Here is a 121,465-nt window from a genome sequence, read left to right as displayed (position 1 = left end):
AACACAAATAAATTGTGGCCACTAAAATAATATTTGATTTGGCCAGATGGCCAGCGTGTGAAGGACTGTGTATCCTACACATCTGTTCCTGATGATTGCCAACAGGCCCTGGTTTTCCCACTGGGCGTTTCTTGTGGAAAGAACCCATCCTTTTTATCCCCTTATTTCTGGTAGGTCACTGGTGAACTTCCAGTGAGTGAAACAGCCCGACTCCAGTGAGCAGCATGTGGAGCAACACTGGATCAGATAAGCAGGACTAAAACCCACCTCTACAATAAGCCTCCCTTGTCCTTATGGTCGTTATCAACGCTCCTAAAACAGAGAAACTTTTTTTTCTGCTTCCGTTGTTTCAGAAGATCCGTGGGGTTTCAGAAAACTCAATTCCACCTCTTTTTGGCCAGATCTCTCCTTCAAGACAGAGGGAATGGTGGCACAAATTTCTGTGGACCCGTGGCTCATCTAAAACACATGTAATCTATGAGAAAATTTTGAAATGCATGGCTATTTACAGATGTTGAGGTAGAAGGTGTTGCAGACATAGATTTAGTAGAAGTGAAAAAGGCGTTTTTAGACGCCTTCCTTTATTTAGATCATCAGTACATCACCTTTCAACCTTTGGCCAAGTACTAATGGATGTTTAGGTGCAGCAGGAGTCTGAGTTTCCACTGTGATTGACAGGCCTCTGTCCTGAGGGGGCAGAGAGCGCTGGCCGACACCGTTGCTCCAGAGTGAGAGCCCCTGCTGACCACTGTGGCCAGTGCGTCTCCCCTCATCACGTTTGTTTTCAAGCAGGTTTTTTTTTTCTGCTACAGAAACCGAAACATTCTCGTGGTGTGGTCTGGTTGCATCACCAATAACCCCCGCCACATTCAGAAGCTTGCTTTTGCAGCTGTTTAATATAAATTCTCTGTGTACATCTTTGTCCAGATGGTTTATTTTTATAAACAATACATAGGCCCACATTCCTGTGGTGTTTTTTCCTTCGTCTGTCTGCCTCACTGACACTTGCCAGGGAGGCTCAGTGGAGAAAGCAGAGAGAGAGAGAAAGAGGAGAGCTGGGGTTTGCACAGATGGCCCACCGACAACACAGACCTTTCACAAATAGCATTCTCTTTCCCCTAGAAAAAAAAAAAATATAAAAAAAAACCCGTGCTCATTCACTATAGATCATCGGGGCCAACAAATGACTTCCAGATGACACAGGGTTGTTTTGATAATGTCATTGATATTGACCGGAGTGGTATTTTCCCTCAATACAGTGGGATGCTCACACACGCCGCACCCGAGACCTCGCCGCAGAGCTGGAGAGAAATGGCAACCCCTCGTTTAATTGCGGAGCTGTCCTGCCTGCAGCTGTCCCCTGGCCACGGCGCTCACACATCCGTTTCTCCTCCTGACTGGAGCGCACAAAAGTAGGAACACAGAAAGGAGAATAAAGGGGGCGAAAAAAGAGCCCGTGCCAGTACTTCCTGGTAATATTCCTCAACCCCCCCACCTCCTTCTTTCATTGTGACAACTGCACAAGAGGGAAAAAAATCCTGAGTTAAAAAAGGGAGAAAGGGAGAAGCATTTCATGATGGGAACAAGAGCCCAGCCAAGGCGGTGTGATGTCTGGCCTTGCAGAGCACAGGAATCAAAACACAGAAGGAACATGCAGGCTAGATGCCACACTATCAGATCTCCCCTGCTGTTACCTTCTTTTATTTCTATTTGCGGCTTTTGAGCTTTAATTTATACCAAATCCCTTATACCATATTTACTGACCAGGTGCAACAGGAGTGTGGAAGGGACAGGCACTCTGGGAGATTTTCCACGCTGGCCCACTTACCATGAAGGATTAACCTCTTACCTGGCTGTTACCGGGGAGCCCGTGAGCGTCTCTCTCCGAAGCAGCCCGGAGTGTTGCCGCCTGTGCTGTCCTGTGGGGACCCACTGTACGACCCAGTCGAGCTCAACACTCTGCCAGCCAGTCAGGGGATGAACTTCAGCCGCCTGACGGTCAGTAAAGGCCGCCCGTTATCAGAGTTTACAGTAGCAGGGGCGTTCATGACAGGGTCAGTTCCTTGTCTTTTAACTTTGTTGGGAGGAAGGGTCTCTTCAAACCCAAAGAAAACAAAAAAAAATGTTTTGCATTGCTGTATACTACTATGTGCTTTTCTGATCCCAATTTCAGAAACAAATTCCTGGACAACTGCTTTATTTCCTTCATCTGTCTCCTCCTTTCCGTGTTCCTGGTTCATCAGGTGACTCTTAAAACACCCCCTGGAATGTCCAGTGCAAAGCTGTGTGATTGACAGCCATGTCTTTTTTACAGTTTTTGTTTTTGCCTTTTTATCATGTTCGTCCTCTGCTCGCTGAGACAGAAGTGGTCAGGTGACATCTGGACAAAGAAATGTTCCTTCAGAGTAAATGATGCGTGGGAACTCTTTTAAAATTCCCCAAAATAAGAAGCTTGGAGCTATTAAGTTAGGGATTCCCACATTGTTCTCATTCCTGAGCACCCAGTCACCTGAGAGAGTGAAGTTGAACAGGCTTGAAGCACTAAATTGTGATACAGGCACAGGAAGAAGAAGAGAAAGTCTATAATGCATTAGAAAAAGTTCTCCGAAAGGTCAGTTTTCAGCATTAGCCTTTCCAGCCTCTGCTCTTCATTTTTTCTCACTTCTCACCGTCAACAGCTACTTATGCACTGCCTAGGAAATATTATAACTAATTAAGAGGAGTACTAAAGCAAAAACATGTGGAGTTTTTAGAAAAATATCAGTATAAGCGACAGTATTATTATCATCATTGTCATAACAAGGAGACCTTTGAAGTTAGGAGGGTGATATTGTACTCTGCTTAACGATGGCCTCAGCAGAATACAAAGTTACTCAGCTAATGAAATGGTTGTTGGGCTCTGTGAGGTGCAAGACCCCAGAACACACCCCATTGGGGGGAGGACAGCAGTGCTGGGGAATTTTCAGCCCTGTTTTTCTGTTGCCTCCCTCCTCTGATGGGAAACGATTGATGTCTTGCACAAGGTTTAATCACCATAACCAGGAGTGGTAGGAATACAAGACTGTGTGAAGGCAGAATGAGGCCTTCTGTACTACACTGCTTGGAGAGAGGCAGATCACACTTGGACACTGAGCGTCAACCTTCTTCCTCCTTCAGGGTACCTGCTTCCATCCCAGTTTCATCTCCAGCCTCCTCTTCCAATCGGGCCCGAGATTGCACTACAACAGCTTTAAACAGCAGCGTTTTAGGGGCTGTAATTATTTTTCCTCTCAGATGTGGTTTGTTGAGAGAGGCAGTAAATCGGTGGAAGTCGGAGCTCGCGGCCCGGAGCTGTGAGAAACCTGGAAACAAATGATCCTCTCCTCCCCCCACACCCCCCCCCGACAGAGGAGTGGAGCCTCAGAGGGGGAGCAGGGATGGAGGAGTTGGGGGAGGGCTGCCGAGATTCTCCCTGCGCTTCTGAAGAGGGGCTGCCAGCCCAGCACTCCAGGTGAGAGCCTCCATGCTCCACGATGACCGCCTCTCCCCCGTTCACTGTTGCTGTTCTGACACCCCAGAACACTTTTCCCTGCTATGCTCATGTGGGGGCAGCGCGGTGGCTCTGTGGCTCAGGATCTGCGCCTGTGGCTGGAAGGTTGCCGGTTCGTATCCTGCAGCTGGCAGAGGAATCCTACTCTGTTGGGCCCCTGAGCAAGGCCCTTAACCCCAACTGCTCCAGGGGTGCCGTATAAATGGCTGACCCTGCACTCTGACCCCAAGCTCCTCTCCCTGTCTGTGTCTCTCATGGAGAGCGAGTTGGGGTATGTAAAAAAAGACAAATTCCTAATGCAAGAAATTATATGTGGCCAATAAAGTGATCTTATGGGTAGCTGTATGCAGCAGGCTGCTTACAGCCATTGAAATTGCTAACGTCGTGCAATATGATCCACTCTACATAGTAGAGAGGTGTGTTTTGTACATTCTGCACAGACCTTACAGGATCCACAGCAGAAGTTGCTATAGGAGTAAGTTAAACTGGCTGTGTTATTCCCAGAACCCCATCCCAGTGTTGCACACAGGGATGTGTTAAAATACAGTAGGTGCTTCAGACGTGTGCTGGAGTGGAGAAGGATCAGGGCTTTGCAGAGCTGGCTTTCAGGTGTTGGCACCATTTGCCTCTTCCCAAGCAATTGGCGTGGGAAGCTGATATGAGTTTGATGAGTTGTATTATGCCAAACTTTTTCGAGCTGTGCGAGATCAGTTTTTCTGAGTGCTGGAGGAATAGAATGTATACTGTGTTTGGGGTCAGATTTGGTCTTTAGACCTTGGTGTTTCAGCTTGAGACCAATGCCATGATATGTATAGGCAGCGCTTGTAGCTCACATGAGCCAGGCTGGGTACAATGCCATCCGGACAAGCCTGAAGGAGCTGGGAGAGTTAGTCTGCATCTGTCTGCTCCAGAAAGTCTCGCATGTGTATAATCATCTTCTTTAATGTTTCAGACCAGTAATTGCCCTGTATAGCCCCAAGATAGCAATCAAAGGGCTCAGAAAATGTGAAATTCCAAGCTTTACAAGTACTTTGTTTTCAGGGCACCATAACAAAGGCTTTTGGCATCTGTTATGAGAAAAGGAAAATCTTTAAATGGAACTAATAGCAAAATTAATATCTCTTCTTTGATGCCTGACCTTGGCTTCTCTCTCTGTCTCTCTCTCCCTCTTCTCAAATACTCTCTCTACTGTACATTTTCCTTTTGCTCCTCATTAATTGCTAATCAACAGCAACCACAAAGTTTTCAGACCGTTTGCAAAAGCTTTTCTGATTAAAACTGTAGGTGTGTTTGATGCCAAGGTGATTTTTTTCAGGCGATAGCGATTTGCGAAACATCTGGCCAAATTTAATCTCCCACATATTTTTTTTTTTTTTTGGTGGGCAAGCTGGGTACACTTGTCAAAAGAGAGCAACCAGCAAAACAAGGGCCCCCTCACCACAGCCCATCTATCAAATCAAATTCAGCCCCTCAGTGACTTGTACAGCGCAGCCTTGTGGGTGGTGCACCTATGGGCGAAGAGTGAGGTTATTTACCCCTTTCATAGCCTACCGGTTAGCGTTGATGAAAACTTAAAACCTGGGTTGGCTGTTTCATCAGGGGTTACTTCCAGTCCCTTCTAGAGTAGAGTAATAATTGACATGGATACAGGCAGCAGCCAGCTGGTTAACTACCAGAGCTGTACACCACGTACAAAGTGCATGGTGATGTGAAATGTTTTCACCACTCCAGCGGGTCCCACTGCCTCAAAAGGTGAGATGTTCTTTCCAGCGGTCTTGTTGCACAGTGGAATCACACCAGAAGAGCGTCCTGAGACTCCGGATGGTTGAATGAGTCTGCCCACCCAAGCGCCTGACTGTCTAGGGCGCCTCATTGTGAAAACTGGGGTTCACCGTGCTGCTGAAATTCAGTAGTCATGTGATTCTGTGCGACCGAGCCCTTCAAGGGACAATGTGCTGCTGAAGCCTGCAGTGATGTTCATTAGCGTAATGCATTACGGCCCATACTCGTTTGCACCCACAGGTGATTGGCTTTAATGCAACTTTTAGAAAACTTCTAATTAATCACAAAAGCTGGTATGCAGTACACTGACGTCTCAAAGACAAGTATATTTTTTTATAGCTGACATATACCGGCGCTCTGTCTTTGTCACATTTTTTAGCTTTCAACAATGCAGCAAAGAGGATGAGCTCATCTGTTAGTGCGGGTGCAGGGAGACGGGGGGGGAAGACACCTGCAGGTTAGCAGATGTTCCATCAATTACACTGCCTCCTGTGCAGAGTCCTCTGCTTTACCTTGTGAGCGGGATGAGGGAGTTGGCAGCCTGCTCAGCCAAAGTCCACCACCTCTGTCATGATCACTCATGTCAAACTGTATTAAAGGAATATTACTTCTACAGCCATTAACACCACCCACAGCACCACTTCCAATCATAATACTGGTGATAATAGTCACTATGACAGTCAATTAGAATACAGCAAGACCGATTCATCTTATTGCCACTTGTGCCAGTGTGCTAGAAGGGACAGCCCAGCCCTCAGCTCCCTGCTCAGGGCACAGGACCAGGGCTGGGTGTTCGGTGCCCCCTGGGCAGCATTGCAGATGTTGGAGGAAGAGCCGGAGGAGTCAAGGCGAGAGTGTTTCAAAGCCACGACACTGGAGCCGATCTGAGCTAGGGAGGGGAGAGCATGCTGTGCAGCCCAGGCCAACTGTTTGAAGTGCATCACTGTAAGCCAAACAGCTGAAGAGGACAAGATTGCTAACATGTCGCAGAATTGTCTGTATGTACTTAATAGCAGATGTTTGGTCTCTCTGGGCAGATAATGGCTCTGAAGGAAGGTTGGGCTGACCTGATGTATGAATAATGCTGTGTACAAAAGCTGGAACTGTAACAAATGATCACAAATCCTTCTTGTCTTTTTCCTTTTTTTTTTCACTTGCAGAATGCCTAGCCACGCTTCCTTTTAAGCACATAATTACTCCGAAGCAACTGGAGCCCATACATTCTCCTGGCGTAATGGCACTGAAGCCATTTGCTCATAATTTATGAGGACAGGGTTCAAAGTTTTAATAATATTTGGATAATATCATTGCGGGGTTGTCTCTGCAGTGTGATGGATAGAAGGAGAGTGGACCCATTGTGATTCCAAGCATGACAGAGATTCACGTTAACAACTTAATACTTTACTCAACCTTTATGGGATGCTCACCACTAAGAAAAACAGGTCCTGCTCATGAATTATAGATATGAGCATAAGGCATTATAAACCGCAGGGTGAAGACACAGGGGCAGCGTGCTCGCATGAAACTGTCCTGTTAGCAACTTGTCCTCATGCAGATAAATGAATTGCAGGGAGGCCAAGCAATGGTATAAATAAAGCCTTTCAAAGGTAATGTATTCAAACATTGACAGAAAAGACGTATACACCAAGGAATCCTTTCGGATACTAACGTTTACTGTCGGGACTCAAGTGGCTGAGGGATTTTTGTTTGGAGCGTTCACCTGCCCCAGCGACACTGAGCAGCGCAGGGTGTTAATCAGCGTTTAAACGCAGGCAGTTGTGTTTTATAACACCACTCCTGATAGAGTTGGCCTCTTCCTTACAGCAGACTGGAGAGCTCACAGGGGGTGCTTATAAGTGTAATCCCTAGCTACACTCAGAGTCCAATTTAATTACATATTTATTAGCATTTTATGGCATTTAAATTCCAAGTGCTCACTCAGTACACATTCTGTACGATGTTTGAAGGATCTGAAACAAATCGAACACTGCAGGGAAAAGGTCTGCGACATCTTAGACAGAATCAGGGGTTACTGCAAACTTTTAGCTTTGTGAGCATCTCCACAAAGTTACCACCAGCATTTTACAACTGTTACAACAACTTTGCTTTAGTAAAGCTTAGTTTGAGGGAGAATAAATCCAGCTTGTTATTTAGAAATCTTTCATTTCCATTAATCAGAACCTTCGGAGCCTGGATCATAACAACTCGTAAACTATACATGAGCAGCCAATATGAAGTGCTGTAGCAGCCAATCCATCACCTTCACCAATCAAATCTAATTGACTCATCGTCAGGTGCTTCCGGCCATCAGCATCATCTGTTCATCTCTACACATCGGTAAAACATTTTGTATCACAAAATACACGGGATTAATTTAAAGCAAAGTAATTTAGTAGATGATCATCAAACAATTGTTTGTGCAAGAAAAGGAACAACACCGAGAGAAAAGAGCAGAATAATGCAAAATGTATTATGCAAAACAATGCACAGCCGTGTAAAGCTTATATTAAATGTATCTGTCAACTGAAATCCATCAAGTATCGCCATTCATGGTTATGCTAATCTTTGGGAGCAAGCCACTTAAAGCACCATGAATTGTGGGGTTGTGAAAATTCAAACGGCTCATTTTTAGTGTGACCTTTTAATGCTATGCCATTTACACAGACTTCCAATTCCATCTTGCATCCATAAAGTTGAAGTTAGAAGACATGGACATTCTAAAGTTTAACTTAAAAGCAGATGGTTTATTCTAATTTGAGCTCATTGGCGTGGTATAGCCAAATTGGACCAGTGTCACAGGTTCTGCTTTCTAGCATTACGAATCAGCCAGAGGCAATTGATCTTCACATTCTATTGATTTGCAGTGATTGATTGCTCTCTTAGAAACATCAGAAACAAAAAAAGTTTCTCTCTCTAACCCTTAAACTAATCTCCGCTGAGTTCTGTGTGATTTCAGATGTGAAATTAAAAGCCTGCAGTGGAGATGTCGGCCTGCAGATGATTTCTGAGAGGTGCCGATGAATGAATTTGTACCCCAATAAGTTCGTTTTACTTTGGTTCTCTTTAAATTGGTTTATCAATATGCCTAATGCAATAATTATGGAATAGCTGCCCCATGTACCTAATGAATGGGCAAAAATTAATTACATCTTTGCCAATGGCTGAATCCCCATTGACAGAAATGATTGAATCAATCAGCCCATTTGCTTCCCTTCTGCATCAATAATCAATATTATGACAAAAAAAATATTTAAAGGCCCACATATGTTCCACTCATTTAGACCTACTCGTGAATTACACACCAAAATTTAAAAAAGGCATTGTTTTAATAAAGACACGATCGTACCTTTTTGGTAAACATGCAAAGTTTCTCAACTTTTTGTTGGACATTTTTATAATTCACAGAACAAAAGAAGTGCAACATTTTGCAAAATTTTCAACTCCATTGTTTCAGTTTAGTTTCTCTAACAGGAAAAGCAGAATGCAAAAATCGTTTTATGTTTTTTATCTTGAGCATTTATAAAATTGGGCAACGGCCAAGATGGGATTGAAGTGTTGCTCATCTCTTCTTAAAATTTACATCCAAATCTTAAAAAATAACTGAACTGAAAAGGCTTAATTGAGCTGTTTTTAGAAAGTCTCCTGATGCTAGCATTAGTGACTTTCCTCCAGTGATATGGGTTTATTATATTAACACCTTAGTTAAAAGGCACACCTTTCTGTACACCAGACACCAGACTTCTGGCACTGACACCACTGTGCACTCCCAAGAGGCTCTGAAGTGATCTGGGTTGATCTTGACAGTCACTCCTAGAAAGGTAAGTTCTACTGGTTATGGCCCATAATCATTTTTTAAAATCTTTAAGGAATAATCAATCATTTTTCCCTTGTTCTCGTCTTTCATTATGAAAGTTTGTCGGCCTCTTTCCCACCACAGCAAAACGTCACAACTCTCTGTTTCTACTTGTTAGATTCAAGCAAGCCTTTGTGTTTTAATGAACACCTTGCTGATGTGGCATCGATTCTCTCGACATTAAGCTTTTGCACAGATAAGATATCCCAGAACATAGCCTAATCCGGCTGTGTCCCAAATCACACTGAGCCAGATGGGGATGTTCGGTTTTCTCTTTTTCACTTTTGTTTATGTCCCCACAAGTAATGATTTCCGCCATTACTGATGCCATCACGTTGCATGAATTCAGCTGAAATATTAATGCTACAGCTCGCTTTAAGACAATTACCCAGAAACTTTCATCACAGTCAGGGGACTTTCAAGCTTCTAGAATACCTTCGCATTTTTTGTGTGGCATTTTTAGAAAGAGAGCCTTGAAATAAATGACAACATGGTGGACTGGTAGTTTCAGACAGCAGGCCCTTGGCTTATTTGATAACATCTCTGCAAAGAGACATTCCTGTTCCCATCCCCTGGGGGGTGGGGGGGGTATTTCTTAAGTGTGACCAGAGGTAAAGAGGGACTGTTTTTATTGTCAATATCTGGAAGATAGCATCACGAAGGGAAGGCATTGTTTAAGTAGGTTACTGTTTTACATATATCTTAAAAAGTCCTGGCTGAAGAGCATTAAGGGATTACTACCTGAGATTTATGAAAATGTGAAGTGATAAAAGAACAATGCTGTGGACAGGGCGGTGTAAATGGCTTTGATTCATGAAGGAAAGGGGCTGTTAACTGCTTGGAACAGACAAATAAATGGAACAGGAGCTGAATGCTTTTACCACTTTGCCATCAATTAGCAAAAGAGCACAATTGTTTAATTGTCTTTGGGCAAGATTGAATTTTTTATAGGACAATAACAAGCCAAGTAACAAGGGAGATACGTTTTCCTGGCATTGCTTTAAAAGAGCCTTTGAGGGAATTTAATGAAATGATGTCATTTAAAATTATGTCATTTGTATTGTAATGTAATTATGTTTGCTACTGTATTTGAGAGATGGTTCACAGAAAGCTGTGACTGCCTGATCTGGCCCATCATGACTTTTAACTAGACCTGGTTGAGTAAGTTGATTTAAACTCCGATACCTCATAGATGTTTTCTTCCTTAGCAGAGGCTGTGCAGATATATCTACATGCATTTACTTGTACCAAGTTTTATTTTATATGTACTTTCAATTGCACCTAGGTGCGTCACTAAAGAGATCATGGACATCAGTACAATACAATACAATACAACATGCCCCACGCTGATATGTCAGATCCAGCATTACTAAACTTTTACATGTGGCTTCACTGTAGTGTTTTCACCTTTTATCTTATTGATGTTTGATTTTTTGGTATTTGTAAATTTCCAAAATATGTATTTTTTTAATTTGTTCATGAAGTTTCTGCTATAATCAGGATGAGGTGTTTTGTTAGGAGGTCCACAGTGAGCTTTCGGTTATGTGTGCAGTATGATTGTATATCTCTTACAGGTGTTTTGTGGAAGTCAAAAGGTCTGAGTTCCACATATTTGGGAATGTATTTGAAATATATATTTATATAACATATAAAAATTAGAATTCCAGATGTGAATGTATCCAATATTGGAAAACTGTCTTGTATTGAATGGAAAGGAAAGAATGAAGAAAATTACTAGGATTCATTCCAGTCCATGCATCAAGATAGCACTGGGACAGATTGACCTAATACCCCCATCTAAAAAGAAGAGAGTTGGACTTTAATCCATCCCCATATTACACAAGACACATTATCTGGGCTTTTTCACCCTCTTACAGTATTGCAGAAAACATTTTAACAGGAGAGCCATAGAGGTGAAAATACAAAGCAGAAGTTCAGAAGTGGATTGAAACAGTCCATGGTGTGTATAAAGCAATAGCAATTGTTCTCAAAGTTGTGTACTTGCCCTCCAGTTCCAAAGACTCCTCTTTATTTGCTAACAAAAACGTACTGGTGAGTTAACAGCAGTATGCAAAACTACAGATAGGAGTTGGGTTGTGTTTTAATTTAGTGTATTGATCAAATAGGTGATAAAAGAATGACATCATTGAAAAAGTCTTAATTCACCTCCAGTTGTGCATCTGATTAGAGCTTCCTTTTACAAGAGGTAGTCTTGGATGGCCTTGTGCCCCTATTGTCCTTGGAGCTGTCTTGGCATCGCTCTGCTCTGACTGACCACTTCGAGAGGACGCTGAGCAGCAATACATACTCAGCAACACAGTGCCCTTGGGTCCCATTGAGTACCCAGAAAATGTATTTTGGCTCTAAGAAATTGGTGCTCTTCCTTAGTGAGGTAGAGATCAGTGCAGGAGCTGTTGGCCCCTGTGGTTGTGTTACTAGTCCCTGTCAGGCTGCACTGAAACTCTTCAGTGACTGTACAACATCCTAGCATTTAGTTTCCACTGTACTTACTGTTTTCTGCGGTACTGTTGTGGTTTCATGCCACTGTCGTATGCACTCTGCGTCTTGACCAGATGCGATGCTTTGGGTGAAAGTGTCTGTCAGATGAATGAATGAATAAATGTAAAGGCGTTAACAGGGAGCAGTGAGGAATGGGGATGCTATTTTGTAAGCATGGCTGAGAGCCCACATCTCTCACATCATCTGTTACTTCCTAATGGTCTTCCCCCAGAAACATCAGTGCCCTCATCATGAAAGCTTTCAGAACGACAAGAGTGGCATTCCACCTTTACCTCCTTCCCCTCTCCTCTCTCCTTCCTTATTATCCACTATTTAACATTTGAGGAGAATGCTGAGGTTACCACACGACATACAGTGTGCATTTACTTTGCTTTCGGCAAGTTCTGGGAGTCTTTGCTTAAAGCTCTTTTTGTTCAGTGCATTGTCATTGTACATACCAGCAGTGGCAATGTCTGACCTCATCACTCTATACAACACGTGGCCCCATTAGATCACAGGCAATGATAAAGCAGATGGCAGTGTTATGGCACATAATGTTCTTATACCAAGTGGCTGCATGACAACATTTTCTGTTACAACACAGTGCACTGTATTGCACTGTAATGGCATTGCACTGCACTTAGCTGTGAAAAACAATGGAGGTTTTTTTACAAAGCACTTCAACACCCCCTCTGCCTGCCTGTGGACTTCCTCCTTTATGCGCTGATGAAAGACAAGGCTTCCAATATCTAATATGAAATAAGCCTATCCAGCAACCTCTTCTTTACCTGCTGAGCTTTCCCAGTCACCCATCTGGCCCCTGAAACGATGGAAGCATATTCTCTCATCATACACAGAGCTTTAATTATATCGTTACACATGTTCAGCAATGGCCAGTGAAAGACGTAGGGGCTGCTTGCAGTGAGATCAGATGCTGTTTCTTGTTTTTTATTCAGTTCTGAATCTCTGGTTCTGATTATTTTTTGTTTACTGTGTCACACCAGTTGATTCTCTATACCCCACCCCATCAAGACCTTTCCATCTCATTGCTTTTAGAGCATTATTTGTTAAGTCTACTGCTTGGAAGTGCATTTAACACTGAGAGCAGGAGGAACTTCTTTACCCAGAGGGATTTGGAAACAAGCTGCCCGGCCATTTTGTTGAAGCTGATACCCTAGTTTCTTTTAAAATACAGCTGGGTGAGATCCTTCAAGCAATTAATTACTAAATACCGAGTGGGCTAAAAAGGAGATTTAGGCAAAATGGATGTGTGCAGTGGCTGAGCTCCTCAGCACAGCACTACAGCATTGTGTTGCACAAGAACTTTAAGACCCCTGATCTTCATGTTTGGAATGCCTTAACTTTTGCTGCTCTTATTTTATTAAGTCATCTCCCTTAGCACGGTGCCACTGTGGTAAAGTGGTCAGCATTTCTGTCTTAAAGTGCTGGAGCCCTGGGTTCAGTTCATTCAATAATAATAATTCCTTATACTTCTATAGCCCTTTTCTGGCCACTCCACTCAAAGCGCTTTACAGGTAATGGGGATCCCCTCCACCACCACCAGTGTGCAGCCCCACCTGGATGATGCAACAGCAGCCATAGTGCGTCAGTACGCTCCCCACACACCAGCTCTCAGTGGGGAGGAGAGCAGAGTGATGAAGCCAGTTCATAGATGGGGATTATTAGGAGGCCGTGATTGGTAAGGGACAATGGGAAATTTGGCCAGGTCACTGGGGTAACCCCTACTCTTTTTGAAAAATGCCCTGGGATTTTTAATGACCACAGAGAGTCAGGACCTCGGTTTTCTACCTCATCCAAAAAACGGCACCTTTTTACAATATAGTGTCCCCCAGTTACTAGGCTTTTGGACCCTAACGGACCACAAAATTAGTGCCCCCTACTGTTCACACTAACACCTCTTCCAGCAGCAGCCCCCAGAAGGTCTCCCATCCAGTTACTGGCCAGGCTCACACCTGCTGAGCTTCCAGGGGGTTGCCAGCTGTGATGTTCAGGATAAAATACCTGCTGGCTTGGTTAGTTGGCTGTTGTAAAATTGGTCCTGGTGTGAGTATGCGTGTGTGTGCGTTTTTGTGTATCCTACCTTGCACCCAAAGTGATAGGATAGGCCTCAGCCACTGAGACTCAGAACTGGATAAAAGCAGTTGGAAACTGGATAACTGAGTAGCAATAACAGCAGTTATTGAAAGTGATGTGATGATGAAATGAAATTCTTAACCTTTCTGAAAGTATAGGCACTGCTTATAAACTGTAAGGCTGGATATACTGTATATAAAATAGTATTCATTATAGTAGATCTTACAAAGAACACTGTAGGGTTTGTGATGTGTTTTAAGAGCATGTATTCATTATGAGATGATTTACAGCATGTGCTAATCAATATTCATTCCCACACAGGCCCATATCCAGTATATTAATATAACAAGTAATAGGTTTATTCCATGCAGAAAAGAAAAGAAAGAAAACACAACGTTTCGGCCATGGAGCCTTCTTCAGGTGTTATTTATATTATATATTGATATAACGGTGTTTATTCCCAAGTTAAACTCCCACTTGTTCAACTTTAAGAACTAAATTTTGCACAACCTATGAATTCCAAAGAGCTCTTGCAGACCTGAACTCCCACATATATTCTTGTGCGCTTTTCTAAGCGAGACGTTTATTCTGTCACAAAAAAACAAGCACGGTAGTTGTGCTAAAAGGTGAATAACAGCTTTTCTGCAACAGCGAGATCCGATAAATAAGGAAGTGTGTTGCTCTTCAGCTCTGACTCTCATTACATCATATTTTGGCGTTATTACATGTGCTGTAACATTTCGCTTCTACAAAAATTACAGGAAGCCCAAGAAAACTGTAAAACATTTTGTGAAAATATTTTACAATATTTTAACTGTTAAACTTCCCTAAATTAGTCCCAGCAGGTTATGCGAATTGCATTTCGAAATAATAAGGTTTGGCTCATGTCAAAATGTTCTACTTAGCATTTCCTTGCGAAATGTCTCTAAGAGCACACATGATTTTTGGAATACAACATTTATCGTGCTCTAATTTAGCAGTAAAAAAATACATGTGTAAATATTTTCAAATTCATTTTGTGTTAAAAAATTTGAGTTTTATTAATAACATAAGGCCATTTTGCCTCTGATTTCATGTGATAGTCTGCTGTATTGCCTGTTGCCATGTGTCTGCAATTGAAGCAGTGTGTTGGCTGATCTGTAGCCCACGGGCTGGGGTAACACCCTAAGCACACATGGCTCACTTTCACCCCAGGACTCGGAACATTAGCGTCAATGTTGCACCAATTTCCACAGCACCCTTGGATAATTGGTCCTGAAATACAAGGACCCAGTGGCATTCCTTTGTTTCGAATAGGTAACAGATGAGCAGATAAATCGCAGGCACACACTCTTGGAAATACACAACTTTTAAAGCTCTGTCATAAGGAAAACACCCCTGCCTTCTCATACAGTCAGCTCTCCCTCTTCATTGTGATGCTACTGGTTAGACCCTCTGCAACACTGACAGGGCCTATGTCGAATACTGGATGTCGTGTTAATGTGAGTTGAAAGCCAGGGAACACACTAGCGGTTTCACTATATGATGTGATAAAGAATAAAACTTGAATATAATGAATTATAATGACATTTTCACTTACTCATTCAGGAGATGCATCTAATCTTCTTTCCGTTTTAAAGATAGACTCTTGTAGATAGTAATTCCTTATTACTTTTGTGTTGGTTTGATTTGATTGCACTCTACTTTAGTTATTTCAAAACCTTCATCTGGAATCAATGCAGTAAAATATCACACGGGGCTCCTAGGTCTTTATGGCCCAATTATCTGCACAGGAACCTCTGTCAGGTATGGCGGCACCCAGTATCGCTTTGTTAATTTGCCATTGTTTCACTTTAAAAGAGTAGAAATTAGTACATCTGGGATGGACCAGTTGTTTTGCAGTACATATCAGTATTGCCTGTCTGCTATCAGGCAGAGGCCCATGTTCCTTGTGTGTTGGGCCTTGCGATGATGAGCTTGCTGAGTTGCCAGACACTAGTGTAATGAAATCTGTGACTGCGGGTCACGAGTTTAATTTTTAAATAGGTAAGTTTATGATCAACCAAATGCAAGAGTTCTGAACTTAATTTGCTTATTTTTACAAGCAGTTTCCCAAGTTAGCAATTAAAGGCAAAATCGGCAACACAGTATCTCTTAGAGCTACATTTCCATGGTGGCCCTGAGGCCATGAGATAAATTAAAAAGCAAGGCAGACTGCGAGCAGAGAATAAGCATCTCGAAAGTTTTCTATTGGATGTATTGGTCTTTGCTCGTGTCAGGCCAGTCTATGGAGATTCTCTCTCAGGGGCTTACTGTGGAGAAGATACCAGCACAAAGCCCAGGGAACTGCTGTTGTTTTATAATGATCTATGGAGCACAATGAAACAATGATCCAAAGTGGGTGTTTCGAGGACCTGGGATTATCATTGGTGTTGTGAAAACACAGGTAATCATTCTTTAAATAAAGCAAGAAAAATGGAAAGAGACAACTAATTCCACATGGTACTATATAGAAATAAAGATTGCAGGCTTGTACTTTTGTGTTTGGAATCTGTTAATCAGTCATAATTGCTTTTGATTCCTGATTGGAGGAAGACCTTCTGAGAAGGGGCAGGAGGGCACCGCTACTAGATTGATCTGAAACACCTGTTTATCTGAGCTCAGGGTACGTGTGTGGATTAAGACACTCTTACCTTTCAAAGGGGTCTCTGCTACAAATTGCACACTTCAGTCTCCAGCCTTATCTGACTTGTAATTCTGTTGTCCTCGACTATATTTTCAGTAGAAGGTAATCCTACTAATCGCATTTGGATTCCAAACTCCAGTTGTTGGGGTTTTTTTTAAATAAATAAAGGTCTTGAGAATCGACCAATGGGACATGATTCAAAGTGTTCCCGGAGAGAGAGCAATTGGTCCTTGTTTGATATAAAAGGCATTTTATACCAAATCACTTTTTTTTTTGTCACTGAAAGAATGCTTCCTGCTTCTGGATTAATTAAAGTCTAAACATTAAATATTGATTGATGCATTATCAGTGCGGAGCAGTTGGCTCTGTTCAGATTGATTTCCGCCATGATTTATTGTCATATTTGCGGAGTCATTTCACTTGATAACAAAGAGAAATTGCTCGCTACCTCAGTAACCCCCCCCCACACACACACTTCTCTACCTCCCTCACTCTCTGTCATTTTCTCACTTTCAGCCTCTTTTCCTTCTCTTCCTGTGCTCCACATTAGCCTAGAACAGGCCTAGAGCCTGCAGAACAACTCCTTCAATATACATGCTCACTACTTCTACACAAATAATATTAGCGCAGTGAGTCTAGTGATGTAGATATTTCAATATGTGAAGTTTGATGTGCACTAAAAGATAAAAAAGGCAAGGCAAAAAAAATACATCTTTACTATGTGACATCAATGCAATTTATATTTGCTGTGTGCCAATTATAGTTAGCCTCTGCAATGGCCACCGTTAAGGTATATTGCGAAGTTTGATATATGTGATTTATGAGTTCAGATATCTTACATTTCTATTTTTGTACAGATCTAAATTGATTAGAATAATCCAAGATGTAGGATTCACCACACTGGAATGGCCTGCGTATTCTATCTAAATTAGAGAAAATTAGCTGTTTGTTTTATTGTATATGTTTGTTTGTACTGCACATTTATGGGCCTAACTACATTTTGTTCAAAATGTATCACTGATTCATTTTCCTTTAATATTTCATTTGACTGGAGATATACCTGTTGTGTCTGGGAATGCCAGTTATGTTATGATGTAATCCTGAGGACAATTCCAATAATCACCACTTGCAATGAAGATTATGGGTCAATATATATATTTTAAATGTGAATTGTCATAATATGAGAAAAGAACTCTTCCATCTTTATCTTAAGGTCTTTCGGTAGGACATTTGCCTTTTGGGTTTGTAATAAAAGTAATGTGGTAGATGCCCCAAATTTTCCACTGTCTGTGAAGCCATTTTTATAGATTGTCATTGGAGGTTTAGGTTCCCATTCACCTCTTTACCCTTTTCTTCATTTGCATTTTTAATTAGCTGCCACCGTTATCGATCCGCCAATTTATTGCGCCGCACGAGGAACGCAGCCCTAGCTGAGATTGTGATCTTCTTCGAAGGAGGATGATTACATTTAATAACAGGTTTCCTTTCCAAGAAACAGCCAAGCTGCTTCTGCGGCTCAGAAACCTTCTCTGTGTAATCACAGTTCCGGGACCCTTGTTCTGAACAATCCTTTTCCCTTTCGCGTTTTGCCTGCTCCCTAGATTTCTTTTTTGTAGTTGTTGTAGTCCGTTACTTTTCACAACTGTTGCAGCTCCACTGATTTAAAGCTTGGGTAGAATGTACATCTAGTTTGCACCGGCATGCAATTTTTATTTTTAGAAGGTCCCCTGATTGTGCTATTAATTCGGCCTTGCAAATTTAATGTTCCTGATGCCGATTTAATTTAGTGGCATTCAATTCTAAGTCGTTTGGAGTGTCTGATTACTTGTCCTGTGATTGCCGTTAGTGCCTATGCCTGTTATGATTGTGCCACGCAGGGCGTGGAACCCGATATTACCGGCCCTGAAAAGTATTGTGTTCCCATGCAAGTTCATGAAACACAGAGGGTTTTCTGAGGAAATGCTGCCACAGTGGTTTCGGTATGTTGGGTTGTGGCCTCGAGGAGTACCTCACTGTACCTCACTGTGCAATCACTGTACCTCATTCCACTGATAGGATCTCAGGTGGTTTTAATTGATGGGTCCGTGCTTGGAAAACAGCAGAATGGATGTGGAAAATAATTCAAATCTTCAAGTATCTCTGTAAAAGCAGCTTCAACTCACTCGGAAGATGTTCGTTTACCTTAATGTAGATATCTCAGATGACCCTCATTCATTTGTTCCTATTTATATACCCCTTATGTGTGTGTTTGTTTTTTGCTTTTCCACTCACACATTAAATGTAGTCTTTTATGTGGATTGAAAGCACTTAGTTATGTGTGTTTTTGGGGTAGTAAACTGTCAGACTTTTCAGGACAGTGTTTTGAGATGATAAAATATCTACACTTCAAGCCCTTTCTGGTAGGCACAAGGTTTTTGACCCTGCAATCAAGGCAAATCAAATTCTATTTACTTTACCTTTTGACCTGTGAATTTAATTCATGGCTGTGTTTTACGACCTCTAATGCTAGCCTGAACCCCCTGAAAGTACACAATTATGGTTGGGTTTTATGTTCTGGGCACGGAAAGATTATTGTACAGCGCTCCTCAAGAAACTAAATCCCTCATCTGCCGCACCGTGAATTGAAGAGGCATGCATCAGAGACATGTATGAACAGAGAATAAAACAAAAAGTGCCTAAGAGGGAGCTCCTCCCATTGGAGTAAAAATAGCCATTAGATTTTGTGAGAAAAGGGTCTGTAATAACTCACGGATACAAACCACTTTCGAAGGGACACATACTGTATGCTAATTGAGCTTCCAGACATAAATGTCATGGCTACTGCAGGCTGAAGCCTGGACCTCAAGGAATCCACAGGGAAGAGACAGAATATTCTGGGGGGTTTTCAATTTCTTATATCTTTCAAACGAATGTTTCAGAAGATCTGTTGTGCAGTGGCATAGGGTTCAAACATCAATTTTGAAAATATTTAATCAGATTACATTATAGGAACAGTATAGAGCAGAATCAACTACTTGTCTAAGCAGATATTTGCTCCCACAATAATGTACCATAACAAATAGACATATATCGCACATTATCCTATGTAGTCAAAATGTTGGCATATACTATATTTTTATCCTTTTCTAATTTTACGACAACGTTATTTGAAGAATAATACGTGATGTGTTTTTTATAATAGGTTGTTACAGCGAGGGCTCATGGATTATAATTGAAAAGTAGAATTAAACCATAGCTGATGCATTCCTGCAGCAGCACCTTGAAGCTTCCCTGCAAAGCTCTGGGAGAAGCTAAAGCCCCCCACTTCAGAGTGGGGGACACCTCTCTTTTACTGGGATCAATCAACGGAGACCCCCCCCCCACGCCGGACCTCAGACGTCACCGTGCGGCTGATCTGCGCTCCCTGCCTGTGTCACATTTGTGTCAGTTTTGTAGCTCCAGTCCGAGTCCCTGGGGGTCCAGCAGAGAGCCCTTTGATGCAGCCAGTAATTCCAGCCCTCACCATTAAAGCTGTGTTTTCAGACCGTCCCCTGGTAATTGTCGCAGGACGTGGACAAGTAAGACTATCCAAAGGCATCAGAAAGGTCACGGCTTGGCAGAGAGCACAGCCTGATTTTATCCAGGAGATTGATGCTTGTATCGGCCTTATTTTGATGGCGCTGCGAGTGTTATAAAATGTACCTTGGATCATGAATAGCATGGGAGATAAGGAAGCTGCTGGAGTATCACAATGTTTTATTCATAAAGTTGGGTTTTCACTGCTATTGCAACAAATCGGAGATAGCGCTCTGCTACTATAATTATTATTTCAATAAAATGTCTTGTTACAGTACAGTTACAGTGCAGTAAGTAGCCATTCTAGTATTTAAGATAGAAATGCAAAGGAGTGAGACATAACTTTTCATTCAGGGAGACATTTACATGCATTAAGGTTTTGGAGGGAGTTGTACAGTCTCCATTTGGAGTGAAGTCTTTTGCTGTGACTCTTTGATTTATCTCATGATGGGCCTGTTAGTTGCCAGGTGTGTTCATTTCCAGTTTATTTGCAATGAAAGAGCTTTGCTTCCACACAGAGAATTCGGGATAACTGGGCAAAAACGAGGCTCATCACTATCATGTTACAAATTTGTAGCTCTGTGTTCCCAATTGTCTTTTGAAAAGCTTTTTTATGCAAATAACTAATTAAAGTTGCTGGTAACTGTCTTTTTTTTTTTAGCTTTACATGTCTGAACACGCTCTAGCTTGGTCCTCTGTGCCCCAAGACAAGGGGTGGTGTGTCTTACAGTTTTAAAATATCGGAGCTCATTTACTCATCTGGTTATCTCCATTTTTAACGAAGATGTCAAGGTAGCTGACCTGGTCATAAACATTAAAAGTAAGACATAAGTTCATATTATTTCTTTTCTATTTTTATGTTTAAACCTTTATCTCGGTGAAGACTAAGCCATAAAACAACCACTTTGGGTCTATTTTGGGAGATGTGTGGAGTTAAGAGCCATAAGCTTGCAACACCAGTGAACTGAAATCGTACACTTCATGGATGCAGGACTCATGTCAAATGAGCTTGTATATATACATTTATATTCGGTATACTACACTAGTATTTGACATATTAGCTTGCCTCTTCGTCATAAATGCATTAGGAGGAAGCAAAGAACTCCAGCAATAGACAGTAGATTTTCTGAGAGGTTGTAGATATCAGAGCAGATTTCTGTGACTGCATAATTGGGATTCTCCGATGTTTGTGCATGAGTCATATGTATAGAGACTTCATAAATGTGTAAAAGGCTTTTGTGAAAGTCAGGATGAATATATTATTAAAAATATTATTAATAATTTATGTTTTAATTAATCATAATTAATCATTTGCCTTTTTTCGATAAGAATATTGAGAAGATATACAAGATATTATACCAGATATGTATTTTTTTTATTTCCACTTTTTTGCTTACACAGAGAATTTAGGGAAGAGATCTTAGCCAAATGAGCTGGTCTCATGTCAATGCACCAATGGGCTCTATAAACCCTATCCATTTTTTAACCACATTGTCCAATAAAGCAGGGGATTTGGAGTCTATCCCAGAAGCTACTTAACCTACCAGCATATCTTTTCGAAGCTTGAGCACCCAATAGAAACCAATGCGAACACAGGGAGAACATGCAAACTCCACACAGATAGCACCTCAAGTCTGGAATTGAACCCAGGGTCCCAGCGCTGTGAGGTAGCCAAAAGTCAAATATAAAATATACAGTATTTTGCATTTCAAAGATGTCTTTGTTTAGCAGTTGTCTTCTGCATTTGTCACGTATGGAGAGTTTTGTGGCAGAGACGGCTGGCTGAGATGGGGGATTCAAAGACAATTGTATGGAATGCCACTGTACTTCTGGAATTTTGAAAGTATCCTGACTTCCTGGCTCATCTTGTCTTTAGCACTCCCTGGGGCTCTTTGTAGCACTGTAATTTTGCTCTCTTGTCTAAGACACCAGTGCCAGACACAAGTGGCTCTTGCACACACAAGTGTGACCCTTGTCTCAGAAACAAGGAGGAAAAAAAAGAGAAAACTTTCAACAATGGTAGTGAGAGAGACCTCGTTGTCCAATCTCAAGAATAGCTAATTTAGGCCCAAGTCCCTCTTACCTTACTTTTATCGCGGTGAGGCTTACCACACCAAACGTTTCTGAAGTAAAAATCCTTTTCTGTGCTACTAAGTGTTTGCAGACACACTGATCTAAGCAGCAACAAACACAAAACCCATTTTTTTTGTCAACCTGTTGCAGTCTGACCTTTCCAGGCTACCACATCTTTATCAGGATTTATAATTCTGAAAGGAATGTCTTCTGGACACAAAACTGCTTTGGAACAGTGGCCTTTGCTTCTCACAACCCTCCTCATTCACATCCCTGCCTCAAACTTGCATTTCTGTTCGTGTTCTTTTATTCAGGGAGTCCCCTGCTTTCACAGCTGCCCCTGCTGCCAATCAGCTTCTTGTCCCCAAGTGAGCAAATTCACCTTTCAGAAAGTTGTGTTAAATGTTCAGACAAGAATCTCTCATTTTTATGGACATATCAATAATAGCTGAAACACCAAAGGGATCAATACAATACATTAACGTGTGGCTATATTTTGTTCTCTTGCAATGCTGTGTAGAATGTATCTGTTTTCTGACATATTTTTTGGCATTGAGATGTTATTTTTATAAAGATCTGCCATTCCTTCATCGGGAATCTTCCTGAGGGGCATTTTCTCCCCAAGCAGAATGTTCTGTTTCCATGCACAGAGCCAGCCAGGGTTACACCCTAAGCCTTTCGTAAACACGCAGGTGGAGAAAATGTGATATTTTGCGACAGATAAGTAAAACTCAAAATGATAACAATCCTTTCTCCAGGACTAAAGTTTCCAACACATGTCGCAAAGGAACAGACAATGTGTGTCCTTGAGTCGCTTGTTTAAAGTAGTAATTAAGATGTAAATGCACCTCCTTGTCTTCGGAGTGAATGTATGAGAGACCCTACCTACCATGAGAAGCACCATATGATTTGCTCTGCAGGGGGTCATGTCTGAGGACCACAGTCAAAATCGGGTTATTTCATATTAAAAGCTGACAGGTACATAAACATAGGGTCCTGTAGTGCTTAATTCTGCAGCTTTCATGTGTTTTAAAAACAATTTTTTTTCAACAATATAATTAGAAGAAAATAGCCCTTTTCCATCGTGTAGGTGTTAATAGGCTGATGCGAATGTCCAATTCCTTACCTTCGTTGACACACTGCACAGTTAAAAGGGGATTTTCTCAGAAGAAAAGAAAAGAAAGACAGGCTCGGTCAGCTCATGCAAAAGCCTCTGTTAGTTAACCAAAAATGTGTAGTTAGACTTCACCTGTGTTAATGTTTACAATTCAAACACAAATTGAAATGAATAATTCCAGGTGATCTAAAAGGTGGACGTGTAGAGCTGTAATGCACTACTGTCCGATTTTTACAACACGTGAAAATAATTTAAAGATTTTTGCAAACAATTATTTAAATGAATGGTTTTCTGAAAATGGATGGAATAATTGGGAATATAATTCAAAGTTAATCTATGAAGTTCTAAAGAAAATGATTGATGTTATTATAGCGCCTGGAGTGGTAGAGTATCTACCCAACTGTTCTTTTTATTCTGTTTGAGAGACCAGTTAGCAGAAAAGTGCCGTATTATTTGTGAAAAGCGGTTATTTGTTCTCGGATAGCTCTCAGGAATCTGGTTTCTCGTTATGTTTTTTTTTGTAAGTGTGTGCTCTGGTGCGGGAGTGGGAGAGGACACCCGCTGTGTGCCCAGGGCTGGGCAGGCCTAAGAATCACACTTTCATGTTAACTTCGGTGCCATGCCATGAATACAGAATGAAGTCGCATGTCTTCCGAGTTGTTTGTCAGGAGATGTGAGTCCCTCCAGCGTGTTTACATATGAAGGGCCACACTAGGCTGTTTGGGGATATTGTGAGCCTCACCGTCTTGTGAAAGGCTGCGTCGTTCTGTGAATATTAACGAGAGCAGAGCTATCTGGACAAAACAAAGCTTGGCTGAGAGTAACTGTGCATTACAGAAAAGCCTCTTTCCCTGCAGTCTTTGGGGCATGGAGACATGAATAGGAAAGAGAGTAATAAAAGAGAGAAAATGCCTTGAAAGAAATCTAGATATACATTGCGAAGAGAGATATTTCTGATTATGACAGAGTCCAGGGAACACCTGGTTGCCGTTTTTTTCAGAGCGAAGGAAATCCGAAAGCTGAGCAGTGAACGGAGGTGGGGCAGAGGTGACTCACTCTCATTATGAAAGGGTAAAGACACTCTCTGTCTAAGGCCAGACGCTTTTCAAAAACAGACGAGGAAGGCCAAGAGCGTTCAAGTGACTCACAGCCTCCCGGGATGCTTCAGAGATCTCGGGCCTGATGGGAGGGGAGTTGTTGGCACGCAGTCACATGACCATGTTTGCCGAGTCCTGCTGTAAAGTGAAACCAACACATCCACAACATGGGTGCTGTTACTTCCTCGAAAGTATACAACTGATTATTTTCATTTGAGCATGTTTGACTCGCTGGGAGCCATGAATGAAACACCGATCGGGCAGGACCCAAAAGATGGGCAGAAGGGGGGTCAAATGCAGATTCTTACAAGTGACAGTAACCAAGGGCTTTTGACTAACAGCTCTGATCGAGCAGAATAGAGCACAGGACAGCATAAGTCCACCATTTCCTATGGAGCATGATTTCTGCCGCTTTGTTTCCTGGTTTTCTGTTCAGCTGTCCGAAATTATTCGGCTATTTCAGCTTGCTAGTTAGTCTTGTACTTTACTTTATTGCAGATGGGAAATTTGCTTTACAGGCAGGTAAAGACATAACACATTACATAATACATTTAACACCCAGTGCATTTAACAGATATATGATGAGAAAGAAAACGGATAAAAATATATATATTATAGAATTAAATATATGTAAATTAGACCTACTCAGCCAATGAAGGTAAGACATGGCCTCTCTCTCATCCAGCATGCAGTTTTGTGCCTAGAGCACAAACGCACACTTCCTTATGGAGTGCTTCCCGAGTTTTAATGATCAGACAAGCAGCCTGTGGCCTCTACTGGGACTGATACTGTAAACGTTTTGCGTGAGTGGTAAATAAGGGGATAGATTATAGGAAATTATATTCATTAAGAATGGCTACATGTCTGCCTGAACCCCATAATAAACTCCTTTCAGACAGGCGATTAAGGAAATTTTAAAAAATATACACCCTGCCCATGCTATCAGTGGAGGTCTGGAGAGACTAATGACCCAGGAGCTGCAGCAGGATGGACAGGCCTGCCTGCCTGTGGTCCAGGGGTCAGTCCTGAACGCCCACCTGGCGATGGGAGATTGCTTAATTTGAACATGCTGCTCAATACACCAGAGCATAATGACATGTGTTCAATAACTTCATCTTAATGAGTGAAACACTAGAAAATTGTTGAAAGCTGATGCAAATGTATGTCTTACATAGAAATGTTAGGCAGGAGAATGCATTCTGCTTTTTGCTGCATTTTTTGTTTTTACACAAAACAAGTTAAAACGAGAGCTGTTGTTTTGCATGTCCTCACTCTTCCTAGACACGTGTTAGCTCACTCATATAAGACTGGGATACTTGAAGCAGAAATTGTATCAAAACCCCTGTGCCGCACAACCGCCTGTTGAACTAGAGCCGGTGATGAATGTCTTTTCTTGGAAGGAAGGAATCTTTCCTCTTTATTGAGACAAATCCTGTCTTTATCTGACAGGATACTTATTCTTCCCTTTCCTTTCATTTTTTAGTCATTTTTTACACACTTGCACGACACCATTAAAGATAACCAAGTGTGTATCCACATTCTAATTGGGTTCCATTGTTCTACAATGTAAAGTACAATTAGAAAGCAGTTAACCCTGATAATCGTTTATAATTACATATGAAATTATATCCTCCATATTGTGCAATATTTCGAGAACCTATTTTATTAGGAATTAACGGCAGATAATGACATTACGCTCCTTTTGTAATTTCAGTAATCTTAAAAGCCAATTATGCTGGGTTAATAATGGATACGCTGAGGTCTATGAGCATCAGAGTGTTGGCAGCCTCTGTGGAAAAACAGACAGCTCTTAAATGTGACCACCATGAACAATGTTGTAGACTCCCCTGAACCCTCATCTTTCTGCAAAGCCTGGATTTATACATACAGACATCTTTGGGACTGAGGTAGCACTTATTTAATTGAGCTTTTTCATATGAGAGGGAGTGACTAATATACACACATATTTCTATCTATTTTGTTTAACCGATACAATGAAGAAATAGAGCCACAGGGGAGACAGAGGTGGGGAAAGAGCTGTAGCCCGCAGTAGAAAACCATGGTAAAGAGCACATGTTCCGTGTTCAGCAAGGACTGAACATGTCACAGAAGAAATGAAGCATAAAATACTGCCAGCAGCCGTAAACCTTTTATTGCAACGGGCTACAAATAGTAGCCAGATCTGAGTCAAGAAACCTAATGAGGACCTGCAACTTCAAATGTTTTGTATTTAGGACATTTAGGAACTTTGATTTTATTGCGGAATTTCAACCCCGGAGACAGACTGGCGGGAAAATGGCCGGGTGTCACCTGCAGATGATGTGATCTCTCTGGTGTGTCCCTTTTTTCCTTTTTTATTTGGGATTTTGTTTGTTTTTTTTATTTTGCTTGGGGTGGCCCATCTGAGCCTCCAGTCCAGAACACCAGATAATTTATAACTGTAAAAGGCATCTGATGTGGCATGGAATACTGAGGATCTCTATCCATCATACCCAAACCCTGTGACAGAGAAAGAGGGGGCCGAGCAAGCTGTGTAGCAGGGGAGCTCTGCCTCCCCGGTATTTCTCTCTGCTAGCTTCAGGGAAGGCATGAGGAGAAGGAGATCAATAGCTTTGCTTGCCTGCAGCAGCTCCATTTCTCAGCCTGGACACTGATGTTAACTATCAATAGCAATAAGGGGCTGTCTCAGGCAGAATTAAAGCTTTGCCCAAGCTGAGCTGCTGTCTGTTGGGTACTGATAAACATCTTGTGTCCAGGATCACTACAAATAAACCACTTGATATGCTTGAACTTTCCAGGGTTATTTATTGTGTGAATATTTATTGCTTCTGTTTTCCGTGTTTTTGTTATGCTTGCTTGTTTTTAGTTTTGTGTGTGTGTGTCTTTCAGTGCACATTCTTTTGTGTGTGCACTCACGCAGATATATGATCACGTTCAGCCTGATTAATTGCTTCATTAAGGGTTTTTCTCTTTAGCTCTTAAAAAAGTAAACATTTTGCTTTTGTGAAGTTCCTGATGTCTTCAAGATGTTCTGCGTGTTTGTCCTTTTTTTCCAGCTCTGTCTCAGGAAAAGGGGCCACGTACTGAACGCTGTTAGTCAGTGTAATTCTCTGGTGTTTACAGCAGTGTCAAAAAATAAAGACTTGCAAAACATCTTTTCTTTCAAATCTCATTCATCAAAGTCATATGAAAGCAGAATTCATTTAAACTATATAGACAGTCTAGTGGTACCCATTGTTGATGTCTTAATCTATTGTGTTTCTCGTTTCCTGTAAGAGTGATTAGTGAAATCTAATCAAGTGTGTTTGTATCAGAAATGTGAGGGAGGTTTCAATAACAATGTCATGGGGAAACATTTCTGCACACATCACAAAGTTAGAAAAAACAAATACAGGTCACTGTCACTGGAGATTGATTTAAAGATAAAAGGCATTTCTTTTCCGGAAGTCTAGAAAAAAACAGTATTTGTATGGATACATATTTGCTGTTTGTATGCATACACAGCACTGTGTAAATTTAATATTAATCCCCCCAATTACTTTAAGGATTTTAGAATGTTGTACATTTCACAATGCAATACAGCAACTGGATGTTGCTAAGGAGGTGTCAAAGCAGAAAAAAAAATATTTGTTGTATAACTTTATTGATTAGTTGTAAAAATGAAATAAAAGCATATGTATCTGCAAAAGATAGCATATGTGGAGTTTCTTAAAAGTTCAGCGTTGGTCATTTTCATGCAGTCCCCTGAATGCGATGGGAGTGTTTTCATCTATTATTCTGCTAGTGTGAAAAGGTGCTTGTGGCTTGCTTTGAAGTCTGAGAGTATAATAGTTCCAAACACACGTCCAAAAACTACTGCCAACTTTGAATAAGTTTCATGTAAGACGGGTTTGTAAAAACTAGCAACTAATTCCTATAATACACATTGCTCCTGTGAGTGCATGTGTAAAGCTCAATTACTCTTAATAGATCTACACAGCTGTACTAATACTTTTACACATTTAGAAATATTTAGATACTTTGCTTTAAACAATTCAAATCAGTGTTATTTATTTTTTTGAAAACTTAAAATGAAATAATATGGTGACAGCGTTTTCTAAAATGGGGTTTCTGAACAGAATAATTTGCAGCATTTCAAGGAGAAAATCTTTCACCCTCTAAGCACACAAAAACAAACATGATTTATCGGCAAGCATCTACAACAAATTGGTATAAATGCTGAATACAAAAATCACCAATTTATTCAAAATTTTTATTTGTATTATTTATATATCAAGCTAAACAATAATGATTGAAAATAACAGATTGAAAATATGCCACAGAGAGAAAACACTCCTTTGAAAATTGTGCATATGTTTGTGTCTATATCCCTGTAATGTACTAATTTCAGCTTTATTTCAATCAAAAGAAATCCACTCTGTCTTCCAGCAGCAACATCCCAATATTTTAGAGACGCTCTCTAATTAAAACCTTCATGGATGTCTGACTATGAACATTGCTACTGTATTTATTTTAAACTCCCACCACAACATCTCGGCAGCCTGATGTGGTCTGATTAATGTCAAACCATTTCACAACTGCCAAACGCGAAGATTACCCTAGATTTGTCTATGAGAAATCCCTTACCTGCGTTTGTCAGCAGAGTGTGACTTTTGTGCAGATCTTGGTGTAAAAGGGGGTCTGGTATTCTCCCCTGTCCAACTACTCAGTTCTGACTCTCCACATCAGCTCCAAGACTGCAGCGTTTCTGTCATTTCGCCAAAGTCTGTACCATTGGGGACTAGTGACAAAAAGATATAAAAAAACACACAGACCAGGATTGTTAAGTCAATTGTTTGAAGACTGAAAAGGTGTGTAAAAGTCTCTAAAGATGAGATTCAGAGCTTCTCTAAGGACTGGGGGTCATAGGACTGATCTGGAGCACTAGACATAGCACCGTAGGAATTGCGAAAGGTCAGCAGACTGTATTTGATCTTCCCTTTCATGGAAATCATTCTCAATTAGTGCAGGTGATCAATTTTAATCACAGGACAGGCAGTGTTTCATATTTTACCCTTAGAAATGCTGATGGACGTATTTTATGTGATCCAGGATTACTGGCAAAACAGCCACCTTTTCACAAAACACAAATCCCTCATTTGTAATATATTAACAATAATAGAGAATATTTATAACCATCTGTTTTTGTGAAAACGGTTTTTACTCTTCTATCATTTCTAATTTAAGTCTGCTTACTGTGTTTCTTTCAGGTTTTTAAATTTGAACTTTTCAAACTGAACATAACCTTTTTGACCCTTAGTTTCTTAGTTTTTTAAAAAATATATATAAATATAGTTTATATTTAATTAAATTAATGTTTACTTAATATAAAACTACCTTTTTGAGGTTTTAAGTTTTTTCTCCAATATTTTTCAATTGTAATGTATAGATTTTTAGGCTCAGGTTGAAGGCTATGATTTGGGAAGCTAATACAATTTTAATGGCCGTTTATTTCTATATATTTCGATGAGCAGTTTACGTTATCTAGAAATGTTTTTGCAGCCGTTAATATTACTAAATTTCTTTTTTAAAAAATAAATGTAAATATGAAAAATATTCTTTCTGTACAATCAAACAGCTATTAATTGTCGCAAACTCAAAGTTTCCACGCGTGTTTTTGAATAGCGTTTCTGTGGCCAGCTGGCGCTAAAACAGAGCAGTATGCTGGTATTTTTTATTTGAAAGTCAGAATCACAACATTAAAAAAAACAATATACCCCCATGCACGAAATAAAATGTAAGCCTTCTCAGAACAATCGATGTTTTATGACTTAAGGTCAGCACAACTGTTGGTTTTGTTAGAATTCAGACTATCATCGAATAGTTTAAGACTTCTTAAATCTGATCTCTCCATAAATTATGAGAAAAAAAAAACAAGAATAAAAGTTCACTTCAGGATAAACTTTTCTCTATTTTAAATGTAGCTTATTCTGGGTTTTTGGGGGCTTTGGGATATCGATTGGTTAGAACAAATTTGTTAAAAATATTAAACCTCAGACGTGATATCCCTGGCTGCGTACCGTAGGTGCCAGAGAAATTCATTGAGAATTCTCAGCCTTGCATGAAGGCTGTATTGTCAGAGCTCATAGGCCATTGATTAAGGACCAGTCCTAGGTGTTGGATTAATATATAACCACAACTGGAGGTAAAAACTAAAACTAAACAAGAGCAGTTAAATTACGAAAATATGGGAACTGGTTAAAAATACAACTGAATATTTATATTATAATGTATAGGCGATGTACAATATCACAATATGTACAATATCAAAACAAGAAAGCGTGATTCATTGTAAAAATACACATTTGCCTATTGTATGTTAAAATTATACATTTTATAGATGGTGTCTACTTTATTTTTGAGTAAAAGTCACGTCATAGAAGAAATAATAAGAATGCGTTAGGCTCTTTAAAAGACAGCGTTAATTAAACGCCTATTTGGTGAAATCTACGAACCAGTTTGCACTGAAACGTATTACTATTTTTATGCTTAATCACATACATACTATTACTGCTAGCAATCCTATTTTCTGTAGGTTAGTATGAGTATTTTTGGCTTCCTGTCCTATATGATTTTTTTCTCTAAGACAGGCGCATCTCTTAAAGACAGTCTTTATCTGAATAGCAAACGAACAGGGATAAATGTTGTGCCTTAAAATAGTTCCACGTTCTCCCAACTGTTCGAATGTAAATCAAGCTGATAAACTAGAAGCGATTATCCTCGGTGACACAGATGAACGTAATGAGGGTGGAGATGTAAAAGCAACGAGCAATTTATAGCAAACCTCAGAAAACATTCGCCTAACTTTTTCAAGAAAGATGCAATGGAAAAAGAAAACACAAAGAAAACAAGCCCTGGGCTTTTGCAAGAAGACGTGCAAGTCCTGCGTATCTTAAGAAAACTAAACATCTACACAAATATATATACAGTATACCACTGAGTAAAAATGTGTTATTTTAGATTCTAGAGTGATTTCTTATGCAGCATTTGTAGTTTATTCAATAATTCAATAGGTCAGATTCGGCGTTTTTACAGCATCGTGCATAGCTTTTTTTCTTCCATAAAATATGATCAAAACAGATTTCAAGATCTGTATGAACGAAAAGGTTCAAATGGCACAGATATATGTGCTGAAGAAGCGGCGGTTTGGAGGTGCGGATCCTAACCCCCTTCCTGACCCGCATGGCTTATGAGATTCAATTATATGTTCAAACGCTTTGCGATTCTGAGCAATGATCAATTATTGACTGTCAGTGATGATGGAGAAGGACGGCGCTCCGAGGCCCGCGCCCCTCCTTTCCGCATTGATCAGCGCGCGACAGAGCGGGGATGCGAGCCTCTTGCGCGCATGACACCGCCTCTCGCGCTCCGCGCGCCAGCCCGCGCCCGGACCTGCGCTGGACCGCGCCGCCGGGGTTCCATCCACAGCCCGCCGAGAACTTCAAAAACGGAAGATTTTTTATTTCTTTTTTTGGTCTGAAAGCGCACATTTTACAATCATACACACGTTTGGTGGCTAGCTGGTTGCTTGGCTAGATGAGGGATTCAAATACTTTTGAATCACAAGGGGAGTCTTTCAATACAATATTAATTGGAAGGGTGTATATTATTTTTTGATCCTTAATGTATATATAATTTATCCATTTTAAAGAAATATATATGTAGTAAAGAATAAGTGTGAGGTTAGGGACATTTTAAAATATTGACTTTCCCGTTGATTAAATACCGGAGAAGGGGGTGCGTGGGGCTGTTTAACTGCCCGTTTGGAGTCCCTGCCCCCCATCGCCGTCCCATTTCAATTCAGTCTAAAATTTCTTGCTGTTTGTGTCATTCAATCCGTGATTGTTAACACAGTGTAGCCCGACGGCGGAGACCGTCTGGAGTGAATCTCATTTAAAATGTCTCTCGCTCGACTGGGCTGCAAATCACCCTGTTTACAATCTCACACCAACACTCACATCAATTAACTGACCATTGATTTTCCTGCCCAGGACATTACAATATTGCAGTCATTTCCCTGCCTCGCCAAGTTATAGCTGATATGATTTTAAAACCTCGCTCCCAGCCCTGTAACACAACATCACATTAGTGAACATGTACTGCAGCTGAGGTGCACTCGCTCGTTTAAGTATGGAGTACATTTAAGATACCCTTTGACTATTTTGTAGTGTTGTTTCAGAAGTTATTATTTTTTATTTGTACTTGTATATTTTTGTTAATTTTGTCATTTTCATGGGGAGAAAAACAGACATTAGTCGAAATTAAATTGTAGATCGTCATCCAGTGTGATTACAGATATGATATAATAAGCGCTTTGGTGTTCTGTATCTAGAACTTCGAAATCTTATTTTTAGTGCAGATTTTCTTCGATAAATACGTTAAATATATTAAATCTATTTTTAAGATACAGGCGTGTCAATACTTTCACACTCTGGTTTTTCACGTGTATTGTTTTTCTACGATTAAAAGCGTCCTTGCACATTAAAGAAGTCTGAAAAACATTTTTGCCATTAATATATAAGTAACAGGCGTCCTAAGTAGGGAGCTGACGCAAGAGGGATCAAATCTATCTCGCCTACAGCTTCTCTTTAAATATTCAGTGCAGAATAATGGCATCCGAGACATCACCTATAGTAACATTATTATCTTCATTCCTCAAAATCAACCCAACTGATAGCTTCGTTTGTCTTTTCAACGTAATAAATCTACTGAAAGACAACTGCTGGGGCTCTGAGATATATGTATATTATATTCCTTTGAACAGATAAAACAATTTCTTTTATAACCAATACTATTAGCGCTCGTACAGCTGCTAATAATTCAGTTTTGTGCTCCATATGTATTTAAATTACAGGGAGGTGCAACTGTCTGTTTCTCGGTTTAATGCTATTCTGTTTAGAGGTACAAAAAAACATGAATTGTGATGAGTAATTTGGAAGGATAATTAATAATTGAAAAGAAACAATTATGAATAAATTTATCCCCCGGTAGATTATGCGCTTTGTTAATGGTCGACCCTGACAAACTCCAAATTTATGATCGTATATTAAGCACTGTATAGCTCTTAAGCACTCGTTTATTGCTCCAAATGTATTGTCTTTGCTTTACTGTTCAGAGTATGAATTTTTTATTTGGTTTATGGGTGGAAAACATGCAAGTTTTGAAAAAGCAAATATTGAAATGGATTTAAGGTCGGTAACTTAGTACCACAATTAAGATGAACGTGATATGCAATAACGCTCCTCTGTAAAGTCCACAATACAGTCTGTTTTTTCTCCAGATGAATGGTATCACGCAACGAGAGTTAATTCTCTTTGTATTTTTCAACTTGTTGTAATTACGGAAATTGCTTAAGTATAGTATTTATTTAAACCCCTGCCCTCTATTCATTTAATTTATTATTGTTATTTTATTTTTATCATACCCATACGCACATTAATTTAAATATAAGCTGAATATGTAATTAAAACTTGAAAACTTTTCCTGTGTCGAAATATCCATTCCTTCATTATTCCAAAATATACCCCCTTTAATCATTCATCTCTTAACACACAACTTAAAACAGCATCGGGTTTGTGTGTGTGTGTGTGTTTTAAACGGGCTTATTTGTGTTTTATTTCTCTTGCAAAATACACATGTTCGGTTCGAACGGTCGCGGTGACACCGGCAGGTGGAGAAGCCGGAACAGCCGACGAACGCGAGGAGAGATTTAAGAATTGTAAAGCAAACGTGAATTAAAAAAAAAACATAAAAAGGAGAAACGCATTCGCTGAGCCCAACAACAACAAAAAAAAAGTTAGGGTTGATTGCAGACGGTTAGACGAGATCTCTGTGGAGCAGTTCGCTAGTCCACCCCTCTCGCTCTCCTCCTCAACCTCCAACGCGCTCTCTCTCTCTCGCACACAGCCAGCGCCTCCGCTGGGCTGATAGAGGCGACCGACGGCCAATGGCAGCGCGGAGGGGCTGGGCCGGCCGATTTTCCCAACGGTGCAAGCGGGCCCTTAAAGTTTGTTTGTTCGCTCAACGTAGCGTGCGGCGAAAGTGAGGAAAAAACGTGTTTCGTGATACGGAGATAATCAAAAGTGCTCGGAAACCGATTGGGATATTCGCGACCTTCCCTGGACTGCCGAGGCATCGTGACTGCGATATCGAAGTAACTGAAAAAAAAAAAAATTTGGTCAAGTCGACCTGTTTTTTTTCTCTCTTTTCTTCCACACATTTAGAAAAGTAACGCGCAGAGATCCCAGCGGCGTTTTTCTAATGTCATCCTGCAAGACCTAAAGAGACAATGACTTAATGGAAATTTGAAAAACTCCAAAACGCGCAAGAGAGAGAAAAAAAAGGCTAGCTAAGCTAGTGTAGTCTGGGCACACTGCACTGTATGCGTGCGCCCTCGGATGTTTCGCTACAGTCGCCTCCTGTCAGCTAAATATATTTTAACTCATGTAGGCTTGGTTAACATTTAATCACTAGGAAAGATACTGGGGAGCGAGCAGGAGCAGAAAGCTCTGTCTGTAGCATTCCAATAGTAGAGGAGATAAGCCGCCTGCCGTCCCCAGCTGTTTGCTAAGAAGGGTTAAACTGTATCTAAACAGAGTAGGAAAATCCTGCCTTTCCTTAACACGGATCAACTCATTGGGTGGGAGCTGGGAGAGAGACAAGAGTCCCCAGCAAATCAGGAGCTAATTGATTAAAGAGACTTCATTTGAATAGGGGGCTGGCGAGGTGCCAATCGCCTTTCAAAGAGCCCCTGTATGATTAATCGCAAAGCATTATTGATAATCATAATTATAGCAGGACACATGCGCGGTGGATGGGCTCGATTTCCGTAATTTTGAGAAGATTTTTTAGTAATTTTTTATTCTGCCCTGGCTGATGTGTGAGCCAGCATGTCGCGGAGGAAACAGGCGAAGCCACAACATTTCCAATCGGACCCCCATCTGCCCTTACCCGAGCACAATGGTAAGTCCGAGCTACCAAACATGGCAACTTAACTTTAAAAGAAAACTTCAATTAGATCACGCTGCTCTGCTTTTCTGCGCCTCTTCGCGATTCCGTTGGGTTTTTTTTTTTTTGTGTGCGGCGTTTTTCTCCAGGTTTGGCATTTGTACATAAGCGCAACAGGAACTTCTGATTTCAGGCAGTTTGGGGTGACACCGGTCCCCACAAGCCGCGATGGACGATTTAAAAAAGTGTCGCTGTAATATGTTTTCGGGCAAGAGTGCTGCTTGATACAGTTTGTCTTTATATGAAAGGCAGCAACGTGCTTTTTCATAAATACAGCACTTCGTGAAGTTCCGCAAAGCCTCCTAGGGAACATGTTTGAAAACAGTGAACATACGGAGCTTCTGTGCACGTATCTGAATTTCATCTTATTTTCCATTTACCTGCTTTTGTTTGTTCAGATTCGTGTCTCACGTAGCCATACGGTCCAGGTTTACATGTATACGATTAGATCGTTTTTCAGTTTAGTGTGCATTTGTTTCCCTCGCCCGAAGGATGAATCGCTGCCTCTTGTCTTTTTTGTGAATCGGAGCGAAGACCTCCGGTGATCGGCTGCAGACTTCTATAGTGATGGAAAAGACCACTACGCTTTTGTCCTCAGTAGTGTTACTGTGGCCAAAATAGCTCTCGTCAACTTCGTGTCGAAGTTAAGGAACCGAGACCCTGCGGCACCATTTCTTACCTTACAGTTTAACTATTATTTTTTATATAAAAAAAAGAAACCAATTTAATCTCGACCTGGTCTGGCTTTTAAACCGCCGCGTTCAGGTTTGGTTTTGACACCCTGAACTGCAAACCTGGAACCGAACTTTCGCCCCGCTACCCAACAAGACGGGAGAAAACTCGCAACAGACTTTTTTTTTTAAAAAAGGCAGAAAATAAACCACAGATCAGAAATACATTTTTTTTTCTGTAATTATGTAATTATTTGGGAATTAGTGATAGTTTTGAAAAGGGCGGACTCGTTATTTCAGATGAAAATAAATGCTTGTTATGAAGCAACGTTGAGAGTTTTTCCTCTAAGATCGTGTAATCTTCCGAACTTTTAGTGATCCGAAAAGAACGCCCAGTGTTAAACACCCGGTCGCTGTGTGGAAACTAACTCGAGCTTGTTTACAGAAAAGTCTTTGTCAGAGATTTTAATTTGGGAAATTATGTTTTTTTGGGGTAAAATATAGAAAAGTAATCCACCGTGTTCGTCTTATCCTTAGTAAATGGAGTTTTTGCCTTCTCGCTCTGTCAATCGGGTTAAAAACTCTTGTTCCAAACCCCCATATTGCAAAATATTGTAGTTTTAGGGAATTTGTTGTGAGTTTAGCTGATGCGCCGCTTTCAGATGCGACTCACGACGGCTTTCTAAAATACAGCACTTCCCTCCTCTCTCGACTTACTCCACGACATCCACCGCGAAATCAGCGGCCCAAATATTTGGAAAGTTACTTATTAAACAGATTCGTCATAACACGATCTGCTGCTTGAGGTCCAGGAACTGTCTGATGCCTTTCGTTAGTTAAGCGTTCATCTGCTAGGTCAAAATTGAGGGGAAAAATAAAACTTGTATTTCTTAAAGCCTAGACGTAATCTACTTGCATTAGTAGACTGTGATCTTAATCGTTTTTAAATCATTTCTAACAACCCCCCTCCTGTTAAAAAAAACATTCGAGCTAAATTGTTTCAACAACTGATCTCCACAGACCACTCGATTTAGCGGACACCTCTTTTGAATTAGTCCACGATTTCTGCCTTAACCTTTTTCCAAAGTTCGCAGCGCCAGAGGTCTGATAATTCAAAGCGTTTAATACATTCCTTTGAATCGCACAATCACAAAGTAAGGGCAAAAGCAACATTTGCTATACGTTGATAAGCGAAGTGATGTTAATTACGCAATAATTCTAAACTTCTGCCTGGACCTTTGATAACATGTGATCTTTAAAGGGCGTCGTGGTCAGTGTAGATTGACAGAGTTACAAAGACATTCCATTTTAGTTTAAGAATTTGCACAACATTCGCTCTGTGCACGGCATCAATTATATGTAGTCTTCAGACTGTACAGAGAATATACATGTATAAATATATGTATCGTTTTAACTTTCTCTGATGGTTTCTATTGGAGCTCCTCACGACGAGTTTTGATAAGGTTCTTTGATGTGGTAAGGTTTCAGTTTTTCGTATCTAAACAAGATCAAGCAATTTTCTAGATAATTTAAGCCTTTTGATTCGATTTTCCATATTGTTTCCAAATGTAAGCTACAGAGCGTGAGCACAGGCTATAGTTTTACTAAATAAAATCATTTCGAATCTCTTTCCTTTAAACACAATATTCGGAATCAACAGAAACGACAATAACAACAACAAAAAAAGTTTTGATAAAGAAAGGGATACAAAAACGAATGGTAAAACTCCTGATTACACTGGAGATGACTTTTCTGACGTTGTTGACGAGCAGAGGATTATTAATCATATATACTCTTTTGAAGAAATAACTTCTAAATTATAAGGTGTTTTTTTTTTGTTTTGTACTTTTTGTTTAAACAGCATGGCAGCCAGGTGTCCCGTAGGAAGAGAACATCCCAAGCACTTATCACGTTGTACAGCCTATAGTTCCAGTGAGAATAATGGCACAGTTGTAGATTGGCACACTGTGTATCTCTTCGTTCAAAGCAGGAAAGCTTTTAAGTGTTACCCACTGGTTGCTACAATGCAGCATAATCCAGGATCAGTGCACTGAAAAGCTTCATTAGTTCAAAAATTTCCCAATAGCGTTCATGCTTTTAATTGCGGTATCATTATTTTTTTATTTCTCGTTACATTTCTGTAAAAACAAACTAGGTCATTTTTTATTTAGATATTTTCCATTGTATTGTGAATTGCAGTTTCTCTGTATTTACATACACACATCGAAGCGGACTTTAATTTGTAACCCCAAAAAATCAGTCACTGTAATAACTCAAAAGCTATATTCGTCCAGGTAAAGTTAAATTTGCATTTTTTATGATTTACGGCCGGTGTCACTTTCGTAAACCGACGTTGAGACTTTAAAATTCTATTTAAAGATATGTAATTACAGTTCGGGTTTTTTTTGTCATTTAAATGTGGTTCGTTGTGCCAAGGAATTGGAAATTAAGATTTTGACCGTCTTATTTTTTTTTTCTTAGCAGTTTTAAGAAGTGTTTTGTCCCCACCTGGGCCATTTTTTTCCAGAGCACGTAAAAAGCCGGGTGAAGGAGAAATTAATTTTTCACTACTAAAACCTCCTGTTAAATGAATTTGACAGTCCGCTTTGTCAGATTGCTACACATCAAGGATTGCTGCGTTTAATAGGAGTTGTGGCAGTAGTTTTATTTACTTGTAGCAGTAGTTTTTTTTTTTCATAAAGACGTGCTTTTTTCTATCATCAATTGCGGAAGTTACTTCAAAGTTTTACAAAAGATCGGTGCAGTGATTGCTCCAAACGATGACGACATGTGTTCAATGAGTCCTTTCGGGCGATGCGTGATCTCATTGTTGTTTCTGTCGTTCTGTTTTGAGGTATTTTAAAAAAAATGTATTCTGGAGAAACTCCTAGATCTGAGGCTCTCGGGGCGGCAGTTTCAGCTAGATGTCTGTAAAATGACCGGGCAGTAGATGCGGCGTGTGGTGCTTGTTCAGTAAGATGAAAGTCATGGGAGTCGTCCGCAGCAGTTCTGCGGGGCAGGGATCGCGGGCAGACGCTGACACGCTGCTGTTTTAACCTTTGTCCACCTCCCTCTGTCTAAAGGTGAGGAAGTTCAGAGCACTGTATGTACTCCGGTACCTTGTTATTGACCCCCAGGACTCAGTGCCAGGACAGCTGTCCCGCCGCTTGGCAGGAATGAAGTGACTAGTTTCGGAGGGGCCTTATCAGTGCTGTTGTTGTATCGTCACTAGTTCCCCCTTTTCACCTTTGCTGAGAAGACCCTCAAGGGGGAGACTAATAGGGTGGCTCGCACAGAACCCTTACAGCTTGCAAACAATAGGGATTTAGTTTCACGTTCTTTTGCCAATGTTTATATAGTCGAAGTTTAGACGTAGCCTTAAGGAGCACTTTTTTTTTTCTTTCTTTAAACGTGTCAGTGGAACAGAGCTGGGAGCTAAATTCTTTTCATGGAAGTTGCAGCTATAGTGGAACCCCATCTAGTGTTCAGTGGGATTCATCCAGTTACAGCTGTTCCTCTCTGCAAGCTCTGGAGAGGGACGTTGCGGCTGTTTTGTAAAGTCACAAGTGGCAGCAGCAGTGTATCAGAAGTACACAGTAATGTATCAACTCATTATCTATGATCTTTTTTCCTATTTCTTTTTTTCCCCCCATCTCTCCGTACCTAATTTGTCGTTTGTTGTTTTCACCTTCTCAGAGGCCTGATAAGCTGGTGTTTCTCTCTGCTGTGCTGTGTGATCAAGTAGCGATAGACGACGGTACTGTGCAGTTTGCATGGAAAGTAGCGTACCGTTGCAGTTCAAGGCTAATCCATTCTAACACAAAGACTACTAAATCTAAATTAGTCCAAAGCTGTAGGTGAAGTTTGTCGCATTATTTTAGTCTTTTCAATAACACCTTGTCATGTTTTTAAAGTTTTTTTAAAGTGTGTAATTTGCTTTAGTTCTTGGCTGAATCCTGTCATTGATGTATTAGAGTATCTGTTTTGACATGAAACGGATTTATATGTATGTGAGAGAAATAAAAGTCAAAATGTGTTTTAAAAAAATGGTTAATTAGGCACCGTGAGAGAGAAAGAGTTAAAAACTGTAATTTGGAACTAATGCTGTTTTTGAAGTTGCATTGCCTTCATCTTCTGCATAAAGGACTCTTCGAAGTTCTGTATTTTTTGGTTTCTTAATATATGGACACAAGCAAAAACAATATAATTACATCTTGGTTGCACAAAACTTAACAAGGAGTATTTCATTTAAAAAATCTGGTTTCTCTTGAGAAAGATTTCAAATGTAGCAAGACAAGATGTGTGTTAATCTTCCCTAATCTGTTTTTTTTGTGTCTTCATAGTTTTTTTTTTTAAAGAAAGTGGTTGTCCTGTATACATGAATCCAGAAATTGGATTTTATGCCAGATTTGACAAAGATGCCTGGGATCTGTTGCACAGAGGTGTATCTTACATCTGATCATTTGAAAAGCTATAGATTTGCCAGATTGTTTTTAAAAATCTCATGAGCCGATGAAGTATAACTCATAATTAAATAATTTTAACCAAATGTGAGCATGTTTTAAGTGGTGTTGATTTCCACCTTTGTAAGGAGGGTGTTTCTTTCAATGTGTTAGATGCTTCCTTGATGTGCAACACAGATCAGAAGGTTAAACCAAGACAATTACCTCCATAACAGCACTTACAAATTACCTGTGTTTCACAGAAATCTTAATGGAAAACTACTCAAACCTGGAAAAATAATAGACAGTTCTGAGATTTGTTCAGGACTAAGTTCTGTTATTTGTGTGTGCAGAGCTGTCTAGGTGAGACTCAAGCTTTTTTAACTATAATCCGGTTGAAAATAATTATTTTGCTCTGGGTTAATTTTCTGTTTTATTCATGAATCTAAAATGCACAGGTATGCTAAACACAATTTAAATTGAGAATGCAGCATTTAGTGTTTGAATGTAGCGATACAGCATAGGTGAAATATTACTGTAGACGCGGCAATTCTCTTTTTGTGTTTTTGTGTCATTTTTCTCAGCCAGAAGATAATGTTACTGCAAAATAATGTTTCTATTTTCATGGTACAGAACAGTTTTCGACGTATTTCAACCTTAGACACATTGGGTGTTTTATGTATTGTTTTGGATACTATAAAAATGGCTTATTTAAAATATGAAAGCAGAATGTTTTTCTTTAAGTAATGAATTATTGTACAAACTCATCCTAGTGTTTCTGGTCTTTGGTCTTTATTTATAGTGGTGTTTAGTACTTGAACATAGAGTATAGTGCTTTGTTCAATGTATATAGCATATAGGCCTATGTATCAGTTTTAATCTAGATTGTCTGAATTTTACTTTTTACTTTTGTAAATTTAATACAAATATATTTGAGATCATGCAATCAGTGGTTCTGTACAGAAATTAAGGGGTGATGGACAATTATAGGGGCTTAAGGGTGATTGTGAGGGAAGTAAACTTATACTGTAGGTTCTGGTAAGCTACAGTACTGTATGTGGATTCCTGTAAGGAGTTGTATGTTAGGACTACATATAGGTTGATGTCTTTTACGTAATTTTATACTCATTTGTAATGTAGTGGTGATGTGTTTTTTTATGTAAGTATCTCTGTGTGTAAAACACAGCTGTTTGGATGCAAAACAAATTTCTGCGAAATCAGACCACAAAGTATTGTAGTGTATCAAGGTCGAGAATTAAGAATTTTTCCCCTCTCAGCGAAAGTCTTTATAGTATCCATGGCACAGCGCTGTAGGGCCTGGTGATTTGCAAACGTAACGCACCTCCTTTCTGTAAAATCAAAAAGTCCTAGCAACTTGCACCTAAAATCACTGTCAATATTGAAAGTTATTAAAAGTAGCTTCTTCCCCTCTCTGCGGTTTAGTTGTGTGAGGCCGGCTTTTACTGTCATGGCAACTTTGTGCTATGTGATTTTTCGGCACAGAGAAGCACTGAAGGAAGGTAATCTCTGAATTAAACACGATCTGCTTTCAGAGCCCACTAAGATGACCACACAGTATTGTGCAGAAGACCCTGGTGTTCTCATGCTGTGTAAACAATGGGTAGCCATGCTGCTCTTGAATAGGAGGGGGTCAGAGAGTTTTGTGTTTAATTTGCAAATGAATCCGTGCACTGATATAAATGTAGAGAGCCACAGCAACCATAAAGGCTGTGAATGGATTCAGAGAAAATGCTTTCAGTAACAATTTGTAAATCAACTAATATGTTAAATAGCAAAATTCTAGTTTAAAAAAGGTCCTAGCAGGGGAGAAGAGCCATTTCTACAGTTGCCGTGTTTGCAAAATTGAGTTAATCCTCTAGTGGGGATAGTAACAAGTTTCTTCCCTGAAGTTTTTTTTTTAAACCTGTGATAACACGCAAAATCATTTTGTTCCGTTTATTACTTGGTCATTTTCAAAAGAGATTTGTATATTTTAATTTTAGAACAAATTCAATTTTGTTAAATATGTAATCGTCCTATCTGAATACAAATACGTCTGTTTTGCCCAAACAACATCTATGAGAACTTGTGTGATTTTTAAAAAATTGACTTAATTCAACTTCCCGAAATTATTTTGATTTCGCTCCAGTTAATGTGAGTCTATATTTTTTTTCTGAAACAGTTATTTAAATCTTTTGTTTTATTTTAAAGAAGCCTTCTTAGACTAGTTCTGGTTTTTTGATTACTCTAAAACATTGAAGCGCATAGCAAGAGCCTTTATTACTGTAGAAGACTCTTTCAGATACTTTTTTTGAAACAAAAGATGACAAAATCTGTTTGTTTTTTTCTGCATTAACAGTTTGGAAATCATGCACTACAGTAAGTGGAATTTTCCACTTAAAAAATAACCTGCTTTGTAGTGCGCTCTACAGTTTCTATAATATAATACATTAGTTATAAACTGGCGTGTTTATGCTTTAATCCCCCTAAAATCGAGATTTTTTAATCATCAAATTAAAAGAGGTTTTATGGTTTTTTTTTTGTAAAAACATTTATTTGATGGTGACAGCTATAATTTTCACTCGAATCAAAATTAACCCCAGTCCAGGGAGGGTCCAAGTGGTTGTGACACAAGCAATCTAGATAGCAGAACCTCTGTTGTTCTTGTCAGCCACTGATTGCAGCCTGAATGGCTACAAATTAGTTTAGTGACAGGGATAAACTGTCGAAGATGTCTCTAAGTTGGTTGAAAATGAGCAAAGTTGACAGCAACTTGAAAGTCTAATAAGTCCTTCAAATGGTTGATTTGCGCCCAGTGGACAACTAGACAATGAAGAGTATGAAATATTGGAAATCGATACTCCTCTATGGAATTTCATTAAGCCCCAATGTCTTCAGTTCATAGTATTTTATATTTTGATGGATTATCCGAAGAAAATGATTATCTAAGACAGCTGGATTGATGAAACCCACACGTACATCTTTAAAGATCACTTTTAAGCAATACTAGAAGTGCTAGAAGTGGTATTGATTTAGCATTTTATTCTGCTCTTCTTGCTCAGTATCAACCTGTTTTTACTGCCCTTGTTTCAGCTGTTGTTCTTGTGTGAGCACATATGATAAGTGGAGGATGGGCTAACCTGACAGAAACCAGCACCATGAACTGCCAAGGAATCTAAACTGGTAGATGCCGTGCCCTCCTCTGCTACATCTTTCTAATCACTAATCCTTTGTCTCCCCCCTCCCCATTTCCTATGTTTCAGGAGACATGGAGATCAGCTCAGAGCACCCCCCCAGTAAGGACAACGATGCCCACGTCTGCAGCAGATGTTGCGCCGAGTTCTTTGAACTATCAGATCTCCTACAACACAAGAAGAATTGCACTAAGAATCAATTAGTTCTGATAGTAAATGAAAATCCAGCCTCCCCTTCCGAAACATTCTCTCCCAGCTCCCCTTCGGATAATCCTGATGAGCAGATGAATGACACAGTTAATAACGCAGATCAAGTAGACTGCAGTGACCTTTCGGAGCATAACGCCCTCGACAAAGAGGAATCCATGAACGTGGATGCATCCGGAATTAACAGCAGCCACAGTGGCGACGTCTGCAGCAGCAGCAGTACCAGTAGCAGCAGCTCCATCATCAACAACAACAGCATGGGCAGCAGCGCTGGCCCAGCCGTGGGAACCTCGGCTGTCTCGACATCTCTACCTCATCTAGGTAATCTGACGGAACTGGGAAAATTCTCCGTGATTAACAGCAACGTGATAATCGAAAACCTGCAAAGCACTAAGGTGGCCGTGGCCCAGTTCTCACAAGAAGCCCGCTCGAACGGCAGCAGCAAAGTTGCCATCCCTGCCCTCATGGAGCAGCTTCTGGCTCTGCAGCAGCAGCAGATCCACCAGCTGCAGCTCATTGAGCAAATCCGTCACCAGATATTGTTGCTGGCCTCTCAAAATGGCGAAATGCCCGTGCCCTCCAGCTCGTCTCCGGGGACGTTAGGGACGTCCGGCAACCCCCTGACCACTCTCAGCTCGCATCTCTCCCAGCAGCTGGCTGCCGCTGCAGGATTAGCACAGAGCCTGGCCAGTCAGTCTGCGAGCATAAGCAGCCTGAAGCAACTGACGACAGCAGCACAGCTACCTCAGAGCAACCCTGGCAGCAGCATGGTGCCCCCAGGCAGCGCATCATCTCAGAGCATCGGTGCCCTGGTGGCATCGGCAGTCAACGCCCAGACCTCTGACAAACTGCCTGCTCACGCCGGAACCCTGCACCCTCAACTCAGCAACCCGTCAATAGCGAAACCATCCACACCAGCTTTCGGAATAGGTAGCTTGTTAAGCCCTGCCGCAAACCCACTTCTACCTCAGCCCCCTCCTGGCAATCCCATGTTCCCCAGCCCTCTGCCCAGTGTTGGCACAACTGTGGAGGACCTGAACTCTTTGGCTGCCCTAGCCCAGCAGAGGAAGGGCAAACCGCCTAACGTGACCTCCTTTGAACCCAAAAGCAGCTCAGAAGAGGCTTTCTTCAAACACAAGTGCAGGTTTTGTGCCAAGGTGTTTGGGAGCGACAGTGCCTTGCAGATCCACTTGCGGTCTCACACTGGAGAGAGACCCTACAAATGCAACATCTGTGGGAACCGTTTCTCGACACGGGGGAATTTGAAGGTTCACTTCCAGCGGCATAAAGAGAAGTACCCTCATATCCAAATGAATCCTTACCCAGTCCCAGAACATTTGGACAATATTCCAACCAGTACAGGTATTCCCTATGGGATGTCCATGCCCCCAGAGAAGCCAATAACTAGCTGGCTAGACAGTAAGCCAGTTCTGTCCACCCTGACCACTTCTGTTGGTCTGTTACTCCCACCGACAATTCCCAGTTTGCCACCCTTCATCAAAAAGGAGGAGAATCACCCCATCTCAATAACCAGCCCTGCCAGCTCTGTGAAAAGTGACTCAGGTGCAGTGGAGCCATCTGGTAAAAGCAATGATGGTGTATCAGAAGAGGGTGAGGGCGGCACCCTGCCTACCTCAGATGGGAAAACAGAAGACCGCAACCAACATTCGAACTCCCTTACCAATGTGAGTATTAGCTCTGCCCAGGACTGCACAGCAGACCTGGGCTTCAGCAACAGCCCTCCCATGGCCACCAATCCCCTCATGCCACTCATGTCCGAGCAGTTCAAAGCAAAGTTCCCCTTTGGAGGTCTCCTGGATCCCACCCAAGCGTCTGAAACGTCCAAGCTCCAGCAGCTGGTGGAGAACATCGACAAGAAGGTGACTGACCCAAACGAGTGCGTGATCTGTCACCGGGTTCTGAGCTGCCAGAGCGCTCTGAAAATGCACTACCGCACTCACACAGGAGAGAGGCCTTTCAAGTGCAAAATCTGTGGCAGGGCGTTCACAACGAAAGGGAACCTAAAAACTCACTACAGTGTACACCGTGCCATGCCCCCATTGAGGGTCCAGCACTCTTGCCCCATCTGCCAGAAGAAGTTCACCAATGCAGTTGTGCTGCAGCAGCACATCCGGATGCACATGGGTGGGCAGATTCCCAACACACCCCTCCCCGACAATTATCCAGAATCCATGGAGTCCGACACAGGATCCTTCGATGAGAGGAACTTTGACGACTTGGAAAACTTTTCTGATGAGAACATGGATAGCATGGAGAATATGGAGGACTGTCCCGACAGCAGCATACCAGATACCCCCAAGTCTGCTGATGCCTCTCAAGACAGTTTCTGTTCTTCTCCCATGCCGCCAGAACTGTCTGCCATTGCTAGTCTAGAAAGCCAGGTGAAGATGACCAACCAAGGGCTTGTGGAAGAGCTGCCTGCCAGCAGCGTGAAGTCAGTGGAGAACGGATCCGTCGAGGGTGACCACATGACCAATGACTCGTCATCCCTTGGAGGAGACATTGAGAGCCAAAGCGCCGGGAGCCCAGCTATTTCCGAATCTACCTCTTCCATGCAGGCGCCCTCCCCTACCAACAGTGCGCCCGCCTACCACAAGTCCCCCAGCTTTGAAGAAAAGCAGCAAAGAGCTTTACAGATGGATAACATCCATGCAGGCCTCACCCAGTCCCCTTCCAGCAGCGGTGCCTTGGATCTGACATCCTGCAACCCCTCTAAAGACCCCCTGTCCATGCTTTTCCCCTACCGCGATCGGGGCACTTACAAGAACACGGCGTGCGACATCTGTGGCAAGACGTTTGCTTGTCAGAGTGCCTTGGACATTCATTACCGAAGCCATACCAAAGAGAGACCATTTATTTGCACAGCCTGTAACCGGGGGTTTTCCACCAAGGGCAACCTCAAGCAGCACATGCTGACTCACCAGATGCGAGACCTGCCTTGCCAGCTGTTCGAGCCCTCAGCCCCCAGCATCGCTTCCAGCCAGAGCCCCTCCATCCTGGCCCCTAGCTCCTTGTCATCGCTGATCAAGACCGAGGTCAACGGATTCCTCTCCTCTCAGGACTGCAAAGAGCCCGCGGGCAATCTGGTTTCGTCGTCCGCCACCACCTCCCCAGTGCTGACCCCGGCCCCACCACGGCGAACGCCCAAGCAGCACTTCTGCAACACCTGTGGGAAGACCTTCTCCTCCTCCAGTGCCTTGCAGATCCATGAACGGACCCACACGGGAGAGAAACCCTTTGCTTGCACCATCTGTGGCAGAGCATTCACCACCAAAGGCAACCTCAAGGTATTGTCAGTTCTCCTCTCTCTGCATCTGCAAAGCGTCTTTTGCCTGCTCTTCTTTTAAGTTTTTGGTAATTAAATTTAGGTTCCGTGTTCATATATAAAGAGGCATACCCGATTCCAAATTATTTTTAAGTGTATATATTAACCCGATGTTAACAACATAGATCATTGACGGAACTCTCCCATATTCTTGTGGTTAATTAATGATTGTGTCATTTAGGAAGCTGAAGATTTAGTGAAAAGGGTAAAGGCTTCTGCAGCTTTGCCAGACATAGCTGGTCTCCAAAATATAGCACAAAAGCTGGTGTGTTTTCAGTTTTGTTTTGTGAAACTTTTTGAGTTTGCCTTTGAAATATAAGTAAAGACACCTGTGTAAAAAAACGATCGGTTTCACTTGGCAGCGAACATCCAAATCAGCCAAGTGTAAAATTAGGGAAAAGGTGTGACTTCATTTTCAGAAAGAAATGTAATTATTAACAAACTGCTTCTAGAGCTGGACAGTATTTTTAGAACACGGTATTGTGTTCCATGTAGAAAAAAAAACATCACATCAGGTGACATTAGATTGTGACACAGACAATGAACTGCTTGGTTTATTTGTCAAGCAACCTGAGAATTTTTAAAAACTCAAATTACTGGAATTTCAAAGTAATGTTTCTGCATAAGGACTGGATATAGCTGGCAAAAAAACTCTTTTCCATCAGCTGTTAATTGCTAAGATTGAGCCAGAAAAATATATATCGAAGAGCAGATTACAAGTTAATTTTTATCTTTTATTTTGATTCTGTTTCCTGTTTTTTGTACTTAATTTAATCAACTGTATTACGTATGTCAATAATATTGGTTGTAAATATGTCATCAATATATATTTGAGCACACTATTAAACGATATCATATCCGAAAGTTACAAATGGCAGCAATAGAGTAGGAAGATAACCTTTTGTCTCTTTAAAAAAAGAAGGCATTTATCAATCAAAATGGCTTCAATCTATAAAGTGTGTTTGCTTTGCTGGCATACTGACAGTGGGTACAGTGTAAGTGCCTGAAATGCTCTTGCATACCATACTATTTAATTGTATGTTACGGTGGGAAAATGCTGTATCTTGTACTTGTATCTGCATTAACTGGTATGTGTTGATAAATCTACTTTCTCCTCTTCACACTGGTTTAGAACTAAGCTTAGAGTTAGCTTTAGAACACTACCCGACAAAGATGGCTATTGCACTTTTTTTTTTAAATCAACTATGAAAATCTGTTACCAATTAGAACAAAAAAAATAATTGGCCTAAATAATATGGGATTGCTAATGGAAGCCTTTCTCCATTCCAAGTGTTGACTTTCATATCCTTTTGTTGACATGTTGTCAAATCAGCAAGTGGCTTTATTTTCATGTTAGCTGGAGTGATGTAATGCTTTTCATCTCGATGTGAATTGGGTATCAAAAGAGGTTTGTGAACATGATTCAGAACATTTAGCCTTTTTCTTGCTTGATAAGGTTATGAGGATGTCCTATGGAAACGTAGTGAATTACTCCGAAGAAGCAGCCTGATGTATCGAGGTTAAATGCAGGTTTTGTAAAAATTCAAATGCCACCTGAAGGAATACGCTATAACTTCAGAGTGGAATGCATATTTTTTTGTCCCTATGGTGCCTGTATGTCTTGTCAATATCGGCGCATGAATAATTGCTTTTTGGGAAAATTCTGTCCGTGTCCCCAGATATTTCTCTGGCTGTGGGGGTTGGAATAAAAAAAGATGCCCATCCTTGTTTGCAAAGGGCATTTCTAGGGTAAATGTGTCAAATACAATACTGGGCAATGGAATGAAAGTGGACATTGCAATTTTAGCCACAGCACAAAGGCTATCCTTTGGAGACATGAGTATTAGGGTCTCATTGAAAGCAGCATGCATTTCTTAAGTACAGCAAAACGAAGTGGGATTGCTCCATACACCCCAGCCAGGCAAGCATCTTCTTCTCTAAGTTTTCAGTGGTTCCTTTCCACTTTGTCTGAGCAGGGCTGCAGCTGGTATAATCTTGCAGACTTTCTTGCAGCCTCCGCTACTGCACCGTGGCCAGGATTGTAACTCGTGCCTACTGGGGGCTTCTCTGTGTTCTCCATGCAGGTTCACATGGGGACGCACATGTGGAACAGTGCTCCGGCCAGACGAGGCCGCAGGCTCTCCGTGGACGGTCCCATGGCATTCCTAGGAACCAACCCTGTGAAATTCCCAGAAATATTCCAAAAGGATATGGCGGCCAGGGCAGGGACGGGAGACCCTGCCAGCTTCTGGAACCAGTACGCCGCCGCCTTTTCGAACGGCCTGGCGATGAAGACCAACGAGATCTCGGTCATTCAGAACGGGGGGATCCCCACACTGGCGGGGGGCTCCCCCATCGGCGGCCTGACGGGCAGCCTGGAGAAGCTGCACGGCGCCGAACCCAACGCCGCTCTGGCTGGTCTGGAGAAAATGGCCAACACGGAAAACGGGACCCACTTCCGTTTCACGCGCTTCATAGAAGACAATAAAGAAATCGTCACCAACTAGGACGGGCCTGTGGGGCATTCCTGCCGGACCACACTCTCGCATGCCCGCACGGACAGGAAGCAGAACGGCTCTGGCTTGCCTTTGAAACGTTCTGAACGAAGAAGCGCAGAAGACATGCTTTCTCCTTTTTGTACAATGTACAACATCTATAGTTTTAAAGAGCTTATTTATTAGTGATTATAACCTTGCTTGGAATCAAGTGGAAGCATTAACAGTTACTTTAGTCTTCTGTTCCATGATCAGAATGGGTTTGTACGAGTGCTTCAAACGTGTGTTTTTGAGACTCTTAGCATTTGCAACCATGTCTGGTTCAATGATCTTACCCTGGCATTAAATTATTTTATATATGTAGTATATATATAACATAACCTTTGATGTTCCTGTAATGCATTAGATCTTTAATAAAACAAAAAGCTGTAAATAATGTACACTGTTCTGCGCTGGAAGGCCTACCAGCGCTATATTGTTTTATCTTCCACAAATGAATATTGAGACTGCAGAAAAGGGATAGAATGCCCTTAATCCTTTTCCTATCAAACAGTTTTTGATTTTTATTAAAAAATGAAAACTGCTACTCTGGTTGTTTTGTAGACTTTAACGCTTTTGTTCCAAACTGTTCTTTGTATTTGTGCTTTTTACCTCCTCCTCCATCTTTTTTGCGATTTGTTTTATCGTTTCTTCTTCTGTAAAGGTGAAAGCACGACAGCTGTTAGCTCGGAGGGGTTTCGAGGAGTTTTGTCTTGGTAGTTTAAACTGAGAAGAAAATTTAAAATGCCTTGTAGGTATGTTTCATATAGAAAAAGTGCTGGAATTCCACATGGCTGCTAGGTTTCAGCATCTTCGTTGACATCGAATATGAAATTTGTGTGGATGCTTCTGTATATAATATCAGATGTGGAACAATAATTCCATTAAAACAAATGTACATATTCCTCACGATTCAAAGTTCATCTTGACCAGGGGACAAATTATAGTTGTGTTTTTGTTTGTTTATTTTTTGTATTAGGTTTGAAAACCTTTGGACTGTTACATGCACTTTCTTGGAAAGTTGGAAGATCTTTAGGGTCCAGTTTCTCTACAGTTTAATACCTACTAACAGCTAAGATACTGTAATTCTTTACTCTAATAATCAAATACATCAGTTTTGCAAAAGAAAATGTTGCTTTCCTTTTTTTGTGTTTTGCAGTGTTTATCTGGCAGCCTACCTTGAGTTTATTTTTAAGAATGTATGTTCAAGAGATTTCTAGATAAAAACCGTTACGTTCAAATAACAATTTGTGTTTTACACGGAGACATTTTACAATTCAATTGTTCCTTGCCTGTTGCAGCACATTCAAAGGTCTATACATTTTCAAAGTGGGATACATTTTTCAAACGTTTGCCAGTAAAGAGCTATGCACTAGAAATAATACGGGTATTATTTTATTTAAAAACCCGCAAGTATTGATGATAAAATACTTATTGGAAACGTTACTTGACATGGGTTATTTCAGTTTATGAAGGTGCTTTTTTTTAGCTGTGTGGGGGAATGTGTTTGCGTGCAGGGTTATATTGAGGAAATGTTTAGAATTGTGCTATTTTGGTAAAAACACAGAGGTGGGAAAAATAGGCGATTTTAATTTACAGTACCGGTTAATAAAATTGTTCACTTCAAGATTTTCCCTGATGAAATGCTGCTCAACTTCTGCATCTAAAACAAGGAACATAAAATTTGCTTTGGAAATGAAAATTCAGCTTTTTGTGTAGCCCATGTATACAGCCTACTGTACGTACGACTTTTAAATGTGTCCCATTTGCTTGAGGCTCATTGTATGTCATTATATATCTAATTATTTTTTCTCCGTATAAAAACGGAAGGATTGAGTGGCTAAAAATGACTTATAGTGGCTTCTTTCCATAATCATCAAGAACTTTTTTTAAAAGAACACATCCGGAACGCTTTAATTTGGTCCAGCATTTTGTTAAAAATGTTTCGAGGCGGAGATCACCTTGGCTATGTGGCCCGAGTCATTAAAACCCCGACGATGGTCGAAGTCAAATTCGTTAGTCCATCATTCCCGCTGTTGTCAACCCTCTGAATCTTTAATTACATTATCGATCACATCAGAGTCTTCCGTCGTCCATTGTTTGTATTGATGGCATTAGCCGACTCACAGCTCCAAAAGGATTACTTTTGGTTTAAATATTCTGTCTCTCACGGGTTTTTTTTCTGAAGAATATGCGCTTTTGAAAAGTATGAAGTTCTAGACAGCTGAATTCTTTGTGAAGGTCTGCGTGTCAAAAACACCGACAACAAAAAAATTCCAAACCAACAGTCATGAGATACAGAATGCACAGAAACGCGCTGTAGCCAAATCAAATAAAAAAGACTTGTAACGTTTTTTTAAAAAAAGTTTTGCTTTAAAGGCGTTCTGCAGAGTGATCATAGGGAATATATTGAGTTTCTGAGTTCGTGGGCAGAAGTGCAAGTCAGGAAATCCGGAGTTGTGTTTTAAAATTGAATTATCAGAAATACCACTCTAAACAACGTCAGGGCAACATTGTATTCAGTTTTGAGAGGAGACAGGACATTTTCATTTGATTTTGCTGTTATCGGAGACATGGGCTGCTCAAAAACCAAAATAATGCTGTGAATTGATCTTTGAAAATACAGCCAGGTGAACAAAATGTACGTTTTAACCGCTTCAAAGGTAAGTAATCGTAAAAGTCGTTATTGCAAAATCTTACATTTTCTTACACAGGATAAAAACCGCTGTGTGCGGATCATTAGTGTTATTACTCCACCCTCCTGCATTCCAATTGTGATTTTTAAAAATTAAACTGCATTTCTTAAATATAATTTCATGCAAATGTGTTAAACTTGTCCACGCTTTAAGGCTCCATCCACAACAGTGCAAAGCAAAAGGCAAAGGTGGACACTCGCACGCACAAAACTAAACTGTGAAATACCAGAGGCCTGCGGCTGTAAAGATCACGTACACATTACAGCGGTGGAATCGGAGGTATTTGCTTCTTAAAAGACTTCTTTTCTTTTATTTGAAGTGATATTTTTTCCTTTGCTTTTCAACAGCTGCATTTAATTTTACACATCATTGCACTTCCTGCAATCCAGGATCTGTTAATTTAAACCCAGCATCCTCTCCCCCCTCCCCACCACCTCTCCCTCTCTCCCACCCCCCCACCTCTCTGGATTTTATAGCTGGCTAAATTCCCCAATATTTACAAGATCTAGATGCTAAATGATCCTTGCAGAGGGCTCGCGTTTGCCAGCGGACTCCTGTGCCCCCCTGTAACTGTCTCTTTGACAGTCACATCTGGTCCCTCCACAGAGCTGCCGGAAGCTTTTATTCCTGAATCGAATACCTGACTCAAGCCGCTGTTTATTGACTTTCAGAAGTAAACAAAACCCCTTAAGATTTCTGCACCCCGGGCTTTGTTTGTGTAAAGACAACACGGGAATGACACTGCAGGGAAGAGGCGATTTTTTGTTTGTTTGTTTGGCCCCGTTTTTTTTTACTTTTGTTTTTCTTCCCCAGAGCAACCTACTTTTCAATTAAGCGTCAGTGCAGTTTTAATCCCCTCGAAGGATAGACCAGCGAGTCCCACTTTACAACGTAAAAGCAAATGTTTCCGTTAAAAAAAAGTTTTTTTTTCCAAGTTCCACGCGGTATCTGCGCATTTAGCAAAATACGAACACGCAATGAAGTTAAACTTGATACAATCGACAGTAATACACTACAGAGAATGAAATCGACCTCTTTGAACAAATTCGTTAAACATCTTAAACGGGTATTTTAAATACCTGTACCTGTATTTTAAGTATTTTAGCAACACGGTGAATCCGATAAAACCCAATTATCCCGCGACAATACCTTCATACTGTATTATACAACATTTAGTCGTTTCTCCGTTCTGTTCCCCAGGAGATAGTAGTGTTTGGAGAATCTGAGTGCTACCTGGACCTCTAACAGGTAAACTGACTGTTTTACATCAGTCACCGGTGAACTAGTGAGTTGGAGAGACAGCTAAAGCCCGATCTGGTGAAAAAAAACAAAAACACGCTCATCGTGGAGAATGAGGAGAATTTTTTTGTCTGAAAATGCCGCATTTATCTGTTAATGTACTCTACCAAGAGTTGTATTATAACAGTTTTGTGATAATTTGAATTACTTCAAAATAAGCATGATATGCTACAAATTGTGCATTTTCAATAACTTGCTTTGGCGGTCTTTGTGAAAGAAATGTCGTAAATAGGCTGCATTCCAATAATCCGCGAATTCCGTTTTTACTTTTGGCTACACCGTTTCTAGTTTATATAGGATAGTCTATCCCGCCGCACCTCTGTGTAAAAATACCCTTCTGTCGTTCTTTTAACAAAAACGCATACGCCTGAGAGCTCTGTGCAATACTGGAATTTATTTATCCATTCAGGAGTATTATCTTACCAATGCTCTTATCATTGCTAAGGAGAGCGAAAAGACAGAGGGAAGAGCACCTCGAAATTCAAAATAAAGTACACAAAATCCGATAAAATTATAGATGCGAATATAAACGAGATATACCGAACGTGTTATTTGTCAAATTGTTACAGATTCCTCGTACCGTTCACGTTTAAGAAATTATCAATGAGAAGAAAGAAGACTGGATTAGAAAGGCTTTTGTGGGTTTTGGGCTGTACTCTTAACACCTAGCCGCACAGACCTATATTGAAGCATCACAAGAGATGGTAAATTATAACGGAAATATAGAGTACTTCCCACGGCGCAACGAAACACAAAATACGAAGCATTCCAGAAGGGTGCAAGGTGTAGCTTTTAACAAAATCTAGAGCAAACACACAGCTGAGCATCGCACAGGTAGACATCATGGGTAGGTCTGAGAGGCGTGAGTGATAGAAAAAGCCCCAATCAGAATGCAGGTGGGACAGACGCTGTTTACACGATTGCAATGAAAGTGTGGCGGGGAGCTTAGGTAAGAACGTTTTCCGACAGAATTGGGCCTGAAAAACGTATTTACTTTTAACAGTTTCACCCAGTTCTGTATTCGAAGAGCCTCCTTTTTTTAAGCGCGTCAGCAGAATCCAGAAGTCGAACTGTTGCTTTAAGGTGTGCTTGTAATTACTGGCCAGCCGCGTTCTCGTCTACAACTAGTCTTATACGCTTGAGATACAAATATGTTTTTCCCAATAAGTCTGGTAAGAGCTAGTGTTCAGTGCAAATTAGACATCGAAAAAAGCAGAAGAATGAAAACATTTCGTATAGCTAAGGAGCTGGTAGTGGAGTTAACTCTGTCTTTATTCTGGTTGAATATCGCGTTTTGTGGATTGTAAAATCAGAAAAGCAGGTCAGTTGTTTGAAGTGCATGTCATTTTATAGTTTTAATTCGAGCCACTGTAACGCAGTGGGATCGAATTCAGCGCTTTTATATCCCTGTTCTGATGGTTTCGCAGGTCCGACCTGTAATTATGAGCTGTTTGTGAGATGCTTTAATGCCGATGGAAAGAAAATGCATTCCGAGGTAGAAAACCCATGCTGTGTCCTGGAAGCATTTTATCGCGGCGGGTCAACATCTCTAATGTCCTGTCCATCCCTCTTAATTAAGAAAAGTTCCTGGTAATTTGGGGCACTTTCCTGCTGACAAAAAGCCGCTTCTGCGCGCCAGCTTTCGGGGCTGAGTTGAGTGTTGACCTGGAAGGTTTAAACTCGCTTCAAAGGGCGAGAGCCAGCTGTCCGCGCGTGAACGCCGCACTCGGGTTCAGAGGTCAGGAAGTGCTTAATGTTCACACTTCAGGAGAGTTGTTAGAGAAGGGTGTCAGTGACCACGACGAGCTTTTTTTCCTCGTTTTGTCCATCATACCATTTTAACACGCTGCCCACCCCCAAAGCATCGTAAAAAACTTAACCGAGTAATGCGTTTGGAAGCAGGACCTAATTAATACAGGGGTTTAAATAGGCAGTAAGTCTCAGGCAAACAAAAAATATAGCTCTTATTTAGTTCCAAAGTATTATGATTAAAATAAATACGTCATCAGGTTATATAAACCTCAGTAGTATTTTAACCTGTACTACGACAAAAAAAAGGTTTATTGTTTAAAATCACAACGAGTGTTTCATTCCCCCTGGCTGACCTCAGTAATCATTAATGTTCAGAGTTACAGTACGTTCATTTAGGAGACTGAAGGGAAAGAAATTTCGTGGTTGTGATTAAGAGTGGCTGATTGTACCTTCGCACTCGGCTTTCTTCAATAATGTACCAATTGAATTAATGTAAAATGTCCTGCACCACAAGAGGTTAAACTGAGCGCTTGTGGAATCTCATTATTTCTTTCTAATTGCAAAACAAATGGTTTGTAAACAGGTTTAGAACATCCCTAAAAAATGTTTTTTTTTTCCATTTTACTTTAAGAAATTAACAATCAAAGCTTCTATTTTTTTCCAGCAAAGCAAAAGTGAACCCCCTCACTGTTATGTTTGTCATATTTAAGTCAGTCTTCTGACTGCAGTACAAGGAGAGCACAGGGCTCTTGCAGCGAGGAATATTCTTCACCCATTGACTGCTTTTTCATGATGCAATTCTCATACAAACAAAAAGGGAAAATGTAGTCCATGCAGATACGCTAGTTTAGCTGCCTGAATATTTCCTTTTAATCTGGCAGCTCAGGAGAGATTACATCAAAAACGGCTGAGCCAATATCCAACAAATAATTGCTAATTATATAATCATAAAGACCAAGACAGCTGTTGGGGATTCTGCCCTGGAAGAATTGAACTGGCACGGTGAGAAGTTGGCTTCTGCAATTAATCTTTATTTAAAAGAACAGGAAATAGGCACATGCTTTTAGTTCCGTAATAAACCTGCTGTGACTCATCTCCAAGATCCCAGGGCTTTTTTTTTCCTGTGCTCTTCGTTGGCCAAGTATCGATTGAGCTGTGAAGTAATACGGAGCGAGTCAAAGCTCAGGTGGCAAGAATGCACTGAATTGATCTCTTCCACCGAGCCTCCGAGTGGCTTTTTGACTCCACACTGGCAGAAACGCACAGGAAGAAAGGGGAGGGAAAATGAACTTTGTGTAAGGCGATCCTTTGAGGGGCACGAATGAGGAGGGGAGGGAAGAGCTCACTCTGGGTGTCATCCTCAGACTCCATTGCAAGCAGCATGTCCTCTGTGCCTGTAGATATGATAATATTGCCTCTCATTCAGACTAACATCTTGTCAGTCTATCCAGAGTACAGTCGGGCAGTGGTACTCGTATTGATTTTTATTTTGCGGTTTTTATAACACAATTTTGAGTCTGTTGTAGTTGAATGAACTGTGTTCCTGTGCTTAAAAGATTGGGACTGAGCGGCAGGGAATGCAACAGTGGGATGCTCGCAGTGACGTGCGCCTCTGAGGTGCGAAGTGTTGGTGTGTCGGGGGGGTTCTGGGTCACAGAACAGGCAGGCTGTCAAAGGGTGTCCCGTCTTTCACCGTTTGCTTCGTTGAGTGTCTCCTGTTCAAGGTTGCATTTAACCGTTGGTTCCATGCGATTTCAGGAGATGTGGAAATCTTATCAAACCAGGCAAGGCAGTAATAAGGTGAGGTATCAGACTCTGCATTTCCAACACCTGGTTGCCTCTCATTTGGTGTCAGCTGTACACCAGCCCTGTCCTTGTCCATGGCAGCTTAATCTCAATAGGAGCCTGAAGCCATTCCATCACGGGGAACTTTCTATACAGGACTCAAACCTGCAACCCCCCAGTCATGTGTCCAGAGATGCCCACTACTCCACGCCACCTCCTTCAGAGCAACTTAGTTGGGGAACTATTTTTCCTTCCGTCATCTTAATCCTTTTAAAATAATTTGAATGTCTTTCATCCCTTTATTTTTCCCCTTCCCTGTTCCTTTCCTTCCTTTCTTTAGTTTTCCCAAGGTGTGGGCGTGCTTTCCTGGTGTTAGCACAAAATGAGAGAAGTTGTCTTTTTCTTATTAGTCCTCCTTTCGGACATAAAAGGAGTAAATAACAGTGAGATAACTCGTACATTTCTTGCTGTTTTTGCACAGCTAATATGCAGTAGAATGCTCCAGAATAGAGGTTAATTCTCAGATACCAGTTATCAATTTTGTTTCTGTTTCCTCTGTGAGGGCAGACTCTTGTCTTTCAGACCATAGTGAGGAGTGAGTCACAGAGACAATGGCCATTAAAATATTATGCTTGGAGCCTGAAGAGGTGATCAGGTGAGGAACCCTGTGGAGCAGAGGGGTTCTCTCAGGGACTGACAGACAGGAGAAGCTTTAATAAAGCACAGCCCAGCAGACCGTGATCCATGTCCCCATACTGAGACGGCACCCTTTGGGGCCTGTACAGTGGGTTCTTATCTTTCTTGAAGTGCTTCTGCCATCATCGTCCCCCCTTATCATCACTAACAAAATTGCAGGAGCTTTAAATAGGATTTTATTGCAGGAAGGGTCTTTTGGGGAATTGTGATGCTAATTTCCTAAATTGGGAAGCCTTCAGGGTTTTTTGTTGTTGTAGTTTAATCTTTTAAAGAAGATATATTTATTGGGAACACTTTATAAAACAATAACAAAAAAACCCAGCAGCAATTCAGAAATCTATCAGCATTGCATTTTCTGGGTTCAGTCCGTCTGCGTGTCACTTAATGTGCGTTTCCATTTTTAAATGATTCACGTATGCTTTTTTGTTACACAGTAGAATGGAGGCAGATCCCCTTTCTTGTCTTTAAGAGACCTGCTTCAAGATTAAGTAGGCAGATTGTGTCCCTTTCACCATCAGAATTACCCCAGGTAACCTTAGCCATCCTTGTCTGCTGCAGTGGTAAGTCTCACAGACACTGTTGTAGACACTGTGTTTTAATGTCATTTCAGAGATCGTGTTACCAAAACACAATTTTACCTTAATTTATGCTGAAGGAGTTGTTTTTTGTCTTCCAAATGAATGCAGATTTATTTTTGCCGTACTCAATTGCTCTGAAGCAGTTTTCATTTTAATGAAAACTTCTTTTTTTTTGCATCTGAACAAAAATAAGACAAAAGAAACGCAAAGTTTAGAGCCTTTTATTTAAGCATCATGTCCTCAACAGGTGCTCCTTGTAACTGTCTTTTGGATATTACAGTCACCCGAGTCGGCATTTTTCATTTAGTGGCTCTTCTCTTAATCCTTCTGAGTTTATTGAATTTTTTTTCATTTCTGTCCTGGAAAAAACCCCAGCACCTGTGCAGACTGGGAGTCCCAGCCATCTCCTGTGGTGACAGCTGAACTATTTGTTTCATGGGCAGGTGAAATTCATTCAAGAGATTTTGTAGTTTTGTTTTGTCTTTTCACTCCCTTGGAAGAAATTTCTCTTAAACCAATTTGCCCCCAAAAGAAGCATGTAAATAAACAAATACCCTAAAAAGAAAAAAAACGCTCTGAAACCAGTGGAATAAAGAAACTCTCAGCCAAGCTACCTGGTAAATATAGATCTATTAATTTAAACTTTAATTAGAAGAAACACCTTATGCAGATGAATTACAGCGTCTCCAAAATTTTATATTGTGAGACAGTGCAAAGGAATCAGTAGCTACTGTATGATTACAAGCAAGTGCAATAATAAATAAGTGAAATTAATCAGATTATAACACCAATATAACAGGGCAAGCACAACGATGTAGTGCAACACAAGTGCCCAGCACGAACAAAATAAAAATAATGAAATTGTACTGATAGTGATAACAAGGGTATACAGACAGTGTGGGTACAGAGTGGTGATGCAGATACCCTTAGGTGTCTATTCTGTGTTTACAATGAGCAAGTGCAGTTTGCAAGTTACATTACCAGCCTCATGGAACAGGAACATGAGTGCAATGCAGTGTAAGTGTTTCTGAAGGGTGTGTATGAGTGCTCTCTAAATGGGTGAGTTTTGAGAAGGTAAATCACTCATTTTTCCACACTCCCACTCCCCAATATTTCTCTCCTCCTGGTCAATGTAATCAGGTTGTAATGTTCCTGATCAAATTAGTGCCATTTAATCACTCAGGATGTTGGCAGCTCCAAGTATAATACGCAATCCTGGCAATTCAATTCCCATAAAACCACTCATTTTGCATCATGGTTTGAAGGTAGAGGGAGTTCATTGGTAAAATATTATCATTTCAAAATAATTTGGTATGGACAATATCCTTTCTTTAAGTCTGATTGGTAGACTGAAAATATAAATCTCATGGTAGGAAGGCATTGCTGACTGGGCTCAGGCATGATTCCAGCATGTGCCCAGAGAGCTTTCTTTTTAAAATCATGGAAGCATGTGGGTACTGATCCTGGCTTGATTTCTCCTGGACAGTTAGTGCTGGGACACGGCCAAGCCCCGTGTGACGTGCAGCAAAGTCCGATGTGACATTGACAGATACCTCTGAGCTCGGTGTTCTTGTAATCAAAGTCAGTCTCCAGCTGGAGTTCTGGTTGTGTTTAACTGGCCAGCCACGCGTGAAGAATCTTTGATTTTGAATATAGGTCCATTGATCTCAACAGCACATGGATTCTCATAGTGCCTCCACCTAAACCAAATGCACCAGAGTACAGTGAAAAATGCCCCAGTTTTTGCAGGTTAATGAGTAAGCCGATTAAACAGACAAGCGTTTCAATTATTCTGTTTATTTTTAACCATTGAATGAAATTAGCATTTGGTAGTTCTAGCCTCAGGTGTAACGTTGTAGCGTACAGCAGATAGTTAGTGCTCTTTTTTCTTGCGTTCTTCATCATGTATGGAATCATACATGAATCTCCTTTTCCCTGAATCTCCTTTTCACCTGACAGGCTTGAACAAACAAGAATAAGGAAAGTTGAAAACAGGAGGCAGTAGTAAACATGATTATATAGAAGCACAGAGCTGCATTAATGGCCTTAGAAGCCTGGCTTTTTTACTAAATAATCAATCTATATAAAAACACCAGATTAAATTGACTGACCCTCATATACTTAATTATTGCAACTACTTGACCAAGTAACATTTTTCAGGATGCAGCCTGTCATGGGCTATCAATATTCCTCTAATCCACGTAAGTTATTGCTGTACTTTGTAACTGCTCTGGATGGCCCGTCTCTGGTGGTCCGTCAGTTAGCATGGCAGGGGAACAAGATGCTAAATGGTTGCACAAACAATTTGATTATGGTGTTTAATTCCCCTCATATAGATTTTCAGCCTTGCTGAGCTGCTTGTTTTTTTTCAGTGGCTCTGGTGCACTGCTGACCTCTCTAACGCTGCACCCTGGCGCCTTGAAGCACTTAATTCCTTGACCACATCAGCTAATCAATAGCAACTTTTTTTAAACGCTTGTGGGCTATAACTTCCATGGCATTTATTGCTTGGTTTACTTTTTACATTTTTTAACTTCTCCCTGCGTTTTACAGGTTGCAGAAATGTGGTCATTAGGCACACGTGTGAATAGAAAAAAAAAGTTTCAGATCTCGGGTGCGATGTGTCAAGCCCGTTCATCAAATAACTGTCGTACTTTTAAATCGGACAGAAAAATGTTTAATGTTACTTTGTTGTTTTTAATTATGCAAGTCTGTTTCTTCTGACTTGGTTTTAAAAAGTAATGTTGAAGTCTCTGACTCAGAAACTGCTAACTCGCTGTATTAATAACATTCTGCTTTGTGTCATACTTTTGCACACATATAGCTGAGATACAAAATACGACGAAGACCAATACCGTGATTATAACAATTAGCATTGTTGGTAAGAAATATGCTGTTTTCAGCCCGTCTTAGTAACCTGTAGGATGGTTTCTGTCAAACCAGAAAATTAAAAGGTGTAATTCCAGGACTTAAATGACAGAGCAAAATTTAAACCAGTGCTATATATAAAAGCCATACCTGCTAGGACTGATGATTAGATGAGTTTTTGCTCAAATTTAAATGGTTGCATTCTGTAATGAATGCCTTAAATAGGCAGCAAAGTATTAAGCAGTCACATTTGTTGCTATGACTAATGGTTTCAAAATAGGTTACTGTGTGCAGTACCAGAACAACAGCTATTTTATTCTCCATGCATTTCTTCAGGATGGAGGGAAATAAACTTTATTGATGGATGTGGATGGATTTTCTTTAAATTAAATACAGTATAAAATTTAATTTTTACAAAACTGTTTTGACATGAGACCATTTTGATCTTGTTGTGGATCATGCCTTTAATAGTGCCAAAAACAAAAGCATCTTAAAAATCATCTGGATTTTCGTCCATACAGTATAGTCTCTGATGATAAAAGTTTTAAAAAGCAGGTTTCTTAATGATTTTTTTCAAAGCATTTCATGCATGTTCCATTACAGTGAAAATTCAAAGAATCCCTTTAAAGCCTTTGTGTGTAGGCCGATGTGAGTTTTCTGAGAGAAACCAGGCCTTGCATGTATTATCATAGCCTTGGGTTGTCTGGGGTTAACGATTAACACGGAAGGAACTTGTTTCCACGGACTGCAAAATGAGAGTTGTGCCCTTTTCCCTGAGATTAATGTGGGTCACAGTGTTCCCAGAATTTACATTTCAATTAAAAAAACCAATAATAACACATTGTGTTAATACTGAATGATTCCTGCCCAGGGAAAGATGATACCTCCCGTTACTCTGTAAATGAAAAAGCCCCTTCATTCAAAAAAAAAAGGCCACACATCCAGGGTCAGCAAATCTGGTGTCCTCTTATTCTGCACCAACACTCCTGTATGGATTGCTTCCATGTTGGCGATAATGGTCCGGAATTGCTATTACTAATTTAATCTGTGACACTGAAAAGAAAGTCAGTCAAACTGCTCTCCAGAAAGAGAAAACAGGATTTGCAAACAGTGCTGTTCAACAAGGGAATGGACAGTGTTTAACATCTTGTTCCACTTGTAAAGGTTGGCTTTCCTCATAGGACAAAGAAAAATGAATATATATATAACACCATTCTTATTTATTAGAAGAACTGTAGGAAGGGTTCAGAGAGTAGTCTGTTTTTTAATCTGCACTTTAAATTTCGCAGTGGGTTTAGGCTACACAAGGTGGTAGGTGTTCAAACTCAGTTCACCTCTGTCAACAGTGAAATTAGCCGCCGAGTCCATCTTTCAGGAGGAACACTACATTTAGGTAAAAAAAAAATGGTTTCCTAATAATGGCATGTGTTTGGGTCGGTGAGCGTGTCTGTGTTTGGATGTCTGAGCATATGTGTATGTGTGGGTCTCTCTCCCTGTGTGATGTCCTGAATTTCACACACTCGGTGAGGTTGCAAATTAACACACCGCGTAGTTTTTGGGTGTCTTGGCTCTGCAAGACAGGATTTGAAGCCAATAGCAGAACCATTGCCAAGAAAATGTCATTTTGGCAGAGGAGTGCTTGTACAGGAGATTCGGAGGCCAGATTATCCATGTGGGGGGTGAGGGGAAGAGGCATAGCGAGCTCAAAGTAAGTGCTGTTCCTGTTTAATTCCGAGTTACCTGAAATCACCTTCCAAATGCATCCAGACAGATTTCATTTCCTCCTGTTGGTACAATTGGTAATGGCAAGACAGAGATTTGCTCAGTGGGCTAAACTCATTCCTTACAATGGCTGTGTGTTTGAACATACCAGTTAGCACGTTTGACATGTTTGCTACAGAGATATTAAAGTCACCTTCAAAGGGCAAAAGTGTGATTAAAGAAATAAAATAAGTTACTTTTTTCCTCTCGATCTGTGTAAAGACTGGGGTAGCTTCTGCACTAGGAAGAATAGCACGCCCACAATCAAACACTTGCATAGATCCTCCCTTGGATATAAGTTGGTTCAAGTTTGACCTCATTAAGAACATGTTGGCCATTTGACAATCCTCCTAACACTAACTGTGATGCACCGTGGGAAAAGCACGCTGGAGTGCACTGCAAGGCTATGTAAAGCATACAGACGTTTTGTAAAGCATGATGCAAACTGGAAAACCATGCATAGGGTAAGCATAGTAAAGTCACTACAAAGGAGCACAGAGCTGCTTCAGATGCCCCTGTAAACGTCAACAGAGGAATAGAAGTAGAGGAATCGCGATGTCTGCCAGGGGCAAGGGCTCGGGACATGTATGCTTAGGTGATGCAGAGAACTTTCCGTTTGTTTTGAGGTTGTTTTTGTTTGTGGGCTTGGAGAAAGGACGCCATGCCTGCATACATTAGAAACAGTGGCTCCTCTAATAAGGCACCACTGGGACGTCGGTGGCTCCCCTGATGCACATTGTCAATGAGCCCATCTCGATCGGGGGATTAGAGCAGCCGTTCCAATTACAGAGGTTTGTCAGCCATCGATGTGCCTGTCTGTCGATGGGGCGAGTCTGCTGGCGTGGGGTGTGGGCCGTGCCGTATGACAGGCAGCTGTAGTGGCAGTCCTTATACAGTGCCTTTTAACTTGAGGGAATGGCGCGGCTACTTTGAACTGAGAAAGCCAGAATCTGACTGGAAAAATGAAAACAGTTCCCCATTTCAGTCGTGTCACCGGCTGTATGATATATTTTATAATCCGGAATGGACTGCACTATTGTGTGTCCGGGGGTTTTCAACAAGCCAAAGCACGTCTTAAATCCTGGTGGATGAGAATTTGCACTGCCGCAAGTATGTGTGCTCAGCTTGCCGTTATATCCCTAAGAAGTATTAAGCGTGGAACAGAACTGTTTTGCCGGACGAACTCATCGTTCACACGAGACACAAGTGTGCAGTAGAGGATTTCCAAGACCGCTGCAGGAGCGTGCCTGCTGGCTAATGGCGGCTGTTGTTTTCTTCCAGGATCCGTGTGATGCAGCAGGGAGGCAGCACGCCTTTCAGTTCCGCCCACAGGTGACACCGGGACTGGGAGAGCCGCAGAGGAGGGCCAGCTGCTGCAGGTGAGGTCTCCTGCCTTAGCAGCTCCTGTACTGACCGGCTGTACACTGGCTTCAGTTAGCGTATCTAACTACCAAAGGGTTATCTTTGTCCACGTGTGGTTTCGTTCTCGGACAGGGCAATGGTGTCTTGCAGCAGTCCTGACAAAACCAGAGGTCCGAACCTCTCCGAGCAGGACTTTAACCTCACACGGATGTAGGAGGAGTCCCAGCTGTTCAACCCGAGGCTGATGCAGGGGTGGCGTCTGAGAACTTCCAAGTTATTCAGTGTTCGTTCTGCTGGTGCTTGTTTTTATATGATGTATGAAGGCAAAACTGAAAGTCGTTTCTTTGATCTTCTGTTGATAAACTTGCCCTGGAATGGAGATTATCTTCAGATACTGGATACGAACAAGCAGTCAGGCCTAATGTGCGCTGAAGTCCCAGTTCAGCTGTTTAATAAAAGTAGTGCGCATACATGTGTAAAAGACACTGACACTGGAGGGGGTGGGGGGCAGCAGGTTTAGTTAATATCTGTAAAGTACAATTAAATATGGAGGCTGTGAGCCATGCAAACAATTGAGCTCGTTTGGGTTGGTGCTAGCCAGGGTGTGAGAGCTCATCAAATCAGTTTTGTTCCTGTCACTCTGAAACCCCACAACAGTCCCTGACAGGGAATCTTTGTTGTCTTGTGTGAATTGGAATTGTAATCACCTGTATTTAAAGCTAATGGATTTGAAATAACCTACAGGCTTCCACTTTAATGAGAGTTAGATTAATGAAAAAAGACCCTTTGCCTCAGATTGCATGACAACATTTTCAAATTACATTCCTAAAACAGAGAATTCACTTATTCAAAGTAATTGGATGCTGACTAGGGTTAATATGTACAATGTCATTAAATGAAAACGTTCTTTTGTAAGTGGAACTGTATGATACCTGAAGCATTCTCAATAGATTTGCCAGGGCTCTGAGTTAATTATACTGCTGGCTGTTTTTTGAATGAATTCAAGCATGAATTCTACACAGTAAAGATTGGGATAATTATATTCAATTCTGTTTGGTGCCCAGATGAATGAATTGACCTTTCAGATAAAACGAATCTCTTGAGCAAGGAAGCAAAAGAAAAGCCCTCACAAAGAAGGCAGATGTATTGAAAAGAACTTTTTAAATACAACAGGCTGAGGGAGGGCTGGTATCGGGGCTCGTTAGGCGATAGTGCCTCTGCTGTTAACCCTTTCAGGCCCTGCAGTATTGGCCTACAGGCACTGGCATTCTTCCACACCAGTGCAGCTACCAGCACACGGCTGCCGGGATCAGGCACCTCGGACCGCTGTTTGCTTTATCACGAGGGGCTTTTCATCCTGTAAAAGGAAACTCTTTTCCGCCTCATCCCCATGCTTGAGTGGGGATTTATGACAGTCACAGATTCTTAGGAAAAAAACTCAATAGATGTCAAGAAAAATCCTTCACCTTTTTTTTTGTGCTGGGCATTGAGTTCTGTGGCTTCCTTGCTACTTCACAGCAAGGTGCACGGGCACCATGATATCATTCAGGTGATTACATCCAAAGGATTTTGACTTTCAATGCCAAGGCTGGAGAGTTTGATAGTGTTGGTCATGCCAATCCAGTGTCTCCTATTCTTTGGATTGCAAGGGCTGTCTGTTGGTTTACTTTCTGAGATTCAACATCCTTTCATTCTTTTCCAACTGCCGTGGCCAGGCAGAAGGCTTGACATAGATTAGTACAGTACCGTGCAGCACAGAAATCGCTTGTTTCTTTTTTTTTTCCAACACAGGCTTGTGATCTTGCTTTCTTGCAGCGATGTACATGTTATAAAAGCCAACCAAATGTAAAAACAACCTGAGAAATATCAATTAAATAAGAAAGAATGCGCTAGTACAGTAAGCTCTGGGAACTATAAAAGAGTCTCTCTGCGGTCTGTCTGCCACGCACTGAGAGCATCGCTGGACCGGCAGACAAGCTCATCGTCTGGCATCGCGTTTGAAGTTAGGCTTAACAGCGCTGGGTGGCTTAAAGTGTGACGTTTTTAATGAAAGCTGCTAATGTTTCCTGGAGGTGCTCACAATGAGCTGTGTTTGTAAACCTGGTATACAATCCTGGCTGTAATTGGTGCTGCACCTCACTGCGTCTGCTTCCTGTCAGTGTTATATCTGTGTTCACACGATCCCGCTGGTAGGATATTTGTACACTTGAAACGTTGCTGTTGTTTTGATCTGCGGACTGTGAAAAAAGGAGGGAGCTCACAATAGGTGTTGCTTGTCCAGGGCCGTGCGAGAGGCTCGGGAGCCTGGAATTCGCTCTGCCCAAGCGGATCAGGCACGGCCACGGTCTGGCCTAGTCGTCCGCAGTCGGGCTCTCCCTCTCTCATTGCTTTCTCTCACCCCACCAGAAAATATTTCTCATTTCTGAAGTTTCTGTGCAGGCCAAGTGACTTTCTTTATCTGTACTGTGGAAACAATAAAGAGAGATAAAACAGGACATGCATCCCTAAAACTAAAAAGTAAGACTCATTCAGATAAGAGGGGAATCTGTGCTGCGTTAAATTGTTTTATTGGAAAAATCGCCTTTTTCCTAGATGTACTAAAAAAAGTTATATTGTTTTGTTATATGTGTGACATCCTAATAGAAGACACAAGGTGGCTTACTCTAAATTCATAAAACATATTTATTTTATAAATGAGAGATTATTTTCAAGATGAAAAATCAAATCCTAATTGGAAACAGGAATTGTATATCATATGTGCCATGCTGATTTAAGGCGTTAAGCGAAGTTCTATGCAGTTTGCATTTGTGTTGGACTTTGTCTGGTTATCAGACACTGCTTTTGTGCCTTTTGTTGCACAGATGTGTCCGTTGTGCACTGGAGCACCTTGTTTTGTATTTCAGGTTTTGAGGTTTTTTTAGTCATTCACTGCTATCAGGAATGTTTGTTTTCCTAAAAACACATTTGCCCTCTCGAATGAGAATTAGTTGTGAATTTGATGTCAAATGAGTCTTATAAGACATTATTAGAAACTTACAGGGTTATAATCAGGATTCGTTTTTTTTAACTATCATGCAATTATTCTACAGTAGAGCTTGGTTATCATCACAAGATGTCACTTGATTCATGTATTTATAAAATTTTATTTAATAAAACATTTATAAGTGGCAATTTTAACTGTTAATCTTTATTAAAATAGGTAACATTTGAAACTTTAAATTCAAATTATGTAAATGATTTAAGATACATCAATTTTAAAGTAGACACCAAATTAATTTGACTTAAGAAGTGGTAAAGATTATATTTATACATTACATTGTCTGTTTTTTTTTTGTGGTTTTGATAAGTGATACGACTAATCTCTGGTTGTGAGCTGTACTCCTGTACAAATTTCCTATATTTGTGTTGGCCTCCAAACCGCACAGCAAGGATGAGATGAACAGTGTACAGTGAGCGTTCACAGAGCTGGACTGCTCAACAGGTCCTCCCAGTCCCAGGGCTCTGGACAGAGCTGCTGGATTACAGCCTCTGGACCCTGCTGACCAGCTCGTTCACGTCCCTGTGCAGGACAGAGTTTTTCATCCTGACTTGAATCCTGCATGCATGTACTGTATACTTTTTTCAGGTTCAAACTTTCATGACATCATGCTGTTTACAGACTGGGCCCCTTTTCACGAGAGACTTTTACTCAAGTGTATTGGGCACAAATTCTGTGGGAAAGGAAAATCAGTCTATGTACTTTCACGTGCTAGACCCCTTTCATTTGAATTGTATTTTTGTATTCCTAAAATTAAGGGAAGCAAGTTTGTTTTTTTTCTTTTATATGAAACAGTTCATACTTAATGGTGCCTTTGTTTGCAGTTTTAGCTATGGCTACAAAACATTATACAAGCATACATTGGTCTAGTTTAAAAATACCACAGAAACAAATAATAAGACAGGAACATTTTTTTTTCTGTGAAAGTCTGCATTGCACAGATGGTAAGTTGTTATTCTTCAGGCAAAACTGGCTTTTAAACGTTTTGTTGATAGTGTTTAACTTTGGGAAAGAGTTTTATTTATGTGTATCTGTATCTATTTTAACAAAAGGTCTAATACATGCAAGTTACATGCAAGCTTTTAAGTTCAAAGTATTGTAATTGTAACAGTACGAGCAGCTGGTGTATTAGTAATTAATATGTGATACTGGAAATATGAGAAAATTGCAGAACTTAAGAGAAAAAAAATCTCTAAAACATTTTGCAAAATGAGGAAATTTTAAAACCATGTCACTCATTGGGAAAGCAGACTGAAAATTACTGATTGGGAATTTTACATTTAATTTGACAACTGATATTGAAAACAGTTAATTGTACGTATTTCCTATATTGAGTAAATTCACCTTGCTGTAATGTGAATGTCCTTTACCAGAAATACTCTGTGTAAATTAAATTTTTAATTTATTCTATTTTATTCTTTGTATTTTAATCTCGAAATGAGATACCATTGCATTTGGGAAATAGTATTGAACCATTTTTTTTAATCGAAATTTCTGAACAACCACAGAGGTGACTGTCTTCATTAAAATCATAGAATGAAATACAATTGATTTTTTGCAGTAGGAAGTTTAGTCACTTCTTTTAAACAAAAATTGGAAGTTTAGTTTAAATTGAACTTTTCTTTCTTGAATCAATGAAGAATGCAGTCTAAAAGATATTAAGCTCCTATAACTCCATGATTGTGGATTTTGTTTGGTTGCCATTGACTGTAGATTTGTCATGGTGAAAGCTATAGTAGTTAATGTGAGAGAGCAAATGATCTGTGTGCAACATTAGGTGATTTGACTCTACTAAAACAAGTACTTACTGTCTATTTTAATACTGTATAAGACATATAGATTGTTTCTCAGTTAACTTTGCAGTGGTCAGTCCGTTGTTGTTGGCCTATAACTCTGTAAATGAGACTCGGAGAAGGAGGGACTTGTGCTGGGACCCCCTCAGGAGACAGGATATTTACACAGACGCAAAAATGGCACATGGGGTTTTCTTTTTTCTTTGAAAAAACGCTGGGAAGGCCAAATAAAATTATCTGTAACCGGTAATAGATATTTGCTAACTTGTGGTGATTCAGGAAATTCAAAAACGAGCTAGAATTATCTGTCTACTGCTCATCCATGACTTGGTGTTAATAAGAGGCCAGATCGTGTAGGAGGTACTGTAGGTGAATGGAAAATAAACAGCTTTTGGGTATGTGAAATTAACTGCACTAGTGAGCAAGGCTTGTATGGGACAGGTTAGATGTGAGCATACACCTTTAAAGACCTTTTATTTCTTCAGTCTAGTATGGTATGTTCCAATTGCATATGGACGAATAAAAAAATCTTAGTCTTTTCTTTGAGTATCTAAGGATGATGAATGTCAAAGTCTTCAATTTGTGTTCCTGAAGTTCTTTTTTCAAAATACATTAAAAATCACTACTGAACCTACAAAAACCTTCCCTCAAAGGCACATGAGATTGTGTGAGAGATGTTAACCGTTCATTGCTAAACAAAATGCAAAATTAACCAAGCACAGAAATTAAATGCTGACAGTTAGATGGAGTTGCTTATTAATTCTGTCTGTGAATGTGTCTGCGATATGTCACCTCATACCTCCATGTACCGATTTCAGGGATCATGTTGAACAAGGCTTGTTTCATAATTATCACATTTTAATTAATACAGGCTGCAGGGCTCGAAAAACATTCAAAGTCGTGAACAGAAATAGCAAAAAAAAAAATGAAAAATAAAAAGTCAGTTCTGTTAGAACCCTGTGTTATTTAAACACAGAGCAATTTATTTTTTTTCACATGCAAAAAGAAAAGATTAAATGAGAGAAATATCACAGGATGACTTTTTTACATTTCACATTTTAGTAGCAATTCTGTTTATTTATTGATTTTGTAATGTCAGATCAGGCATGTGATTGAACTGTAAACAATAGCAAATACACCATTATTTACCCCTGGATGTGTTCAATTAATTTTATCCTCCCTAAGTAGGAAGAACAGCAGTTAAACCATTTTGACATGTTATCTAAAAGCCAGTGGAAACAATATACAGGCTAACTCATCCATAAGTCATTTCTTTTATACCTATGTAGTGGTGTGTCCCAGAGAAAAGCTTTATAATGGCAGCAAGTCTCTGAATAATAATGGTCATTAATATGTCCATTGAGGGTCACCACATTCATCGCACATATCAAATCCCCTTTGAATAAGATCAGTTCCATCCGCTGTCAGAACCCATTAAATATATCCCTCAGCCCTACTGCCCAGCTGACAGAGGCGAAACTCTAAACCGAGCACCCTCCATTAGCATTATAAAATGAGCAATCAACTGGAATGAATGGTGGTGGAGCAGAAAACAAAATAGATCAAAAAAAAACTTTGGAAAAGGATCTCTGTCTTTATGGAATAAAATACCAAAGATTGATCTGTGTGTGTCTAGTACTCACACACACCTAATACACATGTTCACACAAAACTGAAATTCAGAAGAGGACATCTTAGGGTGCTACTGTATGTATGTGTGTATTAGTTAAAAAAAAAAACCTTTATTATCCCAAAACCTGGGTAATTCATTACATGTGTACATGTATGTATTTATTCTATATGGATCTATTAAAAATATAGTCTCAGTAACTGTTGTAATATGTACACATGGTATCACTGTGTTTTATCTGATGAAATCTTCCATTCCATCTTTATTATTCTCAATTTATTCGTGACATATTCTACTTGTGTCCCTATATTTTTTTACATTTAATCACAGTAGAGTTATTCAAGGTGCATGAAATAGAGTTATGCATTCATGAAATAGAAACCTGAAAGTACTTCTGTGCTTGTTTTTGTTGTTTTAAGTAGCAGTATTATTCATCATGTACATCATGTATATCTATTAAAATAGGATGTTTATTTTTTATTTTGCTTTTTTCAATAAGTTATAAAGGCAGAAACATATTTGGACAGCAGTGAGAATAATTTTAACAATAAGAAATTGTATTCTGAGCATTTTTAGTACTATTGGGAGTTGGGTGTTTCAGAGTAGTAATGATTCACAAATGTTTATTTGAAATAATGAAAACGTTACTGTCTGATGCTCCTCTTTTACATGGGCAGAACTGAAAGTATTCAGCCCAGCGAATGTGTGCTGTTTAACAAGACACTATAAGCAGAAAATAAAACCCACTGCTTTTTCTGTGGAACAAAAAAATTAAAACACGATCTATTTTTTTCACCAGTTTTGTAGTTTTCACTGATACCATTTTAAGGAATTTGCATGTTGCCTTAAACATCATTTTAGTGATTTTACATGCACTCATGTAAATGAGACATTTTGCCTAAATCTCCTAATGCTCTCGGCTTTTCTGAATCGTCGCACAGTACTTCCTACAGTTCGGCTGCTAACCAACTGTTTTTGGTGGTTCTTGCTGTACTTCTTTAAAAAAATTGTAATAATCCTGGAAATAATTTGATGATGTGAATCATTCTTAATTAATGCAGTGTGCACAAGCCTAAACAGGCTAATTTTAAGATGCTGAGCAACAGAAGAAAAACAAAAACAGCTGCTTTTTTCATTTTAACCTTGCAAAGACTAAGGACCCGGCTCGTTAAAGCTTTTCTGGCACAAAGTTTGCAGCTTTTTTCCTAAGAAGCCTACAGAGTTAAAATACTCCTTGTCATCAGGTTGCACTTTCTTCTTGAGATGTAATGAATATCTCCTTGACAGATCAAGCCTTAAATCAACTCAATAAAAAATGGATCTAGTGTTTTGCATACCTGGTGCATGCATGTCTCTTAACTGGAGAAACTTGCATTACGCAGACGAAATAGGGTTTCTGGCTTCCCTAATAAGCTTAATTACTCTCACCTGAGCGTAATTACACACATCTCTGGGACCACAGGCTCAGGAGTAAATCATTTAGATCACAATGAGGCTTGAAGTGCTGAACTACTCTAGCTTTGGGAGCTGGGTTTTGTCTTTGTGCACAATATTCTGAGAAATATGGGGGAAAAAAATAGAAATAATTTGTGATGTGTTAAAAGAAAGACAGGCTAAACAAGTAGATGATGGGGGTTTATTTTATACTTCTATTATTATTATTGTTGTTGTTCTTTTTATTGCCTTAGTAAATGCTCCTGCATATTGGTCTATATTGTGCTCAAATCTAGGGCTAAATGTTTATGGCATTTTTCTTCCAATAAATAACCCAAAATACGATGAATTATTTGATGTGTCTGATGTGTGTGTGTGTCGTTAACACTTTGACCTTGCTTAAGATGTGATGAGATGGCTTCCCACTGTGCAGACAAGTGTCAAGAATGAAAATAAAAAAAATAGCAAAACCATTAAAAACTTAGAAATTGTGTCTTGATGTTTGCAGTGCTTTCTCTCTGCACGACACATCCTTTTCTTTCTGACAGAGGAATTTGGCTTAAGCTGAGACCAAGCAGTGTAGGTTTTAGTGTGTCTCTCCTGGTGAAACACTGCTGCTCCAGGGTGCTGCTGATGGATAATGGCAATACTCTGGTCATATCACATCTCTGGAAAAAAAGAAATGTAAAGGAATTTGTATTTCAGACACATTCGGTGCATCTGATGTCATCGCAGGCTCTCTGTCTGGCGTGTTGCTGAAATAAAAGCAGGATTTCCTGCCACAGAGATTTCACTGCAAGGCACTTGGTCAGTGGAGTGAGTTCCCACTCTGCGCCAAGGACTGTAATATTTTACAATAACATCCATTTTCTACCCCTATTATCCAATGCTGGGTTGCTGGGGAGCCAGAGCCTATCCCGGCAAGCAACAGGCGCAAGGCAGAATACACCCTGGATGGGATGCTGGTCTATTGCAGGACACACACAGACACGGGGCGGAGCGGTGGCTCTGTGGCTCAGGAGCTGCGCCTGTGGCTGGAAGGTTGCCGGTTTAAATCCCGCGGCCGGCAGAGGAATCCTACTCCGTTGGGCCCCTGAGCAAGGCCCTTCACCCCAACTGCTCCAGGGGCGCCGTACAATGGCAGACCCTGCGCTCTGACCCCGAGCTTCTCCCTGTCTGTGTGTCTGTGTCTCCATGGAGAAAAGCTGGGGTATGCGAAAAGACGAATTCCTAATGCAAGAAATTGTATAGGGCCAATAAAGAAACATTATTATTATAAACATACTCAAGATGGGGCCAATTTACCCAGAAGACAATTCGCCTACCAGTGTGTCATTAGTTTGTGGGAGGAGACCGGGGCACCTGGAGGAAACCCATGTGAACACATGGAGAGCAGACAAATTCCACACAGACACTATCCCATCCTATTGAATTGAACGCAGGGCCCCAGCGCTGAATGGCAGCACTGCTAGCCACTACAGCACCATGCTACCGGACTGCACTAACCACCATGACCATAACCATATTGTTGGTTATGAGTTAATATTACCCAGGTGTCCTTGCAGGGTTCTTGCCTTGAATGGAGATGCAATATGGCCACCGTTACTAATGCATCTTTTTAACCAATAGATCACAAAACTAAGTCTATTAAATGTGCTTTTTAAACATGTGAATGCCGATACTTGTGTATTAGAGCAGTGGGGCCCGGGAAAGGCTTTCACAAGACCGATCCGATGACAGCAGGGGTGTAGAAATGGTGAACGCCTGCACTCGGATTGTAATTCACGTGGCACAAAAAAGAGAGCTAGGATGCCAAGTGCTAACTCTTGGCCCATACTGAAAAAGTATCATTTTGTTTCATTAACAATATGGGGAGGATTCATCACTCAAACGAGCGCCGGCATATTTTTTCCTAAAAAAACAAAAGAGTAGTAATAAGAGTAGTACTAGTTGTAGAAATGTCTGTGCTGAGCATGGTGTGATATACCATCAGTGTAAAGAGGAGAACACAGTGAAAAAATTCTTGACAGAAGCACAATAACTCAGTGCTGAGAAGTTTAGGCCTGACTATTTTCATATCGGAGATTTAAAAAACCCCCCGAGAGAACTCATCCTAGGCAGTGCAAGGGTAATTATGTCTCTGTCATGTTACTGTATAAAACTGTCAGCTTTACAGTTTTGTGGTGGTGTATTGCTTACATTACAGGAAAGAAAATCTACTCTGTGCTCCCTGTCATTTCCTTTCTCTGATAGCTGTCTCCCAGGACTCGGGGAGAAGAGACAGACAGAAACAATAAACTGACTATACGCTTGATGGCTTGTTTTAAGAATTCATTGCAGGCAGACAAATGAGCTATTCTAATCATCACATATTTTGCTTCAAAACTGCTGATTTCAGCTTGTTGTTTGCAAGAAAGCATTTCCTTTGTAAGCATTTAACTGTGATCATCACACTTTTGTTACAGTGACAATAGAAATATTCAATAACAGGAGAACTGCCAAATCTCCACTGGGACTCCACGGGGACATACCCCCCCCCCAAACTCGCTATTGATAGGACTGTGAGGTGAGTGTGATTATGCCTTTGTGCTTAACATGCTCATTGCACAGATCATATCTGATCATAAAGCTGTGTCACCCTTTTAATGGCTTAGAAAGCATTGTGTTTGTGTCTTTCTAGAGAAAAGGACTGCTCACGTTTGCTGAGTGGGATTTGTTGTTTAGTGTAAATGTAAGCCAGAGTATGTAATGATATTGCACACAAAGTTTATCACCGACCAGTCTGACCTTTGTTGTTTTGCTTCTAGATTTGCCTGAAAATACATTTACACTTATCAGAATACTGTAGCCTATAGGCACGAGGCACAGCAATAAACCAGACCTCTGCAGGCCCTCTTAAGAGTCTACTGTGTTGAGCTCAGGTATTTCTTAATGAGGCTTGTAGTTTAACTGACAATCACATAAGAACATAAGTACGGTTACAAACAAGAAAAGAGCCATCTAGCCTGTTTCATTTCATTATGAAGAAGTTGGTTTTAGCATTACATCCAACAGCTTCGACACCATGGCTGGACAGCCTGATCCGGACTCTCCCAGCGCAGTTCGTGTTTGTGCAGTCCATCTGTGAGCAGCACTTTGCTGCAGACTGATTCGGACCTGATCAGTTTGTAACTAGTACGAACACTGACTGTGGTTATGGCTCCTCTGCAAAAAGTGATTAAGACCCTGATATTTTGTACAACCGTAACAAAGTGTTTTTTTTTTCCTCTTAAAATATGCCATTATACCATTCATGCGCTCTCCGTGCGGAAATACCAGTTGTCAACCCCTGTACCGGCACTGCAGGAAAGGAGGCCTGTGAAAGACCTCTTTCAATATGTTCTCTGTCGAGCTGACTGATGCTCGAGCTCCTCAGTCCCTTTGCTGAAGCATGAGCACCTGCTGGGGGAACCACTTCTCCCTGTCGGATAAAACTGCTGTCCCTAGGGGGCGCTGTGGGGTAGCAGCTCTGGTTGGCAGTCGCACATGTGACGCTCCTCGGTCACCTGTGTGCACCTTGGCTTTGGGAATCCCTGTCACGGTCAGGTTATGATGTAGTCCAGACTCCAACTGGCGGCGACCGAGAAAAGCCCTTTTACTGGCTCAACCCCTCCAAAGGCCTCGGCCTAGTTTTTGATTGTCCAGAGCAGTGCATTGGTCTGGGGGGGTCCAGTCAGAAAGCTGTCCCTCTGTTTTTTCTCAGACGTCCTCCCCCTCTGCTGTCACAGGGACAGGAACACAAGGTTTACTGCTAGAAAGCTGGAAACAGAAGCAGGTCATAAAATGGGCGCGATATCTTTTAATGCAAATGTAGCCTCAGGCTGGCTACAGGAAGAGGGGGTTATATAATCAGATAAAGGAAAGGAAACACTGTTAGTAACTTTTCTGATAGCATTTGTATACATCTCTCCATAGAATTTAACTTCTGCACAGAACCAAAGCCCACTCGTGCTTGAAATGTTTCTTTCTGCATGTACTATAGCAGTAGACAGCTGTACAGGCAGGGAGGCAGGCCGCAGGCTGCCCAGTTGTGCATGGTCTAAGTCGCCTTCTAAAACCGCCAGCAGAAACCAGTCAGCCTGCAGCTCCTTTGCAGCTTATAGATGCCCGTGGCCACAGGGGCTCTTGGTTAATTGTGCATTCCTATGACCACTACAAACCGATTGCACACTTGTAGGTCTCAAGAAGGGGGTATTTTATGCCTTGGTGATATGGGAAATGAAGAACAGAGGTACAGATTTAGTTAACAGGCGAAACAGACAAGACTGCAGCTAATACTGTCTGTTGGCTAATCTTCTGCAGAGCAGCTGGGAATAACCTGTCCATCGAACCAGTTTGAGTGGGACTACACTGGGACTACAGCACTGATCAGGCAGGTGTGGAATCCAGCACAGCAATAACTTTAGAGTGAGCTCAGTAGTTAGTGTCCCCTAAAAGACCACCCTGCTGAACGGCTCAAGAATGCTGCTGCCTCAGTGCAAATTGCTGTTTTATTAACAGCGCAGATTAACTTAGTTTTACTTTAAAGAGCGTTTCCAGGGCATTTAAAGTGCATTTCCAGAAAAGCTGCTGTTATTTTTAGAAGATTAATCTGCAATATAAACAATTTAAAGAAAACTTCCAGCTGGCAGCCCACTGAAGCTCAGCAGGTGTGAGCCTGGTCAGTACCTGGATGGGAGACTCCTGGGAAAGCTAATGTTGTTGCTGGAAGGGGTGTTAGTAGGACCAGTAGGGGGGCGCTCACCATGTGGTCCGTGTGGGTCCTAATGCCCCAGTATAGTGACAGGGACACTATACTGTTAAAAGGCACCGTCCTTTAAATAAGACGTAAAACCGAGGTCCTGACTCTGGCCATTTAAAATCCCACAGTGTTTCTCGAAAAGAGTAGGGGTGTAAACCCGGCGTCCTGGCCAAATTTCCCATGCCTCCTAATAATCCCCCTCTATGAATTGGCTACATTACTTTGTTCTCCTCCCCCCTCCGACGGCAGGCGGAGCGACGCGCCAGTTGGAGTATTTCTCGGTCGCATTTAATGGCAAAGTCAGCTCAAAGATTTGGTTCAAACCACCAAATGGAGACGGGCGTGCCGACAAGCGGACCCTGCTGATGCGGGATTAACGCTAGGATGAGAGAGAGAGTGTTTCTCGAAAAGAATAGTTGTGTTACCCCGGCGTCCTGGCCAAATTTCCCCCTGGCCTTTACCAGTCATGGCCTCCTAATAATCCCCATCTATGAACTGGCTTCATCACTCTGCTCTCCTCCCCACTGAGAGCTGGTGTGTGGGGAGCGGACTGGAGCACTATGGCTGTCATCACATCATCCAGGTGGCGCTCCACACTGGTGGTGGTGGAGGGGATCCCCATTACCTGTAAAGTGCTTTGAGTGGAGCGTCCAGAAAAGCGCTATATAAATGTAAGGAATTATTATTATTAAAACAGTGGTGAGGCTGTTATGGATACATTTGCCTTCAAATTATCCTTCATACTCTATAATAAACCTTCGGGTTGTTTACAGTTCTAATAAAGCAGCTCGTACCCTGTCCTCTCTTTTAATGGTGTTATGGCTCAGCAGCCTAGGCTGCATCATTATTTCCTGGCGGTGCAGGTGAAATGATTTATTGACAAGGCAAACTGCTTATGAATGAAGAGTAAGCTTTGGACATACACAGTTTACAGTGTTTGGTTAACCACGGCTTCTGTTTGGGGATCAGAAGGTCACGTCTCCATTTGATGTTGACAAAAATATTTCTGCACTGTGTTGTACAGAGATTTGAACACCACGTCCTTGTAGCCTGGGTAAACACATTTTGGACTAGGATTTAAGGCTTTTAGGCATGTTGCAAATGTTTCTTTGAGAACAGAGAAGGCTATTTGCTTTTCCATGCTCCGTAGCTTCTGTGTGTATGAACACAGACCTGCCTTGTAGTCTTTCACTGTAAAACAATGTTTTTGTCATGTTTTTTGCTTTGTGCATCTGCACTTATAAACCATTGTCTGATATGTACAATTTTAAAAATGGATTTTTTTTCTGTTGCTGAATGGTCTTTTCCTATATTGACAAATTCTCTGTTCCACTATTAAACAGTGGATGCTAGGCGCTGTTTGGCTAGGTGTTCAATCTTGGCTTTTAAGAAAGGCCACAGGAGATGATATGAGAGGACAACTCCATCTCTGCAGTTATTTAAAAAAAAACTGTAACTACTGTTAAAAAACTATTATTATATTTCTGTTTATTCCTTTTTGGTGTTTGAAAGAATAAAACCTAAAATGAAGACACAGGTTAGGCCAGCAGCATTCTTATCGAGCTCTGAGCAGGAAAAGTGGAATGTCAAGGTTACAGTGAGTCCTACACCTCCACAGTACTGTTGCTCTCTGTCTTACTGTTTCAAGAAAAGATGTGTTGCCAATCCATGTGTACCTGTGTACAATACCTGTGTGTACCTGTGTTCAGTGGCAGTGTACAGTACCTGTGTGTACCTCTGTACAGTACCCGTGTCTACCTGTGTACAGTGGCAGTGTACAGTCCCTTTTTATGCCTCTGTACAGTACCTGTGTGTACTTCTGTACAATGCCAGAATACAGTACCTGCGCGTATCTCTGTACAGTACCTGTGTGAATCTCTGTACAGCGCCTGTATTTACCTGTGTACTGTGTCAGTGTATGGACCCATGTTTACCTCAGTACACTATCCAGCAGTCAAATCACCCTGCAACTCACAACTGGCAACCCACTGAAGTTAAGCAGGTGTGAACCTGGTCAGTACCTGGTTTGGAGACTCCTGGGAAAAACTAAGGTTGCTGCTGGAAGAGGTGTTAGTGGGGCCAGCAGGGGGCGCTCACTGTGGGTCCTAATGCCCCAGTATAGTAATGCGGACACTATACTCTAAACAGGCGCTGTCCTTCGGATGCGTTTCCTGAAAAGAGTAGGGGTGTAACCCCAACGTCCTAGCCAAATTTCCCATTGGCCCATACCAATCATGGCCTCCTAATAATCCCCATCTCTGAACTGGCTTCATCACTCTGCTCTCCTCCCCACTGAGAGCTGGCGTGTGGTGAGCGAACTGGCACACTCTGGCTGCCGTCGCATCATCCAGGTGGGGCTGCACACTGGTGGTGGTGGAGGGGATCCCCATTACCTGTAATGCGCTTTGAGTGGAGTGTCCAGAAAAGCACTATACAAGTGTAAGCAATTATTATTATAAATGATTATTACACTACCCATGTGTACAGTGCCAGGTACAGTACCTATGTATACCTGTGTACAGTACCAGTGTACAGTACCCATGTGTGGCACCTCTGTGTACCTGTGCGACATGTTTCACCACCTGCTGGAAATGGGGTGCAGCGAGTGTAACCCTGTGTGTTTTTGAACCTCCCCTAGCTAGGCAGATCAATTGCCCAGTGAGTGCTTTGCCTGCATGCCTGCGGCGTGAGGGGTCTGGTGCCCTGGAAGTGGGGTGGGTGGGGTGATCTCAGCAGGAAGACCCTGACTGATGACCACATATTGCACAGGAAACTGAGAACAATGAGCCATGTGCTGTGCTGAGGGCAGCGCGAGCGAGAGGTATCGACAGGGTGAATGGACTTGCCAACAGTGTAAGCTGTAATAATGATCTTTGGCTGTTCAATCAAATATCCTATTTACATTTCAGTACTGTCTTATTAAAAGACACTAAATGCAAATTATGTCATGCTGACAGTTTGTAAATTTGCATTGTTTTTTATTGATAATTTATGCTATGCCTCATTGCATAGCAGTTTTTTTATTTCTCATTCAAATGTGTGTTTTTTTTAGGTCACCGTTAGAAGCTAGTTAAAGCATGAGTTTTGAAAATAAGCAAATAGCCATTTCATCTGAGGTGAATTTAGATGGTTTTATGGAGATGTGTGTGTTGCCAGGGTTAAAGATCAGTCCTAAACTGAATGAATCTGGAGTTGCAGTAAAGTCCAGCAGGAGCTTGTGCACTTTATAAAGCACAAAATTACACAGAGACACTTGGCCATGCTCGAAGAATCTGAATTTGTTGTTTGTCCTGATTAGTTTTTCAGCCTAACCTAAAACTCACTGACTTGAATTTGAAAGGTCCTCTCTGCAAACAAATATGTCTTCTCAGTAATCATGGTCCCAAGTTCTGTCCTGAGTACGGTTTTCGTGCGTTTCTCACAGTTTCTCACTTCCTGGGTCCAGAGCAGCTCCTCTTGAAGCCAGTGTCTTCCAGCTCATGTCAGCAGTACACCATCCCTCTGTGCTGAGCTGTGCATGTGTGGAAGTCAGGGATGTCTGTGCCAGTGGCTCAGATCTCTAGCGTGTTGAGCATGGCACGAGCCACGAAGTCTCTGATAGAGCAGCAGACATGATGTCATGCACCGCAGGGCTGAACACTGTCAAGCCTGGAACTGAGGGGTGAGCAAGCCGAGACTGGTGTGCCAGGGGTCATTGAGGCAGTTCTTCCTTGTTGTTAGTTTGCATGGATGTCATTTTTTTTACTTATTATGGAAATGCAACTATATTCCTTTGTGTTCAGGTTATTTTTACTGAACACTGGTTACTCAGTGCTCAATTTCAGAATCTAGTTCTCTAATCTCTAATTCTCTGGTTGGGAGATTTTCACTGATATAAATATACACAGGGAGGATGTCATTTCACACTGCGGTAAAGTAATACATTAACAGTTTATCTACTTTTTTTTTCTTCTAGAAAATTCTTGCGTACGTTTAAGCGCAGCTATTGTAAAAATTACCTTCTTCCTGTTGTTGTTTTTTTGCGCAGTGATTTTATTCAAGCCCGGGGAGGTGGAATAATTTCAATGCAGATGTTTTTCACTGTAAACAGCCGCACAGGAACACTGCTGGCCTTGTGGAGGGGAGAGGGAAACGTGGTGTTTTCTGAACTGTGAAGGGTGAGGTCTATAAAGGTCTGAAAGAAGTTACTTGTCTGCTTGTCCAAAGATTAATTTTTGTTGCATGATATAAATGTTGCAAATACTTAATGTAATTCTCAAACCACAATGAAGGTCAAAGGAGCAATATATTCTGAGTATTGTACCTAAGCCACAAAAATTACCAGAGTAAATAATGTACTTTACATTTTTTACATTTTGACAAAAGTGCTTTTTATTAAAATATTAATTTTGAATGGTGAACTTCTCAAGCTGATGCAATGGCTTTCCCATTCACAGCCTGTCTCTTTGTCTGAAATGACAGATAGTCTGTGGGCATGAAAGTGGGCATTGTGTCTGGGCATCTTTGCCATGAATGGTGACAAGATGAGTGCCAACTGCCTCTGGACATGCGCCATAATGACTTATCTTGCATAAACGCTTTATTGAGTACACCTGGCTGCTTCTGTACCCCACTAGGCTCTTAAAGAATGCTCAACATTTGCAAGGGAGAAAGAGCATTGCTAGTACTGTGCAGTGGCTGAGGAGAATAAATATTGACTCTCTTTGTCAATAAAGAAGTACACACAGTTTTCGTTATGACATGAAACATGCATAATCTTGAACTGGTCCTTTAGAGATCTGCTTTTTTTCCCACTTAAAGATGAAGTTAATTAACCAAGCAGGATTCCCTCAGCTGTATGACGCACAGTTGACAGAGCTCTGATGGGCTTCAGATGGCCAGAGTTTTCACAGCTTTTGCCATGACCGAGATTCCTGGACCCTGCTGGGCAGCTGTGAGCATTCAGTGTTGTCAGTGATGAGTTGCTCTTCCACTCAGAACTCTGTGGAGCTAGCTGAGTGTCAGAAAGACGAATGGTCCTGACAGGAGGCGTGTCGGAGAGGCGTGTCTGTGGACCTTATTCTCCCCAGGTGGGGCAGTTGTTAATGTAAAGCCCAGTCTCAAGCAACTGAACTTCCAAACTGGGTGAATACAAAGTCAATGACTGGTGACACCAGCCCAGTTCAAGAATTTTTGGGGTGTTTTATCAGGAGGTGTGATTCTGAATGTGGTACTTCTGCCCTGTAAGCAGTATAGCCCCCTGCTCTTTTTGTCTGCTCCCCTCCGTTTCGTAAAGTGGTCATCAAAAGGTCGGGAAGGTGAAGCTAAGTTGTAAACCGGCTTGAGCAGTCCTGACCTATGCCTGCTCAGGCATAACTAATGTGGCAGCCCTGCCTGCAGCCTGAGCTGCCAATACTGAGCTGATTATAATGAATCAGGTTCTTCTTAACGCAATAATGTGATCAATTTCTCATTTCGCTGAATAAATAACCAGGGAGATAGCAAGCTGTCTGTGACCTGCCGTTAACCCCTTGCCTCATTATTCATATCAAGACTATGAGATGCATGAAAGGGAAAAAAATGGAAGAAAGGAAAACAGGAAAAAAACACTGGTCAATTTGAGCTAATTGTTTGTTAGAAGTAGTGGCTCTGTGAAATGTTACTGATTGTACAAATGCCTTGGGACCTTATGACATCTGATATAAAGGTTCCCCACACAACTGAGGACTGGCATGCTTTCTGTCCCACTGCCACTGATACAAGTGACAGCAGCCTGTTTTCCAACCAGTGAGGACCTATGCAGACAGGCACACATTGAAGCTGAAGACATTGTGAAGCTGTGTTTCAGAGTTCACTGGCAGGATACTGGACATTTCTGGGCTTGCAGAAAGCCACTGTCTTGACTTGCAGTCATTGGGGTGTTTGTGCTGACTGGTGTTAGAATTGGAGAATTATGCCTCCACCGTTATTCTGCGAGAACATCGTGATTTGCTCAAAACAATCACACGTCAAAGTTTTAACAGTATGTGACCCGTGGCTGCCTACATCAGTTAGATTTCAGCAAGCAATCAAGCTCCTGTCTGTTTCTGGATGTGTCTGCTATTGATGTGGGTTTATTTAGTTTGTCCTTGGATGGTTTTGGCCTGCTGAGTTTAGGGAGTGTAAAGAGTCCTGCCTGATTCGCAAGGGTGTCTGTGGGTAGTTCTGTGCACACACACAAAAAAACTCAGGCACCACATGTCAGTTCCTCAGACACAGGCACTGCTCACCGTTCTCTGTACTGAAGAGTGTCGTTCAGTAAACATGCTTTAAATGTCATTTAGCATATGACTGTGGGGAAGTGTGTCAGCGCATGCTGTCTTAAGTTCTTTATTTGTTTTTTTAATGCTCTTTCACGCTATGTGGCTTACCTTACACGTAAAATCTAAACCAGTTGCTTTTGTTACAAAAGTATTGGTTTTAGCTTACCTCAGTCTAATCATGTAACTTTAATCAAGTAAATGGCTACATTTAGATGCTGCTAATTTTGGTCTGCTAATTGCTTGCCTTTAATTAAATTTGATCAAAGAGGAAAAGTATTTAAAGTAATTGAAAGCCAGGATACTGGTCGTTAGAATTGAAATGTTCTTGGAAATGTATTGGAGGAATATTTCAGCCTCCTTGATCTATATCTATTAAAAAAAAACCTGTGTGAAATAAACAGCACAGAGCACTGTCATCTACATAAAACTGCCATTTCATTCTGTGACAATAAATGCTCACTTGCACAGTCTGCTTGTATCAATTGTAGCAAAGCATGATGTTTGCTATGTGCCCCATTTCTTCTAGTATCTCTGTTTATAAGGTTAAACTTGAAAAAGATAAGGTTAAGGTGAAACTAGCAAAGATAAAAGTTAAATATATTAACTGTGGCTTATTTGTTCATTTACTTTGCAGATTTCTCAAATGATGTTTCTTATGGAGGAACACGAGTTTTCTAAAAAGCCTTGCCTGTTTAACTTCACCATCCTCACTTGACTTTAAGGTGCAGAATATTTGAAAAAAAGGTGTTTAATGTTTTGAAATTGCACTAGATTAAACTTAGAAATCCAGCTGCTGTAGCATCTCGGAGGTATATTATTAAAGCGCTAACAGCTTATGCATGATTCAGACTTCAAGACTAAAGCCGTCTTTGGTGTGTCTTTTGTAAATGTGCGATCTGTCTCTGAGTAAGAAGGGAAGAGGCAGCTTCTGTAATTATGTGTTTTGTTCAGCCCTGAGTAGTGAAGATGAGCAACAGGTGGCAACTGACAAAGTACTGGTCCTAATTCAATTTTAGAGACGAATTCTGGATGAATCATAGCAATTTACTTTGTTACCATCACATCCGGACATTCCCCTGTGATGTCAAGGTCTTTGTTCAAAGATTCATTTGCATATTGTGTGAGCTAAAGCAAATATACGTTTGTGCCTTGTGTGTATTTGAAATGTCATAGGACGGTATGCTTTTAAAGTGGAGCTGAAACATTTCTGACAGCTGCACAAACAAAAGCCCATCATTGTAGTATTTTCCTGATGGTGTTAAATGTTTTATATACCTTCATTCTCCTGCAAAACAGACCGGGGACGGATAACAGAGTTGCAGTTAGTTCAAAGGGACCGCTTTTTTCCTGGGATGATGTATTTTTTCACAAAGAAAACAAAATCCGTGTTCTTCCTCCGTTTCATCTTTCAAGCGCATTGTATCAAGAATTGTAGCCTCATATTTTCACCCTGGGACCCACAGATTGTCATTCTTTTAAACGAGTCATTTGGTTAAGCCGCCTATAGGTAACTGGCAGATGAATGTATAAGAGGGCCAGTTTGTTATACGCGAAGCCAGTCCCGCAGAGCTCTGAGAAGTGAATGAGCAGGGGAAAGAGCTGTTTGCCCACCACCCATGTCTGAAAGACTGAAAACTGCCCCTTCACCGGCTCTTTTCTTTGGTTACATTGCTGACAAAACGCATTAATCTCGTTCTATTCAGGGGAATCTGTGGAAAACTTTTTGAAAGGTTATTAAGTCCTTAGAGAGAGCAGGCCATTAGATATCTGTCTTTCCTGAGATAGCACCAAAGCCCCCAAACCGTTTGCTTGTGAGTCTCACTCTTTCCATGCTGTTATCAGTGGCTGATAATATAGAACAAGGTTTGTGAAGCGCCTACATCACACAGACCTCCGCAGTTTACACGGAGCTGAATTCACACGGCACGACGCAGAAGCAGGGCTTGTTCACTATACAGCTGCGGCACATATTGCCTCTTTGAATTCAAGGCTGCTTCGCCGATTTGTTTTTTGCTGCTGTTGTTTTAACTCCATCTCCAAGATAATATTCGTTTCTCAGTGTGCATTTGTGTTTTTTTGGTCAGTTTGCAAGTAAGTGTGTATGATAACCACAGAAAACAAGAACCACAATAACATCACAATACGGCAGATAAGATAGAAAATGACTTGGTGAAAAATTTGGGAAAAAAAAAAAACAGGGTGAGCTTTATACTGTAAACTTTCATCTGTGCGGGCCAATAAAAATGTAACTTCCTGAATGGTGGGGTTAACCTAGAACACAGAAGAAGGATTGTGAGAAACTTAATCTTCAACAGAGTTTTCATCTGCCCTGAAACACCAAAGATGGTGACTCTGGAGGGTGAGGACTTTTTTGCATGTGAATGAAATAACGCAGTGGGAGGCCGGCCCCAGACTGAGACGTAATAAAATTTATTGAACTCTCGTGCCAGTACAAAGGGAAGCCTTGCTGAACTACCATGTCCCATGGTCTGGGATACACAAATACGGCTGAACTGTACCAAGCAGGGATTTTGGTCTTGTATACTGGGGCGCATTATGCAAACTTGAGAAAAGGAATTTGCAAAATGTATTCCAGCACCACGCGGGGACCTAAATATAGCCTTTTTGTGGGAGTGCGCTGGCCGAAGTTTGGTTCTGTGGTTTGGTTTGGCTTCGAGCGCAGCCAGGCAGGCAGAGCAAACCCGTCAGGGCCCGCGCTAAAGCGAAACAGCTGGCCGGAGCAGGGCAGGGCCGCCAGCAGCTGCAGAGGGGAGCCCCAGAGCGCGGCGAGGGACCGGTCAGGGCCCCCAGGGAGCGCGGTCTGGGTAAGGTGCGCGAGCCGCAGGGGGCTTGATTGATGTTTTAGCCGGGCCTTTTTTCGGAATGAGCCCACTCTGCAGTTCGCGGTGCTGCAGGGAGGGGGAGAGCTGGCTTCCCAAGAGGAGCTCAGACGTGACTTCTGGTAAGGTCGCTGCAGTGCTGAGGCCTGTCGGCAGGGGCCCCCAGCACAGCTGTGTCTTGGGCCTGGAGACCTCTGTGGGGCGTCAGGTGCTCCTCACCTGAAATGGGACATTAACCCTGAAGTCCTTCTGACTCCCTCGCTCCCGCGTCCCAGTACTAAAAGACAGTGGAAAACAATTCAAAGCCGGTGACTAAATTCACACGGAAACTGTATCCAGACAACAGAAACGTGAGTTTAAAACTCGCGAATGTTTGTCCTGTGCAAAATGAGAGAAGGGTCAGTGCTGATGCCGTGGAAAATGGGGAATGTTGATACCGGAAGAAAAGCGCTTGTGATGTGGCTGTCTCGGGCCCTGAGACACCGGGCCCGCCTGCTGGAAGACACGCTCCAGTCAGGGACGACGGCGGGTTACGCAGTGACGTGAAAAGCCACATGGTCCTGTGTGGGATGTGAAAGGTCAGAGCGCTGCCCCAGAGGGTAATGGGGATGTGAAGAGCCACCCAGCCCCCCCCCCGCAGGCAAATGGGCCTTTGAGGAAAGACCAAGGCTGCACTCGCCTCCAGCGAGGGAGGTGCCAAACGAGGCACTGTGCACCCCCAGATCCTCATTCCCTGCACCCAGAATCAACGGAACAGCAGGGCGGAACATAGACCGGTACTGAAGATCTCGTGTTGGAGCAGAGTCGTCTGAGAGAAAACTGTGACGGCCCTGTGAACGGGAGAGAGGAACATGTGGTTGCACCTGCATCTTCTTTCGCTTTAGTGTATTTTGGAACTGTGATTCTAATCTCATTAATCTCTAAATCCATCACTCAATGGACTTTCATGCAGAAGGTCCTCCCCAGTGGTTAGCACTATTCACCGTAATTGCAGAGAGGTGTAACAGTGTCAGGAGGTGGCAGTGTTCAGGCCTGAAGGGCAGTAAACCATGATTGGCCAGAGAACGATGGGCATCACATTCCAGCCCCAGTCCAGGCCTGGAATCTCTGTGGCCCTTGTAGATACCTAACGGATCTTAACTCCAGTTTCAGCATTACCGTTAGATGTCTGCTTTATTTAAATAGATTTGGATTAATACTGATCCATAAAAAGTCCTAATACTGTTTTTTTCAGTTAAGGGTGACAAATACAAGAGAATTTCAATACCTTTTCTTTTTCTTTTGTCCTGGGTTTGTATGCGCTTGAAGCTTTTTTCTTTCTTTGATTTTCTTTTTTATCCCTTTAACTGTTGCTTTCAAACTGCATGCATCCCTGGCAGCATTTAGAAACAGTAACTTAGCAACATTTTTTGTTCTTCCTCAAAGAGCAGTAAACAAGAGTCCTATCTGTTGCATTCAGACATAAATCTGCTTTATTATCATCAGGGCTGTGGTTCATCCCTTACTGACTGTCCTCTGCCCAAAGGGTTAGGTAATTACCAGCAGACCCACTGTTCCTGTGATATACCACTGCAATATCTCTCTGCTGGAGGGACAGCCATCTTCACTCTCACATGTATCACCGAGCACAGAGAATTAAGTTAAAGTGTGTGTCGGGGCCATGCACATAAATATATCTGCAGGAATTTATGGATCCAGTGTTTACAGATGGTAGCCAGTAAAGCTCGGTTCTTCAAAATTTTAAACTCTTAGAAATTGCTTTTAAAAATTGTTCCAAGTAATGGTAATCCATGCTCTTGCTGGCCTCTTTAGCATCGCTTGATTATTTCCATGTCGGCAGGATGACAAAAGAGGGTCAGTCACAGTGTCTTTTCCCAGCCTTCTGGGTGTCTGAGTCTGCCTGAGTGTGGTGTGTGGAAGCACTTGAGTGGACAGTGCTGTGCAGGTAGCGGGGATGGGTCTGACTCTCTCTGTCTGTGGCACAGGTTCCCTTTTAACTGCGCAGGAAACTTTCTGCCCACTGGAGGAAGAGGAATAGCTCTTCAGCTCCTTGCAGCAAATTCCATCAGGGTACAGAGAGCAAAGAAAGGGCTCTTTTGCTGAGTGAAACCGTCCCGCCACAAGGTTTTGTTTAAAAAAAAGACACTCCACTTAGTTTAGGAAATCTCCATTTGCCACCTCCATTTCTAGAAGCCAAAACAAAATTCAAGGCATCATGCAGAACCTTGGAGGCTGATATGGTGTGTGATGATCTGGGCCCATTTCTCCACACAGCTTTATTTATGACCCATATTTTTATAATTCACTACACCCCCGCCTTCCTCCTGTGTAGTGTAGTACTGGGCCCAGTACGAAGTCACCTCTGCTGGATTGTGCTGCTCCTTCCAAAGAAACGTCCCGGATCTGCTACAGGGGAGAAGATCCTTTATTTCCACTGTATACCTTCCACTCTGAGTGATGTAATATCAGTGGGGCGAACAGAAGAGATCAGGATTGCAGTTCTGTCTGATACTAGTGTCTCTGCTTTAAATAATGCATTCTCTTTCCTCTCGGGTCTCGGAGTCTTTCTTGGCAAGTAGCAACTAGGCCACAGTGCAGCCATTAGAGTTGGAAGTCAGGAGGTGGGTTTTGGAGAAAAAAACTTAAACAGCTGAGAGTGATGACATCACCCTGATTTCCATGTCATGACATGCTTGTTTAGTACAACACGGGGAATGTACTCTGTTACTGATTTCTCATCAAGTATCACACAGGGCAGCACTGACCGGGAATCGGTACGAATACATGGCATTTTATTTGAAGCATATCAAGTCCTTTTTGAGGCTTTGTATAATGCAATATTGCTCTGTGGCTCAGGACCTGCGCCTGTGGCTGGAAGGTTGCCGGTTCAAATCCTGCGGCCGACAGAGGAATCCTACTCTGTTGGGCCCCTGAGCAAGGCCCTTCACCCAAACTGCTCCAGGGGTGCTGTATAAATGGCTGACCCTGCGCTCTGACCCCAAGCTTCTCTCCTTGTCTCTGTGTCTCATGGAGAGCAAGCTGGGGTATGCGAAAAGACAAATTCCTAATGCAAGAAATTGTATATGACTAATAAAGTGATCTCTCTTAAAAGTGATTATTCAGTACTGGATTCAGTCCAGATTGTCTGAAGAGTTCTGGCTGCCCAGAGTCCTTGTATTTCTGCGGCTGTCCTGTAGGAGAGATCATGTGAAAAGAAACATCTGTGAAACTGCGTGACGTGGAAAACCAAATGCACTATAAAAGAAAATACAGAGCAATTCTTAAATTTGCTTTCCTTGTGGTTTGGCAGGTTTGCATCTTAATCATTTATCTCTGTTAAAACTAAGAGCACAATGTCAAACAGTCTGTGTTCTTATCCTAATTTTTAAATTTTTAACTGTCCCACAAAAGTAGCTCACATTACTATTGTGCAAGTCTCCATCACAGCTGAGCTCCAGGAGATACATGACATGAAAGCCTGCCCCTAGGAATAACTCCTTCAGAAACGTGATCAAAAACAAGTTGTTTTTGCCCTCTTCCTTAGAATTTCAGAACCACCCCTTGCGTCACAGAGCTCTGGAAGGGGCTGCGTGCGGCTTTTTTCCCTGCGTGGGGAAACTGCTGGATAAGCGCGGAGCAGAGACACTTGAGTGATGGAGCTTGTCATATCCCTGCTCTCCCCAGCAGTCCAAGCTGATACAAATCAATGTCTTAATCATCCGAGCTGCAGGCCGTGCTTATCTATCTTATCCAAAGTGGGGTCCTAATTACACTTCAGAAATACATATCATACACATATAAAGTGACATAAATATCGGCCCCGAGAAGGAGGCTGTCAGGAGGGATAAACGCTGTTCTCGGGATGCTGTCCTTGACAGGTTCGGCGCCCGGGTACAGGGGTGCTGTGAGCAGCATTATTCGGCTGATTGAGTTATGACAGCTGGTGCCCAAGAGGGAGGGAAAGGCAGGATAAAATCACCCCGACCGCAGACAAACGATGATAAAGAGATCACTTTAAAGAACAATCTCCATAATATTTCATGCTTGCTCAGCGGAGGAGCAGCAGCCCAGGCTGTGAGGCTAACTGCTCTATCAATTGATTTGATTCACTGCTGTAGCTACTCCCGGACATAATATTTCAAATAAGTGACACAGCAGATTGAAATAATATCTGCATCAATATTAACCCTGAAAGGAACTAATAGACACCAGCTATAATTCGCCGCACATCCCCTCTGACGCTCTGGAGGCCCAGAGAGGACAGAATGAAAATTCTTCACTTTCTTTTTTTTTGCAAGAGGGATTTCCAGGCACATCAATATGTCGCTTCACTCCCCAGCGGTCTGTTTATTACCCATTTTCTTTCTCTGCTCTTACAGATAAGGAGTTGTGTGAGTCCTTTTGATGAGATCTTGATTACATTTTTAAATGCATGAAAGACAAAGGAAATGTTTGTTTGATTTTCCAAAATGTTATGGAATTGAGAGCAGTGGGGGTGAAGTTTGCCTTTAAATATAGGGGTTAATAGTAACTTTAAAAGCTCGATCTTAAGTCATCATGCTCGGGCTGAACAGAACAGTTAGTGGTTGAAATTACTGCAGCTCTCTGTGCAGTATGGAAGATCCCAATCCCCTGCCCCACTAGACTCTAATGGGAGGTATGGCGAAAGTGCTTTGCCTATAAAAGGGTATGATTAAATACACTACGGTGAGAAGGATGCAAAGGAGCTTCCACACTGAGACAATAATCATAACAATAATACAGAGTTTTTTATGAATATTCCAGCCAGCTAATTGTGGAAGAGCCAGAGGCTGGATTCTTCTGAATAGCCAGCTAATGAGTCCACCAGAGACTGCCTGGATACCTTTGATTGTGTTACACAGGAACAGGCAGGAGCTGCACAATCTATCGCAGGATTAAGTGGTTCTTAAAAAGATCTACTTTTAGCCACAATGTTATCGGCAATCTAGCATGTATTAATTGAGTCTATTGCGAAGAAAGCTTGAGGGATCCTCTTACTGTTGCCTTCCTCTGCAGCAATACACACACATATTGAATATGACAAACAGACTGTTCTCATTATCAGCATGCTGATATGAAGTAATGCCTTATCTGCAGAGTGAAGCCACGCTTGATCGACGCTCTAGTTGTGCTGGAGATAGTTTAGCCACTCAGAGGACAAGCGGAGTGTGTGTCTTTGATGTGGAGCAGAAATTTCCTGGGAAAGTTTTTTTTTAATTTTAAACATTTGCTGTTTCATCACACCTGAATACCCCATTGTAGTAAAACTTTTGTTAGATTTTGCACCTTTGTCCATGCTTGTTGTAAGAAAAAAGGGCTGATTACTTTTTTGTGTGAGTAAAGATGAGCCAATTTCCTATCTTGACTGCGAGTAGTTTTGTATAATTGTGCAAAACTACAGTTTTGTAGTTTTAATGCAATTGTGGGTGTATTGTGTTTTATACTATAACATGCCAGATTTTGGTACATGGTAATTGAGAGTACGTCATTGCAATATTGAGTCAAATTACATCTACGGTCTTGATACAATTGATCTTGTCCTGATCAAATGTTTTAACGTGTTAGTTGGTGTTTAATGACAGAAAAGTTTGCTAACCTGTTCCAGTTCTTTGTAAAGAAGTCTAATCAGGTGTTCCAGCCTCATGAATAATACAGCGCAGTCTCCGCAGTGGACGACGCAGCTGCTGGTATTAGATGGATATCAGACCAGTCGTTGGCGGTGTCTGGTTGCAGGTTAACGAGATAACCCTCATGAGCAAGCGAGCGAGTGAGCAAGAGAGGGAGCCTGTCTCGCGCGCGTGTTCACGAGAACACCATGAATGATTAATCTGCGAGGACTGTAAGAACTTCCATCGCCTGGGCCCGTGAATTATGAATGCGTGTCAACTGGGCTGCGCAGGAGGTGGGAGTGCGGGACACCACCAGTACCCTCCCCGCCCACTATCCTCCCCCCCCCTCCCTCAGCCGTAAGTAACATCCTCCAGCAGAGCTGTCTGGCCTTCTCCACCAAGGCCTGGCTTGAGAGGCTCCACTGTCTCTCTACACGATTCGCCCCTGGACAGCACACAGACCAGGGGCACACAACTCCTGTCCTGGTTTCCCTTCCATCTGAGCACTTAATTACCTAATTGAACCCATTATCAGTAATTGGCCAGTTAGTAATAGGCAAGACTTTCCTCGGTCTTAAAAAGCTGGTGATGTAAAAACAGCTCTGAAACCGCCTGCACCGCAGCCCCTCAGGACCGGATGTGGGGACCCCTGCCTTAGAGAAAAGGGGGAGAAAAATCTCAGTCCCCTCTTTTTCCCCAACATCACCACCACTAAGGAAATTCAGACCTTCAAAAGGCAGAGAGTAATGAATTCTCACCCACTGGCTTTTCAGATTCCGATACTCCTGCCTGCCTGCTGAGGAATACAGCATCTCTTCCTGAGGTGTCCATGAGCACCCTTGGACCCTGGGTTGGGGATGCGCTCCTGTTGGGCCGCAGTGGAGCGAAGGGCGAGTTTAGGGCGATGCTGGAAGTGGGGAAAGTTGTATTTCCAAGAGGTTCATGAATGCAAAGAGATGCACTTGCTCTTAATTGTTTTCCCTTGGCCTTGCGTCTGTATTCCACACTTTTAACATGATTGTAGTTTTTAACTTATACAAATGTGCTGTTAACATCTTTCATCTGAATCCTAAAGCAGGGGGTTTAGGGTCTTTCCGATTTCTTATAACAACATGCTGAACCGCAGCAGAGGCTAAAACAGGGTGAGGGTGGTCTGTCCTGAAAGACAGCGATGCAGTGTGAAGGAATATGATAGATGGCCAATAGGCTCAGCTTGACAAAAATAGTTCCATATTGAAACATCTGGGGGTCAGACAGACCCCATTTCGCCCTACTGGTTGTGCATGTTAATAACATCTTTTGTGATCATTTATCTAAAAGCGAAGCACTTTGGTGTTTGATTGATTGATAGTGTGTAGCCGTTACAGAAATGCATTGCATTCCAGTTCCCAGGAGCTGTGGGGGGGGGGAGATCTCCTCCTGCTCCTCGTCATCTCAGCATGGTCAGGTGACCCCAGAGGGTCAGCAGGACTTAAGTAAAAGTGAAAGTCATTTAAAATGTAGAAATGTTTCCCCGACTCCTCTCTGGCTGAGCAGCTGGGAGTGTGCTATGGCGATTACTTTTCTAGGGGCTGACTTTGATGCTTTAACAATCCATACATATTGATTCGGACTGATAATAAACAATTTGATTAGCCTCTTTCTATAGCCTGTCATTTCAATCACTGTCAGAGCCGCGATGGAGTGGAAGAGAAGGGAGGCTTGCAGGCTGCAGGAGGGGAGAGAGGGAGTGGGAGAGGAGCCCCCTCCGCAGACAGAAAAAGGAATCCAGCCCTGATTAGGGCTCTACCTTCAGTGAATTGGACAAGACAGCTCAGCTGCCAGGTTATTAACTCCCTCAGAAAATTCTCAGCCTTCTCCCCAGGGCCAGCCTGAATATTGTGATCTGGATCGATAAGCAATCTCCGCTGTGTACCGAATGCCTGCTGGATTCATTTGTCTCCCTGCGCTCTCTCCCTTCGCTGGATAAAGCACCTGCACAGCAGAGCCCACCCCCCTTCTTCTCTCTCTTAACCCCCCTCCCACCTCCTACTTTTTCTCTCTCTTGTTCTGTACCTGCTCCCTTTCACTCACTCCTCTCTCTCTCTCTGTCTTTTTAAATAATGACTCCCAGACTGAGAGCACATCTGCCTCCACCTATTCTATCACAGTGAAGGCCCTTTCAGGCTTGTTTGGGTGATGGCAGCGTCAGTATGAAAATGATATCGGCGCGGGCTCCCCGCAGCACAGCCTGGGAGATTGGGAGCAGAGCAGTAATTGACAGGGATACAGATGTCACTGTAAGAAGTCCCCCTTGGCAAAGCGATGCTGGTGCCTGTCAGCTTTTTAATAACCAAGCAATAACCTGGCACGGGATGGACACAGGTCTCTGTGTGGCGTTTAGGGGTCTGGGGGGGTCTGCCGCTTGCCGTAGATATGTATCCAGCGACCGATACGTGTACGTTCCAGTTTGCAGGTTAAATCCCATCCCTAGTCATGTTCTAAATATGCCTTATTTGGCAATTAACACATTTTAAGATTGTTTTCCAGTACATGTAGAAGTGTAAACTGTTGTGTGATTCCCTTCAGAAATAAATCTGCGCAGTACTGCCCTTGAATGTTTCGTCAAAATGTTTGCACACCTTCTCCAAAGTAGTTTTTAAGACGCCGGGCTTTTTTTTTTTTTTTTAGACGACCTTGGAAAATATGGCAAGTTCAACTCCGTGCTTGTTGTTTTTGCTAAAAAAAATAAATACGATTTCTGAGCGGGCAGGGATGTGAACCGACAAAGGAAATTGCTCAAGGAGGCTGCTCACTGTTCTGGTTTGTCGTGAATGTGTTTATGTCTGAGAGTGTGTGTGCGGTGATATTTGCTCGTTCACTTTATTTGTTCCCCTCCTCCCCACTTTCATCTTGCGTTACCAACATGAAAGCCGAGTCCATCTTCGTTAGGAGCATTGAAGATGGATTTGCATAGTGATTGGGCATGCAGAGGGGGGAGGGCTTCAGCTGATAACTTTTAGTGATGAGCTGATGCATCGATCTGTATGATGGATTTATTGACGTGTGGAAAGTGGCCAGAATGCCAGCAAGCCGAGGCTGTGGTGCTGTCCACGATCTCCCCTCCAGTCGTTTCTCAGGGGGTATTGTCTTGTTTCACAGAGCCTAATAAATCCAGATGATCGAAAACATAGCATGTTAGACCGGGAGGAGACAGGACACAGCCTGTTAAGGCTCAGTCTTCTATTGGTGTCCCACAGCTTCCCTTTTTATTTACACCTTTATTTAAACAGAATAAATCGATTGAGAATGAATTGGTGATTACACCGAGGACCTGGAGACCCATTTATTCCACAGGGTAATTCTGAGTAAAGTCCTTTACTCAAGAGTACAATAGCAGTGTCGCACCTGGGATTAGAGTCTATGACCTTAATGCATGCTGCTGTCACTTCCTCTACACCAGGAGCATTTCCTGATGTTATTGGGGTCGAGATTGTGGGGTACCCACTGGGGTCATCAGGAACGGCCCTCACTCCTGCTTCTCATGGAATTTACACTTTATAAAATGTTACATTTCCTGTCGCGCTTACTCTTGGGAGGCAGGGAAAAGATAAACCTGGGAAGAACATTCAAACTCCACACAGAAGGTCACTCAGCCAAGACTTGAACCCTTGAACTAAAGACTTGAGCCATGAGGCAGCAATACTAACTGTGCTAACCACTTACACAGTCCCTTTACCATTTGAATATTTGTGCAATATTTTAGGAGTTACAAAGTCTGTACATAATTATTGTACATCTGTTTTAATTGTAAAGTTATTTTAGCTGCCCTGGGCTTGCAAGGTGCCAGGAACAGAGCACATATTAAACCCTTACATTTTGGTAAACCGGCTTTTAGTTACATAAAACATCATATATCATAGCTCGCTCCAATGGGATGTGTGGTAGACAAAACAGGAAATCCATCATAAATATTTCAGTGCTTTTAATCAGCGAACACAGTGAGCTCGTTAAGTCTTGATTCTCACCGAGATGCATGGCCTTTAACTGCATATCCATAGCGGGAGATTAAAGCTGGTGTCAGGAGCAAGGAATCTGCCATACTTTCCTGGGAATTACAGGTTCTCCTTTAATTGCTATTGCGTCTGGAACATAACACCCCATATGCTTATCAACAGGCCACAGCATAACATCCAGATTAAAGGCAGTGCTTCTGGACTTCAGACCGTTTGGCTACTCCAGTCTTCTTGTGAGTATGTGTCTGGTCTGTATGGCTGACCTCACACCTTCTTTTTGGAACAGGATCAAAATATATGATGGAGATTTTTAAAAAAATATTCCAATATTTTGTTGCAAGATATACTTCTTTTTTTTTTGTTTAACAAAAGGCAACTGTACAGCGCAACCTGAAATTGAAAAGAAGGGATCTGAAAAGCCGGGGGGCAGTGCCGGTTTTGAGATATCCTCTGCAGAGAAATTCAGAAGCCTGAAAACACTGTTCACCTGCTGGATGCAAGAGTTCACCACAGGAAGGAGTTTCAGTTTCTGGCCAGAAATTTCACAGCACTTAAATGTTTGGAATTGGTGAGTTCTGGAGCCAAGAACAAGCAAGAACTGATCCATTAAAAGAGCCTTCTGTGCCCCTTTACAATTTCCACTCCATATTAAACATTTACCCTTTTTTTTTACCTCTGCTGTAATTCCAGCCCTTGCAGAGTGGGGCTTTTTTACATTAAAGACTTTTTTTTGCTTTTTTCTTTCAAGGTCATTTGTGACCTGGAATCATAGCTATAAAATTCAGAATGGAGAAAGTTATATGAATTCTTACTTTTTAACAGCAGATTTGCATTTCAGTCCTGGAGTTTTAAAATGCTCCTGCAGCCCCCATGTCTGAGTTGTAATTGTTCTCTCTCCCACCTGAGCAGCAGAGAGGGTCTGTGTGACCTGAAAGTTCCCCAACGTAGACTTTAAGGTGAAAAGTGAGGGTTGGTTCTGCTTGACTGAAACCTGAATAACAATCTATACAGCTCTCTGTCCAGCTCACACTTGCTTCATTTTCCTTGTCCTTTACAGACTTCTCCTTCCATTATCATCATAGCTGCTAGTGAGGACTGAGGACTAGCTGACTTATTTCAGAGGTCTTTTTACCCTGCTTAGGCAAAGCGCAACGAAATTTGCTTTTCGTAGTTCAGTGAATATAGAAAACAAAAATTACAATGCTAAGTGGTGCTACTGCAGGCATCTAAACCCATAAGAAAGGCAGATGGATACACTGAACTCTATATGATGGATGTTTTGGAGCCTACCTGACAGACCTGAATAACTGCTGGTGTTCTGCGTCCCTGACACTGATTATAAATAATTCCTGTGTAGGTAACATGCTCCTGGGGTCGCTTGGCACTCTGTCCCCCTGAATAAAAATCAATGCCTTTCAGAGCCTCATATCACAGGGATAGCAGCTGATCTCTCTCCCTGCTGCACAGGATTTCAGCTTTTATTGTCTTATGTTTATTAATTCATTAAAAAATGCTGTTGGCCTTCAGAAAACCTTTACCTGGCCATGAAGGCAATTGTTCTTGTTTTTTTTATCCCTTGTAAGTTAGCTTGAAATTAAACGAAAGCGACTGCGTGTCATTTTCCCTCAAATGTGGCGGAGTTCTGCCACTCCAGGGCTTTCTATAATTATCTGTATCACCTTGTATCTGAACCCCAAAGTTCAGAACAAAGTTCTGGCACTTTGGGGAGAATCTGTGATATTGCAATAGAATAGCAGAGACCGCAAAATGCGGGAGGGCGTCTCTGTGTGGGGTGAAACCGCATGATCAGATGGCGTTTTAGCATTGCCCAGAGCAATATTTCCAGCTTTAAATTGTCAAAAGGAAAAAAAAAATCCTGCAGATATTGTTTTATGTGTTTTGAATAAATACGTGTAATATTAACCTCATAAGTCAATACATGTGTAGTTTTTAATAACAAGCACAGCTGCAAAATGCGAGCAAAGCTGAAGCATATTCCATCTTGGTGTAGTGTGCAAAAAAAAAATATAAAGTTAGGTTTGCTTTATATCCATTTAGTTTTGGCTTTCCTTTTGTTTGTTCCTCATAATTTCAGTTAGCCGAGGGAGAGATTTGAAGGATTGCAATAGGAAATGTTCATCCTGAATTACAACATGAAATCATACAAAGCAAAGACAGGGATCATAAATAAAAATTTGCAACCAACTTTTGGGTAAGAGCCTGGTATTAAGGCAATAAAGTGCCTTTCTGTGAGGCAGGAATCACAAATTTGCATGTGCACACGGAGCTCAAATGAGAAGTTATTAGATGGTTTATGGATTAAACCTTGCCACAGATTTGATTGAGAACAGGACCGAGATGGATATTTGCTGCAGTTATGCTGCATTAGACTCGATTTATCCAGCAGCCCTCATTGTTGCTGTTGATTGATTTTTAAGTTAGAGGGAGGCAATCAGTACGTAGCGCCCAATCAAGAGCTAAGAACATACAGCAGATTAGACAATTTAGGGTAATCAATGAAAATATTCCATGATTTGCTGGGGCTCAATTCTGGCCATAAATTAAGACCATAATGCGTAAGTTAGTAAGCAATAAAACAAGAGCTGGCGACAGGAAAAACTATAAGAAATGAATTAAGGAGATGGAGGGGAACTGCGGATTGGTACTGTAATGAGACAGAATTACAGTCCTTGTGCCTGTCCTGCATCTGTAGCGGTAGCTGTCAACATCTAATGGGGAGACTCAAGTGCTGGGATTATTAATTTCTCTTACACTTAAGATATTTATCTATCTCTTCTGTGCAATAACATCATTTCTAATATTGGAGACCGAACGTCAGAGATGTGGTTTGTGCCTGTTTATGTACTGTAGATGAAATGACACAAATTAAAACAGATGCCAGGAAGACGAGAAAATGTGGAAAAATGGTCACATAAAATCCGCGGACATGCGATCCAAACATAAAGTACCTGTTCTTTCAGGCTGTGCGTTTTCATGTAAGTCTGGGTTAACCAGACTCGAAGTTCCCCAGTAACCATCCGATGTCCTCTTTGTGTAGGTGTCCTATGTTGTTTATGACATAATTTGTTCAAATCTGCAATTTGGCTCCTGGAAAAAAAGAAGGTGGTGTTCAGCAAATACAAGAACTATTTTTCCATTACAGGAATTACATAATAAACAGCCTTGTGGTTTTAAACCTGCATATTTACAGTGCAGCATTTAATTAATATCTAAATTATTTATTTACTGATGTAATTTGTACTATTATTCATGTTGCAGAAATGTAAGTTTATAAGATGTGGGCATAACATTTGAGAGCCTTTGCTGTAGTCAGATTCATCTGCATTCTTTATGCTTAATTATGGATAAGCTCAGGCAATGATATTGAGCACAGGACTCCTACACACAAACTTCATTGTCTAAGTTAGTAAAGCCCTCATTTATAGCAGACTTCCAATTAATTCATATCCAGGTCTGCATTCAGTATTTTTACTGTGCAAATGCAAAACCACATGATTTTCCGTATGGCATTTCAAAATGGAAGATCTGTCAGAAATATTTCTGTATATTTTGTAAGACACATGCTGTTCAGTTTTATTCAGAATTGTCCATATCACGTTGTACAAGAGGCTATAATGGTGGTCATGAGCACTGATTTTTAAGATCCCTTAGCCTTTTGTTCATTGTGTTGGATACAGGTTTTGGATTGTGATCCTACTGAAAAGTCCATCTGTGACTCTGCTTGAGTTTCTCGACAGAAAGATCCAGCGCTCTGCTGAAATATCTTGATAAACATGGGAATTCATCTGCTATAATAATAATAATAATAATAATTAATAATAATTGCTTACACTTATATAGCGCTTTTCTGGACCCTCCACTCAAAGCGCTTTACAGGTAATAGGGACTCTCCTCCACCACCACCAATGTGCAGCCCCACCTGGATGATGACAGCAGCCATAGTGTGCCAGAACGCTCACCACACATCAGGATCACATCACATCTGCTCCTCAATTCAGATTAGGACACCAGGCCCAGATGACAGAAAGCCCTCCTCAAGCAAGAGGGATCCTCTTCTGTTCTTGACTGGTTCAAGGTTTCCCAACACGAGCTTCAGCTTTCTGTGTTACTCATCCTGTTGGTGAAACAATGTGGCTCTGTTTAGACTTGGGAATATTTCAAGTTGTTATCATTCTGCAATCTCATGCCTTTTCTTTTGTTATTTGTCCGTGGAACTGTCTTGGACTTCAGATTCAGCCTTAAATGGTAATCTTAGAGATGACCTGGTGATACCAGTGATTTGCACTTTTTGCCTTGGGTGTCAGTCAGCCTCCAGAAGGACTTTTCTGATCTCACATTGTGGATAAACGTTTCTTGTGGCTTTCATTGTGGCAGCAACCTTGAATGCCTGGAAGTATAATAGCTCATTTTATCATTGCAGTTGGATCTTTTCTCTCAGATCTTTGGACTTCCATTGTGATGATGATGGTACTGAACGGTCTGCTTGTACTTGAATCTCCTACGATACCAAGGGCCAATCAGAGTGACTTCCAGAAGCTTCCATAAACATTCTGAGACTTTATGAAACTACTGGATGACTCAATCAAATCTTGACATAGTGTTCACCTGCATTTCCTTTGCTAAATTTTAGTTACAGTTTAGCAAGGGCATGGATGAATTTGGAGGACTCTGTATGCATGCTTTGGTATATAGTGGTTAGAGTTCAGGGCCCACAGGTGTGAGGTTGTGGGTTTGCGTTTCCTAGAAGCCACTACTGTTATTGCTCTTTGGCAAAGTGGTGAACCTTAACTTGCTGAAGTTCACCAGTTGCAGATGGGAACCAGTCATTTGTGGGCAAGGTATACTCAAGGTGGACTGTCCATGTTAGTCTTGTTTAAAGGAAACATGGTAGAATGAGTTATCGGGGGCGATGTGATGGCTCTGTGGCTCAGGATCTGCGCCTGCGGCTGGAAGGTTACTGGCTTTTATCCTGCGGCCGGCAGAGGAATCCTACTCCTTTGGGCCCCTGAGCAAGGCCCTTAACCCCAACTGCTCCAGGGGTGCCATATAAATGGCTAACCCTGCGCTCTGACCCCAAGCTTCTCTCCTTGTCTGTGTGTCTCATGGAGAGCAAGCTGGGGTATGTGAAAAGACAAATTCCTAATTAAAGAAATTATATATGGCCAATAAAGTGATCTGATCTTATATATTTATCCAACCACACCGTACTGTGCCTCATGATTCTCTCTTAGGGTTTTGCAAGTTTTAGTCATGGTAGTTTGAATTTGTCTACTATATCTGCACAGCAAACATCTGGGTTTCTGTTGAACTGCGAGAAATATCCCTACCGGGTTTCCCAAAATGTTGCCGATAACCCTTGGTGTGATCAATAACGCACAGTCGCCCACTTCCTGTGACATTTCCCTCCTGCTTTGTTTATTGGGCCGCTATCTTGAGGCAGGTGGGGGATCACCTGAGCCACAGGCTAAATGCCTCTTTCCTTGGCAGGTGGAGATGCGCTCTCTGCTCATCCCTAATGGAACAGCTAGACTGATGGTCCTGACAGTGCCCTGCAAAAGTGCGTTTGATTATATCGCTCATCCCTGTCCCCCGGGTCAGCTTGCTTTATCAAAGGAATTACTTAAAGTGCCTCTTATTTTGTCATTTAGAATGTCAGAGAGGATCATTCCCTTAATTTATACACCCCAAAATACAAGGGGTCCCTTAATATATCATGCACTTTAGTGAAAAATCATTCTGTTCTGCCAGAGCCCAGTGTAGAATCATGAACCTGAACCACGTTGCGAGTGATAGGTCATTGTACCAGTATGCTCCTTCGGTTTGAGTGAAAACGGCATTTGTTGCTCGACCTGTCCTTTATGATCACTATCTGCAGACACGGGTGGACATCGATAACGCTCATTCCCCTTGTCTGTGATACAGCTCCGCCGACATATAATGAATACATATTTTGCTGTAAAGCATACTCCAGCTTTTTAATCTTTATTCTTGTTAAATATACTACACTCTTATGCTTTTGAGATCTAAAAGCAAGGGGACATTTACTGCATGGGATTTATTGAGCTCTTGTGTATGTCTTAGTGTGGCTGTGTTTTATAGGCATTGTGTATTTATTTTTATGCATAACTATTTACAAAGACTGTAGTCTTAACAAAATGTTTGAACTTCCTGTTGCCACTCTTTTCTTGGTCATTAAATAATCAGAAAAGGTCTGATTCCAAATTTTGAACCTCGTATTTGTTAGGTGAGTCACAAGTATCTTCGTGCCAGCCCGTAGAAAACGATCCAGCATAGGCGGTTCGGTTTGCTGGCTCCAGTTGTGATTTAAAATGACACCTGGGGATTTTGGGGAGTTTTTCTTCTTTATTCAAGATGGTCCTGGTCATCATGTACATTAAGTGCTCCGAATAAAGCTGCTTTAATTGGGTCGTCCATTGTCGCCTTGGCTCTTGACATTCTCCGCCACTCCAGTGCAGAGTCCCACTTCGGCTGAATGAGAGTGGGTGGCATTGCAGACATCAAACAGACAGCGCAGGCAACGGACTGTGGGGCAGGGAGCGATCCCATGAGCTCTGGATTCATTTCATTAATGGCATGCACAGGGAGTACAGGGTGAGATGCTGTTTGCATCATGGGGGGGGGAGGGGGGAGAGGCTCCTCTGCTTCTTTTGCGCGATGCCAGTAGAGCCTGCACTGTGTGCTGGACTCATCGCAGGTGTAGTGTGGCAACCCCTGGCATTGCATACCCTTGGAAAGCCTTGTATCTGTGCGCCGAGATCCGACATCTAAGAAAATTATTAAAACACTCTGCTGCCTCAAAGCAGCTGCATGGCTTAACATTGTCAAAAGGTTTTTTTTTTTGCTGCCTGAGCCTCATGTGTATATTTTATTGAGCCGTTCACATCCCAAAGCAATGCAGCCTTACCCCCTAAGAACCATTTTTCAAATCTATTTTTGCCGGAGCGGAGAGAACCCGAGTTGGAGGAACGTGCTCAGGGCTGGAGCGTCTAATAATCGCAGACCTGGTGTGGTTTGTGAAGGTCTGTCCCCTACAGATGCTGCCCGCCAACTAAAGTTGTGCACAGTCCTCCTGATTAGCAAAACAACTTGTAGATGTTCAAGTAGGTTTCAATGCTTTCTATTTCTTCCCAGAAGTGGGGTGGGAAAGGTAGATGTCTGTGTCTGGCTTGCACATCTACGCTGAATGGCGCGGCCATGGCTCTGACTGCATTGGTAATAAACGTTCAGTCCTGATCTCTGGGTCTCGGTGTTCGGCCTCTTTTTCCCACTTTGATAAAGCAATCACATAGTCACTCGCTCAGGACAGGGCAGCCAGAGGATGAAGAGAAACAGAGCGCCGGCCTGCAAGGCATGTAACTGTACAGGGCGTTGGTTTATAATCCTGCATGCCTAATATCCCACAACAGGGGCTGAGCTAGACTCCCCCTGGCCTGGCTGTTGCCTCCTCTCCCCGACGTCTGTTTGCTCAAACTCGGGCAGCAGCTCCTGTGTAAAATGCACGAGCACAGATTATGATAACTCGCCAGGACCTTTTCATTTTCTAAATTATGCTGGAAATCTGGAGAGTCCCCCTTCAGGGCTGTTACGGGTTACGGATAAATTCTTTCGACTGTTTCTTCCAATTTTCTGTAATATAAAGCAAATATCAGAAATGTGATTTGAATCAAGGGTAAAATTACCCCTGAAGGGCATCACAAGGTGGAATAAGGCTGTGAAAATGCTCTCGCTTATTCACTCGTCTTTTAAATGAATTGATTTGGTCTCTCACTACTCCTGAGCAAGTTAGCAGCAGCACAAAGCTGGCTCTCAGATTTGCTCCAGTGCAGAATCTGAAAAGAGAGCTGGAAGCATGGGAGAAACAGAGCTAGAAACAAACAACCCAAAAGGTTAATTGAAAGACTTGAGCAGCCATTTTTTTTTGCATTGAAACAGAACAAGTTTAAATGAAAGATAAGATTCCAAAATTACAAAACACAATGCTATCAAGTTTGCACTTCACAACGAGACTATCCTTAACTCAGGCTCCACTTTAACTTTAACTCTGAGACGGCTAAATGCACTTTTGAAGACCTGTGCTCAGATCTTGATTAAACCTGTTCTATTGAAAAGTGAATTTTTATATACAGAGATGTTGACTCGAATTGCATCTGGTGGATCAGCCATACGGGCCTTTAAAAGACTAATTTAGCTGATGTCTTGCAGTTTCTAATTAAAAGATCTATTAGTAATTATCTGTGGGGAGAGATTGCCCGGTTCTGTGATTCACCTCTCCAGTGTACAGAGCGAGTGGATGTTAAAAGAGTCCGGGTTCCGTAATCAGATCTGCTGAGGGTGTGCTCTCCTGTCATTAGTAAGGTAATTTCTGAATCAATCTGAGGAAATGCTTGAAAATGAAATGTACCTTGCAGCGCCTAGAGAAATATCTTACTCAACAAGAAGGATTGATCAGAAAACTTTGAAATATAATGAGATCAATGATGGCTATGAACTTAAGTGATCTGTAAATGCCTTTTCCCCAGACTTCTAAGAGAAACAACGTATGGTATGTACTTGATGGTAACAATTTTCAGCCTTTGTGTTTGAAACAGTTATGGGAATCTTATAATGCAATGTAAAACATGATGGTGTCTTTCTAAGGACATGACTAAGCTATGAATTATGGGAATGAACATGACTGAGTTCTTGCATTTCACAATGCTGGGAGGTGAAAATAATAAGAGTGAAACAGCTGTCATTGGCTGGTATCATCAACTTTATGTGTGCACAAGAGGAATTTGAAGTCTGTTTAGACATTTCCTTCTCCCAGCATTTCCAAAACTTATATGCTTTCTCTTAGACTCTGTTACATTTTTTAGTGATAAAGTTGAAGTCTTGTGAAATCTGCATTTATATAGATGTTCTGTATGTTCTATAGATTCGCTTGCTTGCTCTCAGAGTGTGAAAATTCCCTATCTGGTTTCCGTTGACCCCACAGCTAAATTAAAGGACAGTGGTCACACCCAGACAGAGGTGTCCAGACCCTGCTGTAAGAAGCTAGATAGTGGAGTGGGTTCAGTGAGCGTGCTTCATCAGCTAGTCTGTACTGTAAGTTGCTTTGGATAAAAAAAGAGCCTGTTGTGGAAACAAAGCGATAGTATCTGGTCAGGCATAAATTGTCATTTAAAGGGGTCCATCACAGCGTAGGCTCCTACAAAGTCAACCTATAATTAGTGCTTCTCCTTCCTTCCTGCAGTATTAACTACATTAACAATATCTAAGTTGTCTGCAGAAAACTATACGTTTTATTCAACTGAGGAGGTCCTTGATTCAAGGTGTGGTTCCCCTCCACGCCGTTCAGTGTCCTTCACTGTGTTCTAAATATGTAATTTAGCTATGAAAGAAATTACAGGGACTGGAGCATAGTTAAAAAATGATACATTTATTCCTGATTTAAGGTCTGCTGGTATTTCCCAGAATGTTATAAATAATGCCTTTCAGATGTGCAGATGGGACATAGAGTCCAGGGAATTTTAATCTCCAAATATGGAGATGCATTTGGGAGATGAACTTTGGTTATTATTATCAGAAGAGTTTGTCTTCCATTAAAAGGCTTTTGTAGTTGTGCAGAATTGGCCAATTTTGAATGAAATGAGACCGATAAGGAGAGGGATTCATAATGGCCCGGCTGTGTATGTAGAGTCAGCTCCTTGAGATGAAAGAATCTGGAGTAAACAGGAATTATGTCTTTTTTTGTTGTTTTTTATTTTATTTTTTTCCCTCCTCTGAGCCAGAATCAGATACTGCAGTGCCAAGACTGAGTGGAGCTGCTCTTTTCTAAATGTTTATCAGAGGCATCTAAAGTGCTTCTGAGGAGATGGACCCCATACAGACAAGACAATAATCAATAACTGAAAATAAACAGAGACAAAATTGCACCAGGGTTTATGCCAGCTTCTAGTCTCTGGGTTTAACCCCATGAGGGGTAGCTGACGATGAGCTACTTTTCTATTTCAGTGAATTCCTGTTGGATGGGTTTTCTCTATGTACGTGGGCCTGGCTGTGTTATGCTATCTCTTTAGATAATAATCTCATAATTAAAAAAGGAAACCCATTGTTGGTACCCAGATGAATATTTATAAATGTGCACACTAGCATTTGTTTCCCTAGCATTTATTTAACTGCAGTTTTGTTTTTACACAGAAGGAAAGGTTTATTCTACTTAAATGAAGAATTGTGCACATTAGCTTTTTGATGCAAATCCTTGATCAATAAATTTATTTGAGTTTGTCTGGTGGATTTTCACGATAAGTGGTGTGATAGTAAACTCTCACATCCTGCATCCCTTTTTTTTCATATGCCCTTCACATCCCTAATGAGCTTCACACTGCAAAAAACAATTTCAAGTTGCAAAAGCGGAGATGTCCAGAAAAATTAATGCTGTGTCATGAACTAGCTTTTTTAAATACATCATAGGAGATTAATAAGTCACAGTTATTGGCTGCAGCATGGACTTTAAGCATGACTTCAAACAGCAGGGGATAATTGCCATATTTCTCTTGGCCTTTTGAGTTGCATGCTGGTTTTAAGAGTAGGCGCATTTTTCAGGGGCTGATGTGTGAAAGCAGTTGCGTTCTTTCCAGTTCAGAAGGGGAATATCTGGTTTCCAGGAATGCGTGGGGTGGAAACGGCATGGGCATTCCTTAACAGCGTGACATTGTTCCGTTTCCTGGTCGTCCGAGTGGCAAGACGAGGGAATGGAGCGACAGGAGCAGAACGTGCTTCTCTCGTCAGGAGGGGGCGGAGGTCCGGGAGCCCGCCCCTGGGGGGTGTGGGGGCTGGGCAGGGTGTTGACAGCATGCACACGGCGGGGGGGGGGGTGAGCGAGGCAGGTTTGGCGTCTGTTCACCACCCTGAACATGATCCCAGGCAGAGCAGGTGTGAAGCAGCCCTGTCTAACATGCATGGGGCCTTGTTGAGATCTGTGAGAGCCCTGGTGAGCAGGACTGCTGGGGACCCCTGGGCTGCAGGAAACTCTGCTCCATCCAGGGCTTTTATAGACTGGGGGGTGGAAGATGAGAGCATCCCATTAATTAATGAGCAGCGTCGCAGGTTGGTAACAGCCAGCTGTCTGTGTGCTTCAGTGCAGGCTGCTGCCTCTTGGCAAGTCTGGCGAGATGTGGTGCCATTCTTTCTGTGACGTGAAGCTTAAAGATTCCTGTATCCCAGTTCATCTCTGGGGGGAGGGGTGGTGTTAAAGGAGGGTGCCAGTGTCTCTCTGGTGAGGCTCGTCTCCAAGCCTGTGAGAGGCTGTGATATATGGATGTGGTGAAGAGCAATCATCGTTTATCATCACGTCATAAACTGCGACCACAGCTGCACTGAGGTTTTTATTCTCTGAGATGCTTTAAAAGATTTCAGTTCTAACTCAAGTTATATTTTGATCTTTCTTTTTTTTTTAATTGCAGAGTGGTATCACAACACCTTAAAGGGTGGAGATGGGATTCTGAAATTGACCAAACCGAAAGGTTCTGAGAGGTGCTTGAATGTTTTGGGAATATTAAATAAACGCAGATCAGTACACGGGCTCCTAAGCTGAAACTCATCCTCAATTGCTGTTTTGCATAATCAAACAAGCATAGATGAGAACTAAAGGTACAATGTAGAAAGCACTGCAGGAAAAATTAATGGCGTCTTGTCCAGAAAACTGTTCATTCTTGTGTCATCTTTCCCTCTCCCCTCCACATGTAATGTCATGTAGTGTCATGTAATCCTCTCTGCAGCAATCGTCTTGTTTTTTTTCCGTTGATAAAAAACTTTCCTGTGATGAATGCAGAGTTTACACCTGTAATGCATTTCCCATAAACTGAAAAATTAGCCAATCATACCTAATGGCGCTGTTTGAACAGCACAGAGCACGGGGAGTCTCCTGGGGTCCACATACATTCTGCAACCGCATTGACCAAACAGCCTGCATGCAGAAGACGTCTCATTGTGATCAAAAACCATTGGGGGGAAGGGGAAAAAAAAGTTCTCATTATGGCTTGGAGACATTAATTTGAGCATTTTTATATGTGTATCCTATTAAGCTCTTTAAGTGCTTTTTGATAATTGTGCTTTGTACTTTTACAGCACTTCAGTCTATTCCCAGTTCAATTTCCTCTTTTATCGGACGTTTGAAATATTGATTTCTGACAGATAAAAGCAAACATTATAATCTCACCAGCGCGCTGTAAGTGAGTGAGCTGTGCTGGAGGAATGCATCAGGGAACCGTCCTGTTTGAAACCCTCTTTGTTTTATTACATTTTCGTCAACAGAATTTACTTACTGCTCGCTGATATTTATGTAAAACACCTCTCTATTGATGGCCCGTTGATATGACCGATTCCTGGTCCTTTTTTTTGTGTGTGTATTACGCTGGGCTCGCTGAAGAGGCTCCCTTGGTGGATTCAATGATTGCTGCTGCTTAAACTGCTGTCAGCGCCATCGGAATAACTGTGATTTATCTCCGCAGCAGTTTATGGAAGTTACTGTTTTCTGTTAACCCGCACACTCAAAACCAGTTTCGTGCTGCCACCGCGTCACATTAACCTGAATCAATCATGTCTTGATTTTCCATAAAAGAAATGCCTGTAGTAAATAACGCCGTGCTGTTAACGCGCAGATACATAAAGCTCTGCAGCCTCTCTCTGTTCCCTGCCCTGCCTACTCTGCTGGGTGAGTTTGACCTCCCCAGTGTTGCTGCAAGGTCTGCTGGGAGCCCTCTCACGCTCACACAGGTGTGGAGATTCACTGCTCCGCCGGCAAGCTTCAGGAAACTGAAGGGTTGGAAAGGGAGCTCTTGTCTAGTTTGCATTCTGCTGAAACACACTGGAAGGGGTTTCAATGCTCTGATTTACCTGGAAAAATTCATTTGTAATAATAAGGGATTTTAGGTAGATTTTATTCATGTTTACCTAGCTAAGCCAACAGTATTTAATGTACTGAAATCTAAGCTGAGCACCCTCGTACTGCTCAGGAAACTCGTAAGAGTGGTGGAAAAGGGAGCTGATTTGCAAAAGTCTGCAACCACACCAGGTCTGTCTGCGCAGCCCTGTCAGTGCAGAGGGAGCCAAAGGAAGACCTTCCTGGGTTTGTCAGCAGTGCTTTGCCTTTTTTTTTTCTTTTTTAGCTTTGCAGACACTATTTAAGATTTACTGCAAACATTTGACCACCCAGCCCACCGGTATTGACTGAGTTTGACAAGTGTAATCCTTTTCTTCTTTCCATTCAGCGATCAATCTCAGCATCAATGACTGCAGACTGCTATGAAGTGCAGGCGAGATATTCGATCATCAATGAGGGACCTTGTGGGTTCTCACTCGAATATCGGGATTGATTCATCTTCAAAGAAATCTTAAGTGGCTCGGTGCATTTGCTGTAATGGTTTTTGTTGACTAAAGCTTTTTTTCTCAAACCATGATCACCCCCCTCCCTTTATAAAAAGCCTTCAAACTTCCGTTTTGAGAAATTGCTTTGCCTTCCTTGGTGCTGCTTGTGATTTCTTTTGTTTTCGTTTATTGATAAAACAGATCTGTGTGTGTCTGTGTGTCTTGATCATTTACATTTTGGTTAAGATATCATTACATATACATGCAAAAACAGCAGGGATTCTCAACACAACTGCTCACGAGCCAGAATTCGTCAGCCAATGAGAGGAGCATGAAGGGAGCTCATGTAGGTCTGAGGTGCACAGTTATCTGGAACATGCTATGTCCGAGCTTCTAAAGAGACTTTCTTATTGATAATTGAATCATTTCATTTGGCAGCCAGGGTAGTTTCCACAGGACTCAGGTCTGTGTCTGGAGGATCAGCTGGGGAATGACTCTTGGATTCCTCTATTTTAAACTGGGGAGGTTCTAGACATATCTAGCTCTTGGCCTCAAAGGCCTTTTTAAAAGCAGCGTGGGAGGGTTTGGTCATACTGAAGTGTAAAGCCACAAGCCTGTGGAGTCTCTGGAGGCCTGGGTTTGAATCCAGCTCAAGGGTTTTGTGGTCTTGGTCTAGCCACTAGTGGACACTGGTCTGCTTTGCAAAACCACTGGTGCTGTCCGCATCAGTCCGCTGGTTCTGTGAGGAGCTCTTTGAAACTGCTTCACTGCAGGGGCTCAAGGCCTGGCAGGCTTGGGGGGTGGGCATCACAGCACTGTCCTGGCTGGAGAGCTGGTCCTTGCTGAGCTGCAGCGGGGGCAAGTGTTAGAAAAACCATTCTGCTGTTCGCAGGCTGCCTGCCACCAGCACATACTGTATGCCACTTCACCATCTGGTCCGGTTCAACTCTAATGAAGCACTTTCATTGAAGACTTTTTTCAATATTTCAGTCTTAAATTGGACGTATATGCTGAAGCATATAAAGAAATGGCACAGTGAGGATCAATGGATTCAATCAAAAATAAATTAGATTTCAAACAGAGGCAAAGAAAATATGAATCACAAGAGGGTTTCAGTATGGAACATGACTGTCAGAAACAACGTTAGTGTCTTGTCTGACCTCCCTGAGGACTAACTCAGTCCCGGCAGGACTGATTCACAGTCCTGATCAGCCTCTGGACCGTCGGCTGTCCGGCTTCACTTTTCGAGAACAGATTCAGGCCTGTCATGGCGTCTCCTGTTGGTAAATTGGATCCATAGATACTCTATGGGACACAGCAAGGCCTGGGTGGTCTTGCATCATCCGCTCTGGAAAATGTTCACTTCCAGCCAGGCTTGCAGGAATGGAAGAGCTGTTTCCTCAAGCTCTTTCTTCCTCAGCAGTAGGTTTGTGGTCAGTCTGAACCGAAGGTGTCCTGGTGTTAAAGGAGACTCCTCTGCACATCACCACACCTCCACCACTCCAGCAGTTTGTCTTCAACAGTCAACATAAGGCTCATGAAGGTGTCTCCACACACCTTGTCTTCCATCAGGTCTCACAAGGGCCCAACAGCCTCATCAGGAAATAAAACCCTCCAGCAGTCACTCTGCTGCCACCCCACGTCCTCTGGCCCACAGCAGACAGCGATTTCATCTCCCTGCGATGACATGTTTCCCCTGAGCAGCCTCCGAGCTGGCAGATCGTTGTCATGCACATAGTGAACTAGAGTCGGATGTGTTATTTCTTCCTGCAGTTTCTCACGCTGTAGCTTCTCCAGTCTGAGAACGATAACGCAGATGGATCAGACAGATGTGAAGGTCCTGGGCCAGTGTGGTGAACATCTGTCTTCCAAGACATGGCCTGTCCCTCGCAGAGCTGTTTCCTGGTTTCTGTGGACCAGTCTGTCGACTGTTGAAGCAGAACACCTTATTCTCTAGGCAACCTATCGCACTGACAGGCTGCCTTCAATCATACTGATAGCAACCCAGGGATCTTCATTACACAAGAGAGGAATGGTCGTTGCTGCCTCTGTTCTTGCATTAATCAAAATCATGTCTTTTTGAGTGGCCATTTATACAGACTCTTCATCAACTCATTTTGGCAATTTTAACTCAAAATCAAACACTGAGCCCCTGGCATTGTTATGAAATCACATGACTTGAGCTCAGTGTTTTGTTATCGCAAGTAACAATACTACTCAAATAACCAAGCTATCTGCTCACTGTTTAAAATGTAAATAACATGATTGTTATGCCTCATGAGCTATTGACGTAAGATGCAGATCACTGCATTTTTATTGGACATCAGTGTACTTTTTCTTTAATGGTTTGTTTGTAGCGTAAGGGCAAGATTACACATTGTTTGTTTGTCATACATGGCGTAATAAAAGAATCTTAGCGAGCTGCAACGGACTTTGGGAAAAACAGGTGCCCATAAAGATGAGCAATGTTATGAATCAGAGAATTGGTAGCTGTGAGCAATGAGTGGCTCAGATGGTGACCGGCTGCACTAGGACCACTGAGACATCCCCTCCCCCAGTGTCACTGGAGCAGTCAGGTCTCTGGGCAGCGAAAGGGGCCCTGTATCACACAATACAATCACCTCCTAATGTATACAGGCTAGGATGGGGTGGAGGGGAAGGTGCTTTTGGAGAAGTATAAAGGGAAGTGTAGTAATTATAGCAACGACAATGTCCATGACCCCTGGATTGCAATATCTTGTCTTCTTTGTCCCTGCTGCTGCCACCCAGCTCATTGGGTGAAATTGTATCTTTTCACTTTAGCTCTCTTAAGAATGAACCCAGTATTGGAAGCTAGTGAGGCGTGACATAATATAGCTGCTCATAGCTCTGTATAATTTAGCTACTTTATTCCTCTTCTTTTCCTTTCCCTTGTAGAATGTATCTGTCCTGTTGAATATGGTGTAAAAACCTCTCTCTTTTCGGGAGAGCCTAGAATTGTATAACCATGCCACCATCTGCTGGGATATGTTTTAGTCTCATATTTTGATTTTTAGGACATCTATTCTAATATCCTGATCTCCATGCCACAAAAAGAGAAAGTAAGTGAAACATTTTCAGTGCTGTTAAACCACGCACAGGAAGTAAAAAAGCAGTTAAATCGCTAATCCAAGACATAGTGCAAACCTTATTCTCACATTAACACTACACCTCTCTGTATTTCTGTTGTGTCTTTTTGTATTGGAATAAGTCCCTTTAGAATTGAGTAACAATCGTAGCAGTTTTCCACTGTAATCTGTAAATATTGCACTTCATTGCAACATTCTGATTGAAATTTTAATTGTACGCACAAAGATGAACATGCTGCACACAATTTCTGACATTACTGTACCTGCTGCAATCACTTTCATTTGCACAGACCAAGTCCTCCAGTGGCCGGGTAGAAGTGACTATTTTTTGGTATATTTGTGAAATGGAACATAGAACATAACTGAGTTCACCTCCCTGCAGCCAGGCTGTCTTCTCCATGTGGGGTGTCGGTCTGCGTCTGAGGACAGGCCTTGAACAGACGCTGACAGCTTCGCTTGTGACTGCATATCAGCTCATTTACATCTAATCCTTCTCCCTTGTACCCTTAATTTGCGAGGGAAAAAAATACTGTTCAGTCTAAAAGGTGGACCAGTGCACCTCTCCTGCAGTAAAGTCAGTGAGCTGTGTCAGCACTGCAAATAGGCTCTCCCTAATCTATATAGATTTACTGCCGAACCTACAGTCCGTAGCACCCAGGTCACTGAATTGAAAGAGGTTGAATCGTTCTCTTACCTCACTAGCATTTGTTTAACATAACATTCAGAACTGGGTTTGCATCCTATTACTGTTGCATGCTAATTGGTATTCTTATCATCAAGAGAGGCTGCTTGCAATGGAAACAGAATCCAAGAGAGCCTTTGGACAGAGGGGACTCGCTGTTATTTGCAGGGGAAATGGCTTCTCGAATAGCGCAAACGGTGTCGTTCTGGGTAATGTGTCCAGCCATCAGTGTTCAAAAAGTGGGACTCTTTTTTTTTTTGCTGTGTAGTTGGCTGATATGATCAGTGACAACCTACACTTCAGGAGAAACAAATCAGACCCTCCATTATGGGACAAGACATGTTGTGGGGGGAGGTGCACCCTCAGTACAGACCTGACATTCTTCCTCTCAATAGCTCAGTAGAAGATCAGGAAGTGTATATCCTCTTAGGAAGTGTGTCTGAGTGGTTGGATTCGAAAGGAATGAAAAGGGACTTCTCACTGCGTGCAGCACAGGGTATCTCTGTTGCACATTATTTAGGTGTTGCTGATCTGAATCGGGGATCCCCATTCCTGCTCCAGGAGGGCTGGTTTGAGGATTTTCATTTCAGCTCAGTTCTTAGCAAGCTAAACTAATAGAACAGTATCTCCCAAGTCTTCAGGAGCTGCCGCCCGAAAGACACCTGGAAAACCTGCAGAAACACTAGCCCTGCTCTAAATAAACTACTGGCTCCTTCTCTTACCATGCAATGATTTCATGCCTTTTCCTCCTGTCTTTGGCCTTCTGCTAATTCGCAAAGCTGGGCTATGCAAGTGAAACCTCGTATCTTGGTCGATCAGACAGCCGTGGTTGTAAAGGTTTATTCTGTGCTGAAAGGTTTCACACCTCAAGAAGGTTCCACAGCCAAAATGTTGTGTCTCTTTTCTTTTCCTCACAGCATAGAATAAACCTTTACCTGTTCCTTGGCAGCCTACGCATGCTGACGCAGCTCCCTGCTTGAACGTCTTCGGCCCTGGTTGTAGGTTGAAAAAGCACTTCCTTTGTCAGAGTTTTCCGGTCACAGGGGTGGCACTACAGTGCACTGGGCCAGAATATTGCTGGATTCAAAGTGAAGGGAGGAGAAGGATGTTGTGATCAGCCTGAGTGACCCCAGTTCCCGCAGAGAACTGTCCCCCTCCGCTCTCTGGTTTCCTCAACCAGTCTGTATGCTAGTCATCCAGGTGGGGGTGCACACTGGTGGTGGTGGAGGGGAGCCCCCATTATCTGTAAAGCGCTTTGAGTGGAGTGTCCAGAGAGGCGCTATATAAGTGTAAGCAATTATTAATTATTATTATTATGCTATCAGTGCCTATGAAGGCATTATTAAAACCTTTAGTCATTCAAACCCTATTCCCACCTGTTGAGGTCAATATTGTTCATTTTTAATGTTTACTAGTACTTAGATCAATATTTAATCTTGTTTTGGTGATTAATAAGCACTTATCAGAAGAATCCACTTGTGCTTTGATTATCGTCAACTATAACCTATAACAATGCAAACTGTATTTGAGTCAGTGTACATTTCTTCCGGATTTATGCAAGGCTTCTCATTAATCCATGTTTGGTCAACAATGAAACATTGGAAAATTTCTGTAATATCAATAAGCAGGGTTGTTTTATAACTGGGCTGTTGTAATCCATTCATTATCAGAACGCTGCTTGTTCCTTGTGCTTTACAAGAGTGTGTGTGTGTGTGTGGGATGGGGGGGGAGGTTGTCATGATTAGAGAAACAGTCTTAGATTATCCTGTTTACATACAGGAATTAAAATGAGATCATAGCCTCTGGATTTTAATGTAGCAATCTATTGGGATATTTAAGAATTAATACCAGCTTCTTTCCAAACACAAAGCAGTTTTTTGGCATTTAAATAATAATATGGAAGCAAAGCTTTTTGAAATATCTGAAGTTTGCGATAAAACAAAGATTAAACAGCTAATTTCAGTGTGTTCTTTGCTACCTTGTCGGTTTTATTGTTAGTTTATTTTTTTAATTTGAAGCCTCCGAGGATGGTAGCCTTTCTGTTTCTGACCCGGGGTGGAGTAGGGCTGAAACCCTCCTGCATCCTCATTCCTTGAATGTTCCAATCGGGTGAGATTGCGCGACGGTTTTGTTTTTGTTCCTCGCAGGTACGTCAAACGATGGCGCCCGTTTGGGAAGTTTTGGGTCTGTCCCGCGGGAGGGGGGAGATGTGCCCCGGCGCTCATCAGAGTGCGCCGCCATGCCCCACTGCGGCATGTTTACAGCATCCAGTGCAGCACATCGCTCCTCTTGGTTATCATTAGGTACACAGTAATTATTGTAATTATCAGCATTGCTTAGGCTATCCTTGGTAAACAACAATCAATTATTTACAGAGTTACGGGAATCCGTGCGGTACAGTGCGGCTTCATATCAAGGCCTGTTCGCCGAGCCCGCCATCCTCCCCTCTCCCAGAAACCCTCCTGTACTCTGCAGGATCGTGCCCCTATCCCGGGATTATGCCGGTGCCTTGTGTTTTAATCCAGAACAAGAGAATCGTCCAGGAGCTGCCTGGTGTGAGTGCCTTTGTCGTGCCTGGATTGCAAACCTTACACACTCCCTGCTAAATTGAAGCGTTTAGAAATGAAGATATAGAATGAATTCGCAAGCTTTCAAATCCACCACCGGGGGAAATCCACCATGTGTTTTGTCTGCTGTGGTGTGCCAGGACGTTGCCGTGTCCAAAACATTCTGACAGCAGGGCCTTGCGCTTTCTGTTCTCGAGCCTGTTTGTTTAAACACCTCTCAGCGCGTAGCACCAGGTATCCTGGCCAATTAATTGTGGCAAGTGAGCTGTAGTGGAGTTGTTTGGCAGTTTCCTGTCATGTCAGGACGGTGTGGTGGAGAGGCCCTGAAACTGTGATTTATGGATGCTATTCCTAATAAAGTTATTCCCCAGTGGAATCCATGGAGCCTGGTTTGACAGACAAGCCTGAGAGGAGGTGGGGGAGGGGGCTGGTGGGGTACCGTACACAGGTGTGCTAGAAAGACAATAGGGCTCAGGAATCACCTGTCTTTCCAATGTCCAGCTGTCACAGGGAACACCTGGGCAAGAGACCCAGGAACAGCAGGAGCAGAAATGCTTTCTGCATTCTGCACACTTGGAGCAAGTACTTCCTGTCTGAATATATAGTAGTATAAAATTGAATAATTATTGATAGTAGTAATATTATGGCAACTGCTAAAAGTAATCCAAAAATCAGTATTCATTATTATATTGAATATAATATGTTTACCATATTATACATTGGAGAGTAATATCTTAAATTTGGATATACAATTTTTACGAACTGTATTACATTATATTTCATCTTAAAGTTGAATTTGGTTTTACAGTGAATGTAACTTACAGTGGGGAAAAATGGAAAATCCAGACATAGCAGATGCTAATCCTATTTTTCTGTTGTTCTTATTGTCTGGTGCTTAATTATTATTATTATTGAAGGTTAGTAATCGGCCACTCAGTTGTGGTGTTTAATTTCCAGAGGACACTTGTACTCTGGAAAGAGCAATAGAGGAAAGAGAAGGTGCACCTTTAAGCATGTGGAGAAGTTTTCCTGAAATATTTGTCCAGGACATGTGGGCAGGGCACACTGCCTGCCTGTGAGGGTGACACTCCAGATGTTGGGGGGGGGAGGGGGCAGACATCCCGAACCAGAAAGAAAATCCGACAGCGAGAGCAGTGCATGTCTTTGAGCAATGCCGTGCATCTGTAATGGGAGGACAGCACAGAGTGGGTTTGTTTTCTAGTTATTAGATTTGTCTTCGTTATGCTCATTCCAGGTCAGGGTCTTCTAGCATGAGTTTAAATCAAATTAATTTTAACAACCCAGCACCGCATTCGATTTGAATGTTGACATGCTATAAAGACCTGCTAGGTCAGGTTTTTATTTTTCCCCCAGCTATAGAAGAGCTCTGCATTCTGTCTGGGTTTTGGCAGCAGTGTGACTGGGCTGAGTCGGTTAAGTGGAGCACAGTGCCACACAGTGGCCTAAGGAGCACCTCTGTGCTGTCTGGCCAAGCCCAGCCTTGTGAATCAATAGATTGCCATTCACTGCTCAGGCAATTAGCGGCACATTTACATAGAGACGCACGGAGACGCTGGGAGATCATCGTCGATGTTTACAGTTTGATCAAATATGATTGATGTTCTGTTAATACAAATTTAGCTTAGCATATTTTCATTACCGAGAGACCCATGCGAAGGTTCAATTACAGAGCACTCTCATTAATGTGTGTGCTTGTTACACTAAAAGACAGTGCCTTTTGATTCTGGGATGCAGATGTGTAAAGAATATAATTAGTAGATAAGACTTGTAATTCAAAAGTGCTGCAGGGCTCCCAGTGACTGTGGCTCTCTCTGTGTTTTTACAGGGTCACGCAGTATGAAAGTGGAGTTTATATACCCAAGACACACACACATTACAGGAGGAACTTACTCTTAAGCATTATTAGCAAAATGTTTCGGATTGTAAATTGTGTGACTTCAGCAGGAAATTAAATCTGCCCTGAAGCAAATTATTGCACTGCAGTGTTCCCCATCCAGCTTCCGGGACACAGAACTTCTGCTGTGGAATATGGCGTGGAGACAGTGTGTTGAGATCAAAGTACAGCATTTTTGCTGTTTGCAATGAGAAAACAAAGGTATTCACTTTTTAGGTATTCTGTTGCTATGCCCGAACCTTTAAAACCAGCAATAGTGTAGCCAATTTGGTTTGGCAGTACTGGGATGACCTAATGAATTTTAAATGATCAGTAAGGTCTAGGTCCTAGTGGCGATTTGCTCTCAAATGTGGTGATAACTCTGTTGCCTACTGATGGGAATACAGGAAGATGGTGGAGGGAAGGAGGTGTTTTGTTTGTTTTTTAACTGGTTTTACTTTGGATGCATTGTTTTTCTTGTTTTACATTCCCTTCTGGAAGAAGAAAGAGGTGATGTTCGAGGACCCCCATCAGCTAGTCAGGGTTATGGAGATAAAGCCAGGAGCTGCAGCTGGCCTGGTCTCGTGTGTGTGACTCCTAGCCCCAGCCTGGGGCGAGGGTCAGACTGAGAGCCTGAAGCAGCGTTGTCAGTGCCTCGACCAGTCCCACCTGCACAGACCTGGGCAGAGCACACCGGGGCCACACGTGGTCTGGGGTGATCAAACTGGAACGAGCACTTGTTAATCCACACACGCGCGGGCGCACTGCTGCAGTCCAGCGTTCCGATACTCCGCTCCCGGCGGTCCCACGGGCCGGAGCTGAGTGGGACTGCCTGAATGAATGGAGGACAGGCTCCGTGCTTTGTTGGCCATGGAATGTGTGAGGAGAGACATCAAAAGGTCCCGAGTGGCATGTTTATGGAGGTTTTACGACTCCATGCAGACGTTTTTTTTACTCCCTCTTCCAATCACGTAAAACCCGCTGAAAGTGGAGGAAAAGTTTCATTGCTTAAGTGCCTGGGCTGCAGGACCATTCCAAAGGGCATATCAAAGACTCACTGACCCCCCCTGCAAAGACAAAAGAGCTGGAGCTTTATTGGGCTTGTCAGACATCAGAGTTATTAAACAGTACCTGTCTCTTTTACCCTGTGGGGACCTGTAGCACTTAAATAAGGTATTCCAGTAGAAACACTCATAAAGTCCCCACAACCCCCACCGACTCCAGAGACACGATCCCCTGCGCGTCCTGAGCCGCTGTGCCCTCTGAGGTGGTCTGGGCTCATTTAGGCCGATGCCAGCATGGCTCCAGAGCCCGACGTTACACAGCGCCTCCAGAATGCGACTGCTGTTCCCCTCCTTCCTGCTCACGCCTGGTCGCAATGGAGCAGACCCCCCAGCTCCGGTCAGGCCTCTCTCACACGGGCAGAGCGGGCACGAGCTGCTGGACCGCGGGAGCACAAATCCCCCTTTTGCTCCCCCAGTCATGGCGGTGTGGCCTGGGAGGGCCGTGCCGACGCGGTGGGTTTCCGAAGCAGAGGAATCCAGGCACTAATGTGAACTCACTGCTGCTGCTTCTGCAACATTGATCTCCAACTTGCTTTCTCACTTTTTTTTTAAATGGCCGTCGCTCAGACATTCTTTCTACAGTACAAGTCAGTGGGTGTTCGGAACAAGCTGCCTAATCAAGGCTTGGATCAGTCAGCTACTAGAAGTCAAACGGAGGTTGCCAGGCATCCTCGTGCTTGTAAGCTTTCTCAGATGCCCAGGAAATGAATCCCGAGAGCCTTGGTTCTTCCTACATGCCGCACCTTTTGTGTCCTTTGATGTGACTATTCAAAAATTAGGAAAAAAAACCTATGATGGGAATAAAGCTTTTCTTTTATTTAGAGCATTAGATCCTTTCCAGATTAGTTGTTCCCTTTCGTGTTGTGGCAACGAACGAGCTGGTCTCAACACGGTAACATTTGTCGGTTTGTCTCTCAAATACAGTAAAGGCACGTTCCCGCTAATTAGCGGTGCTGCGGTGCTTGCCGTAGCCTTGTGGCGGGTGGTGGTGTGTGCATGAGTTCAGTTTCCAGCCCTGCAGGCTGCAGTCGGAACAGGTGATGACTTTGCAAGTCAGCCCAGGGCTCTCAACTTTTATCATGAGGATTCCTTGAAGGAAGTCTGAAAGCATCTTAGGCTGAAGGAAAAGTGTTTATTTTCAACATCAATGAGAACCATCAGCTATTGGGCCAGCAGTAATATACAAACAATCCTTTTCTCCTCTTAAATCCTGCATAATTGCCCCTTTCCACGTTGTCATTCATGAATTTATTAATATTTATTCATTTATTGTGGCATTTGTCCTTTTGCAGTTGTTGAATGAGACTGGTGTTGCAAGGCAGGTTCAGGATTGAGCGGAAGTATTTTGATGTCTGATCAGAGGAAGATGGGATGTTCAAACTTGGGTGGAACAGCTTGTTGTTTACTCCTCTCCTTGCACACCAGGAGAACAAAGGCAGGATTCTCCAGGTTGCAAGGCGGAACGTTTGAGACTCTGAGTGAGGTGTGTTTGTACTTTCTAGTGACCCATATCGCTGTTAATTAAGCAAATTGTTCTTCTTTCCTTGGACGGATCTCTCAGGCGAGCCCATTTCCGCTGGAAGACACAGTGCTCCTGCATAAATCCAGATCCATTTCAGATTTATAGTCTTTTCAGTGTGGAAAGGCACAGAACACTTCCCTGAAAATATAGTTCATGTCTAAACCTAATTAATGGCCCAGCAAAATGAATGCACAGCCTTCAATGAGCACAAGTGCTTTAGTGCTCTATCTGGGCTGTGTCAGTGTGTGGCCAGAAGATAGCAGGCAACCTTCCTGCAATTGGCACAGGAGTGACCTGTCCAGTCATGGTTCATTAGACTGGTAGGGATCTTGCTTCGAGTGGCTGTGAGAATTTTCACCCTGTAGTTGGAAAACATACAAAACACAGTGTTGCTCTGTGTTTTTAATTGCTCATTTCTACCCTGAAAAGCAAAAAGAAGAAACGACATTTCAGGCATTGAGCTTTCCTCAGGTGGGAGTGACAAAGTCTAAAGAAAACGAAATGTGTTTTTTCTTCTTTTTAAAATTTCTGTCATTGTCTCATTTGGCATTCCTGATTTCCTGCTTTTTACCTTATTTTTCGTTGCATATTTTCATTCTTCTTCTCTGTATATGTGGTGACAAGCATGTATGTTCGTCTCTGCTCTCTTACCATCTCTCCCTGTCTGTCTCTATGTTTGCTCACTAATTTGCAGGTGACACTTGGCCCTCGCCAGGTGCTTTGTGGCACTTTGTGTGGCGTCTTCGGGTACTTTATTGAAATGCTGTCCCAGTCAGTTGTAACTCCTCGTGCTTTTCAATGAGATGTCACTTTCTCTTGGCAGGGACTTAAAGGCCAAAGTGACATTGTATCTGCATGTGCCAAGATTACAGTAAAAACAGCCACTATGAAAATTTGAAAAATAATGCAGGTGGTGAGGTGAGCATGCCAAGTGTTACCTCAGCAGATGTGTTGGAGGTGATAGCTTGTGCCCATTGTCCGTTGGGTCATAGTGGACAAGTGCTTTTGTAGGAGGTATGACCTAGTGTAGGCTGAGATGATGCATTATTTTTTTTTCTTTTTTAATATCATGTTATTCATTAAATGGAAAAGGTGGGGAATCTAACATCAGCTTAGCAGTTTTCCTTTGTATAGAGAATAGTAAAGAAAGAAACCCTTTGAATGATTTAAGAACTTGTTGCTAGCTTTTTATAGCTCAGCATCACCGCTGGCTTAAGACTGTAACACCCCGTTTAGATTAATCAATTGATAGATAATAAAAGCAGTGTTGTATGTGACAATGTGTGTTGAAAAAAAACTCCCTGCTTCTGTAGGGAGCA

General features: G+C 42.0%; 1 protein-coding gene and 1 long non-coding RNA gene across 3 annotated transcripts; both read left to right on the top strand.

The window, feature by feature from the left end:
• The first annotated feature begins 34,229 nt into the window (after positions 1–34,229).
• Positions 34,230–50,953, top strand: sall1a (spalt-like transcription factor 1a). 2 transcript variants are annotated; one of them, XM_006641412.3, is made up of 3 exons: positions 34,230–35,265; positions 43,687–47,132; positions 49,255–50,952. In XM_006641412.3, the coding sequence occupies exons 1-3, from the start codon at positions 35,193–35,195 to the stop codon at positions 49,675–49,677; spliced, it is 3,942 nt and encodes a 1,313-aa protein (XP_006641475.2). In that variant the 5' UTR covers positions 34,230–35,192; the 3' UTR covers positions 49,678–50,952. The 2 variants fall into 2 exon arrangements, with proteins under 2 accessions (XP_006641475.2, XP_015224140.2); XM_015368654.2 differs by lacking the exon at positions 34,230–35,265 and adding an exon at positions 38,703–39,577 and having other exon boundaries at positions 49,255–50,953.
• Positions 50,954–54,597: 3,644 nt separating this feature from the next.
• LOC107080042 (uncharacterized) lies at positions 54,598–109,438 on the top strand. Its single transcript, XR_001480940.1, has 3 exons — positions 54,598–54,648; positions 64,421–64,518; positions 109,214–109,438. It is a non-coding gene; the product is annotated as an uncharacterized lncRNA (long non-coding RNA).
• Positions 109,439–121,465: the final 12,027 nt, after the last annotated feature.

This window comes from Lepisosteus oculatus, chromosome 20 (assembly GCF_040954835.1).
Source record: "Lepisosteus oculatus isolate fLepOcu1 chromosome 20, fLepOcu1.hap2, whole genome shotgun sequence".
NCBI classification, from domain to species: domain Eukaryota; kingdom Metazoa; phylum Chordata; class Actinopteri; order Semionotiformes; family Lepisosteidae; genus Lepisosteus; species Lepisosteus oculatus.
The sequence above is the reverse complement of the archived record's forward strand: the minus strand, read 5'-3'. Positions and strand labels throughout refer to the sequence as shown.

Bases quoted from the DNA above. Each gene is read 5' to 3' on its own strand.
- sall1a (XM_015368654.2), top strand. From the start codon at position 39,430: ATGGAAGTTGCAGCTATAGTGGAACCCCATCTAGTGTTCAGTGGGATT. The intron at 39,578-43,686 runs GTAATGTATCAA...CCTATGTTTCAG, and splicing joins CAGTGTATCAGAAGTACACA to GAGACATGGAGATCAGCTCA. The intron at 47,133-49,254 runs GTATTGTCAGTT...TTCTCCATGCAG, and splicing joins CCACCAAAGGCAACCTCAAG to GTTCACATGGGGACGCACAT.